Raw genomic sequence first — 144,179 nt, 5'->3', positions numbered from 1 at the left:
TTTTTAAGTGTAGCTCTAGCCAAAAAAATAACATTTTTCAAGCTTTTTGGATAGCATAAGGATGGGTTAACACCCCTGTGCCATTTGCTTTGCTGTCTGTGCCCCTGTTGAAGTGATTTCACCTCACTTTCTGTCCCTATGACAATTGGATTTTGAAAATTTTGGGTTGTTGTGGAAACAAAGATTGGTAATAAAGCTTCTAAAAAAAAAAAAAAAGCTTCTGTGGAGTCACATTTTTCCCATGATAACTCTTACAGGAGTAAATTTCTCTTCCTAGGGGTAGAGTTTCTCTCGCTTCCTTTCACTATCTATTGCCCCCCCCCCCTTTGTAAGTATTAGTCGTTTGTAAATCGGATGTTTGTAACCCGGGGCCGCCTGTATTCAAGAAAACAACTATAAAATCCTATCTCACTGGTACAGGACACCTTCCCTACTCCATAAATTTGACTTGAATACTTCTGACCGCTGTTGGAGGTGCCAACAAGCAGATGGAACTCTCCTACACATCTGGTGGGAATATCCAAACATTAAACCATTTTGAAAGGAAGTACACAATCAAACCACCTGGGTAACCACCAGTTCCTTCTCCAGCACTCAGCATCCCCCTTAACCTCTTACTCTAAACCTCTGCCCATTAAAATGGCGAATGCAGCCAAAATGTCCATATCAGAACTTTGGAGATCATCCAAAACCCCATCCAAGTCTAATTGGTACAAACAAATAAAGAAGCTAGCAGAAATGGAAGAATTAAAATCTGTGTCAAAAGACTCTCCTTCTAAATTTGCCTCCACATGGGCATGCTGGCTGCATTTTTCAGAGGAATACCTTCAGGTAATGGAAACTCCCCCATGAGGTTCTGACTTAGCTTAAGCACACAGATCAGGATGCAATAACTCTTATTCTCTCAGGAAATATTCCCTTTCTCTAAAAAATTAAACCATTAGGAGACATACCAATACTGTTTAATTGTTATAGGCATATACTATAATTGGCTATTGTAATGCCAATTTTAAGATTTCACTCTGCGCTTTTTTTTTCTCCCTCCGAAACTCTTCACCCCCTGACCCTCCTTTCCCCCTTCCCCGTTCTCTCTATCTTCCCCCACTGACCCCCGTTATCTAACACCCCTTCAATAGCAATTACACCACCTACAATTTTTTCACACACACTTCCTCAACTGGAACATCATGCTTACTTAAATACTACTCAGGCTCCGTTTCCACTGCCGCGGCTACAAAGTCGTGCTACTTCTAGCGCGACTTCGTAGCGAAAGTAAACTTTCAGTGCGACTTGTCCCTCATTATAGAGGGAAGTCGCACTGAAGCCGGCTCAAAAGTAGTGCACAAACTACTTTTGAAGTCGCCGCAACTGAAGTCGCGGCAGTGGAAATGGGCCGAATTGAAAGCAATGGCTTTTGACTTGCTGTGCGACTTGACATGTGTCAAGTCGCACAGTAAGTCGCACTAGTGGAAACTGGCACTCAATGTCTTTCAAATTATGTGCATCTGCAACCCAGCAAAATAGTAATACTTTTAAAGCCTATCTCAATGCTCCATCTTTCCTCCGAATCAAGAACCTTTTTACATTTTGCAGTACTGATCCCATCACCCAGGACTTACTCGTGCAGGTTGCGGACACATCTAGGATGATGGACTTATATGAAACAATCATAGATAACCTGTTGTATACAGCCGCGAATCACTGTAACAAATGTGACATAACTAGTACATAAGCAATACCTAGTTCAAACCTGTAATTTTACTATTGAGCACACAGGCCTATTTACACACCATCAACCACATCTGTTATTACACATTACACATAATACTGTTACAAAGTGAACAGCTGTCTTATTGTTCTATATACCATTCATATTCTAAATCCATAATCATCCATCTAAATGCCATAAGTTATGCTGAATTGTTCAACTGAGACATTGTATCCCCTAAGGATTTTGTATACCCCACCCTTATTTCTGTATTCCCCCTATTTTTTTTAGTTAATAAACTTTGGTTTGGAATAAAAAAATAAAATAAAAGAGAAGTATGGCCAAAGCTTTTTTGGCTATACTTCCCTTTTAGATGCACAAAGCTGATGACACAGAGTTGGTCCAGGCTCTGCAGGATCCCGACAATAATGTTGGGATCCACCCAGATGTCCGACCAACAGCTGGCTCATACTCTCTTCAGAACTTGGCGCCCCAGTGAGCGCTGGAGGGACAGAGTGCAGAGCCAGTGACTAACAGTCATCGCTTTCTGCACAGTGAAGACAGAGAACTGAGAGATATACAGTCATGTGATTGCTCAGTTCTCTGTCTTATAGGTGAGTATGAAAGTTTATTTTTTTGCTATCCCACACTTCTACTTTAAAAAGATGACCAGACATATAGAAATCGTGTGTATTATAGCATTGTTGGGTCAGAGAAAGGTAAAAACTACTGAAGGTGAATATTTAAGCAGATGTAAAGTAAGTGAATTGAAATGTATTTCTTCAAATATCTTATAATATGCAGGACAATTCATTGTTTTTTTTTTTTTGTTTTTTTTTTCACATTACCCACATTCCTATCGCCAATGGCAGACACTGTTTATCAAGAATTCATCAAAAACATAAAAAAGAGCACCCGTTCTAAAAATATCAATGAGAAGACTAAGGATCTTTCCATACAGACAAGCACCTCATAAAAGGATAACTGTATGTTTGATACAAAAGAATAAAAGTACCAGGCAGACTGTGGGCTGCCAGGCTAACAAGAAATCACTACCTTGCAATCCTAGCAATTTTTCTTGTACCAGCCAGTATGCTGAAAGTTAGTGTTTGCAATCTCCAATGCCACTGTTCCTACAACAAGTTATACACAGCATCCACAAGACAGAGTCTTCCTCAGGTGGCCCATTATTCTTTATGAGCCAGCATTAGGCAGAGCCTGACCACCCAGCTTCAGGCTGCAAAAACTGCCCAAAAGAATTAGTGACACTATAGGCTATAAATGGGTCGGGCAGTGTTTTGGGGATTGCAAAATAGTCATTTTTTTTGTTTGCATAATAGCACACAGTCTGCTTGATCACAGTTATCTATTAACCCTGTTTTCATGTACAAAAAGTAAAACACAAAATATCTTCTTATAACACTCAACATATTTACCAAAAGAAGACCTGTATAATTAAATCATACATACTATTGTTGATACTATACTGGTGAAATGTTGATCAAGCCTTACAATAAATACTGTACATAGAAATATAATATCTGTGCGCACACGCACAATTGTCACATACCTGGTAAAGGCCGAGTTGAAGAAATGGGATCCCTTACATTACACCATTGGTCCAATAACCCATAGAGTTTGTAACAGGGTAGAGTAGGATGAGTAGTGGGGTGCCTGTGGTGCATTCAGATACAGCAAATGATCTAGGGGCAGGCTGGATATTGCTGAAATGTTGTAGATGTGCAGACTGGGTCTGGTGCAGAATGCAGGTACACAAGTAGATCCAGAAACCCACAGATGCAGGAAGCAAGCCATGGTCAATATGACCTGAAGTCAGCAACAGCCGGGTAGCAGAGGTACCAAATTAGAAGGCAGGAGCAGGTTCAGGAGTCAGGACACAGACCAGAATCAGCAATGGGAAATTAGGACACAGTGGAATCAGAAGGGAAGCTGGGAAAATTCAGAGTAACAAAAGGCAGGTCAGGTCACAGACACTGATGACCACTCAGCAATTTCTTCTTAGTGTGCTTTTAAAGAGATTGGCACCAATGCTATGTATGCACACATGCGTGCATAGTGCTGAAACGCTGTGTATTGGAGCACAGTTTGTATCATTCACATGCCAATCTTCAGGCATGGCCATACACTTCATCCTCCTGATAACAATATATAATTTAACTTTTCAGTTTGTTCCATAACTGTATTACTTTCTTGCAATTGTTTTATTAAGAGATATGCCAATATATAGGATTATGTTGGCTATGGCTACAACAATTGGCATATATTATTACAAAACAGAAACATAACATACAAAATGTGTTATGATGTATAGCACATTGTACATTTCTATCAGTAATATTTATAGAAAGAACAGCAAGTAAACAGTTTTTGTGGAATAGGTATAAAGTAAAAAGAAAAGTAAGAACTAAAATATAAATGAAACAAAGCTTATTGCCAGAACATACACAGTATCCATGCAGTATATTTGTGGGTTATTGAATAAGTATTATAGAAAAAGTTCTTATTGGAAAAGTCTATCATGTAGTCAGCTTAGCATACACTTGTACAGAAAATATATAGTGCAGCGCTAAGTTAAAAATGAATACAATAAATTTATATTGAATAAATAAATACATAAAATATGCCTAAAAAATGCAAGCCAATAAACTGGAAAAAAAATGTCCATGAGACAAATAGACCACTGAGTCTAAATCATTAATCCATATGAAGAAAAACACCACTGGTGAAGGGGGAGATGAGTAATGTAGATAAAGGGTGATCAAGATGTTCCTACTTCACACCCAAAGTGAGTACCAAAATCTGCTTACCAGAATTATACAGTAGCCCTGAAATGAGATTGCTCTAGATGGAGCAAATAGTAAAATGTGGATGTAGACTTAAGCAGCCATAGCTAGCATATGGTAAAATCTGTTTAAAATATAGAGGTAAAACCATGCAAAAGAAGTTGCATATTTTCTTTATTTGCTCTCAAAAAATTAAGTATTAATAATGTCCTACAAATCTAAATGCATGGCTGGCTGACAAGAGATTATATAAAGGTGGAGTTAGTAAGACTGCAGCATTGGCACCCTCCGCCAAGGAAATCTAAATAGCATATTTTACTGATGTTATCTCTGTCCTGCAGTTTTTTGATGAGAAGACTTTTGTTTTTTAATTAGAATCACATTCAGTGTTTTCACTTTATGTACAATTAGATTAATTGCGCGGTGTAGAAAGAAGATTCAAGAAAAGACAACTTGAAAAAATTGCATTTAAACACGAAACATGACATGCAAATGTAATTAAGCAACACCGCCATCTATTTACAGTAAATGCCCTTTAAAAAGATTTTGAAACAATGATAAAAGTTTATTTAGTATCTCAGCATGGGGTACAGTCAAAAGAAAAAAAATAATTGCTATTTCTTGTTATTTATTATTCATTTCAAGTTTAGCTGAAAATACAAAATACTGCTGGGCACACTGTTGAAGCCACCTTTGGGAAAACGGGTGTGATATAAAGAACTGATAATGCCCTACTCCTTAACATAGAAGGTTCAGCATTTTTAATGTTCTAGTACAAGTCATGGGTGTGTAAAAAAGGCTATCAATAAAGACGTGGTTTCATACATTGTACATAAAAACATTTTATCTCCTTTCATTTTCCTGTATAAGATGTTTTTGTTCACATTTTGCTCTTAATTTTTCCTAGGTCTGTAATGACTACAGTGAGGAATTTTGACCATACCATAAAAAAGGGTGTAATGAAAGGTTTAAAGGGGCTGTAAAGTCAGAAGGTTTTTTTTTTTTCTTTTTATCTTACTGCATTCTATGCAGTAAGATAAAAAGCCTTCTGTGTGCAGCAGCCCCTCTCAGCCCCCCTAATATTTACATGAGCCCCCTCTCTATCCAGTTATGTCCATGAGTGCCTCAGCCGTCCGGGACTCTCCCTACTGACTGGCTGAGACACAGAAGCGGCGCAATGGCTCTCACTGCTGTCAATCAAACTCAGTTAGCTAATCAGGAGAGAGAGGGGACAGGGCCAAACCGCCCCTGTGTCTGAATGGACACAGAGAGCTGCAGCTCAGCTCGGGTGCCCCCATAGCAAGCTGCTTGCTGTGGGGGCACTCAATAGGAGGGAAGGGTCAGGAACTCCAGCCAGGGACACGAGAAGAGGAGGATTCAGGCTGTGCCCTGTAAAAAAAACTACACAGAACAGGTAAGTATTATTTGTTTGTTATTTAAATAGGAAAAAAAACGAGACTTTTCAATCACTTCAAATTAAGATTATGCCAAAAACCACTGAAATGGGATTTTTGCACATTTGATTTAAAACCTTTGACACATTTGTAGTAATAATGCATGCACAAAGATAATATGCATAATAATGATGACATTTAGGTATGTCAAAATTATTTTATGTTACAGCTGAAAATAAGTTGCAGAATACAGTTAGTATGCAGTCCAGGCGGGGAGTTCCATGATCTCGGGCAAGTCACACAACTTTTCACAATCTGAGAAAACAATTAGAACAAAGCATTAGCTTTTCTTTATGGTACTGCGCTGATAACATTGGTAAAAATTGTAGTTGTTTCTCACCTGTTATGATCTAATACAGATAAATAACACCAGACAAATATATAAAGGACAAAAAAAAGTAATGTAATTATATATAAATCTAAAAATATACTACATGTATTAAACCCTCTCCCATCCACCCCGGTATCCCTTTAAAAAGGTCCAGAATGCCTGGGGGGCAGGAAAGATTAGAAATCATGTAACTACAGTAGTCACATGAGCGGGAACTGGTCCCACTGGTGACCAATCATTGGTGGGGACCTATGGCTGTGTTTGAGTGAGTGATCATGCCCTCAGCACAGAAACATTGGCTGCCCAGTGAGGCATATGTGTAACATGTGGGTATTTAAGCCCACCCTTTTTCTGCTGCACATTTGTTACATGGACTGCAACAGGTTAATGCAACTAGTCTACCTGAATTGGACTTTAAATAATTCTCTTGTAATCACCCTTACTGTAAAACTAAGATACAATAAGAAATATTCCACACTAGGAGTCAGTCAGGCTTTCCATTACACTGGACAGATAAGGAACACACTAACAAGAGGCAGAATGAATATAGGGAATAGCTCTTTGGACTTTCACTGTTGTTTTATTGCCCAATCACAGGCTAGAGACTAGAATGCAGGAGGGAAAAATCAATTCCCCAAGTTTGTTCTACTGTCTGGCAGGGCTCTATAAATGTCAGAACTGCTGGACAGAAATAAAAATCGTTTGGTTGGTAAAACAGCTCCCATCTAGTTTTTCAAGTGTGTATATAGATGCTTTCCTGGAGTTCAGCTTTAAAGAATAACCCCCCTTCTTTTGAGAAAAAAATCCCCTCTGGGTGATCTACAATATGTACGTTGGAAGATTTAGAACGTGCTTTGTAGCGGAGCCCTACCTGTTTCTCTTCTTAAGAAAAAGCTCTTTGCTCCACTATGTCCTAGGAAAACTGTCTTCTCAGTGGGAGTGTCTGCGTTCATTCTAATCAGTTGTACTCTTCAAATTATTAAAGTTGCAACTGTGTACAGAAGGCCTGCAAGTTGCCATATTACATTGAATTTTACAGGAATTTAGAGCGACTGCAGGTTGACAAGGAAAGGTCATTTTTAATAGCATTACATTACAGTTGTGTAGTGATTCTATATGGTATATCATTTATTTATTTATGCTATTTTTTTTAACTAAAGTTGAGTTACCCTTTAATTCAGATGATTTCATATGAAATAGTATTTAGAATATCATTGTAGATTATTTAATGTAAATTAATATTTAGAAATTGTATGTCCCACCCACAGCTTCCAGGCAATACAGTCCCAGCAATAAGTATAATAAAATTTCTGCGCTTATAATCACAATAATTATTTAAAAAACTATAATAATAGGGTATAAACCTCATACAAGAAAAGCGGCTGACACAAAGAGACAAGAAAATGGTGTCTTCAAATAGAAATGTAAAGGGTGGTGTCGCGCTAATCAGGATACAAAACTGCAGTAAACAACATATGTCCCATGTGCAAGAATAAAGTCAACAAATATCCAAAAAAGAGGGGTGCAAGTAGAAGAATCCACCACCGAATAGAGTCACTAAATGACCTTACCAGCTCCTTAGACCCCACAGGATCATAAAGTGTCCAAAGCTCTGATAAATCTGTGGCAGGCAAGATCCAATGACATGCACTCGCCTCCTCCAATTACGGACCAAAAAAGACTCCAAAAGACTCCTTAGTGCACTCAAGAGACATAAAACAAATTCCTCTCATGGTGTAGTATATTCACTCATTTATTGATAAATAAAAGAAAGCAGCTTACATTAAGTAGATCGATCAACAGCATACAATGAAGCAGCGTGTTGGTTTCCCCACCAACAAGATGGCCGCCGCGTCCCTCGTCTGCGCCTGCGTCAAACCGTCAGCCAATCTCTAAGCGTTTTGTCATGTCACAAAGCAGCCCTCGTAAAGACTCCACCAAGAAAGTAAGATTTGGACTTTTCCCTGGTCAAGCTAATAATCCTATGGCTCCTACCAGTTGTCTTCTTTTCCCCTCCTTTTGCCTATGCAGATAATCGACATACAGTCTGGAAACAAAAGTGCTGCCAACATAAGCTCACTTGTATACTCAACTCGTTAAAAAAGACCCAGTTCTAATAACATCTGCTAGATCGGAGATGGGTAATATATATAGCTCCCATTGTCTTTTTTCTAACATTTTGGTTTATGGGGTCTCTAGGGATGCACGTTCAGGAAGACCTTCATGTGGAAAAAAAGAAAAGCCCTTTCTGACCGTGGTTTAATGTTTATGTTAATGTGCTTATTGTTATAATATACATTTCTGGTTATTTGTTATTCTCCCTTATTACTTAACACATGCACGTGAGTCCCTATCGTACCTACTTTATCTTATAGTTCAAAATAAGTCCCACAGCTACCAATGAGCATGGCCCTATGATTGGTTAATTATCCACTCTATAAAAACCACAAGATCCACTTTCTTCAATATGGTAAACATTATTTCTTGGAATGTTAAGGGACTATGTTCCCCTACCAAACGAATGCAAGTACTGCGCCACTTGAAACGTCTTAAGGCAGACGTGGCTCCACTCCAGGAAACCCACTTGGCGTTAGAGGATTTTTACTGCATGAAAAAGCCATGGGTGGGAGAAGTTGTAGGATCCCCAGCAGTAGATAGGAAAGCAGTCCTGATCCTGCTCCATAAAAGTCTCCCCTACACCATCACATCAGTAGATAGTGATGGAACAGGCCAAGATCTCTATATGCTTACAACTAACACCCCTCACTATTCAACTCACTAATACATACGCTCCCGACTCTCCAGATAAAAAAAAAATTCACCACTGCTCACTCATGGATCATGCAGACTCCCCAACCCTACACGTTATTGGGGGTGACTTTAATACAGTAATGAACACTAACGAAGACCTAAGATCCCATAGATGTCCTGGGCCTCAGTCAGACACAACACAGCCCTCCACTGACGACCCCCTCTCACACATGATATCAGGCATCAACATGGTTGATGCATGGCACCTTGCACACCAAACGATAGGGAATATACATTATACTCTCACTCCCAAGACTCCTTAGAAAGACTGGACTATTATTTCTGTTCTTGTGGAGTTCTTCCTATTATCCATAACACAACTGTCCATGAAATAGTCATATCGGACCACGCACCTATCTCTATAACTTTGGCTGACCATCTACCCTGTACTTCATCTAGGATTTGGAGATTTATAATTATAAGCAGGCCAGTGAAAAGCTTCGTAATGCCCAATTAGACCTAGCAAACTCTGATACTACGGTACATAGGCGAACATAGCATGAGGCCAAACGATGCTTCAAATCACTGGGCTGAACAGCATGGACAGATCAAACAATCTTTCCTTGATTTACAGCTCCATGAATTTGGTAATAAATCAGGGAAATTATTAGCTCGGCCAAGCAAGGGTCCCCATAAACAGACTCACATTTTAACCATGAAGGAAACTGCTGGACAAAACACTAATTCCCTGAAAGAAATATCAAAAGTTCTGGAGACATATTATAAAACTTCATACGCAGAGGACCCCATCGATATAAACCTGGCGCAAGAGTTTCTGGATAACTTGAACCCTGTGGTGTACCTAGAGCATTTGGCACCTGGGCGGATCTTATATCTGGCACCCCCCCCCCCCAACTTTAAAATGTAAAAACACCCACAAAAATTTGTAATGTTTTCAAGAATATTTAGTGCACAGATTTCCCAGCCCTCATCACAGTGCCCCTTGCAGTCTGCCCCCCCCCCGTATCTCAGAGTTCCCCCTTTTGCACTCTCTGCCTCCCCTGCACAGTCCTATCTTTGGCATAAACAGATAGCTAATATTATTACCAATGTGTTTAAGTTTGAGTAAGAGATTGGAGGCATGCTAAAGGAGATGGTCAGAGACTGCGGACATGGTACAGGAGATAGTCAGAGACTGCAGACATGATACTAGAGATGGTCAGAGACTACGGACCTGATACAAGAGATGGTCAGAGACTGAGGACATGATACAAGAGATGGTCAGAGACTAAGGATGTGATACAAGAGATGGTCAGAGACTGCAGACATGATACAGGAGATGGTCAGACACTGCAGACGTGATACAAGAGAGGGTCAGAGACTGCAGATGTGATACAAGAGATGGTCAGAGACTTACGACATGATACAAGAGATGGTCAGAGACTGAGGACATGATACAAGGGATGGTCAGACACTGCGGACATGATACAAGAGATGATCAGAGACTTAGGACATGATACAAGAGATGGTCAGAGACTGAGGACATGATACAAGAGATGGTCAGAGACTGAGGATATGATACAAAAGATGGTCAGAGACTGCGGACATGATACAAGAGATGGTCAGAGACTGCGGACATGATACAAGAGAAGGACAGAGACTGCAGACTTGATAGAAGAGCACTAGGGGGACCGGAGAGCACAGGGGAAGCAGAGAACACTGGAGAAGGTAAAGGGCATGGGGAGGGGGACTGGAGAGAATTAAGGGGGGTTTGGAAAGAATTGCAGGGGGGTTGGAAGGCGCAGGGGGTGGAGAGCACTGGGGGGGCGGGCATGAAAAAACAGGGGGGTGGAGAGCGCGTGGGAGGGGGGAACTGGAGAGCACTGGGGGGGCTGTAAATCAGAGAGGGGGAAGCCAGGGAGCACAGGGTGGTGGAGAGCACTGGGGGAGAAAGAGAGCATAGGGGGGAGATGAAAAGCACTGTGGGGAGCTGCAGAGCACCGGGGGGTCTTAAGGTCACTGGGGGGGGCTAAGAACACTGGGGGGGGGGGTTAAGAGCACTTGGGGGGGCTAAGGGCACTGGGGGAGATCAAAAACACTGTGGGGAGCTGAAGAGCACTGGGGGGCTAAGAGCACTGGGGGGGGTTAAGACCACTGGGGGGGTTAAGACCACTGGGGGGGTTGAGCACTGGGGAGGGTTAAGAGCACTGGGGGGGTTAAGAGCACTGGGGGGCCAGCAAAACAAGTTGTATAGGAGGGGGATGGGGCAGCTGCATATAGATGAATTGATCTTTCCATATTCCTCCTGCAGCCGCGGAGAGGAGGAGAATCAGGCATTCAGCAACAACAGGAGGAATATGGAAAGATCCATTGATTAAGCTTCTGTTGAAAAAAGAAAAAGATCCCACACTACCAGGGTAATACAAGCCAATCTCTCTATTAACCACTTGCCGACCACCACCGCAGTCAGCCCCCTACAGGCAAACCGACGTAGGGCTACGTTGCTCATTCCCGCCGCTCTGAAGCGCGCTCCCGCGTGCCCCTCCGCCGCTGATGGCTTGATTGGGTTCAGAACCCGATCAGTCATCAGGTCCAGACCAATGATTTTTGGTCTGGACCTGTTGATCGGTCCTGCCCAATCAGATTCTATGCTGAGCCTGTGTAATGTAAACACAGGCTCAGAAAAGACCTGCTCTCCCCTCCCATGATCCTTTTTGCATTCATTGAGAGGAGAGAGCACATCTAACTGTGAGTACTGCACCAAGCACACATACACACACTTAGATAGGCACATTTCACCCCCCGATCGCCCCCCCAGTTAACCCTGCACCCCCTGTCACAACACAGACTGTATACTGTATATAGAATTTTCCTATTAACCTGTATAAGTGTGATTTGTGACCAGGTGTAGCACTTGCGGCCCTCCCTTTTACACTTAAAATACCCACCACCCCCCAATAAAGATTTAACCCCCTGATCACCCCCAGTTAACCCCTTCCCCCCTGTCACATCGCACACTAATAAACAAGTAATATAGTGTTTTACTGTATTTTCTATTAGTGTGATTGTGACTTGAGTTAGCGCTAGCAACTTAGTTTGTGTCCCAATAAATATTTAACCCCCTGATCCCCCCTGATCACTCCTACACCCCCTGTCACAACACACACTGTATACAGTATATAGCATTTTCCTATATACCCGTATAAGTGTGACTTGTGACCAGGTTTAGCGCTTGCGGTCGTTTCTTTTATCCTTAGAATACCCGCTGCCCCCCCAATAAATATTTAACCCCCTGATCCCTCCTGATCCCCCCTGATCACCCCCACTTAACCCCTTCCCCCCTGTTCCATTGCACACTAATAAACAAGTAATATAGTGTTTTACTGTATTTTCTATTAGTGTGATTGTGACTTGAGCTAGTGCTAGCGAGTTAGTTTCTGTCCCAAGGAGGTTTAGGGTCCCTGCCACCCACCCCCAATAAAGATTTAATCCCCTGATCCCCTCCTGATCACCCCTACACCCCCTGTCACAACACACACTGTATACAGTATATAGCATTTTCTATATACCCGTATAAGTGTGACTTGTGACCAGGTTTAGCGCTTGCCGCCGTTTCTTTTATACTTAAGATACCTGTCATCCCCTCCCAATAAAGATTTAACCCCCTTATCCCCCCCTGATCACATACAGTTACCCCTTCCCCCCTGTCACATTGCACACTAATACACATGTAATATAGTGTTTTATTGTATTTTTTATTAGTGTGATTGTGACTTGAGTTAGCGCTAGCGAGTTAGTTTCTGTACCAAGGAGGTTTAGGTTCCCCACCACCCCCCCAATAAAGGTTTAACCCCCTGATCCCACCCTGATCACCCCCAGTTAACCCCTTCATTGCCCTGTCACAGTGTCACTTTTATAGTGTACAGTACACACACACACACACACTTCCATTACTAGTATAGTGTTTGAACAGATCAATATCTGATCTGATCAGAACTATACTAGCGTCCCCATAGTTTAGGGTTCCTAAAACGCGGTGTTTGCACGATCAGCACTGATTTCTGCCAGCACCTGCGTTTAACCCCTCCGCCCAGCCCACCCAGGCAAGTGTAGTAATCAATAGATGGTCACTTACAAAAAACACAACACACAAAACCGCTGTGTTAGCAGAGTCAGGCCTGATCCCTGCTAGCATTAGCAGTTTTTTTGGTAGCGGTTGAAATAGTCCTTGACAAGCAGGTGCTTTTATTAACTGTGAGTCACACTACTGTACCGGTAGATTTAGTTACCAAAATGTCCAAACGTTGGTACAGTAGTGCAGAGGCTTACAGTATACTGACCATGTCAGATGAGAGCGATGGGAAAGCCTCACTGGCAGAATCAGGGTCAGTATACGAACCTGATGACAGCAGCGGCTCCCTGACAGATAGCTCAGATGACAGATGGGTCCCTGTTAGACCCAGGAGTACCCGACCCCATTCTAGAGTTGTTGAGATGCAGGAATCGCAGGGTGCTCGTATGGAGCAGAGTGTCGGTACTAGTGCCGCTCATCCTTCTGGCGGCCTGGCAAGCGCCAGCAGCCTAGTACACCCTGGACCTAGAACAACCAGCACTGGTGACGTGGCAAGTCCCATAAGTGCAGTTGAAGCTGGTGCGATGGCTAGCACGAGTAGTGGCCCGCAGCCACCGCAATTCGAAGACAGGCCCGTAAAGCCCATAGTGCCCTCCCTGATGCGCTGGCATATCCCAATTGGCAACCCACTGATTCTACAGCGCCAGTACTTCCCCCATTCACTGCCCAACCTGGAATCCACGTGGAGACAGCTGGTTTTACGCCCCAGAACTTTTTTGAGCTGTTCTTCACGGAAGATCTTTTCGGATCTATTGTGGAGCAATCAAATTTATATGCACAACAATTCATCGCCGCCAACCCAAATTCGCCCCTTGCCAGAAAATTTGGCTGGAAACCTATAACAGTTTCCGATTTTAAAATCTTTCTGGGCCTTTCCCTTAACATGGGCATAACCAAAAAGAGTAAATTGCGGCTATATTTGGTCCACTAGCCCACTTCACCATATGTGCGTGTACTCTGCCTCCATGTCCAGGGCGAGATACGAGCAAATTCTGCGATTTATGCATTTCAGCGACAATGAAATCTGTCGTCCTCGGGGAGACCCTGAATATGATCGGCTCCACAAAATTCGGCACCTCATAGACCACTTCAATCAGCGGTTTGCAGCCTTTTTTATGCCCGAACAAGTTGTCTGCGTTGACGAGTCCCTGATTAAATTTACTGGCCGCCTTGCTATGAAACTGTACCTCCCCAGCAAGCGTGCCAAGTACAGGGTCAAGCTGTACAAGCTCTGTGACAGGGCCACAGGCTATACAGTTAGTTTCCGGGTCTATGAGGGAAAAGATAGCACTGTGGAGCCCCCCAACTGCCCAGACTACATAGGGAGCAGCGGCAAGATAGTTTGGGACTTGGTGTCACCCTTATCCGTAAAGGGGTACCATTTGTACGTGGACAACTTTTACACAAGCGTGCCACTATTTAGTCACCTTCTCGATTTACAAATTGGCGCATGTGGCACCGTGCGACCTAATCGTCGGGGCTTCCCCCAACGGCTTGTAAATTCCTGTCTTAGTCGGGGGGGGGGGGGGGAGAGCCTGCTTGAAAATGGACAAATTGCTTGCAGTGAAGTGGAGGGATACACGGGATGTTTTCGTTCTGTCCTCCATTCACCCAGACACGACAGTCCAAATTTCTACGGCAACTGGCGTTACGGAGAAACCCCTCTGTGTCCACGACTACAACCTTAATATGGGAGGGGTAGACCTTAACGACCAGCTTTTGGCGCCATATTTAGTTGCCCGTAAAGCCAGACGCTGGTACAAAAGAGGTATGCCTGCCCAACTTCCCCTTCCAGATGCAGTGAGCCGGCTGCATGAGAGGCATTTTCCGAATGTCCTCCCGCGTACCCCTACCCAAACTCACCCCCAAAGAAGATGTTGTGTCTGTAGCAGGTGCGGATTTAGGCGTGACACCTGCTATTATTGTCCCACCTGTCCTGACCAGCCTGGTCTCTGCATCGGGGACTGTTTCCGTTGCTACCATACACTAGTAGAGTTTTAGTGTAGGGTACAGCACGACACAGTGTAGGGCACACAAACACAGGGTCTCGAAAGATGTTCGATGGCTATCGACATTTTGAGAGACCCAAGCTGGAAAATTGCAGTTCACAGAAAAAACAGTGTTACAAAAAAAAAAAAAAAAAAATCCAAAAACAGTTGTCGTGTCAGTCATTTTTATGTTCTTCTACTCTTCCTACTGTACTTTTACTGTACTGTGTTTGTTTTTCATTCTTTTGTTAACCTGTTTCTCTTGCAGGTACCCGTCGGGTGCCACATTGATGTTATATATTCTGACACAAACATCGTTTGCGCACAGCATATATGGATACCTCTGATGGCAGCAGCTGTGGTAGGCTGATTTCACCACCGCAGTGAAAATACCTTTAGTTATACGTGGAATGTTGTCATGTATACCCACCATTAAATCAGTGGGTTTGGCTGTTGGGCGGTTAATGGTGTGTAATATTACACAATATTCCTGTGGTGATTTCTGCATGAAAAAAAAAAAACCTACACTATATGCCAAACAAGGACCAGCAATGTACTGGTACGTTGCTGGACTTTTAGTGGTTATACCAGGATGATGCCTGCAGATTTAGGCATCATCTTGGTATCGTTTTTTACAGCCAGCGGTCGGCTTACATGTAAAAGCAATCCTAGCAGATAATTCACCGCTAGACTGATTTTACATGCAGTGGGAGGGGACCCCCCCTCCCGCCGCCTTCCGCCGCCTTCCGTGGTTTTTCTCGGGCTCTCCTGTCCCACCGGTTAACCCGAGAGTGCAGCCGGTGGTTCAATTATCTAACCATAAAGCTGATTGGAGATGAGAATGGCTCCAATCATCTCTATGGCCTAAGATACCGGAAGCTACGAGCATTTTATGACTTCTGTTTCGCCAGAAATAAACAGCGCCATTAGGAAATTGGGAAAGTATTTTATCACACCAATTTTGGTGTGGTCAGATACGTTAAGGTCAGAGGAGAGATCTAGAATCTAAAAGACCCCAATTTTTTTTAAAAAAGAGTACCTGTCACTACAGATTGCTATCATAGGGGATATTTAAATTCACTGTGAAAACATTAAAAATTATTAAAAGAAAAAAAAAAAAAGGAAAGGAAAGGTGTCAAAAAAATATATAAAAGCAAAATAAAAAAAAAATCAAGCCCCTCCTGTCCCCCTGTGCTTGGCGCAAAGGTGCACGCAAGCTCTGGTCTAGTGTCATATGTAAACCACAATTGCAGCATGCATGTGAGGTATCGAGACGAACGCCAGGTCGAGGGCAATAATTCTTGCAGTAGACCTCCTCTGTAAGTCTAAAGTGGTAACCTGTAAAGACTTTTAAAGGCTTTTAAAAATGTACGTAGTTTGTTGCCGCTGCACAGGTGTGCACAATTTTTAAAGCATGTCATGTTTGGTATCTATGTACTCAACATAAGATCATCTTTTAAATTTTACCAAACAATTTGGAATTATATAGTGTATTTGTGCATTAAATTAAAAATTTTTCACAGAAATTGCGTTTGGAAAATCTGTGCGCAAATACAATGTGACAAAAAAAATTTGCAACATCCACCATTTTGTTTTATAGGGCCTCTGCTTTAAATAAATATATAATGTTTGGGGGTTCAAAGTAATTTTCTAGTAAAAAAAAAATATTTTTTAATGTAAACAAAAAGTCACAGAAAAGGCTTGGTTTTCAAGTGGTTAGAAGAGTGGGTGATGTGTGGCTAAGATTGAGCATAAAATGCCGGGACAGTTCAAACACCCCCCAAATGACCCCTTTTTGAAAAGTAGACACCCAAAGCTATTTGCTGAGAGGCATATTGAGTCCATGGAGTATTTTATATTTTGCCCTAAGTTTCGGGAATGTGACAATTTGTTTTTTTTTGTTTTGTTTTTTACAGAAAGTTGTCACTAAATGATATAATGCTTACACATGCCATGGGTATATGTGAAATGACACCCCAAAATACATTCTGCTGCTTCTCCTGAGTACAGGGATACCCCATGTGTGAGACTTTTTGGCAGTCTAGCCGCGTACAAGACCCCAAAACTCAATCCGCACCTTCCGGCTTTCTAATGGGGTAAATTGTTGATCTCACTCCTTACTACCTATCACACTTTTGAAGGCCATGAAATGCCAAGATGGCAAAAAACCCCCCCAAATTACCCCATTTTGCAAAGTAGACACACCAATTTATTTGCTGAGAGAGATGGTGAGTATTTTGCAGCTCAAATTTTTTGGGAAAATGAAAAAAAAACAGGAAAATGCATTTTTTTCCTCTTTTTTCAATCTCCAAAACTTTGTGACAAAAAGTGAAATCTGCAAAACACTCAACATGCCTATCTGCAAATAGCTTAGGGTGTCTACTTTCCGAAAAGGGGTCATTGGGGGGGGGGGGGGGGGTTGTGCTGTCTTTGCATTTCATGGCCTCCGAATCTGTGATAGGTAGTCAGGAGTGAAATCAACAATTTATGCCCTTGGAAAGCCTGAAAGTGGGGATTGGTTTTCGGGGTCCTGTACTCGGCTAGACTGCAAAAAAGTCTCACACATGTGGTATCCCTGTACTCAAGAGAAGCAGCAGAATGTATTTTGGGGTGTCATTTCACATATGCCCATGACATGTGTGAGCAATATATCATTTAGTGACAACTTTGTGTAAAAAAAAAAAGAAAAAAAAAAAAAAAAATATATATATATATATATATTTCCCGGAACTGTGAAAATGTGACAGGTAGTGCGGAGGTGAAATGCATAATTTACGCCATTAGAAAACCTGTGGAATGTTGATTGGTTTTCGGGGTCCTGTACACAGTTAGGCTCCCAAAAAGTCTCACACATGTGGTATCCCTGTACTCAGGGGAAGCAGCAGAATGTATTTTGGGGTGTCATTCCACATATACCTATGTCATGTGTGAGAAATGTATCTTTTAGTGACAACTTTGTGTTAAAAAATAAAATTAAAAAAAAATTGTAATTTTCCCAAAACTTGTGGCAAAATATGAAATATTCCATGGACTCACCATGCCTCTCAGCAAATAGCTTGGGGTGTCTACTTTCCAAAATGGGGTCATTTGGGGGGGGGTTTGTGGTATCTAGACATTTCAGGGCCTCCTAAACCGTTATAAGTAGTGAGAAAATGCAAAGACATGTAGCTAAATATATTTTAGCCAAAACATATGAAATAAATTGACTATATTGGATATTTTTTAAAAGACAAAGTTGAAAATGTCATTTTTTCTCAAAATTTTCGCAATTTTTTATTAATATCGCAAAAAATAAAAAGCGCAGAGGTGATCAAATACCACCAAAAGAGAGATCTTTTTGTGGGAAAAAAAGGACGTAAATTTCGTTTGGGTACAGCATTGCATGACCGCGCAATTGTCAGTTAAAGTCACTCAGTGCCAAGTTGAAAAAAGGGCTCTGGTCTTTGAGCAGGAAAATCCCCCGGGGCTTAAGTGGTTAAACATAGACACAAAAAAGCCTTTTTAAAATCATAGCAACTAGAGTAGCCACAATCCTTCCCTCCTTGATTCACCCTGCCCAAGCCGGATTCATCAAAGGCCGTTCAGCCACCTCCAACATCCATAAAGTCCTTCTGACACTAGAATATGCCAAATCCCACCCACTAGAAGACTTTGCGATTATTACATTGGATGCTGAAAAAGCATTTGATAATGTAAGTTTTAAATGGCTTTTTATGGTTTTGCAAAAAATTCTACATCAGCGATCAGCGAAGCCCAATCAGCGAAGCCCAATTTTGGGCTTCGCTGATCGCTGATGTAGAATTTTTGCATGCAATGTACACCAGCCCCTCAGCAAGGATTATTACTTCCAGAGTTATGTCCAGTAGTATCCCTCTCTATAAAGGCAAGGATGTCCTCTTTCTCCCCTGTTATTTAACTTAGCCTTAGAGCCTTTGTCTAGGTTTCTGGCAGACTCTGCCCCCTTGCATGGCATTAAAACTGGTCGTTAGGAGATCCACACAGCGCTATTCACAGACGATATGCTACTGTTCACATCAAACTTTAAAGCTGATTTAAGCACATTAAAGTTAAACTTAGATATGTTTAGACTATGTTCGGGACTACGAGTCAACTATGATAAAAGCGAGATACTACCACTCACTCGTTATAGCTCAGTGGCTTGCATTACATCCTCCTCCTTTTCTCTAGCCAAACACCACATAGTATATCTAGGGATCAAGATAGGAAGAGGACCCTCGTCCCTTTACCATCTTAATTACACCGCGCCTATTGTTAAAATTGTAAAAGAACTAGAAGCCTGAATTTCCTTGCCTCTGTCATTCTTTGGAAGGTGCTATATGATCAGATGATTTCAGATGATTCCCCTTTTACTAAAAGATATACAGATGTTAAATAAGGCCTTAACATCTTTTTTGTGGGGCAAAAAGAGTTCTCGCATTGCATTATCGAAACTGCATCTTCCGAAGAGTGAGGGTCTACCCAATATCAGATTGTATAATCTATCTTGCCTTTTTAAATACTGTCTGGATTGGCTATCTACCTCTTCTACCTATACTAACCATGCCTTGGAAGCAGAATTTGTTCCCCCATATAATCTCCCTGGTATTTTACATAGTAAATAGGAATCACTCCCACAGATATTTCAACACAACATTCTGCTCAGGGACACTATCATCACCTGGAAAGAAATGAGGATAAAGCTCAAATTGTCCCCTCTAGTTTCCAGACATTTCCCGATTCATGGAAATCCCATGTTTCCACAAAGCATACTGCATGTATTGACTCTGGTGAACAAATGGTCTTCTATATATGGCTTCCTTGTTCAACCGGCAGTCTCAAAATCTTTCTCTGAAGTTGCGTTAGCATTCCACCTCCCAAACTCGTACATCTTTTACTATTATCAAACTGTCACATATGTTCAATCTACTTGTCCAGACAGAACTAAAAGATTCAACCTGTCTTTTATCGACCACCTGGTAAAACAACAAACCTATCTCTGAAATATACAAGCACTTGATCTCAGACATCCACCCGGCAATGGGAAATGCATTACTTACCAAATGGAACAAAGACATTTCAGAGGAAGATCTTGGTGATAAAGTACTAGAACTGTGAAGCTGCGCTGATCAAGGACAGTGTTGTGAATAATCTGAAATATCAGAAATTATTTGAAGGTCAATTGGACAGCATAAATATACTATGAATATTTATGCTGTCTAATTGACCTACAAATAATTTCTGATATTTCAGATAATTCACAACACTGTCCTTGATCAGCGCAGCTTCACACTTCTATATTTTATTTCATGGCACTCAGCTTTGGTAAGGCTGATTAGAAAGGTGAAGCTATCATTAGGTTCACATTGTCTTATTGGATAGCGCAGGGGTCTTCCACATATTCAGTTTCAAAATACTAGAAGGCTACCTAAAGATCTATTACTAATAGGGTTGAGCGAACAGGTACTGTTTGTTCGGGAATGTACCAGACTTTTGGGTGTTCGGTACCCGGACACGGACCCGAACATTTTACTGTATGTTCGGGATACAGTCCGTTGTTCGGTAAGTTATTTCATGTTTTGGCACGGTTTTAATGGCCTGGTTTCAACAGCTGCAGGGCAGCCATTCAACAAGCGTTTAACTAGTGTGCCCTTAGAAGCCATCACAGCCATGCCTACTAATGGCATGGCTGTGATTGGCCAGTGCAGCATGTGACCCAGCCTCTTTATAAGCTGGAGTCACATAGCGCTGCACGTCACTGTGCTCTAACTACTGTAGGGAGAGGTTCTTGATGCTGCTGAGGGAGAGATAGGAGATGATTGTAGGGGCAGGCTGGAGATTGCTTTCAGGGAAAGAATAGGAAGAATCTTCTTTAATCAGACAGCAGTCTACATTGATTTTATTGTGTGGGGGTGCAGTGCTCAATCTTTTTGCCCTGAACTGAGCCCAGTGAGGTCTCTGCTTAATCTGGATTTAAAAAAAACAAAAACGTTTTTTCCTTCATATTTTACTGTGACTTACAGCGTTTAGACACTGCTGTTCTAATCTGCTATTCAAAAAGCACCAATTTAAGGGGACAATTATTTTTCAGTTTTTCATTCATACTTTACTGTGACACTGACATACAGCTAACTCTCAGGGTCATGCATTAAACTCTCAGCTTAACTTATTTTTATGTTTTTTATGTTATTTTAAGTTATTTCCCTATCCACATTTGTTTGCAGAGCACTTGCCATGCTCTTAAGAAGATTTTGCTGCCATTTGCAGCCCTCTAGCCCTTTCCATGTTTTTTTTTTAGAGCCATTTTAGTGCTCTAAAAGTTCGGGTCACCATTGACTTCAATGGGGTTTGGGATCGGGGTAAAGTTCGGGTTAAGTTCGGTCACGAACCCGGACTTTTTTTTTCAAGTTCGGCCAAACCCGCCGAACCCGGACATCTAGGTGTTCGCTCAACTCTAATTACTAATCAATGAAACCTGGCGAGAAACACAGTTTAAGTTGATGTATAGGGCGTTCATCCCCTTCTCTAGTTCAAATCCTGACCTACCTCACCACGTACCTGTCCACAATGTGGCTCCAACAAGCCTCCTTATTTCATCGCTTTTGGTTATGTCCCCCAATCTCACTCTTTTGGGAGCAAATTATCAACTATATTACAAGCATCACTGGGATACAAATAGCCATAACCCCTCTCATGCTGCTAATTAGCTATGAACAACACACAACAGGGTCAAAAGCTCAACTGAGAAACAATGCTCAACAATGGATTCACATTCGCTTGATGGCAGCCAGAAAAAAGCATTCTAAATGCATGGACAGTTACATCTCCTCCTACCTTATATATGGTGAAAAGAGACCTAACTGATCTTCTGTATAAAGAAAAACTGGACACCGAATTGCAAGACTACACTCCCACCAAACGCCTTTTCTCTAGATGGAAGTCCTACATAGAACACATGTTTTTGCCCACTGAAATTTCATCTCAAATGGTTTCCTTCCAATATACAGAGTGGTATTGCAAAGCAAACATGACAAATTCTTTGGGCAACTTAAAATTACCTTAATCTGGGACTTGTATTTTACTGCACATACTCGCTGGTGCAGTCTGTGTTTTATTTTTTGCATTTTATGTTATATGTTTTCCATGTTCACACTGTTACTCATACTACTTATATAATTTGTACTCTTACATTTGTAAACATACCAGTTGGTCTAAAAATTTGACCGGTTTAATTAATAGTTCTCCAGGCTTTTAGCTCAACCCAGTTTTCTCCCCATGTTTATCCCTTGAGAAAACCCTTTTATACCTTAATATAAATATATATAGGCATATTTCCATGTTAAGAAATATACACTGTTGGTTAATGATTATTACCTGATAACTTATATTGACTTTTTATCCCTATATGTTTTTACATGTTTAGGTAGGCCAACTAAGCAAACATTGAATATTGTCTCTTACTTCTCATGTTCTTTTGTACAATCTAAAAAAAAACAAAAAACATATTTAAAAAAAAAATAATAATTTAGAAATTAACACAATCCAGAAATAGGGCATATACAGTGGTGCTAAATGCAAAGGATATACAGTATTTGTCCAGTCATACTACAAAAGATGAAAATTAAGTGAATGCCTCAATGGATATAATCAACATACTCAATACCTACAAAAGAGGATTGCAGTGAACTACTTATATTGCTAAGTTTAGAATTATACCAATGAGGCAGAGTGCTTTGTCACTTGTCCTCATGATTTAGTCCACATTGAGTGTGTGTGTGTTCACACTTTTGCTCCATAATGCTGCTTTGATTAGGTGACTGTAGCTGCAATTAACCCACATCAATCAGAAAAGACACAAACCTACATTATCTTAGCCTGGCCCTCTTAACACCTTGAATACAGTTAGTTCAGGTTACCAGTGGATGTTTACCCGTTGTAATGTTGTAATTAGGTTGTAATGTCCACCAGCCAAGCAGTGTTTTCACCTATGTACAATGCTCATTTGCCCTACCATCTTATCGTTGCAAGACAACAAACCTAAACAAATGCATGTAGAGACAGCGAAAGTGAAGCAAAGTTATATTTGTCATATGATCAGAATACTCTGTTGCCTTCGGTGCCCAACAAAATCACTGTTAATAGGGTAGAAAAAAGTAATGGTGGCAAAACTTTATCAATTTTTGTGTATAAAAAAAATAAATAATGAACCTACAATAAGAGCACTTTCAGTGACAACTGACTTTTATTGTTTCTTTACATAGAGACTGATTTACATTAACAAAGGCAACCATAATCATTAGCAAACTTGCAGGAACAAATAAAATGGGGTATGTGATAATAATAAAATCGTGGCTTACAGGAGCATATTTTTATTGAATTTTTTTTTTATTGTCTCCTGCTTTGAAATTCATGATTTACAAAGAATATAGGATAGACTATCTGCCCATCTGGTCCAGCTGATAGTGTATGTCATGAAAATGATTCTAACAGTGGTAGTGATAGTAACACCATGAATATTAATGTGCAATGATACGTCAACAGCAACCCCTCCGGCTGACACTTTTACAAGTTAGAAATGCAAGTGCAGTTGCTCCAGAGCTCAGCGTGCAGCAAAGCAGTCCACTCCTTGGCTCTGTTACAACACAGCATGCACAGCACAATCAACATACCTCTTCCCAGTTGGCATGTCTTTCCCCAAATCTCTGGCTCGTTTCCCGGTTTTTTGCTTTTAAATCTTCCCTCTCCATCTCTGGTGCTTACAGGCCTTGTAGTTGTGACCCCCAGCTTACTGTGCAAGATCTTTCATTGAGACTACATTTCCCAGATTGTACTGGGCACTTGTGTTAGAGCTATGGCTAGGCAAAGTAGGTAACACTGACATCTTGAGGACAAATAGAGTTCCGCATCCCAGTAACAATGCCCAGTGTTACATAACTGCTTAGTCAAACCAACTTCTGTAAAATTACTAAATATATGCATACTGAGGCACACTAATAGCAAGTCTGACATTGTAGTCATTATTCGACAGTAAAGTAAAAAGTTCCTCATCCAAAACCAAAAACCCATCTTACCACCTGTTTGATAAGTAGGCTGACTCCACTAGATCACCTGTTTATTATATGCAGCTTATATTGTAACACTGGTTTGTAAGAATAAATGTGGTTCAGACAGGGAGTGTTCAGTAACATCCTTGGCATTTTTTTTTGCGAAGGGTAGGTAAATCTTTTTTTACTAATAATTTGGTATGTGCATTGTTTAACATTTTCAATAAAGAATTATTTTTATGTACACTGCACTCTTCCTAAAGGTAACCATCTGTTAGAACCTTTTGTGGTTGTATTCATTCTTTCATGTATGGATATGACTGGCTAAAGCATTTCTGTGACTAAACATTTGGCTCAAATTACTAAAAACTCTTTGAAATAAGCCAGGGGAAAAAACATTTTTTTAAGAAGAAATGTGTGTTTTGATTACTTGTCTAACATAACACATGAATATGTATCACTGTAAATGGAAGTCTTAACTAGGGATGATCGAACGGTCGGGTCGACCATCGGTTCGACCCGAACATTGGCTGTTTGAGGTTCGGCCGAATTCCGAACTTTTTGCTGAAAAAGTTCAGAATTCGGCAACCAGAACCGACCAAAATGCAATGGTACAGGAAATGGGCTTTAAAAGCCCGTGATTGGACCAGAACCATCAGTAAAAGCCAATTGAGGGGGCAGGAGAATGTTAGGAATGTGATTGGAGTGACTAGGGGGTCCAGAGGCCAATCATTAGTGAATACGCCCCCCAGTATATAAGATAGCCCCCGCCAAATTCCTAGCATTGTAATACAGGGACGTGGAAGCAGTTCTGTTACTTCTGCTACAAAGTGTCATTTAGCAATTATTAGTGTGAGGAAAGGGATATCTAGTGTAGTTAGGGTACTTTTTTCCACTATAGTTAGTTTTAATAATCTAGTTTCTGTAGGGAAAGTGTTAAGTGTAAGGGGACCGTAGTGTAGTGTAGGGTTAACTGACTCTGACTGCTATGGCAGGGTGACCAAACCCTTCCATGTCAGGGTGACCGCTATAGAGAAAAGATTGTTTCTCTTAGGTCACTTACAGAACAGCGATATGGCTTCTCGCCTGTCTCCCAGCTTTTTGCTGCAGGCGTTTATAGGGCTTTTTTGAGGACATGTTTGGAGTCAGGCATGACATCTGAACTTCTGTGTAGAGGTATATATACATACACCCATGTATGTATATATACACATACACATATATAGGTGTGAAAGTAGCAGAACACTATGCTTGCGCTAATGAAATAATCAACAGGCATATGTCTCCGCTCCTATCACACCTATATGTGTGTATGTGCATAAATACATATAAGTGTGTGTGTGTATATATACCCCTATACAGAAGTTCAGATGTTTTGCCTGCCTCGAAAGACCCCAAAAAAAATGCCCAAAAAAAACGCCAGCTGCAAAAACACACCTGGGCGTTTTTGTAGCTGGCGTTTTTTTGGGCTTTTTTTGGGCATTTTTTGGGCGTCTTTGGAGGCAGGCATAACATCAGAACTTCTGTGTAGGGGTATATATACAGTGGGTACGGAAAGTATTCAGACCCCCTTAAATTTTTCACTCTTTGTTATATTGCAGCCATTTGCTAAAGTCATTTAGGTTCATTCTTCTTCCTCATGAATGTACACATAGCACCCCATACTGACAGAAAAACACAGAATTGTTGACATTGTTGCAGATTTATTAAAAAAGAAAAACTGAAATATCACATGGTCCTAAGTATTCAGACCCTTTGCTCAGTATTTAGTAGAAGCCCCCTTTTGATCTAATACAGCCAGGAGTCTTTTTGGGAAAGATGCAACAAGTCTTTCACACCTGGATTTGGGGATCCTCTGCCATTCCTCCTTGCAGATCCTCTCCAGTTCTGTCAGGTTGGATGGTAAACGTTGGTGGACAGACATTTTTAGGTCTCTCCAGAGATGCTCAATTGGGTTTAAGTCAGGGCTCTGGCTAGGCCATTCAAGAACAGTCACGGAGTTGTTGTGAAGCCACTCCTTCGTTATTTTAGCTGTGTGCTTAGGGTCATTGTCTTGTTGGAAGGTAAACCTTCGGCCCAGTCTGAGGTCCAGAGCACTCTGGAGAAGGTTTTTGTCCAGGATATCCCTGTACTTGGCCGCATTCATCTTTCCCTTGATTGCAACCAGTCGTCCTGTCCCTGCAGCTGAAAAACACCCCCACAGCATGATGCTGCCACCACCATGCTTCACTGTTGGGACTGTATTGGACAGGTGATGAGCAGTGCCTGGTTTTCTCCACACATACCGCTTAGAATTAAGGCCAAAAAGTTCTATTTTGGTCTCATCAGACCAGAGAATCTTATTTCTCACCATCTTGGAGTCCTTCAGGTGTTTTTTTTAGCAAACTCCATGCGGGCTTTCATGTGTCTTACACTGAGGAGAGGCTTCCATCGGGCCACTCTGCCATAAAGCCCCGACTGGTGGAGGGCTGCAGTGATGGTTGACTTTCTACAACTTTCTCCCATCTCCTGACTGCATCTCTGGAGCTCAGCCACAGTGATCTTTGGGTTCTTCTTTACCTCTCTCACCAAGGCTCTTCTCCCCCGATAGCTCAGTTTGGCCGGACGGCCAGCTCTAGGAAGGGTTCTGGTCATCCCAAACGTCTTCCATTTGAGGATTATGGAGGCCACTGTGCTCTTAGGAACCTTAAGTGCAGCAGAAATCTTTTTGTAACCTTGGCCAGATCTGTGCCTTGCCACAATTCTGTCTCTGAGCTCTTCAGGCAGTTCCTTTGACCTCATGATTCTCATTTGCTCTGACATGCATTGTGATCTGGAAGGTCTTATATAGACAGGTGTGTGGCTTTCCTAATCAAGTCCAATCAGTATAATCAAACACAGCTGGACTCAAATGAAGGTGTAGAACCATCTCAAGGATGATCAGAAGAAATGGAAAGCACCCGAGTTAAATATATGAGTGTCACAGCAAAGGGTCTGAATACTTAGGACCATGTGATATTTCAGTTTTTCTTTTTTAATAAATCTGCAACAATGTCAACAATTCTGTGTTTTTCTGTCAGTATGGGGTGCTATGTGTACATTCATGAGGAAGAAAAATGAACTTAAATGATTTTAGCAAATGGCTGCAATATAACAAAGAGTGAAAAATTTAAGGGGGTCTGAATACTTTCCGTACCCACTGTACATACACCCATGTATGTATATATACACATACACATATATATAGATGTGAAAATAGCAGAAATCTATGCTTGCTCTAATGAAATTAATAACACCAATATGGCTTCTTGCCTATCACACCTATATGTGTGTATGTGTATAAATACATATAAGTGTGTGTGTGTATATATACCCCTATACAGAAGTTCAGATGTTTTGCCTGCCTCCAAAGACCCCAAAAAAAATGCCCAAAATAAACGCCTGCAACAACACACCTGGGCATTTTTTTGGCGCAGGCATTTTTTTTGGGCATTTTTTGTGGGTCTTTGGAGGCAGGCAAAACATCTGAAATTTTGTATAGGGGTATATATACACACACACTTATATGTATTTATACACATATATAGGTGTGACAGGAGCGGAGACATATGCCTGTTAATTATTTCATTAGCGCAAGCATAGGTTTCTGCTACTTCCACACCTACAGTATATATGTGTATGTGTATAAATACATATAAGTGTGTGTGTATATATACCCCTATACAGAATTTTAGATGTTTTGCCTGCCTCCAAAGACCCACAAAAAATGCCCAAAAAAATGCCTGTGCCAAAAAAAAAAATGCCCAGGTGTGTTGTTGCAGGCGTTTTTTTGGGCATTTTTTGTGGGTCTTTGGAGGCAGGCAAAACATCTGAACTTCTGTATAGGGGTATATATACACACACTTATATGTATTTATACACATACACATATATAGGTGTGAAAGTAGCAGAAACCTATGCTTGCGCTAATGAAATAATTAACAGGCATATGTCTCCGCTCCTATCACACCTATATATGTGTATAAATACAGAATTTCAGATGTTTTGCATGCCTCCAAAGACCCACAAAAAATGCCCAAAAAAATGCCTGCGCCAAAAAAAATGCCCAGGTGTGTTGTTGCAGGCGTTTTTTTGGGCATTTTTTGTGGGTCTTTGGAGGCAGGCAAAACATCTGAACTTCTGTATAGGGGTATATATACACACACACACTTATATGTATTTATACACATACACACATATAGGTGTGATAGGCGAGAAGCCATATTGGTGTTAATTATTTAATTAGCGTAAGCATAGACTTCACAGGTACACGTTTTTGACCCCCCAGACACTAAATCCAAAGAAATCTCTTTTTTTTTTTTCAATAAATTTTTTCAATAATTGGCTCTCTATCAAAAATGACAATTTTTAAGAACTTTTTTTTGTGTGATTAATAGTCCCTGGGGCATGACCCAGAACCCTAGGCACGTTTTAGGGGCATTTATTGGGTTTTAGGGCTTCAAAATGGTGTTTTTTGATTACCGAAGTTCGGGTCCCATTGATTTCAATGGGGTTCTGAAATGCGGGCCGAACTTTCGGGAAGTTCGCGTGTTCTGGTCGAACCGAACTTTTGAAAAGTTTGATCATCCCTAGTCTTAACTCCTATCAATTTTAATAAAATAACTCAAATTGTTTCAAATAATTTAAAATTGTAATAATTATTTCTACTTACTGTATGTAATTACTTTACAAGGTTTAATCATAATCTATACCCTTTATACAGTTTCCATTTTTTTCCGTGCATTTCTATTCCCTACAAATGTATCATAAGCTAGAGTCTGTTCCTACTAGAAAGAGGACTGGCTAACCAGAAGCTAATTATCAGTGTAATTAGCAGGGTGCCAGCTGGCACTGAAGGACAAGCCCAGTATGTCTGCCTTTAAAGCAATGGTGGGAGCCCTTAGAATGACCAAGGTGCAGAATCTAAGGAGTCACCTTTTCTTCAGCATAGCTCTTGAAGGTGGAGATGGGTTTGGGCTCAGGTGGCACCCAGGTTGCAGCCCTTTGACTCACCCAAGCAGGCAGCTACAGGGAACGCAGAACAGATATTCAGTGAGGAGTCCTGGCAGCGCTAAGGATCACAAATCTCTAGGGTACATAGTTCAAACTGGTAGGAGTACATGGGGAAAGGCACAGAGATACAGAGAACGAAACAGACTAGGGGGTGTACAGGTTTTGTAATGAGAAGCTGGCTGCAACACACGGAATAACACTGGTGCAGAGGAGTAGGTAGCCGAATGAAGTACAGAGCGAGACATGGTGGTGATTGGAGACTGGCTACTGGTAAGGGTGCACAGAGGCAGATGATTCATTGCAATTCTAGATTACATTAAAAGAAAGCCCTGGCCTATATGGAGCACCAGTCAATGTTTGATATTTGACCAAAGTTTGTTAAGGTCATTGGAATAATCACTGCTAGCTGCAAACTCAGCATTGCAAGTCTAATAAAGAATATCTACAGACTAAACATAATTCACCTGTTTAATCACTTGAGCTCCAGAAGGTTTTACCTCCTTTATGACCAGAGCATTTTTTGCTATCTAGCATTGCGCTACTTTAACTGGCAATTGACGGTCATGCAATACTGTACCCACACAAAGCCTGTATAATTTTTTTCACACAAATGAAGCTTTCTTTTGGGGACATTTAGGGCCGGATTTAAAGAAACTGCAGCTTCAAACATCTATGACGTGTTTCAGTTTCGCCGCGTTCAAATCAATTAACTGGCGCTGCGGCGAATTGGCGAGTAAAACAGCAATAATGAATTCCGCCGTCAGCGGGATTCACTTACGATCGCGGCTTCGCCAATTCGCAAACTTATGTCTTCCTGCTTATAGCAGTTTCACATAGCGATGTGGGCTAGTGGATTAGTGCACACATCACATGTCTGTAATTCATCTCCCTCTGCTGTAGGTTCGAGGCTTACCATCTCCACCTACTTTTTTTATTTTCTTTTTTTGTTTATATTGCTAAAATGGAACGGATTACATCATATATATTGCTAAATAATGTTACACTCAGAAGCGCTTGCAAGCTTACACCATTTTAAGTGTTTTTTTGATCTTGTCTGTGTGTCGAATCGATCTTATGAAGGAAAGTACCAAAGGCAAGTGACCAAACCCCTACCCTACTTCAGGGCAAGATGAAACCTCACAATTTTACCATGGTCTTCTTCCCACATTCCATACAATGTTTAGTTCTTTAGCTATATGTGCTTTTTAGCCTTAACACACTCCATTTTTTCCACCATACAGCTTTATTCTGCACAATAGCTAAGTGCTTTGCAACTTCACTGCAGTTCACAACGTCATGGGTTCAAATCACATCACTACACTTGGGATCTCTTTTCACTCTCATTTTTTTAAACAGTTTTTTTAAACTATCTTGAATTTGGGGGGGGAGGGGGGTGTCCTACCCAAATTTCAAGCACATCAATGGAAACAACACAATTTTGATTTTATGAGTGTGGTCCTAGTTTTATCGAGATGCAATTCTTTACATATTTACCATGGTTCTTACAATTTCTTGACCAATAAACATAGGTGTCTGATATTGGACTCTCTCCATATTTCAACAACACAGGCCCTCATAGTCCAACACTACATTTGCCTCACACCTCAACACAACACTGTCACATCCCTACTCTACATTACAACCCCTCACATCACCAGTACAAGCAGCATGCAAAGTGCAAAACTCCGGCCTTGGCAGCTTAATGGGCCATACACTAACAATTTGTCTAGACTTTTTCCTGTAGACTTAACCAAACCATATAATAGAAGCTCAAACCTCAACACTTTCAATTTGGATGCAATCAGGCAGGCCCTTGCACTACATAGAAAATGTCAATCGGAAGGATAAAGTCTTCTCTAAATCTTACAGTGTGGATGGCCCTTTTGTCTGTAGGCACCCACACAAAACAAAAAAACACATGTTCAATTCTAATGTATTTATTTATTTGAGAATGACAGCAGAAGGAGGGATGCAGCAAAAGAATATTGTCACTCTCCAGTCCGTGTGCCTTTACAGCGCCAGACCACGATCTTTGCTCCATGGCTACGGGATTCTGATGTCTTCCACAACTTCCGGCAGAGTTCAGAATCCATTCTGCACCTCTACCAGCTCATAGGGGACAGGCATGGCAAGGTTGCTGGGCAGCTTCCAAGCCACTTTCGAAGTTCCAGGGTGTTCATGTTGGTCATTGGCCATGTGCCTTACCAAATATCCACTGACCACAAAAGAAAATGAGTGGAGTCCATCAAGGTGGGTTTCTACCACCTACACCCGCAAGCAGTACCACTCCTGGAAAAATAAAACAAAGGATAAGACATTTCATTATGAAAATCACATCTTAATGCCTGTTTGCTTCATTCTGAACTTCATTTAATTTCGACATCACGAGTGAAATAACACATTTTATGCCAACTTACACAAACCAGAAATCATTAATGTAAACATTTGAATACACACCTGTGACGCCAGACAGCCCATCACCACAGGCTTCCCATGGTACGTGCCATGATTCCAAGATGTTGATGTTCTGGAAAATTACAACACCATAAGATACCAAGCAGCCGTTCATGTTATCAATAACTACACAGGTGGCATAGACACAAATAAACACCTGCCAGCTCTTCTCAGCCCTTTACACTATTCACAATACCAACATGTTTATGGTTAGAGGTGCATGTTTTTGCTCAAGTAACACAATTTTACCAATGTTGACTACACTTTATCTACAATGGCAAGTGTCATTGGCAGATGATAATCACCCTCTGTCTCCCTGTGAGTGGCACCTCTGCTAACTAGCTAATTAATACACATGCCCTATCTTGACCGGTTACAGTACTTACATGTAAAGTGGCTAGCAACCAGGGTATTCCGGGTGGCCATACCGGCAGCGGTGCTCCGCCGCCTGGGGGCCGCCGGCTGACGGACCTCTGGCTCCCTCTCCTCCGTCAGCTCCCAAGAATCATCCCGGGCAACGCACATGTTGTGCAACACGCAGCACGCCAGGATGATCTTGGAAGCCTTTGTAGGAGAGTACAGGAGTTCACCCCCAGGCCGGGCCAAGCAGAGAAACCGGGACTTGAGAAGACCTATGGTCAACTCAATGATACTCCGGCTTCTCCGCAAGGCCCTGTTGTAATTCCTCTCTGCTGGGCCCTGGGGGTACCTGATTGGAGCCATCAGCCACGTCAGCTGCGGGTAACCAGCATCCCCTGAAAAATAAGAAAAATATACATTAGTTATTCATATCATGTGACTTTAGATGACTCCTCAAAATGGGAGACAATTAGGCATTTTACTAAACAACCTGCTCGTCTGTTTGCAAAAAATCATATGAAACATCTCAACTCTGTCTAACTGCCTAAATCACTAATACAAATGGGAAAAAGGACACACAAAGTGGTGGGTTTCTCTTGCAAGTTACAACTTGGCCCCTATTCTGTTCCTATTACATTAGCCTAGGTCTTACTTCTGGAATATATCTGCAACTAGAGTGAGGAAACCAATATTGACTCACTTATGCAAAGTACTTTGGGGATATGGCAATACCATTGGAATCATTTGTAGGTTTTCTTTGGGTGGCTAGAGGACACCATTTACACATTGGTTAACCACCTTCATTGGACTCAAAGACAACTTTGCAAATCTTTCTTTTGTGAGCTGCTAAGCTGCTGATCTGGTTGTGTGTGAACAGCCTGACAACTAATAACACATCCATTTTAGGTAGGCTTTGCTTAAATCAGGGTGTACACCGATGTAGCTTATTCCTATGTCTATGTAATCTTACAGTTTATGTTGTTAAGACAAAATACTTTACCAATAAGCCACCCTTCGGGCATTTGTCCACTTTCAAACACCTCGTACAGAGTACTTGTTCTTAACATACTGGAATCATGGCACGACCCTGGGTGACCAGTGTTGACACTCATGATGCGCTGTTTGGCGTCACACACTAATTGGACGTTCACAGAGTGGTACTGCTTGCGGTTCCGGTATTCACTTTCGTGGCTCCTTGGGGGCCTAATGGCTATGTGGGTGCCATCGATTGCCCCTAGGATTTGCGGCATGTGTGCCCGCCGGTAGAAACCCAACTTGACTTCATTCCACTCATTTTCATTCTGTGGCCAGTGGATAAAATTGGGCACTATATCCACTATGGCATTAATGACCAACATGAACACCCTTGAAACTGTGGGCTGGCTAATGCCCATGATACTTCCCGAAGTGGCTTGGAAGCTGCCACGCCCTAAAATATACAAAGTGGCCAGCAATCTGGCCATGCCGGGCACCGCATGGCCGCGCTGTGTGTCCGGGTCAATTTTCTCTGCTATGAGCTGGTAGAGGTGTAGAATAGTTCCTCGCTCGAGCCGGAACTTCCTCCTGACATCAGAATCCCGCAGCTTGTCCAAATAGATCCTTGGAGCAAAAATGCGTGGCTGGCGAGGTAAGGGCACACGGACTGGAGGTGCTGCTGCTGAAGGTGCTGCTGCTGCTGCTGCTGCAGCTTCCCCACCTTCTGCTGCCTCCTGTGCCAGGGCCTCCTCAAACAAGGCACCAATAAATGCCAGCATTGCACCATCTAATGCGTCTGGGATATCGTCCTCCATTTTGAACGCGCAAATTCGCGAATGCGCAGATATATATAGAAACGGCCGCTAATTATCACACCTGTGAGCCAGCTATAAAAGGAGCACATGGCCAATATGGCTGCTGGATGTTATAGATCGATGTTTCTTATGTGCTAGCAAGACCCTGTGACCCACAACCTACATTATCTGGAGGTAAGACAATTGTATCTCTCTCTCCCAAAAAAAAGGAAGGAGACAATTTGTACTTATCTTGGGTGTGCTTAAGTTGTCTATGGTGAATCCCCTCCAACCCACAATAGCTTGGGAACCCCTCAAGTGTCTTTTAATCATTGGCAGTTGGCCCCATGTGCATGTGGTTTGGACATGTGTTTTCTCATGTTTGTTAAAGGTGTGCAGTCTAGATTTGGCATCTAAACCTGCCCCCTTACCTTCCCAGCTTCCAAAGACACCATTTTTGCTTTCCTGATAACTGTAATTTATTATGTGCACGTATGTAGGTCATGCGATTTCTCATGTATGTTTAATGTTTGCAGCCTCCTTTTGCCTATAAAGGATTACACCACCACCACCACCACCACCACTGTGTTTGTGACATTAGGTAAGTGTTTGGAGGGCCTCGTGTGATTTGTACCCCTATGCGTTTTCTTATGTGTTTTTTTTTTACATTTCTTTGCAGCCTCTTCTGCTCTTTGCCACCACCACCACCACCACCACCACTGTGTTTGTGCCATTAGGTAAGTGTTTGGAGGGCCTCGTGTGATTTGTACCCCTATGCGTTTTCTTATGTGTTTTTTTTTTACATTTCTTTGCAGCCTCTTCTGCTCTTTGCCACCACCACCACCACCACCACCACTGTGTTTGTGCCATTAGGTAAGTGTTTGGAGGGCCTCGTGTGATTTGTACCCCTATGAGTTTTCTTATGTGTTTTTTTTTTACATTTCTTTGCAGCCTCTTCTGCTCTTTGCCACCACCACCACCACCACCACCACCACCACCACCACCACCACCACCACTGTGTTTGTGCCATTAGGTAAGTGTTTGGAGGGCCTCGTGTGATTTGTACCCCTATGCGTTTTCTTATGTGTTTTTTTTTTACATTTCTTTGCAGCCTCTTCTGCTCTTTGCCACCACCACCACCACCACCACCACTGTGTTTGTGCCATTAGGTAAGTGTTTGGAGGGCCTCGTGTGATTTGTACCCCTATGCGTTTTCTTATGTGTTTTTTTTTTACATTTCTTTGCAGCCTCTTCTGCTCTTTGCCACCACCACCACCACCACCACCACTGTGTTTGTGCCATTAGGTAAGTGTTTGGAGGGCCTCGTGTGATTTGTACCCCTATGCGTTTTCTTATGTGTTTTTTTTTTACATTTCTTTGCAGCCTCTTCTGCTCTTTGCCACCACCACCACCACCACCACCACTGTGTTTGTGCCATTAGGTAAGTGTTTGGAGGGCCTCGTGTGATTTGTACCCCTATGCGTTTTCTTATGTGTTTTTTTTTTACATTTCTTTGCAGCCTCTTCTGCTCTTTGCCACCACCACCACCACCACCACCACTGTGTTTGTGCCATTAGGTAAGTGTTTGGAGGGCCTCGTGTGATTTGTACCCCTATGAGTTTTCTTATGTGTTTTTTTTTTACATTTCTTTGCAGCCTCTTCTGCTCTTTGCCACCACCACCACCACCACCACCACCACCACCACCACCACCACCACTGTGTTTGTGCCATTAGGTAAGTGTTTGGAGGGCCTCGTGTGATTTGTACCCCTATGCGTTTTCTTATGTGTTTTTTTTTTACATTTCTTTGCAGCCTCTTCTGCTCTTTGCCACCACCACCACCACCACCACCACTGTGTTTGTGCCATTAGGTAAGTGTTTGGAGGGCCTCGTGTGATTTGTACCCCTATGAGTTTTCTTATGTGTTTTTTTTTTTACATTTCTTTGCAGCCTCTTCTGCTCTTTGCCACCACCACCACCACCACCACCACTGTGTTTGTGCCATTAGGTAAGTGTTTGGAGGGCCTCGTGTGATTTGTACCCCTATGCGTTTTCTTATGTGTTTTTTTTGTACATTTCTTTGCAACCTCTTCTGCTTTTTTTGCCACCACCACCACCACCACCGTGTTTGTGCCATTAGGTAAGTGTTTGGAGGGCCTCGTGTGATTTGTACCCATATGCGTTTTCTTATGTGTTTTTTTTTTTTCCTTTTCTTTGCAGCCTCTTCTGCTCTTTGCCCACTACTACCACCACCACCACGACCAAGTCTGTTTGTGCCATTAGGTAAGTGTGTTCTGTAACTGTTCACTAATTATACTGTATATGAAGAGCAATCTGCAAATCCTGTTTTTTCTGTTTTCTCTTTTGTCATTTCAGATTTAGGAGTTTGGGGCTCTTTGCTGCTGCTGGACAGCCAGATTCTCTGCCCACCTCGTGCTCCCATGGCCCCACCCACTGGAAGGATGAGAAGGGCCAGGGGGGCCAGGGGGGCCAGGGGGGCCAGGGGGGGCAGGGGGGGCAGGGTGGGCAGATCGTCTGGCTCTGGTGTGAGGGAGGCTCCAGCTGTATCCATGAGGGAGTCCACCATCCCCATCCCGGAGGAGGAAGCCGGGGGAGGTGTTAACACACCAAGTGGACAAGCTGGCTCTTCTGACAGTAGTCCTGGAGCGGGTCCGTCCACCAGAGTCAGCTTGTCCACATTAACCCGGCTTCCCCGTTTCACCCACAATCAGTGCTGTGCCCTGGTCCACGCCTATATGGCCAGATATCAGGCGATACATGGGACCAGGGCCGCGTCTTACTCAGTAACAGAGAAGAACAGATTGTGGGATGAAATCCGGGATGCTGTAAATGCACTGGGTGAAGCACCTCGCCACCGTGACAGTGTGCGGAAGAAGGTCAACGACATCTGTGGGTCCGTTCGGAAGAAGCTAATTGCATGGGCTGCGGAGGGTCTTTATGACCGTCAAGGTCGGCTGGATGAACGTGCACGAAGTTCTCTCTGGGATTATCAATTACCTTTCTTGAACATCATAGGACCCGATACCATCTTTCCCAGAGAGGACTTAGATTCGGATGCTTTGCACCGAGGTAGGATATTATCTTGGATGTCAATTGTGTGAGTTGTTTGGAAAAGATTAACTACTATCCTATGTGTGACATTAAGAGAATGTGATACTTGCCCTTCCAATTGTCCTTTTTTTGTTTTCCCCAACCTGCAATTTGTTCATCTGTAGCACGGATCTCAGCCCCTCCACAGCCCATGCAGCTTGGCGAACCAGACGGACTCACAGGTGTTGACATCAGTGCTGACCCTCCTCCTGGTAGGTCCAATATCATACTGTGCCAAACAATGTAGATGTTTTTTTTTGGCCAAGATAGCTCATATTGCTATGTCCTTTACAGAAGATCCGCAGCAGGGAACACACCCAGTGCAGCTAGGCCTGGAGGAAGGTGTTGGTATGTCTAGTCAAATAATGTTTTTTTGAATCTTATTAACCCCATTAACACACATGTTTTTTCTTAGGAAAGAGTGTTGCCTTTTAGATGTTTACCCTGCAAAACACAGTTGACAGCATTAATGGGTGCCGTCATTAGTAGGCAGACCAAGCCTTCTTAACCTTTGGGAGGGTTTAGCAAGTGTCCTATGAGCCCAGGAAAGCACTTTTGAATGTTTGGCCTCAATGCTTCATTCATGAAGCTAGGAGGGCAATCTGGCCATAATCATTACTGACTAAGGTTATGTACTAAACATGTTTTTTTTTTTTTTTTTTAAAAGAACATCAGGCCCCTCTTGACGTTGCAGCTGGAGTTGGATCAGGAGCTGGCGACGATTCTGCATCCAGTGCTGTGGTATGTGATATAAGGGAACAAGGTGCACATGTAACATTTCAATGGTAGCATTGATTTTGGACTAGATGTGGCTTACATTGTGTGTGTTAAATTAGTGCTATGACATTCTGACGATGCACCAGCACAACAAGAGTTCTATCTTGAACATCAGGGAATTATGTTATAATTTGGTGTGCCACTAATGTTCCAAAAACATCCAGGATCTTTAAAGTCCGGCCCGTCTTTGATTTTCCAGGTCCAAATTCATGGGTATCGTTTGGTTGGGTTGTCCTCTAGCCGATTGATGGCAAGATTTTAGACAACATACGTAGATGTATAAAGTCATTGGTGTAGTAACAGATTTACCAAAAGCATAAACAACCTACCACACCAGGGTTAATTGGGAACACCTTCATGTTGAATCTTTTTTGCCTTTGTCATATTAGTCCTACCAATATAATATGTACCCATTATCAGAAGTGTTGCTAGCTTGGATAATCTTACAATGAACAAGTACTCATTAGAAGCACATCAAACTTTTCAACGTTCTGCTTGGGGTGTTAAGTTGTCAAACTAATCTGAAATATTTAGTCATGATGTTTGATAATGATTTGGTCTATTTCTTCTGCTTTCAGGTAGCCTTAGATGCAGAGGGATTGTCACCTACCCAACTTCGTCCATCTATGCTGGATGTAGCCGAGAGGCTGCTTGATGAGTATCAGGTCCAAAATGAGTTAAGGAGGCGTACTCAGCAATCTACTGAGGCAGTACGTCTGCTCGGGCTCATACAGGAATCTGTAGCAACAATGGTACAGGTTCACCAGGATATGTTACAGGTTCAACAGGATATGCGTAACAGCTTGGTAAGTTTAGCAGACCAGCATCAACGGGATCGGCAAAGTGTTGACACTCAGGTGCTGGCCACACGCCAATGCCTGTTTGGATCTGAAGATGCCCCATTGGCAGAGCCCTCCCAAACATCTCACTCACCTGCCACTGCAGGTTGTGGTAGTGGGAGGGTAATGCCAGTGTTGGCCACTTGTCAGGCAGCTGGGGATGGGACAATTCCTCCTGTAGCCACTCCTAGCACTTCACACTCCGTTCGGACTCCCACACCCCTCAATGAGCAATCCTCCTGCACAACCTCAATGCGCACTGGTTCCACAGTACCCCTTCCACCTGACTACATTCCCTCCACACCTTTATCACTTCACTCCTCCCCAGGCCGTTCTTCTTTTTTGTCACCAATGCGACATGTCGTTTGCCCCCGCACCGTGGACCACAACAACCAATCAACCACCACTCCCCACACATCTTCACAACCCTTGCACCACCAGCAGCATCAAATAGCCTTGGAGCAGCAACGATCCCATCTCATGGTAATGGCACACGTTACCCAAATTCTTAGGCTGAGCACAGAGCAGATGGGACTATTGGCACAAGATCTTCAGTCTGGGACATTTCCAGGGTTCAACACCCTGCATCAGCAGCAGCCTCAGACACAAGATCTGATTCTAATGGGCCACTTTACCAGAACTCTAAGGCTAACCCCAGAGCAGATGGGACTATTGGCCCACCATTTGATGGCAGGAACCTTTCCATTGCTCACCACACTGCTTCAGTCACCACCACCACCACCAACTTAATTTCTTTTTTTTTTTTTTTTTTGGTTTTGTTAATGATTGTTACATTGGCCAATTTGTGGGGCCATTTTTTTTTTAAATTTGAGGGTGGCACAATATGATTTCTTATAGTGCTTTTTTTGGGGATGAAATAAAATTTTATGCAAAATGATTAGTTTGTGTTTGCTCTTTGGTTTTTTAGGAGTGTTGGTGGCCAAGTAATGGCCCTGGTTAATGTAGGCATTTATACACACGTGCTTCTCGATCTCCAAACATATGATTTCATGTAAATTTAGATAACTCAATGTTCACATAACGACCCAAGAAAAGGTCTCCCTTCAAATGTAGCTTCAAAACAAGTCTCAAGGCTAACATAAACCAAAGCCAACATACTAACAATTACAGACCACACCACTCAAGTAAACAAATACAACACAAAAGACATTCGATGTGTACACCAAAAAGAAAACTTGGGTAATAAAATAAATGTTTTAATAACACATGTGGGTGTCTACCAACTGTAGCGTACAAAAAATATATTACAATATATAATAGAATGAACTAAATTGCCAATGTAACATTTGTGTTGCAAAGAGCAACATACTTAAATTTAATTTAGATAAACATTTTAAACATTTTTTATGTTTTGACATCATTTTTTGGAAGGTTTTCACAAAAACAATTCATTTTTGTAAACATTTGTGGTTTTTTCCGTTGCCATAAAAACAACAAGGCTTATTTGTAAACATTTTTGGTTTTGTCGGTTGCCATAAAATCAACAAGGCTTTTTTGTAAACATTTTTGGTTTTGTCGGTTGCCATAAAAACAACAAGGCTTTTTTGTAAACATTTTTGGTTTAGTTTGTTACCAAAAACAACAAGGCTTTTTTGTAAACATTTGTGGTTTTGTCCGTTGCCATAAAAACAACAAGGCTTTTTTGTAAACATTTTTGGTTTTGTCCGTTGCCATAAAAACAACAAGGCTTTTTTGTAAACATTTTTGGTTTTGTCGGTTGCCATAAAAACAACAAGGCTTTTTTGTAAACATTTTTGGTTTAGTTTGTTACCAAAAACAACAAGGCTTTTTTGTAAACATTTTTGGTTTTGTCCGTTGCCATAAAAACAACAAGGCTTTTTTGTAAACATTTTTGGTTTTGTCCGTTGCCATAAAAACAACAAGGCTTTTTTGTAAACATTTTTGGTTTTGTCGGTTGCCATAAAAACAACAAGGCTTTTTTGTAAACATTTGTGGTTTTGTCGGTTGCCATAAAAACAACAAGGCTTTTTTGTAAACATTTGTGGTTTTGTCCGTTGCCATAAAAACAACAAGGCTTTTTTGTAAACATTTTTGGTTTTGTCGGTTGCCATAAAAACAACAAGGCTTTTTTGTAAACATTTTTGGTTTTGTCGGTTGCCATAAAAACAACAAGGCTTTTTTGTAAACATTTGTGGTTTTGTCCGTTGCCATAAAAACAACAAGGCTTTTTTGTAAACATTTGTGGTTTTGTCGGTTGCCATAAAAACAACAAGGCTTTTTTGTAAACATTTTTGGTTTAGTTTGTTACCAAAAACAACAAGGCTTTTTTGTAAACATTTTTGGTTTTGTCCGTTGCCATAAAAACAACAAGGCTTTTTTGTAAACATTTTTTTTTTGGTTGCCAAAAACAAGGCTTTTTTTTTTTTTTTTTGGTTTTTTTGGTTCCCAAAAAAAGGGTTTTTTATAAATTTTTATATTTTTTTTGGTTGCCAAAAACAAGGCTTTTTTTTTTTTTTTTTTTTTTTGGGTCCCCAAAAAAAGGGTTTTTTATAAATTTTTATATTTTTTTTGGTTGCCAAAAACAAGGCTTTTTTTGTTTTTTTTTTTTTTTTGGGTCCCCAAAAAAAGGGTTTTTTATAAATTTTTATATTTTTTTTGGTTGCCAAAAACAAGGCTTTTTTTGTTTTTTTTTTTTTTTGGGTCCCCAAAAAAAGGGTTTTTTATAAATTTTTATATTTTTTTTGGTTGCCAAAAACAAGGCTTTTTTTGTTTTTTTTTTTTTTTTGGGTCCCCAAAAAAAGGGTTTTTTATAAATTTTTATATTTTTTTTGGTTGCCAAAAACAAGGCTTTTTTTGTTTTTTTTTTTTTTTGGGTCCCAAAAAAAGGGTTTTTTTTTAAACTGTTTTTGATTTTTTTGTTAGATTTTTGTTTATAATGGGCAACAATTACAAATGTGACATTTCTTTGTGTTGCAACGTGCAACATAAGTAAACAAACCACAAAAAAAAAATACTAGGATCTTTTTAAAGGTGTGACATTCCTAACGAATGGCTCCTTAGGGTCTGGATCCACGCCACAAAGGTGTTCCAAATATAGAATTCGGTCTCCGCACCACCTCATATAATCCAGGAGGACCTCGTAGGTGAGGTGGGTGTGCCCTGGGTAGAAAAAAACATGACAATTAGTTTTAGGCAAAATGATCCAAACAAGGATTGTAATTAATGTGCCTCAACAAATATGCTTAGGAGTCTATTGGTTGGCTTTTATCAACACTCTGAAGCAAATATGCTAAATTGCTGTTGTAAACCTTAAACTCAAACTTTCACAGCAAATTGTTCAAAAGGTTACATAAGATGGCTTGGAATGTTAGTAGCAGTTCCACCAAAGCTAAGTAAAATGCTTTTCTGCATGTAAACACAAGCAATCATTTTGAAGAATGTAAGGTGTTTTGGGTTCAATTGGTCAACACGATACATGTGCACACATTTATCTCTATCACCATTGGAATCTGTGGAGCGTTCTCTCTCACTCTTACTGTCTATAGATTGAACCTGACACATAGTAGAGACTCACCCTTAGGAATTTTGAGGGCCAGTTCTGGACGGAGCAGATGTGTCTGCTCCCCTGATCTCCTTTCCGCCATCCCAGCTGTGTTAAGAGAGAAGAAAAAGTTTATCAACAAATGGACTCACGCTAACTGTAGGTTACGCAGTCATGAAAACGCTCTAACACCCACTCATTACCCCTCCACATTTCCCTGAAAGTTTTATTTAGACATTGATATGGTGGTGATGCAGATTTGTACAGTGCAAGCGTCATTCTTCTGGGTGAAGCTTGTAGCGTTAAGGATACGTACTCCCTGCTTTTGTGCTGATTGTGTTTTTCTGATGTTTTTGGTGCCTCAGCCCTGCCTGTTCTAAGTGTTGGAAACATATCATTTTGGGAGGGCTGCGGAAAACTAATCAGGTTAGACTTACACTCTCTAGGTTTTTGGGGACAAGAGAAATAACAATCCTCCTTTTTACATGGCCCCTGTACACACCTCTAGGCACCTCCCTCCTGTTGTTTGACCCCACAGCAGGCAGCTTGCTATGGAGGCACGTGAGATGAAGCCAAGCACCCTGTGCCTGTTCAGGCACTAGGCTGTGAGCCAGCCTTGCCCCCCTCCCTTCCAATGGTCTCAATGATTAGGAGTGACAGCATCAGGAGGCAATATTGGCATGCTGTCACCTCAGTTAAGGAGGAGGGGGAGTCTGTTCCAGACAAGTATTAGTGCAAAAATTTGGACCGTAAAAAATGGTCCCAGTAAGTCTTAGGGGGAATATGCACACCTATCACTTGGAATACTAATGCATAGAATGCATTCACATAAAGAACCCGCTGCCTTTAGAACAACTTGAAGCCTGAGCGGGGACATACACAGTTAGCATTTCTCCACTTACTAAGTAGACACATTACTGGAAAAGCACACAACTTACCATCATCAGGTTTTTTTGGGGCCCCTGAAGTGGATGGCGTGGCTGGCTCTGGAGAAACTGCACAAAAAGAACACAAATTGTGAACTGGAATGTGGTACATTACCGAGGAAGAGTATTTATGAAAGATTGACAAACACACATTTTCAGTGTTGACTAAATCAGGACATGATTAAATTACAATGTCCCCTAAAAATTTACAAGTACAAAGCACACCATTTCCAATGTAGAGAAACTAACACCAATTTAGAATAGGGTGGCTTGAGATAACTTACAAAAGATAACATGTCCTGTAAAGCTCCCCAAAACCACCTTTCAAACATGAAGGTTAAGCAAGAGTGTTTCATGACCAACCTTCCTGTCACATATAGCAAAACTACACTTGCTTTGACTCCAACTTAGATTATCCTAGATACACATCATCCTAGCACACACAATTCATGTGAGAATCTAATTTTAGGTACTTACAGACTAGTTCAGGGGAGCCTGGAGTGGGGGAGGATGGGGGAGACCCTACATGGGGGGATGGTGTCCCTTCATGGGGGGATGGCGTTGTATCTCCTAGAAACACAAAGACACAAATACAATCCTTGAACAAAAGCTATTTGATAAAGGCACACAGAAAGTAGTCTGGAAACATTGAAGGTAGTAGTTACAGTGGACTGGGTAAGCAGTGGCCCCTCTTCCCCAGTCCTCCACAACAAACATCCTCAATGTCAGCTGCTACAAAACCCCAATGTCAAAATATATATATTACAGCCCTTATATTTACCAGGACACATTGAACACACAAACACATGTAGAATACTTACTTCCCCTTTGAGGAGAGCCCAGGTCCTCATCCGAGTCGGACCAATTGGCCTCTTCTTGGCCAACAGTTTGTTCCTGGCCCGGATCCAGGCGACTCGGCCCTGCCTGAGGCTCCTCTCTTGCTGAAGTTACATCAACCACAAAAGAAAACAAAACAAACAATCATTCCTCCAAGTTCGACCTAATACACAACACACCAGCACATCCACATTACTTACAGGGGGCCTGAGAAGGCTGAGCCGCAACATCCTGATCACTGGTTTCTAAAATAAAAGAAAAACATTATATATTATTTATGGACACAAATAGGCAGTAACCTCTCATCATGCTAGCACCATACTCAATGCCCCTACAATTCAGAACATAGAAGTGCACTTACACCAATGAGATGCATTGACCATGTTTTAAAACAGGAGGGCACCATGCAAATTAAGCGGGCGCCTAAGGCCTCGCACCTACAGGGGCCTTGCGGCCAGTGGCGGAGCACCAACATTTCGAAGGGCGCAGTCAGGGAAATCTCCCAAGTAAAAGATTGCTTTCAATCCTCGGATCAAAAAGTTGCAGCAGTGTGCTGCAGTCCCTTCACTGCGTCTGCCAGGTGTCTGTTGTCCGCTGACACTTACTCCTCCTTCTCTGCCTGGGGATTGGCCGTCTGATCATGTTATCCTAAGATGTGGAGGAATCGGTAGGTGTGTACCTGCACCAGTAGGAAGTGACTGGCCGGTCAACTCACTCTGCTATCATCAGTTGTTGCTCTGGGAGGAGAGCTCCGCCCTGGACCCGGAACATACAGGTAACCAGGCCCAGACTTGATATTTTGCAGGCTGGTCATAGATTTGTTGTGTCCACTATGCAAAGTGGTTGAGTAGCCCCAGGGAAGTTGGAAGAGTCTGAAAATGGTTGGTGGAGGAGGAGGAGAAGAAGGCCCTGGGTGGCTGGGGGACAAGGAGAGGGCCCCTGGGGGTTTTCTAGAGGAGGAAAGATCCACAATGACGCCAGAGTCAATTGCCAAGGAAGAGAGTGGAGCTGAGCAAGTCCTGCCTATCTGACATGAAAGCCAAACATGGTGTAGATGGAGCCCTTTGCCCTACACAATGACAGCACCAGAGGTGGAAGGTGAGTGGTAGTGGGTCTTTGACATTATAGAGCATATGGACTCTGTCCATTATTGGTAGTTTTGTTTGGAGTTGTCCTTTAGATGTTTAACTGTGTTGTTTTTGACCCGAGCTGTGAGGGACTGAGGTATGACAGCCCACTATGCTGAGACTTATAGTGCCCTAGAATGTTGAGGACTGAGGAATCCTTAGTCCCTAACAGAGGGCACTACAAGTCTTAGCATAGCAGGCAGTATTTCCTCATTCCCCTACAGAGAGGATTACAAGTCCAAGCAGGTAGCCTTCTGCAGTGGGACTTGTTGTGCCCTTGACTGTGGTGGACTGAGGAAGGGAAGTGTAAGAGGGTCTCTGTAAGCTCAGATGTATGGGGGAGCTTTGGGGAACACAGAGTTCCCTTTTACACCAGAGTCCCCAGCTTCCCCCCTCAAATAATGGTTCCCAAACTCTCCTTATATCAGAGTCTTCACACTTCCCTCTTACAGTGTAGTAAGTCTGGAGACTCCGATGTAAAGGGGGCTCTGTAAAATGTGATTAGAGATTAGAAATTTCTAACATTTTTATTTTCTACTTACGATCCACAATTTTCAGCTGCTCAAATGGCTCGCTGCCTCTGACTGCATATTGGAGTGTGGCCGTCCTCCTCCTCCCCTTCTTCACCAAAAGCACAAGAGGGTGCCGTCCGTCCGCTTTGGCTAGAAGCAGAAGAAAAAAAAAAACATAAAAAATACGAATGTACATAGTAGTATTAAAGGTTGTGAAGAGACACTTGATGGAGGTAGGAAAGGTAGGAGCGAGAGGGAGGGGGGGGGGGGGTGTTGGTATTAGTGTTGTTGCATAGCTAAACACATGTCCACCTACCCAAAAAATTGTAACCTATCTGGTCACATGTAATGTATATTTTTACTTACCGGAGATTTGCTCCACAGCCTTTAGCAGGAGCCTGGGTGAGCGCCTTTTGGCATCACTCCAGGCCCGCTGCAGATCCACTATCTCAGGCAGAAACTGAAATCTCCGCTGCAGCCTCATCCGGAGACGACACATCATCTTGTGCTTTTGGTGAAGATGCGTATAAACTTTATCATACCCCCAGAGGAGGAGGAGCTGTGGAAAGAGCAGTGTATGTTTGAGTCCAAGTATGTCCAAAATAGTACAGTCTTCAAATAACATGCTAGGTCGTCTTTGAGATATTGTAGAACAAAGAATTCCATTTCTGGTGATACATATACATCGATGTCCAAATCTACCTCCATGACATAGGTTGCCCCACACTGGTGATTTCCTCTACATGATATAGCCATTTTCTCAATTGGCCTTTCATGACACACCCAGGGCCGCCATCAGGGGGGACAGGCAGTCACTGTATTTACAACCTTATTGCTGTCCATTTAGCAGGGTGCAAGTAACTTTACACACATGTAGCATAGGTATCAACTTTTGTCACCATGTTAAAAGGACAGCAGTATGGGTAGCATTACAGTGACTGTTATTAGTCCAGGCTCACTAAACTAGCCAATGCTTGGAAAAGCAAGCCATGCAGATTGCTTTTCAGGTCCCTTTTAACACGAGCTGTCTGATTGGGTGTGGCTGTTAATTTTTGACGCAGACCTGATAAGCCCCTCAATTCTCCTTTATGGAGTGTTATATGTAAATGGGATTGCTTCATTTGAGATGCAGATTTAAACTGTGTATGGCCAGGCTGAAGGTACCCAAGTTGATTGGTCGATCACCTGGAGGACAACGTACAACCAGTCTGTCAGATTTTACACACACTTATCGCTAGCATCTCTTGTAGCCACTAGCAATAATCACTGTGTTTTCCTGGCAGGGGCAGCACCAGGAGAACACAATGGCTCCGCAGGAGGGTTTCCCCTGTCTGTGTTGATGGTGGAATCAAGGCAAAATGTTTTTCCTGCAAGCCACGGGACAAACAAAGATATTTTTTTAATGAATCCATGATTTTGCCAAAATGGAAAAAAAAAGATGTTTGCTTTGTATATTCTTAAGTTTGCTACATAACTAGAACATGTAACAGTGTTATATCATTGCAGGAGATTTCCCTTCACTTCCTGTCTTGGTGTCACCAGGACAGGAAGTGAGGGAATCTCCCGTGGGGATACAGCCAGCAATTCTTTCCTTTTATATATACTATGGACATTATAAGGCAACAATTGCAAGCTATTTCCCCACAGTGATATTCCCCTCACTTCCTGTCTTGGTGACACTAAGACAGGAAGTGAGGGAAAATCTCATGCAATGATATCACCCTACTAGAAATTGTAGTTCCGTCTAAAAAGTATACATAAAGTAAGCACTTGGTTTCCAAAGTGGCAAAATTATGGAGGAGTTAAAACCCCATAGTGTGATCGGGTAATCTGACGGTGTGTTCCTACACTCCTCAATGTGTCTGTTCATTAAGCTGTGCTGAATTATCCTTGATTCACAATTCCTGCAAGAGTTGCACATGGTATGTGGGAGATGCAAATTTAAGGTGGCATAATTATCCACACAATCACACATAATCCTTTTTAAAGGTCACCAGCAGAATTTGATGGCATAGTGGTTCACAGCAGTGCCATCATATTCCAGTTAGATCTGTCAATTAACAAAGCAATGGGATCTGGGGGTGTATTTAACTTGCAATGGACACCCCCATTCATTATCATATGGCAGTGTGAGATGGGTCTGTTGGGAATGTGATCCATTGAGACAAGTGATTATACACTCATGTGTTTCTTTTAGAGGTGATTTGTTCAAGGCAATCCTTTGAAGACATGACCATTCCAGATTTTTGTGATCACTGATTCCATCTCAGGTGAACCAATTAGCTGCTGTGTGCAGATCCAGCTTATGATGGTAAGAGTGTCAGACAAGACAAACGGGGCCGAGCTTGCAGTGTGTATGGATGTATGTAAGGCAATAATTTTTTGCATTATGCATTTAGGGAATATAATGTTTCTAATCTTGCATATATGAAAAGGGTCAATACATTTGTCTTTATCTAGATAGATTCCAAAGCGTCAGAGCAATCTGTCACAGATAATTGGGTTTCATTTTGTGTAAAAGTTGAAACGAATCAAATCTATCTATATACAGGCATAGCCCACTTTAAGTACACAATGGGACCAGGGCATGTATGGAAACTGAAAATGTACTTAAAGTGAAGCAATCCCTTTTTTCTTTTCTCGATGCATGAAAATACACCAGCTCCATTGTAAATTTTGGCCACATTGACATAGCCTTACTCCCAAACCATGTGGGAGCATGTTAAGGGGATCCAGGACTATGACATGATAGATTACCTAGGCAAGCTGGCCAGCCACAAAATGGATATGGTGTAGTCCTGGGTACCTGGGTACCCTGTCGTTGCTCCCTAAGTTTGTTATCCCTGTCACTTATGGTTTGTGAGCAGTGTCATGGCAAGCTGAACAAGCTGTGTCCTTACTCACGATTGTATATAAAGTGAGTGTACTTAAAGCAGGGTATGCCTATCTATATCTATATAGAAAGTTCAGAGATGTGAACCTGTTCCCTATTATATACACTAATATATGGTATATAACATATTCTATAATGTATCTAATGTATATATATTGTATATAATATATACATAGTATATATATTGTCTAATATATATATTTTTTAGATACACATACATACATCTATATATATACACATAATATATATATACATATAATATATATACATATATATATATATATATATATACATATAATATATATACATATATATACATATAATATATATACATATATATACATATAATATATATATATATATATATATATATATATATATATACATATAATATATATATATATATATATATAATATATATATATATACATATAATATATATATATATATACATATAATATATATATATATATATACATATAATATATATATATATATATATATACATATAATATATATATATATACATATAATATATATATATATACATATAATATATATTAATATATATATATATATACATATAATATATATATATATATATATATATATATACACATATAATATATATATATATATACACATATAATATATATATATATATATACATATAATATATATATATATATATATATATATATATATATATATATATATATATATATATATATATATATACACATATATATATATATATATATATATATATATATACACATATATATATATATATATATACACATATATATATATACACACATACATATATATATATATATATATATATAGGGAACAGGTTCACATCTAGGAAGTTTCTATAACAGGAAGCTTCTAGATCACGTCTAATAGGCAGAAAGTGCATGCGCAGATCAGCAGACCAAAAGTTTCTTGCACACCCGCTAGATAAGCGACCCACCCTGCCACCATCCCCCATCCCCCATCCCGCACCCTGCACACTCACACCCCCTCCTTACCTTACACACAAATGCCACGATTTCGTCTGTAAACAGTGCAGGAGCCATGATGCACACTTACGACAGGGCCTGGACAATTTCCGGAAACGTGTGCACGCAGCAAAAGTTTCGTTTCCGGTTTCATGTATAAATGTGAGAACGCGGTTTTGTATATTCGCGAATTCGCGAATAGTGAACATACACAACCATTAAGCAGATTTAACTTAGAAAAAGAAATACAAATACATACATTTGTGGACACCAGAAAACTTTATTTAGACACATGAAGACATTTTCAAAAAAAAATTGGAAACATGCTGTTTATTACATTTGTATTTTTCAAACCAAAACAACCTTTGTACAACATTTAGACCATATACATCGACAAAGAGCCCATAATCAACAGATGCATGTGCAGATTGACAGAATTATGTTAACAGCAATAAATACTTACAGAGAGTCAACACACAACACAGCCAAATCTCACCTCCATAAATAACAAAGGGCCAAAAATGTTACCCATAAAACATGTGACACACAAATATATTGGACCTCTTCGTAGGTCAAATCTTTCCTGATGTCTGAGTGAGCTATATATAATCCAAGCAAACACACCCAGAATGGTAACGCCCAGTCCAAAAATTAACTGTGTGTATCCTGTGTGTTTTGGAGCATGCTCAGTTGCCAAAACAAGGGAAATAGAAATGAGGAATAGAAATGTATGTAGGTGTGTATAGTATATGTGAATTGAAAAAATTCTCTCTTGAAGTTTGCTAGTCATTATTTAGAATGTTTAGATACAGGAATACATACATATATATACAATTACGTGAGAGAGAGAGAAATATATATTTAGGGAAACAATTGAAACACACCTTTTGGGATTTGAGAAGTGAGATTGTGACGATTGACCAGATATGTAAGCCAACAATCTGACTCATCACTCATGAACATCCCTAAATTTGGCGTGGCAATTATATCAGGCGTTCTTATGTGCATTTTGGCTGGCGTTTTCCCAGGCGTTTTGACATGCATTTTTTGGGCAGGCATTGTTATATGAAATCACCTACAAAAGCCCCAAAAACAGACCACAAACACGTACATGTGAACGTAGCCCGTTTGGGGGCGTTTGAGGGGGATTTGTCCAGCTCAAGGATCAGCTCCCAAAACAGGCAAAAAATCCAATCCTATTCAGTTCAATGGCCCCTGTTCCCATGTGAGCATTTTGACGGCATGAGGAAAACACCCAACGCTCACTGAGAAATAGCACAATGATTAGGGAGTCTGACTTCCTGCTGTAGGTTTGTAAGTTCGAATCCGGAAGGTGCCCTCTGTATGGGCAACACTTGGATATCTCCAATCCTCCAAATGTTGACATCATTAATTTTGTTCATGTTTGAAAAAGGCATGTGTATCAGCAAACTTTTAATCCAAAGACATGAACAAAATACAAAAGATGCCCCATAAAGTCAATATGTAGCAATATTGTGAGCTAAAGCTCTATTTGTTTGTTGGGCATACTTTGCTAATTAGCCAAGTATAAGGGATATATATATATATACCTTCAGTTAAATGTGTAGTAAAATGGTAACACTTGGCCATACCCATATGGAAGAAAAGGTAGTATTTGCAATATATTTCTAAAAACATTCTTTGGAAACACATAAAATATTGTCAAAATTGTGACATTTCCTTGATATGTGTGAAATGCTAATAATCTTTCTTTGAAATATGTTTTACATCTATTTTTTTTCTATCTGACGACCAATTCCCCAATGTAATATTTTGTGGGTTTTTTCAGAGAATGTGGAGGTTCTATATAAACACTGTAGATTTGACTGCTATGATTTCGGAGTTAGCAGGAAAGGTGTATGGAATGTGATGGTGTTTACTAAAGGATCCCTTGTTGGAAGTGTGCATGTTTTTCCAATTCCGCCGGTTTTTGCCATTTTCTATGGGCGAGACAGCGGATTTGCAAGCGGTATTCAAAAAAAAATTGACCCAAAATCGCGCTGGCGAAATTTTTTGAGCCAATTTGACGTTGCGCATGCGCACATTCGCGAGTTCGCAGCTCGCGGCTGGAGGAGCTGTTTAACCTTTCCACACTTTCGCAGATATCTCTCTTTCTAAGTCAGTTTTTGAGATTTTTTAAACGCAAGTCATCTCCAAATTGACTTCCACACCTTCCACAGTGATTTGGGATTTTTGGGGGTACAGGGGAAAATTTGGCTAAACTTTAGTCGAGCTTTTAGCTGGCGTGGTTTTAAGTCGCGCTCTGACCATATTGCATCTTAATGAATCTCACACTAGGCGCTATTTTCCGCCCGCCGTTCTTTGAATGCCAATTTCAGACTTAAATAATCGCCGCTTCGCAAAATCACGCCGAAACGCCAATTCGCCGTACTATGAATCAGGCCCTTAATCACCACTAGGTTTTACATTTTTTAGGATATAAACAAAAAAAAAAAACTGGAAAAAAATAAATTTTCTACTTTCTGTCATAAAACATATCCAACAAAAATAAATACATAAATAAATAAACTTATTTATAAATTTAGGGCACAATGTATTCTGCCACATATCTTTGGTAAAAAATAAAAAAAAAATCCTAATAAGTGTATATTAATTGGTTTATGTGAAAGTCATAGCATTTACAAAATATGGTAAGTACTAGTACTAGTAGGGATGGGTGAACGGTTTGGCCCAAGCATGAGTTCAGGCTCAACATTTGCCTGTTCGCCCATTCACCAAACACATGAATTTTCAGGTTGTTCGCCGGTGTTGCCGGGTGCTGTGAACACCCTTCAATGCCTCACCCTGATTTGGCAAAACTTTGCCCAATCAGGGCACAGTATAAGCTGGTTGTTAAGGAGCGGGGCCAGGGAAGCTAGTCCTTTACAACCGATGAGTCATCAGCTGTCAATGGGTTTCCCCGCTGACAGCTAACCGAAAAAGAAAAAGCCGGTTAAAGCAAAAAAATCCTTTAAATATCGTGCCTGGTAGGTCCCCTTAGTCTGGCTGTAAAGTGGCGCATCTTTAGCATGCATTAAACATGCTAAAGCAAAAGTGACATTTCTAAAGCCCCCCTGCCCCAGAGCACCCCCCATGTTGAGGGTATGTGGCCTTGTATGGTTCAGGAGGGGGCGCTCGCTTGTCCCCTTTCCTGACCTGCCAGGCTGTGTGCCCGGATAAGGGTCTTGTATAGATTTTGGTGGGGCACCCATGCCAATTTTTTTTTTAATTTTGAGGTGGGGTTTGCCTTAAAACCCATATCAGACCAGAAGGGCCTGGTATGGACTGGGGGGCAGGACCATACACTGTTTTTTCTTTAATTTTTTTATAGCCCGGAGCCGACAATTATAATCACGAGTCGTTTTAAATGGGATTTGGATAATTTTTTTCCTTTAGAAATGTCATTTTTGCTGTAGCAAGATCTATACATACTACAGATGTGCCACTTTACAGGCACATTACGGGGACCCCCCAGACACTATATTTCAAGGAATTTTTTATTTGTGTTCTTGTACTTTAAGCATCACTAAAATCACTGCTCCTGAAAAAACAAAAGTTTTTCACATTTTTTTTGTTTTAAACATGTCCCCCAGGGCAGTACACAGACCCCCATACCACTCTTATGGCCAACTCTTGCATATAAGCTTTCAAAATGGGCACTTTTGATTTTTCCTGTTCGGTTCTCATAGACTTCCATGCCGTTCAGGTTAGAACATTTCGCCGGTTTGGGAGTTCTGCTGCAAACCGAACAGCACATTCCAAAGGTGTTCTTTGGGGTTGAGGTCAGGACTCTGTGCAGGCCAGACAAGTTCCTCCACCCCAAGCTTGCTCATCCATGTCTTTATGGACCTTCCTTTGTGCACTGGTGCGCAATGATGTTGGAACAGAAAGGAGTCATCCCTAAACTGTTCCCACAAAGTTGAGAGCATGAAATCATCCAAAATGTGTGTGCTGATGCCTTTAGATAGTGATGATGATATTTGGCATCCCAGATGTTTTGGAACTAGATTTCTCATGATGCTCTTGTACTCTGCAGTGTAAATGTGCATCATGGGGAATGTAGTTCCAAAACATCTGAGGTTCCAAGGTTCACCATCACTACCTTAAGAGTTCCCTTCACTGGAACTAAGGGGCCAAGCTCAACCCCTTAGAAACAACCCCACACCTCTATCCCCCCTTCACCAAATGATTTGTACCAGTGCACAACGCATGGATTAGAAAGTTTGGGGTGGAGGGAAAGTTTGGGGTGGAGGAACTTGACTGTCCTGACCTCAACCCGATAGAACACCTTTGGGATGAATTAGAGTGGAGACTGTGAGCCAGGCCTTCTAGTCCACATCAGTCCCTGACCTCACAAAGGCGCTTCTGGAAGAATGGTCAAACATTCCCATAGACACACTCCTAAACCTTGTGGACAGCCTTCCCAGAAGAGTTGAAGCTGTTATAGGGTGCAAAGGGTGGGCCAACTCAATATTTAACCCTTTGGACTAAGACTGGGATGCCATTAAAGTTCATGTGCGTATAAAGGCAGGCATCCCAATACCTTTGGTAATATAGTGTATGTCTGTTCTGTGAGAATAGAGCAAAAAAACTATGTAAATCGGCTATGTTTTGTGCTGTTGAAATGTAAATAGTTTATTTTAAACAGAAAACACTTTATCTGGCAACTAGACGGCATTAAGTATTAAAGGAAATTAAATATTAAAGGAAATGATACAAGCTTCATTTAGAGGGCAAATGTGGTATTTTTCATTTTAAATGAATGATTCAAATTCAAACAGCACAGTATATAGCCTATTTACATTTGTTTTTTTGTTTTTTTCCAATTTGCACAAAGCAAATGAAATTGCACTTTTCACTTGGCGATAGGCAATACAAATTCTTTGTAAAATTTCAGCAGTCAACATTAAAATAAGAACAAATAGATAGACACATATTTTCTCTGTTTTTACATTTGATTTCGTTTTTCCCAGTAGGAATTAACATTAGCACTCTACTATATTTTATTCAATAACCCCCAACTATAATATGAACAGATTTCTATTAACAAATCTAATAAACTAGGTAAAATAAATTTAACTTTTAGGTGATCTATTTTGGTAATTCAGTTTTTGAATTCATTAGATTTCAGTGTGTCTTTTTTGGTCCCTTAACATTATTCAGCTTTTATAAAATGCAAGGCATTTAATATAAATGCATTTTATTTTATTTATTGATTGGAATGTTACATATACTAAAAACAGAAGTTATATATAAAAATTCATTGCTAAATTATTTTATTTTTACACTTTCTCTTCGTGTATATCATAGTGGCTGAATAGTCTGACTTTTAAATGATTCAGTGAACACTATTTTTATGATGCCCTCTAGTGGATATATATTATTTAACATTTTTAAAGAACAACATTCATTGTTCTGTTTCACATTATAACTGTTAAATCTTCCATAGGAAATATAAAAGATGGATGATTGATGTGTTAATTTTTGTAGCTATACAGATAGATTATTATGATGTAATTGTTGTCAAATGAAGGAAAATGATGTGCTTTCCTTAATTTTAGTGACAATAATAATAATATTAATAATATTTATAGTATTATTGCTATTATTATTATTTGTATTGGCAGCTGTACTGACCACCAAATGTGACATGCAGATTACTTTTTGTCCCAGCTGTGGCATGTGTACAGCCCTGAGTGACTGCCACCCCCTGGCTGCCTGTGGGAACAAGCCCTAGGGCTAGGTTCACATCTATGCGGTCACGGTTAATGCAGTTTTCTGGCACGTTTTGCAGTGTGTTTTGTGTTTTAAAATAGTTGTACTGACCACCAAATGTGACATGCAGATTACTTTTTGTCACAGCTGTGGCATGTGTACAGCCTTGAGTGACTGCCACCCCCTGGCTGCCTGTGTGAACAAACCCTAGGGCTAGGTTCACATTTATGCAGTCGCAGTTAATGCAGTTTTCTGGCACGTTTTGCAGTGCATTTTGTGTTTTAAAACATGCAATTTTGATGTATTTTTGCATGTTTTTTTTAGGTGTTTCACATTTTTTTTTCTCTTCAACAAACTGTGAATAGCTACATAGTTACATAGTTACATAGTTAGTGAGGTTGAAAAAAGACATAAGTCCATCCAGTTCAACCTATGATGTGTGTGTGTGTTTGCTTTTAACCGTACATTGTATACCCCTGTATGTTGTGGTCTTTAAGGTGTCCATCCAATAGTTTTTTGAAACTATCAATGCTCCCCGCTGATACGACTGCTTGTGGAAGAGAATTCCACATCCTTACCGCTCTTACAGTGAAGAACCCCTTACGCACTTTAAGGTTAAACCGCCTTTCCTCAAGTTTTAGTGAGTGGCCACGTGTCTTATTGTATCTCCTTTCTCTGAATAGTTTGTTCCTTATGCTAGGGTCGCCAGTACAGTATTTGTACATTGATATCATATCCCCCCTCAATCGTCTCTTCTCCAGAGAGAATAGGTTCAGTGCTTGTAGTCTTTCCTCATAGCTGATGTCCTCCATTCCCCTAATTATTTTTGTTGCCCTTCTCTGGACTTTCTCCAGTTCCAGCACATCCTTCCTGAGGACCGGTGCCCAGAACTGGACAGCATACTCCAGATGTGGCCGGACCAGAGTCTTGTAGAGTGGGAGAATAATTTCTTTATTTCTGGAGTGAATCCCCTTTTTTATACATCCCAGCATTCTGTTGGCTTTGCTTGCGGCGGCTTGGCATTGCATGCCACTGCCAAGCCTGTTGTCTACCAGTACCCCCAGGTCCCTTTCCATCCTAGACTCACCCAGAGGTTCCCCCCCTAGTGAGTAGCTTGCTTTCTGGTTTCTGGCCCCCAAGTGCATTACTTTACATTTTTCTACATTAAATCTCATCTGCCATGTAGTTGCCCACCCTGTTATTTTGTTCAGGTCTGCTTGCAAGATTTCCACATCCTGCATAGAAGATATTGGCATGCCTAATTTAGTATCATCTGCAAATACTGAGATTGTACTAGATATCCCCTCCTCTAGATCATTTATGAATAAATTAAACAGGATTGGTCCCAGGACAGAACCCTGGGGGACCCCACTTTTCACACCCGCCCAATCCGAGTACTCCCCATTAATCATCATCCTCTGGACTCTCCCCTGGAGCCAGTTCTCTATCCAGGTACTCACCTTATGGTCCATACCTACCTTCCTTATTTTGTACAGTAAGCGTTTGTGGGGAACGGTGTCAAAGGCCTTTGCAAAGTCCAGATACACCACATCCACAGGTTTACCTTTATCTAGGTGGCAGCTCACTTCATCGTAGAAGGTTAATAGATTGGTTTGTTGAGAAGCAGGCAGCCGCTTCATTCTTAACAACCGATGAGTCATCAGCTGTAAGCGGGGATACTCACTGAAAGCTGAATTAAAAAAAAGAATTGCTGGCAATAACAAAATCGGGACAATACAGCATGGGGTCCCCCTCAATGCATACCAGGCCCTTTGGGTCTGGTATGGATTTTGAGGGGACCCCAAGCCAATTATTTTTTTTTAAATGGCATGGATTCCCCTCAAAATCATTACCAGACCCTTATCCAGGCATGCAGACTGGCAGGTCAGTAAAGTGAGGGGACAAGCAAGCGCCCCCCTCGTCCTGAACCATACCAGGCTACATGCCCTCAACATGGGGGGTGCTTAGGGGCAGCGGGGCTCTACCCCACAAAGCACCTTTTCTCCAGGTTGATGGGGACAGGGGGCCTCTTTCCCACTACCCTGACTGGTGGTTGTGTAGGTCTGCAGGCAGGGGGCTTTTCGGAATCTGGAAGCCCCTTTGTTAAAGATGCCGCCCCCTATGTAAATGAGTATGGGGTACAAAGTATACTCAATCGCCAAAAAAAAAAAGGTGTAGCGTAAAAATTGACAAAGGTATTTTTGGACAAGTCTTTTATTTAAAAAACAAAAATAAAAAGCAATGTCCCCCTGATGTAGATCAATCGTCAAACACGATGTCTGCCACCACTACCGACCCGAAAAAGGGAAAAAAAGGTCCACTGCCGCCAAAGGCTCCCACCGTCTGCCCGCTCTTTAGTCTGACAGTTCTTAAATAACTAAGGGGAGGGGCCACCCAGTGATATAACCAAGTGATCCCATCCCCTTGTGAAATTGTCAACCCAGCATGCCCCTGACAGTTTTTAAAAAACTGAGGAGCAGGGTCACCATTGTTAGAGGGGATTTCCAGATTCCAATAAGCACCCCGACTGAAGACCCCCACAACCACTGGCATGTGTTTTTTTTTTATTATAGCATATGCAATTGCTACACAAGCCTTATTGTAATTGAGCCCCGGTTCACACTAATGCGATCAGAGAAATTGCATATGATTCAGAGCGCACTGCTCCTAAAATCACATGCGATGTCTGTGCAGTGCGAGTTCACCCATACAATTTGTATGGCTGAATTTGCACCGCAATCACAGTGAACATGCACAGGACTGTTTTTTTTGGTCTGCAGCAGAATTGGATCACATCAGTGGCGGACGGTCTATAGGGGGCGCAGCCCCCCCAATCTGTGGCCAAAAAAAAAGAAAAAAAATGACCATTTTCAGCCCTCTAGGGGCGCCGGACCTACTGGTGGCTATGGGGGGGATGGGGTTTTGCAGGCAGAGGCGCCGATTGGCGGCCTTCTGGGGGTCATCGGGGGTGCAGAGCAATGCGCCCGACACTCCCCACTTTAGTGATGCCCTGGCTGTGATTGGTTCAGACTCCAGCCTGGACCAATCACACAGAAGGACATCCCGGGTGACGTGATGCGTGGGGGCGGTGCATGCGTCAGTCACTCACCGTCCCGGCATCACGTCATCACCTTCCCGCCAGTGTGAGTGAGGTAAGTGAAGTGATGCCTCAGGGGGGGCCCACACACTGCTTTGAAGGGGGCACACACGCACGCTGATCTCTGCAATGAAGGGGGCACGGCACGCTGTTCACTGCATTGAAGGGGGCTCTGCATTGAAGGGGGCACGCACGCTGATCTCTGCATTGAAGGGGGCATGCACGCTGATCTCTGCATTGAAGGGGGCACGCACGCTGATCTCTGCATTGAAGGGGGCATGTATGCTGGTCACTGCATTGAAAGGGGGCATGTACGCTGGTCACTGCATTGAAAGGGGCATGTACGCTGGTCACTGAATTGAAGGGGGCATGTACGCTGGTCACTGAATTGAAGGGGGCATGTACACTGGTCACTGCATTGAAAGGGGGCATGTATGCTGGTCACTGCATTGAAGGGGGCATGTACGCTGGTCTCTGCATTGAAAGGGGGCATGTACACTGGTCACTGCATTGAAGGGGGCATGTACGCTGGTCACTGCATTGAAGGGGGCATGTACGCTGGTCTCTGCATTGAAGGGGGCACGCTGGTCACGGTTTTGAAGGGAGCACACTGGTCACTGTGCATTGAAAGGGGGCACGCTGGTCACTGTGCATTGAAAGGGGCACGCTGGTCACTGTGCATTGAAAGGGGGCACGCTGGTCGCTGTGCATTGAAAGGGGGCACGCTGGTCACTGTGCATTGAAAGGGGGCACGCTGGTCTCTGCATTGAAAGGGGCATGCTGGTCACTGTGCATTGAAAGGGGACACGCTGGTCACTGTGCATTGAAAGGGGCATGCTGGTCACTGTTTTGAAGGGGGCACACTGGTCACTGTGCATTGAAAGGGGGCACGCTGGTCACTGTGCATTGAAAGGGGGCACGCTGGTCACTGTGCATTGACAGGGGGCATGCTGGCCATTGTGCATTGAAAGGGGGCATGCTGGTCACTATGCATTGAAAGGGGGCACACTATACCTTAATTACTGAAGGCCCCTTTCACACTTTTGTGACCTCAAAGTCATGCAATTTTTACAGCGTTTTTTGCCGCAAAGCAATGCCTATTACATTTTTCTGTTTGCGCCCCCCCAAAAATTTTGAGCACCAGCCGCCACTGGATCACATGGTGGTTCACACCAGTGCGATCCGATTTCTGTGATAACTGTCAGATCGCACTGCAATATGCGATCTGATCTGGGGGTGTCGCTAACTTTGAATTTACACCACCAGTGTATCACATATGGCAGCGTTACCTGCCTGTGCTGCAGATGCGATGCGGGAACATGTAGTATATTTGCAGTGTTCCTGCATCGCAATAGTGTGAACTGGTACTGAATGTTATTAAATATTAACTTTCCTTTTCATCTTGTATTTTTCTGTAAAATGCAATTCAATATGGCAACCTAGAGGTATCATTTCCTGCTTGTATGACTGGCCTAATGATTTTCCCAAAAGTGTGCACTAAGATACAATCAGATTTTTGGAATGCCTTGCAACAAAAATGTCATATTTGGTGAGGTACTCCCAAAGGGAAATTGCATGCAAAGGGATGCAGACCCTGCTACTTCCTTCACTTTAATACTTCAAGTGCAGCAGCTGATTGATATAATTATAAAGTCACACTGATTCACTTTACACATGGACACAGACAAACAGATGTTTTTTTCAGAATAATAGGTAGGAACCTGCAACAAAGTTTGTTAAAATCCCTGTGATGCTGATCACCCAGAGGTGAATGTTTTTTTCACAACAAAAGTGGAGGTACTATTTAAGGAAGAACCCCAAAGCGGCTGTTTGTGTAGGTGGGATTTGTACTGTGCCAATCCCTGCTGACCCTCCTCTCTTATTCATCTCATGTGATTGGCGCAGTACACATCCCGCCCACACAAACAGCAGTAGTAATAAGATGCTCTGTCTCGTGGTTCTTCCTTAATCCCTCAAAAGAGCTAGAAGAGAGCCAGAATCTCTGGAGGAAAAGGTAGAGGGACAGATGTCATTCCATTTGTAGCTTTAGCCCAGTGACAGCCTGCCAGAATAGGTAGGATCTGTGACCGCAGCTTCCCTGTGCAGCTCTGCTTGAGGAAACCACATCTGTATTATACATTAATGCCCCTATACTGTACCCTCCTGAGTCTGCCTAACCTCCCACTGTGCTGTGCCTTCCTGCTCCACCCTTGTACTGTGCCCTCCTAACCTCCATATACTTTACCTTCCTGCCCACCCCACTGTGCCCTTCCCCCCTGTACTGCACCCTCCTGCCCCCGCTGTACAGTGGTGCCAACCGCCCCCCCCCCCCACGTACTGTATTCTCCAGTTTCCCCTGTAAATATGTAAGTTATGTAAGTGAAAATATTTTTTTTGTCAGGCTATATGGTGCCGCATGATTTCTAATAGCAGCCCTGCATATATCCATAACATTGAGGGTTCAGTGGTACTTCACAATGCATGCCTCTTTCAGACCTCAAAATATTGATGGTTCAGTAGTGTATTAAAATGTCTACAATATCCTATCACCCTACTGTGGGTAAAAAATGTAGTTGTTGGTGATAACATGTGCATTCTCTCTCATGCAGTACATACCCACTCTTCATGATGTAAATGGTGTTTGTTTTATTTACCGCTGTTTCTCTGACCCCCGTTTTACGTGGACTATGCAGTACTTTTCATGTGTCCGTATACGGGTTTTGCAAGTTTGTCTGTTGGCTGAGACTTTGTACCTTGCACTTTTATGGGTATTCCGATTGCTGATTTCGTTGATTGTATTTTGATGCACTTTTGTAACATTTTCTATTGTTCAATAAAGAATTTGAAAAAAACGTCTACAATATCACTCCACTCAAACCCTTTGGGGCTTCAACACCCAACCAGGACTAGAGGTTTAGTGCTTTAGCTATTCCTGTGAAAGTTATTGCACTGTACAGCACTTCTCCAGTTCTAGCTTCTGTGTGGAGGATATTCTACAAATATACAAGAGCCGCTATGATTTGGATAGCTAATGCCATTATCCCCATTGATGCATTGTTTTTTTTTTAGACAACTTCTGAGAAAAAAAAGTATTAATATTTACAATCAATTACAATCATTTATAACTTACAATTAAACCTCACCTCTGTTCTACATCTGCAGTTGGATGGTAATTTAAGTATAAAATACATATTAATATAAATATATCATATACATGATTTTTATCCCAACACTGATCATTTGAAAATATAAAATTCAACATGATATAGCACCTATTAACTATCAATCAAACAAAATCTAGCCGATAAAACATTTTTTTTAATGTCTGTGGACACTTTTGGAATAGTGCAGAGGGGAAAAAAAAGAAGTTAGGGTTCATTATATTCTTTTCTAGAAAGAGTTTTTTCTTTTCTCAGATCACAGAACAATGTTGTGACAAAGCATGGTATCATCAGTGTTAGCAGCATCAGGAAACTGTTCGCAGTGTGTACTACTACTGAGTTCCATTCAAGTTATTTTTATTTTGCAAAGTATTAATTGCCAGCTCCACAACATGACTAATAAAAAAATGACAGGAGATCCTTTTTAACTACTTTTGCGCTAGATAAAAATCCCAGGACGTCATTGTGTTTACGTCCACAGACAGAAATCACCATTACCAACGTGCGTCATATTGTTCGCAATGAGAAGATGCTATATGAAGCAGCAAGGGCTGACAGAGGTGGGCTGGGATATATTCAAAGTGCTCTCCTGTAGACTTGTGACATCATTTCACTGCTTATATACTTGGGGTGGATCCAGCACTCTCATTATGGTACACAGCACTGAGAAAGAGAAGATCTGTCAGTCTCAACTGCATTTTTGTCTTTGAATGGACTAAAGTTTCCTAAATCATTCATGATGCCTGGACTAAGGTTTCAGATGGTGTGTCTGATGCTTCTTGCTTTTACCTGCTGTGGGATGTGCACAGGTAGCGTACAGCTTTACTATTCTGAACTGTTACTATGTTTTTGTGACTATTTCTTCTTGCTTGTTACATGATAGAGCTGAGCAGCAAAATAATGCAAGCTAGTATATATCTTATTGATGTATTTGTTGTTATGCTGAATTGTGTCCTTTGTGTTTTACATGTGTCAAATGAAGAGTGCTTGCTTTTATGAGTTACTTGCCATGTAGGACATAGTGTATTTTCCCATAGTAGATCATACCTAATTTACAGCTTGCTGCTTGTCATGAAAAAAAATGAGAACTGTGTATCGTGAAACAGCTTGCATGAAAGCATCATGAAAATACAGCTGGTTGGGTACATAAATAGATATGAAAAAAGTGTTGTGGCTTATAGTGAACTTGTATTAGAACCTTTACCCTTCTTGCAAAATACTAAAGTGATATAAGTCATACAGGGAGGTAAAGATAATACTACTAGTTATTTTTTGTGTGTGTTATGCACAGAAAAATCATTTCTGACAAGCCTGCAGCCCATTCTAATTTTGTACAAGGGCTTATTATAATTGAAAAGCATGCACCTGTTCATAGTTATTTCAACCTGTTTTGTTGTGGGTTTGCAGATGCAAAGAAAGTGAACCTGTGGTTGAAAAACGTTATTCTCATCTACCTGAGCTCTCCAGGAGATCAATAATTCAAATGCACATATATTTCCTTTGTACTTTTCTTCTAGCAGGCAAAATCTATAAACTGCATAAAGTCCTAGTACAGCCAGCAGGTACAGGGAGAACTCATTAGAAACACCAAGCATACCCGGGTACACCAGGTTCTAGCCAAAAGACAAAAGCATAAGAGTAAGGCTAGCTAAAAGTCATATGTTGGTTTTCCCTAGGTGCTCATGGTTTTATCCACTCATAAGCTTGCTTTATTTAGTTTACCTTATACCATGGACAGGACAGTACAACCGGAGAAGTGACATTTCAAGGGAAGCAGTGCTGGGAACTACACTATTAAGATTTGACCACCTCAATACCCAAGGGATAAAAAACAAGTGGATTACTCCAACAGCTACCAAAAAAAAAAAATCAGTTTTGGACTAAATTATTGAACCTTTACTAATCAAAGTGAATTTACTGACTAATTGGTATCTATCTGCCAGCGAAGGTAGTCGTGATTCAGTGATTTTGGATCTCTGCCGTCTAACATGTGAACATTGGGTAACAGATGAATGCTCTTTTTGCAGTACAATCAAAATATGCATTGTAGATTGAGAATGTGTAATTTAACATACCAGATTAGTTGACACAATAAAGCATGTATACGGTTATGGTCATATTAATGTCGTAAAGGTATGTGATAATGTTTTCTGTCCATATTATCAAGAAAATCTTGTACTTTTATCACAGTTTTTGGCTTAACCTGATTTCTGATGGTACTGTACTATAGGTATGTTGTTAGGTGCTGTACCTCTTGGCACCTGAGTTGAATATAAGCGCTGTGTAAACTGTCAGCGCTATATAAATCCTATATAATAATAATATAATAACATAAATCATTAGTAAATGTAGTAAATCATCAACTTATTCTTCGCCCATTAATTGCCCTGCAACAGAGCAGATGAAAATGTCATGGGACAATATTGGAATACTTTTCTCCGTGTAATTAGTTATCATTTTCTATACGGCTACTGGCTAGAATCTATTTCCTAAGCAGCAGCATAGAAAGAACTGAGCAGTCAAGGCAAATGTAAACTCTTATTTTAGATGTTAGATTTCACATGAAACAGCTAAATAAATGGACAATGCATATATTGTTCATATTACATTTCTTTAATTTACAAGTATACAGCACTACATTACAGCCAAAGGGAAATATTTAACTAATTTATAAAGTACATTCACTATTTAGATTCACCTGAATTTTAAAATGTTAAAACCACATTTACCGAAAATCAGCAATTGCTAAAGTTACCTTTGTCCCGTCATAGATGCAATGAATATTAGCAGCACATGTGGCTAATGTGTCTAGATTCCAAAGGGCTTTATAAGACTGATTTATAAAGAATGTTCTGAGACAAAATGGAGCTGATGACCATAACTACTAATCATGTTAGTTTCCAAATATGAGGAATTTAGTTACTATGGTAAACATCCAATTTTTTTCCCAGTTTTCCTTATTTCAGGTTCTTATATAGCACTGTCAATTTACGCAGCGCTTTACATATACATTGTACATTCACATCAGTCCCTGCCCTCAAGGAGCTTACAACCTAAGGTCCCTAACTCACATTCATACATACATAGCAGGGCCAATTTTTTTATACAGGGTCCAATTAACCTACCAGCATGTCTTTTCCTTGCCATCCATCTCCGGTATCTTTGTGTTCTAACTTAATAATTATAAATATTTGTCCTTAATAGGTTTAATTTAGCTAATTTAAAAAAAGGCAATAAAGAGCATTACTGTATTCAGATCACTAAAATATGTTTTCTTGTTAGTCGCTTTAGGTTACTGCACTTTAAACATTTGACTTTTCCTTATTAAAAAGTCATAGAATTTAAATATAGTTTTTCCTAAACTGCTGAGCACATAATCTTTGCACAGCATCTTGTGAGCAGTAAAATTCAACATATTTTAAAGGGCACAGTATATGTAAATTACCTATGGCACCGCACTGGCTCAAATGTTCATTTACATACAATTAATGTGGCTCACTATTTGAGCTAAATAACAAGTGCTTACTGGGGAAAATGAAGAACCCTTATTAATAAGCATGTTTTGTGTTGTGGCATGACAAATGTGCAGCATTATTGTAATATATATTGAATATTAACCAGTATAACCCAATATAAATCAATATGTTTTTTTAAAAACTATTGTTTATTTAGTAGTTATTAGTATTAGTTTGGCACCATGCATGATTTTATAGATATATTTTTGCATATTTTTATGTTTTTATTTCTTGTTATAGATTCAGAAGAAGAGATGAAAACACTAGATGCAGATGTACTTAGCAATATGTATTCATCAAAGGTGTGTCATTTATTTCTAAGTGCATTTTTAACTATATTTAGTTTTTGTTTAGTTAAATAAAACAGTCAAGCAAATGATTCTGCAAGCAATAGAACAGAAGAACAGCATTCTATTAGGCTGAAAGGGAGAATATTATAACCATTTCTTATACTTCTGTATGCCATGAAAACCGTATTCCTTTAATCTCGCATAGCATACTTTGACCCGTTTATTGTTGCCTAGAGTGGCACTATTGGGCAATCATACCTATTGTCGAAAGTCAAAGATTCTGTCTTAGTGCATTAAGAGCTCTCCAGGATTTATGACTTTACATACTGTATGTGCAATAATTTCTAGGAGTTATTTACTAGAGAACTATATTTTTCACGTAGATAAGTAATCCTGGGTTCACTTTGAGCTCCTGACCATGTAAACCATGTATGGATTTTTTTTTACTAAAAAAAAAAAAAAAAGGTTGCTTTGCACATGATTGGGTGATTGCAGTTAACATATCTCCAGAGAACAAAGTGAGTGTATTACTCTTTTAGTAAATCAGTCGCTTTGTATTAAATTAGGCCTTTATGATAACAGGTGCCAGTCATTTGGGCAATCATTTACTGATGGGTGATCTGTCAGTCATAACTACTAATGTAGGAAAAGCTCAAACTATTAAATGTCTAAATTCTCATAAATTTTACATTACAAAAGACAGTTACACTATTATGTGCTCCATCTAGTAATCATGCCTCATGGATCTCATTTCCTAACTTTAAATAAGTGGCATATGAGTGATATTAAAGCAAATTAGCTTTAATCTTCTTTTTACCTCTAGTTATATGATATCATTTGAAACTACTTGATAGTACTCCTAGATATCTTTTCATGTTTCTTAGCATTAAATCTTTATATAAAAGAAAGACATTTTCATAATAATTCATATAATAGTACTGATTAAAACATTATAAATGCTTGACTGGAAATCTGGTAAAATACATTTTTAGCGAGATGTGAGCTACATCATTCAAATGAGGGTACTATGTGAATCAAACATAGGTTGCTAGCGTAAATGGTCCAGGATCCAAATTGCATATAATGATGGATAGCATAACAACCAAAGATAAAAATTCAATCTAAGCAAAGTTTTAACAACCAAATACTAGAGTTAAGATCAAAGGGAACTATATATTTTATTGGGTTAACTGTATTTTAGCTTTCTTTTAGGTTTATATGTTTTTAAACTATTTTTTTATATTTATTAAATATACATTTTTTTTTTACCTATAAACATCAAATGCATACCACTTCAATCCTGGGCATTTTCACCCCCTTCCCGCCCAGGCCAATTTTCAGCTTTCAGCACTGTCGCACTTTGAATGACAATTGCGTGGGTCATGTAATACTGTACCCAAATGACATTTTTATAATTTTTTCCACACAAATAGAGCTTTTTTTTGGTGGTATTTAATCATCGCTGGGTTTTTTGATTTTTCACAAAAAAATAAAAAAAAAGACAGAACTTTTCGAAAAAAAAAAACGTTTTTCTTAGTTTCTGTCAGTAAATTTCATAAATAAGTAATTTTTCTCCTTCACTGATGTGCACTGATGAGGCGACACTGATGGGCACTGATAGGCTGCACTAATGGGCACTGATGAGGTGGCACTGAAGGGCACTGATGAGGTGGCACTGAAGGGCACTGATTAGGTAGCACTGATGAGGAGGCACTAATATGCCGCATTGATGGGCACTGATAGGTGGTACTGATATGCGGCATTGATAGGTGGCACTTATGGGCACTGATAGGTGGCACTGATGGGCACTAATGGGCAGCGCCGATGGGCAGCACAGATGAGCAGGCACTGATGGGCACTGACCTGCATCACTAATGGACACTGATTGAGGTCACTGGTGGGTACTAATTGGGGTCACTGACGGGCACTAATTGGTGTCACTGATGGGCAGCACAGATGAGTAGGCACTAATGGGCACTGACTGGCATCACTAATGGGTACTGATTGAGGTCATTAGTGGGCACTTATGGGGTCACTGATGGGCATTGATTGGTGTCACTAATGCTGGTATTTTTGCTTTACTGCAATCAGGGCACTGATGATCAGTGCCCTGATTACTTGTCCTGTACTCCCCTTTGAGAAGGAGCCACTGATTGACTCTCCTCGCCACACACTCTGACAGTGTGAGGCGAAGAGCACTGATAAACGGCACTTCTGCATTTACATGCGACCGGCTGTGATTGGACACAGCCGATCACATGGGTAAAGAGCCACGTCATTGGCTCTTCACCAAGATCGGGGTCGGTCCGTGCTGGAACACAGCACGGCTGGGAACACCATGCTGAGCGCCCCCCACGGGCACGCGAGAGTGGCTGTTTTGGGGCGCCGCGATATAACGTCTTCCCAGAATAAGATCAGCTCTGCTGTCATTTGAGGGTGGGGGGCCAGCAAGTAGTTAAAAAGGATTTCCAATGCACCATGATGTACCAAAATAGACAGCACAGCAAACATGTTTTTTTAATTTCCCATGCATATGATTGGGTATTTAACGTACACAGCCTCACCATATTTACTAAGTTCATAACTACTAATGAATATTTTCTAATCCTTTAATTAATTAACCCACTTTGGTCTTGAAAACAATTGGCCTCTTTTAGCCTATATGAGAATGATACAATGTTTCACATATAAAAAAGGAAACTAGAGCTCCACCTGTTGGCTGAAAACTGTGTTATATTAAAATACAATATTTCAGTTTTACTTGACTAAAATGAGTACAAATATTTAATTATATTATTTTAGTGCTGACCACAATAAATAAAAAAAGAAAGTATGATCATCCCTACTGTATGTTTCTTTTAAAAAACAGGTTATTTGTATTAAATATGAACCCAGGCATAGCGTTTTTATATGGGGCAATACACAAGAGTCAAGCTTAATTATTAGGTAATAATACTTATTACTTAATTATTAATATTATTATTATTATTATGCATTGAAATATAAACACATGCTTTGTTATGCACAAATTGGCAGTAAACTTCACATGTGCGAACATATGAGATCTTACACATACACAGAAGAACTCTCATTCCAACAGGACCACAATTCTTGACAGATTACCTTATAGTTCCTGAATATTCAAAAAAATCACAGCAGTCAATAGTAATTGTAATATTTTTCACTTACCGTATATCTTATGACATGGTCCTTAATATCACATTGTGTTCTTTTGCTTAATTTATATTTTGATAAAAAAAGAGCAACCTAAATTATAGAAAAATGAATGCATGAAGAGGTGTTCTTACAATATTTGTATAAAAAAGAAATACACCAGACTTGTTTGTGGAAATAATAAAGAATATGGTGCAGCGCTAGATATGCAATAAGGATCAACAATAAATAAATTAAAATGGAATACAATCCATAGAACTATTAACCACTTGCCTACTGTGCACTTATACCCCCTCCCATCCAGACCAATTTTTAGCTTTCAGTGCTCTCACACTTTGAATGACAATTGCGCGGTCATGCTACACTGTACCCATATGACATTTTTATCATTTTTTTTTCACACAAATAGAGCTTTCTTTTGGTGGTATTTAATCACCTCTGGGGTTTTTATTTTTTACAAAAAAAAAGAAAAAAGACAGAAAATTTTGAAAAAAAAAAGTTTTTCTTATTTTCTGCGAGTAAATTTTGAAAATAAATCAATACATTTTTCTCCTTCACTGATGTGCGCTGATGAGGCTGCACTGATGGGCACTGATGAGGTGGCACTTATGGGCACTGATGAGGTGGCACTTATGGGCACTGATGAGGAGGTACTAATATGCCGGACTGATGAGCACTGATAGGCGGCACTATTAACACTGATAGGCGGCACTGCTGGGCACTGAGAGGTGGCACTGCTGGGCACTGAGAGGTGGCACTGCTGGGCACTGAGAGGCGGCACTGACGGGCGGCACTGATGGGCACTGATAGGCGGCACTGATGGGCACTGGCGGATGGCACTGATGGACACTGACGGGTGGCACTGATGAGCACTGATGGGCAGAACTGATGAGCACTGATGGGCAGCACCATCAGTGCCCACACTCAGTGCCCATAGTGCTGCCAGTCAGTGCTCATCAGTGCCTAGATGAGCAGGCACTGATGGGCACTGACTGGCAGCACTATGGGCACTGATTGTGGGCACTGATGGGGGGCACTGATGGCGGGCACTGTGGGCACTGATGGTGGGCACTTTGTGTATGTTTTTTACCTTGTGTAATCAGGGCACTGGTGATCAGTGCCCTGATTACATTTTCCTGTGTCCCAGGCGGCTGATCGGCTCTCCTCCTTCCTCACACTGCAGTCTCTGTGTGAGGAAGGAGCGCTGGCGATGAGAGATGATCTCATATGTTTACATATGAGATCATCTCTGATCGCACGGCCCGATCACGTGGTAAATGGCCGCTGTGATTGGCCATTTACCACGATCTGTGATTGGCTGTGTCCAAGGGACACGGCCAACACAGGTTTTCCCCAATGCGCGCTCGCGGGAGCGCGCGGGGAGCCTGTGTTTGGGAGGCCGTTTAAAGACGGCCTCCCGAAAATGTGAGTCCTCGCTGCAGCCGTCTTTCGGCTATAGCGCGGACCGGAAGTAGTTAAAAAAAATCCATGGAAATGGGATAAAATATGCACAGAAAGTCCCAATATGTAAGAGTTGATAAGTTCATTCATGTAAAAACAGCCCAGAGAAAGTGCACTGTGCAATGTCCTAATCCAAAGAGTGCTCACACACTGTGAAAATCCTCCACCGGTATTGCTAGCCTCTCACCTGAAAGCTGCAATACAAACAGCATAGGTTGTAACCACACACTGGCATCTGAAGACATGCACTCGGCCCAGGTACAGCCACCAAGACTCCACTAAGCAATGGATGGATTCCTTATCCTCTTTATTGCTTGTGGAAATAACTTCTTTGAAAGGCATTGCCTCCATTTTTCTACCTTAACAGACCTGCTTTACTGTGTGTTAATCTAATCACAAGACTGAGAATACACTTGAGTATTTTTTTTTCCTGGAAATATTATATTTGCTGTTATATTTATTACATTAGCTATGTGCTTGTATACCTGCACCTGCACCAAAAAGGACTGAAGTCACCCATTATTGGGCAGAAACCTGTATGTCATAAGCTTAAGGTACACATATCTATATCGTTTACCTGATAAAGGTTATCTGTCTAAATGAAAACAGATATTATTTAATCTTTTAAAATACACGCAGCCATCCAATAGCTTAGGAACATTTTCCTTCACTGGGGCAACTGAAAGCTGTCACATACCCAAGAATGATTCATTTTAATAAAGGTTAATCTGATCTTTTATAATATGAGCAATTCAGTACATATGGGGATGACAGCACCTGCACAGACCAGTCTTTTGATAGGACATTTGAGACTAGGCAAGGACCAAAATGCTATACTATTTACTAGGAAATATATATAAACGATGGCTACTGGTATGCACAATCAGTAATCAACTAAGTGTTTAATAGACAAATAGGCAATCTATGTACAATCTGTTGATCTTTTCAAAATGCTTCTTTTGACATTCACACATAGGGGTTGAGTTACTAAAACTGGAGAGTGCAAAATCTGGAGCAGCTCTGCACAGTAACCAATCAGCTTCCAGGATTTTTTGCCAAAGCTTAATTGAACAAGCTAAAGTTAGAAGCTTATTGGCTTCCATTCACCGGTGCACCATATTGTGCACTCTCCAGTTTTAGTAAATCAACCTCACAGTGTTAGTGCCTCAGTGCACTGCTAGAACTTTTTTCTCATGGCCATGAGCTTGTAGTGGATAAGGTGCATGATACTTCTAGGGATGGGCTTTATGTTCAAGTCGAACGTAAGTTCGGTTTTGAACATCGGGTGTTCGTGTGTTCGCTGAACACATGAACATCCGAGGAGCTCGGCGGGAAGTTTGCCCGCCGGTGAGCGCCCCATAATGTACTGCGCTATTGCAGTGCATTAAATGCTTGGCTTTGGCCACGGAACAATGTCCTGCCAGAACCATGATTGGCCAAAGGCAGGGTACTTTTGGCTAATCATGGCTCAGGGTCAAAGTCCACGCCCCACACTATATAAGGCTGCTGCTTACATAGCAGCCGTGTATAGTGTGTGACAATAGAGATTAGGCAGGTAGTTAGTGGATAGTGAGTTCAGTCAGATTAGTGCAGTCAGTATAGTATACAGGCATACTCCACTTTTAAAATGTATTGATATGTTGTAGTCCTTGATCTTATCTGGGTGCTCCCCAAGTTTGGTGTCTATGTCACTTATGGTTCGAGAGCAGTACCATGTCAAGCTGACTAAGATTTCCTATAGACACCAATGTTAAAAATGGGGAGCAGTGCCATGTCAAGCTGACCAATATTTACCATAGACGCCAATGTTAAAGATGAGGAGCAGTGCAATATCAAGCTGACCAAGATTTCCCATAGATACCAATGAGCGCTGAAAGCTGAAAAGTGGTCTAGGCAGGAAGGGGGTGAAAGTGCCCTTTATTTTGGCGATTAAGGAGAACCCTATCACAGAATTTAAAAAAAAAAAAAAAATGTTGTGAGGTTCCTTCCCAAAATCTATACCAGGCCCTTTGGGTCTAGTAAAGATTTTAAGGGGAACTCCATGCCAAAATTGAAAAAAAAAATGTTGTGGGGCCCCCAAAATCCATACCAGACCCTTATCCGAGCGCGCAGCCTGGCAGGCCAGGAAAGGGGGGGAAGAGTGGGCGCTCCCCCTCCTGAACCATACCAGGCCACTTGCCCTCAACATGGGGAGGGTGCTTTGGGTTGCCCCCCAAAGCACCATGTCCTACCGACAACCCTGAGCTGTGGTTTTGTGGGTCTGCGGGTTGGGGGCTCTTAGGAATCTGAAAGCCCCCTTTAACAATGGGGCCCCCAGATCCCAGTTCCCCCTCTATGTGAATGGGTATCGGGTACATAGTACCCCTACCCATTCACCAAAAAAGTGTAGAAAAAATAAAAACCACAGGAAACAGTTTATTAAAAAGAAAAAGGGGGAAAAAGTGTCCCTCAATGTAAATCCATCCTCAAATATATAAAATGCTTCCCCCTCTTAGGAGGCTACCTGCCGTATGCACGATTTTTGGCTTTGACAGTTCTTTTATAGGCAAGGGGTGGGCCACCCAGCTACGTCACCCAGTGGCACTACCCCCTTCTGACGTCACATGACGCTATGTGACGTAAATGGGTGGCCTTGCGCATTGCCTATATAAGAGCCTATATAAGTAGCCTTTTAAGAGGCAAAGCATTTTTTTATTTTTTTTTCTATTTTTCGGGTTCGGCAGGCATTGCGATTGACGATGGATTTACATCGAGGGACACTATTTTTTTTCTTTTTAATAAAGGACTTGTCAAAAACTGTGTTCTGTGGTTTTTACTTTTTTATACTTTTTTGGTGTATTGGGTACGGGCTCGCTCGTCTCCCCCCTTTCCTGACCTGCCAGGCTGCATGCTCGAATAAGGGTCTGGTATGGATTTTGGGGGGAACCTATGCTACTTTTTTTTCTAATTTTGTGGGGTTACCCTTAAAATCCATACCAGACCCAAAGGGCCTGGTATGGACTGGGGGGACCCTATGCGTTTGTTTGTTTTTTTTTTAATTTTCTTTTATCTGTATTGCTGGGAGCTGGCAATTCATTACAGCCACAAGCAAGTTTAAATGACATTTTTTCCTTTACAAAAGTCAAATATTGCTTCAGCAGGCTCCATACATCGTATAGATGTGCCCCTTTACAGGCACATTAAGGTGACCCCCCAGGCAAAATATTTAAACGTTTTCATTTTTATTCTTTCACTTTAAGCATCACTGCTCCTTTAAAAACAATCGTTTTAATTGTATTTATTTTTTTGCATTGATACATGTCCCCCAGGGCAGTACCCAGGTCCTCATACACTTTTTATGGCAATAACTTGCATATAAGCCTTTAAAATAAGGACTTTTGATTTTTCCTGTTCATGTCCCATAGACTTAAATAGAGTTTCCATGTTCGCTAGAACTTTTTCCCTATTCGAGATGTTCTAGTGCAAACCAAACAGGGGGGTGTTCGGCCCATCCTTAGATACTACTGTTTTCTTGCCAGTTTGGCTGCAGGATGAGGTGTCAGAGGTGATGGCAAAATGCACAGGACAGCCATGTCATTCTTAGAACTGCTGACGGGAACTGTTCAGGGAAAAGTGGTGCAATCAGGTTGTGGAGAATAATTTGTTAGTGTCTTAGGTCTTTTTTACTTAGCTGTGAAACAGTCTCCGGTTTTCCTTTTATAGCAGGGGTCTATAAGCTTTGCTATCCTGTAGACCAGGCATCACTAAATTGCAGACGGCGAGTCGGATCCGGACCGAGCCACTGTCCCATCTGGACCTGCAGTCTCGCCATTTAGGAGCCGCGTTTGTTACCCAGCCTCAGCAGCTGTAATCCTCTGCATGTCTGGGGATATGAATATACTATGCGAGGGAGGCACAGCTCTGCATTGGGGGCAGGTAATAGTGCTGGTACTGAGCTGACTTCGGGAGGCGCGGCTCTGCATTGGACAGGAGCGAGAGCTGGCGGCTGCTTTTCATATTAACAAGCAAGTGATTGGTGGTAGGGGCAGAGGACACTACAGGAGGGGGTGATGTAAGTGGAGGCATTCCTTGAGGGGAGAGGCTGGCTGGATATCCAGAGGGCAGAGCACACTACTGTGGGGGGGGAAGGGGGTGGGGGGGATTAGTGCTGTATGGGGCTGTGAAGGTAGGCAATGTTGTGTGTGTGGGGGGGGGGGTGCTGTGAAGAGGCAGGGTTGTGATTTGAGATGGGGCAGTTCTGTAGGGGAGTGAAGAGGGCACATCACACTACTGTGGGGGGGGGGATTTGTGATGTAAGGGGGCAGTGCTGTGGGGGGGAGCGATGTAAAGGGGGTGTGTGTGTTGGGGGGTTGATGTAAAGGGGGCCGTTGATGTGAAGGGTGTGTGTGTTTGGGTGTTGATGTGCAGGGAGCCAGTAATGTGAAGAGGGGCAGTGCTGTGGGGGAGGGGTGATGTGAAGGGGGTGGGGGCAGGTGATATGAAGGGGGACAATGCTGTGGGGGGGTGATGTAGAGGGGGGGGCAGGTGATGTGAAGGGGATCAGTGCTTTGGGGGAGGGGTGATGTATAGGGGGTGGGGGAAGGTGATGTGAAGTGGGCAGTGCTGTGGGGGGCAGATGATGTGAAGGGGGAAAAGCAGACTACTGTGTAGATGAGGGATTTGTGATGTGAGGGGGGTGGGTGATGAATAGGGGGCAGTGCTGTGTAGGGGGGGGCAGAGGACAGTACTATGGGGGGTAATGATTTAAGGGGGATGATAACTGCTTTCAATAAAGGGGTTGTGTTATGTAAAGGTGATTCAGTACACTACTGTGAGGAGGGTGGGGGTGATGTGAAGGGGGCCTGAGGATACTACATTGAAGGGCAAACTATGAAGTGAAGATGTAAGAAGGGGATTGTGACATAAGGGGGCTGTGATGTACAGGAATCTTCGCACAAACGATTCAGACCTCTGCTGGAAAAAAATTTACTAATCGGACCTCCGTAAAATTGAATTTAATACCCCTGCTGTAGACTAGTGTTATGCTTGTCATTATAGAAATATGTAAGACTGAAGCTTCCCATGTTTGGAAAATATAAATCTCTTCACCTTCCGCTGGAATACTTAATTTCCATCAGTTTGGCCACCATTACCACATCTGCTAGACAGGGGATAGAGGTCTCATCTCATATACAGAAGAACAAACAAACATTTCCCCTCATCATTCACAACATAACTATTATCTTCCTTCTGTGTCTTATATGGGGTTTTTCTCCACTCTGGAATCTGAAATCATGTTAATTGATCTTGACAAAGACTGCAGTGCTGCTTTCCCCTCTACCTCAAAAGGAGGAGGATCAATGATAGGCCCTACATGACACATCCTTCTATATGAATACTGGACAGGAGCATTGCAACAAGTCAGAAACTGAATTGCTTGCTGAACTTTTTCAACATTCCTCTAATAAAAAAAAAACACAAATGACATAATTTATGTAAAAGTTTTCCCTGAAGAATCAGATTTTTAAGTGTCACACAACCAAAAGCTGCACTTTGTGCTGAGTGCAAGGAAACAAACTAGTGATCGACCAATATAGTTTTTTTTAATACCGATACCGATATTTTGGTCATCGGATATTGGTATAGGCCGATACCGGGCGATATTTTCGAACATGGAAAAAAAAAATATTTTTATTTTTTTATTCAAAGGTACTCCTTGTGGAGGGATCTGGGGGTCTTAAAGACCCCAAACCCCTCCTCGGCACTGAAAAGCATTCAAAACGCCAAGTTTGGCTGTTTTGAATGCTGTCAGTTTTTTTAATTTGGCGCTGAGTACCCGGAAGTGATGTCATGGCATAATTTCCTAGTTTTTTTCCATGGAGACCCGAATGCGGCTTTGATCGGGTCTTCTCTTCGGCGGCGGTGGAGGTAGGATGCCCAGGTCTCCCGGTGGGACAGGAGACCTGGGCGAGCCGCGAAAGACAGTGGGAGGGGGGGGACATCCCCTGCGGCTCCTTGTAATGACAGCCCAGCGGCTTCTCAGCCGCATCGGTTGTCATTATAAGTCAGCCAACCGTCGGCTATGGACACCGGTACCGAGATGATGCCTCTAGATGCAGGCATCAATCCGGTACATGCACTTTCCCTAAATATCGGCAATATCGGTTACCTCAGGGGCCGATTCTGATATATCGGGGAAAGTGCATATCGGCCCCTGATATATTGGTGTTGCCGATAATCGGCCGATCCCTAAAACAAACACTCCCTACTTTGCCTCTATCCTAAGAAAGATGGTGGTTAACTGTGTTTCATTTCTAGTAAAGGTAGTCAGGTATGTGGGAATAACATTTTATAATATTGAGAAGAACATTTTAGCTGAGCAACATCTGGTAAAATGGATGTTTATATTTCAGTGCACAAGTAGTTACTAAGTTTAAACATATTTAGAATCTTGTATGCATAGTTCCATGGACACAATTTGGGGCATTAAATCATTTGGGGGGTTAGATAGAGATTCTTCAAGCATTGCCAGAACTGTTTTCAAACTCTGGATATTTTTTTTTTTGGAATTTCCTATCCATTAAAAGTAGGAAATAAGATAAAAAGTTTGGCTTCTGACCTGGAGAAGCTGCTAGAAAGCCTTTGGTTGATTTGTTGATGGTTTCAATCAACAAACTTGTCAATTGTGTGGCCTTTTTTCCTCATTACCATTAGGCGTAATATGGCATCATAGCACTTCATCTTACATGTACAATCTAGAAGACAAGCAGAAATTGACTATATTGCTTTTGATGATGTATAGTGGCTTTGTAAGAAAGACATCTAGGTGAAGAAAGAAGGAAATAACTGTGGAAGTTATGATTATGGAAGTTTTACCAGTTCCTGTTTTTTTATATTTGCTTCTTAACATTGATCCACATTGTAAGTACAATGCTCTTAGTTTTCATCACAGCTACTTCTCCACATGCTGGTTGTTGCATGTCTCTAACTTTTCGGCAAGAATCATTGCTTTGTGAGAGATAGCTTACTGGGGAAGGACATCATTGTTATGCCCCATACACACGTGCAGATTATCTGCAGACTTTTGTCTGCAGACTTACCAAAACCATATAATATGAGGTCAAACCTAAACACTTTGAATTTGTATGCAATCCGGCGGGCCCTTGCACTACATAGAAATGGTAAGTCTGCAGACAAAAGTCTGCAGATAATCTGCACGTGTGTATGGGGCATTAGGGTCTTGTTAGCTAGACAATTATAGCATGTTTTTAGATGCACTGATCTTGTTTTTGGGATCTGTTTGAGATGCTTTTGTTTTTTTTTTTTAAAGCTACTTCTAACCAAGTTGATTTTACTTCCCCTTTCACCCTAATGGGAAGACAAACAGCTTAAGGTGAACAAATGTTATGAACACATGGCCTTAGAAGAAAATGCTCAACTTGGCTTGCTCTGTCAGGCATGAGAATATTTTTTATCAAAATGAGTTTGAATTAAATTGATTAGCTGATATAGCAGTGGCAGTGGCATCAGTAACATTTTGGACTGGTGAATATTTAGATGACAAAAAAACAACTACGAATTAAGAGCATCATTTTGTTTTCTTTTCAGACATTCCATCATGGATGAATGGTGTTTTTTAAGGAATTGGAAAAGTAAAAGAATGAGTAATACAGTCACTGGTGCTGTTGAAGTTGGCCATTTATTTTGGATGGGCCATTGTGTTTTAGCTTGTAATTTAAACTTCATCTTTATAATTGCTGTAACAGAAAATGGAGATTTTTCTTTTTTTTTTTATATAGACAATTGCAACATTAGATGATCTTTGGTTTATGAATGGAAGCTTCAGTTATGACAAGGAGTAATGAGATTGCCATTGTTGTCCATTGTGTTTTTATCTTTGCACAGTGTGAAGGCATCACCTAGAATTTCTAAAGTCTGAAGTAAAAACATTTAAGCCTTTATTTGCATACGCTTACAATATAAATGTCACCTGCTAATGGGGAAAATACATTTCAGATGTAATGTTTCCTCATAACACCACTGCCATTCCCCAAGATCCCACAGGTGTTTGTCCCTTACCTAATGGGCTAGAGGCAAGAGTGACATTATAAGTGCCACAGATATTCACTTTCAGTGATGCACTGCTTCTGGATTCTTGTGACTTTGCTGATATTGTGCAGCAGCCTATCATCTTCAGCACCACCCATTTCCAATTGTTTGTTTGCCCCTTGTAATCTCTAGAATGGTTCCTCCTATCTACCACTACATCTTCCTCATCAATAGACCTTACATTCCCTCCATTACTCTAGTAAACTATGAACCATCTTAAAATCCTTTCTTTTTTTTTACAACGTGCTTAAAAACCATATCCCAGTTTTCAGGATATAGCCAAGGCGGTTAGAGGTAGGGTGTTAGCGCTATACCAAAATCACACATTTTATGTATTGTTTTGTGCATCCTACCGTTTTTGCAGTTGCTGCTTGGTATTAGGTGTTGTTTCACTTGAATAATAGTGACTTAGTATCACCACATTTTTACCTTGCCTTAATACATTTTATGATTAGAGGGTAATAGACTATTGCCTTGGTTGAGTAAAAAAATGTTTGAGTGACTTAAAACCACATTCACATCTGATTCACAAAATATGATAATAATCATCAAAAATGTATGAATGAATTTGTGTTCCTCTCAAGGTACAATTATTTCTAGGCAAACTGGGGTATCTGCACATGTTACATGCTGAACTGCCTAACCAAACAAAAAATGAAAAAAAAAAAGACTTTTGCTTTTAAAAGTATATTTGGATGTAACAACATGTCAAAAGGTAGTGCAAAGCTTAAGTCTTTATATTAGTAGTGTAAATCGTAATCTTTACTTGAGTATTACATTCATTATGTAACAGCCTATGTTTCTGGGTTGTTGAGTTACTTTTAAAATGTATCAACGCCCCTAGAATTTCTAAAGATCTGTACATTTTTGGGTCAGCAGCAAAAATGTAAATATTATATTTGTTCCACCCCATGCCTTATTAATAAAAAAACAGAAGAATTTGGCCCAAATATAATTTCTTGTACTACACCTATGGCAATTTTAGCCCATAATAATGCTATTTCTTTTACAACTACCCTTTGTCTTCTGTCTTTAACCAGCTCTTTACCCATGTACATAGGATATCATTATGTAGGTAATCCCATTATATCCTCAGCATAGCGTTCATGAAGAACAGTATAAAAGGATACGTTCACTTTAAAAAATAAAATAAATGCACATATTTTTGCAGGTAAAAAAAAAAATGTGCATTTATTTTTTTTGAGCCTGCATGCTTTCATGAAGTTTTTTGTCTTCAATTCATATGTGTCTTGAAAATGTCCTTTTTTTGTAATATCAATTTTCTGATTATATCAGACGACTTGGGGTACATACTGCTCGGCTATTCCTGTTACTCTGGTGTCCACCCAGGAATACTTTATATTCATGCGTACTTATATTCAGGCAAGTGAGGCCTGTTGTTTTTTTATGCTTACCTCTATGTGTGTCCTGCGGAAGCAGACCAGCAAAACGCGTTGATGCAAAGGGGCTCACTCACCTGAGATCATGTATCATAAATATCTGGCGGTTGGTGACCAATTGTACATATATCTGTTTACATGTTTTTAAATGTAGTTTTGGTTGTTTTGTACTTTTATTTTTCTATGTATGAATAAAATATGAATTTTATATAAAAATACTTGGTCAAATCTAACTTTCAAGGTGAGATTTGGCAGCGGCTGCAGCGTTGGGAACATGTTACTAAAAACTTGTGTAATGTATAACATGTTCCCAAAGGTGATCTTATCCTTTAAATGTCTTTTCAAAATTAAAAAAAAAAACACCTTAGTAGTAGTTATAACAATCAACTACCCAACTGTTAAATACCTGTCAGTTAATTGTCTGCTACACATGTTTGTATTTAATCTCTTCCCTTTATAATACTTTCAGTTTTCATACAACAAAAGCCAGGCTCACTGGTCTATAGTAACTCGGTTCTAGCTTTTTACCATATGTAGGCAATTGTATAACATCAACCTAATGCCAGCCAGTAGAAAATAAGATAGAGAAAGTCTCTTAATTATTACATTTTCTTTATTGTATTCCCTTATTTATAAATACAATATTATTCTTATTGTTAATATTAATATTGTTGAAATGTGTGGGAACATAAATGTTTCATTCAGTAAAACATTAAAGCTTTACGCTGCACAGCCAACACTGTCAAAGAAAATGTTTTGGTCTTAGAGTACAAAGATGTGTGTATATATGAAATAGGTTATTTATGTTGGTGTGGAGGAAAAACATTTTTCATAACTCTGGCTTTTTGGTGTGTGGAAAGTAAACAGAGAGGAATTACTGAGATCTGTACAGTAGGAGACCGCTGGCTGCAACTATGATGAATGATACTGAAGGCCTTGTGGCACTGAATGTCATCATAGCCACCCACAATGCACTGTTACTGTCAAGTGCCATTAAACACAGAAACTGCATTTCTGCAGTGCTTTTAAATGTAGATGCTTTTGTTGACACAGACCACTAGAATGTTTTTGGTAAAGAAAAAAGAAAGCACGGAGAAGACGAAAGGCATTATGGGGAAGCATCAAACAATTTGTAAATAAATGTGCTCAAAGTATTTGCACCCCCAAATAAAATTTTCAAATGAAACAAAATGTTTGACCAATGGGGAGCACAAGCACTTTAAACACATTTATGTATGTTTTGTTCTCCTGATGAAGCCATGGTTTAATATGGCAAAACATGTTGGGAAAAAAATGAATGCTCTTTATTTAGTGCCTTTAATTTGGAGGGTGAGCTAGGAATCTTCTTTTTGGCTTAGCTAATCTCTTTATAGAAAAGTAGGATAGGGACTAGATCCCATAATTTTGAGGGAACCTAGAAGCTTACAGGCATGGGAGTTGTTTGAGGAATTGACTATTTTTTTAAAGAAACAGAATGTTTTGTTAGAGACATAGTGCTACTATATCAACAGCCTGTGAATGTAATAAAATGTAAAATAATGATGAGGGTTTCTAGGTTAGTGGTTTGGTTCTATGGCTCACCTTCCAAAATAATGATTATGTGACTATATGAAACAGTTAAAAAAAATCAATTTTAAATGAAATTATTGATATAAATAAAGTTTGGCTACACATTGGTAGGAATAAGTGAGCATAGGGACATGCACATCATGCCTTGTGTGTGAAATGTTTTTGAGACTGGACTGTGTTTTTTTAACATCAGAAGGTTCAATGCCAGGGCATTGCAAAGCAAAGAAAGTAGGATGGGTATTTATGATACTGTACATGACATATGTTAAACTCTCAATCCAGTCATTTTTATACCTTATAAAATGAAGCTGAATCTTGAGAATCTGCATTACATGAGTATGGTGAAGATTCCTATGGCCGAAGCAATAAAATAAGAAAACAACTGTGGTGGGTGACCGAAGAATTCTTTCCCTGGTGAAGAAAACACCCTTCACAACAGTTGGCCAGATCAAGAACACTCTCCAGGAGGTAGGTGTATGTGTGTCAAAGTCAACAATCAAGAGAAGACTTCACCAGAGTGAATACAGAGGGTTCACCACAAGATGCAAACCATTGGTGAGCCTCAAAAACAGGAAAGCCAGATTCAAGTTTGCCAAACAACATCTAAAAAAGCCTTCACATTTCTTGAACAACATCCTATGGACAGATGAGACCAAGATCAACTTGTACCAGAGTGATGGGAAGAGAAGAGTATGGAGAAGGAAAGAAACTGCTCATGATCCAAAGCCTACCACCTCATCAGTGAAGCATGGTGGTGGTAGTGTCATGGTGTGGGCATGTATGGCTGCCAATGGAACTGGTTCTCTTGTATTTATTGATGATGTGACTGCTGACAAAAGCAGCAGGATGAATTCTGAAGTGTTTCGGGCAATATTATCTGCTCATTTTAAGCCAAATGCTTCAGAACTCATTGGACGGCACTTCACAGTGCAGATGGACAATGACCCGAAGCATACTGCGAAAGCAACCAAAGAGTTTTTTAAGAGAAAGAAGTGGAATGTTATGCAATGGCCAAGTCAATCACCTGACCTGAATCCAATTGAGCATGCATTTCACTTGCTGAAGACAAAACTGAAGGGAAAATGCCCCATAAACAAACAGGAACTGAACACAGTTGCAGTAGATGCCTGGCAGAGCATCACCAGGGATGAAACCCAGCATCTGGTGATGTCTATGCATTCCAGACTTCAGGCTGTAATTGACTGCAAAGGATTTGCAACCAAGTATTAAAACGTGAAAGTTTGATTTATGATTGTTAATCTGTCCCATTACTTTTGGTCCCTTAAAAAGTGGGAGGCACATATACAAACTGTTGTAATTCCTACACCGTTAACCTGATTTGGATGTAAATACCCTCAAATTAAAGCTGAAAGTCTTCAGTTAAAGCACATCTTGTTTGTTTCATTTCAAATTAATTGTGCTCATGTATAGAGCCAAAAAGATTAGAATTGTGTTGATGTCCCAATACTTATGGACCTGACTGTACATAACATGGACACCAGGCCAAGAGGACAGAACTTTCACCAAGTTGTAGTTATAAGTAAGGGTCATCAAGCTCCTCTCTTAAGCCCTTTCCCACACAGATTCTTCCTGGATCTATTGCATAACAAACCCCTCTTCCATACAAGGTAGCCGAAACTGGGCACTGAAACTGATCTTAGCTTCACTTTCTGGCTAGTCAATGACCTAGAACAAGAATTTAGCCAGTTACGTCTAAAAACTGAACTCCTATCCTGCATGCTCTATCCAGGTCAGGGATTAACTTTGAAACCAAATTCAAGATGAAAGCCTCAGAGTCTGCACCTTTAACAGAAACCTGTCATTTAAAGTCTACTATGTCTGCCTTTTTTTAAAAAACTTACCAAAAATTCTGGTAGTTTGGCTCTTCTGCTGATAATATTTTTTGCCTTCAAAACATTGAGTCGCTACTGGTGGTGGTTTTACTGGTTGCGAGTGAATACCATTTATTATTTATACGTAGATATTTTATAGAATCTTTGGATTTTATATATCGCTACTGCTTACGAAATATGCATATTAGGAGCCCTGATTTTCCTGCCAGAATACTTTTTCAGATTAGTTACTCAAAAAGCATTGAATCCATAAACAACCAGGAAACTAACATTTTAGGTGGAGGTCACTAATATCACCTGAAATATTAAAGTGGTATTAAATCCTGAAATATAAAAAGTATATTGTGCTGCAAATCTCAGCACTTACTATATTTGCTATGCACTTATCTTTCTAAGCCTGTGGTTGCTTTGCATTCTATCTGTCAAAACGCTGATTTCTCTAGTTGTGTTCTTGGGTGGCTCTGTGCCCCTCCCATAAAGCCACCCTTGTGTGTTTGCTCCTGGCAGGACTACAGACAAGTATACCCACTCTGCATGCATCCACACTCCTGTTCCCCCTTTCTCCTACCAAGTTGATAGTTAGCAGTGAGTTTACTCTGTCTGTTATGACTTGTTCCCTCTGTCCTTAGTGTATGTGCTCCCCTCCCTCCACTGTCTGCTTAATGCATGTGTTCCTCTACCCACAAGTTTAGGGAACTGACTCAGAGAAGTCAGAAGAAGGCAGTGTGAAGAACAAAGAAAGTTTTGAACTTCAGTTAAATTTTTGTTGCAAATGTTTATCAGAGTGCATTTAATACTACTTTAATCTCAGCACAGAGTTCCTTTAACATATAGATTAGCAGAGGTAGCTCACATATTTCTATCCTCCAATGTTTTTTCTAATGTCCAAGCCAGCTATTTTGGATATGCAATTAAAGTGGTTGAAAAGGCTAAAGGTTTTTTTTTTATCTTAATGCATTCTACGCATTAAGATAAATAACCTTCTGTGTGCAGTTGCGCCCCATCCAGCAATGTTGCACAAGAAACTCGGCTGGCCTGAACTCTCCCTCCTGATTGGGTGAGACAGCAGCGGAGTGCCATTGATTCCCCCTGCTGTCAATCAAAGTCAGTGAGAGAGGGGATGGGGCCGGGTTGTGGCTCTGTGTCTGAATGGGCACATGGAGCTGCGGCTCAGCTTGGGTATCAGCATGGCAAGCTGCTTGCTGTGGGGGCACTCAGCAGGGGGAAGGGGCCAGAAGTGCCAAAGAGGGTCCCCAGAAGTGGGCTGCTCTGTGAAAAAACACTGCACAGAGGTGGTGAACATGACACATTTGTTATATTCAAATGAAAAAAAACGGAGACTTTAGTATCACTTCATTGCTTTTACGCCAGTCCATGCAATCGCCACATTATATTGTGGGTATTCATAGAGTTTACTCATATCTTCACATTAGAATATCAGTGATGATAATGGAAAATCTGTTTGGCTGATACTGTAATTCAAATCCACTGAGTACACAAGATTAAAAAACAACACAAAAAAAACAGGATAATCTCACATACTGTATATCCAAAAACAATAATAATAATATTAATATACCGCAATTGTTATAGTTATTGCATATATACATTGTAGCTTGGACCAATGCATATCTCTGAGGAAGGGGGCTTGACTACCAAAACGCGTTAGCGGTCCTGACTTCAAGGACATGTTCCTGTTCATGTATGGTGGATTCTTGTAACACGCTTTTATTATCTTCCTGTCTGTGAGTATGCATTTGGCATTTTATTAAAATGACTAACAGTGACCACGGGTAATGCACTAGGTGTTTGCGCCTCCTTTCTCTCTTTTTCTTATGTACCCATGTTGGAGTACCCTGCCTGAGGAGAGCAGCACGCCAGTCTTCCCCTTCGGAGTGAGTGTTTGGCTGAATTTTTTATATTTAATGCATATCTCCTACCTGATTGATTCCTGCATATCACTGTAGTATTTGCTGTTATGCTGCAGTAATAGCAGCACTCCCCTGTGGTTACTTTGCAGAATGGAAAGACTACAAGTCTGCTGCTATTGCTGTGATAACTGAGACCACCATTGATCCTGACCAAATCTCCAACTGAATTTGCAGAAATGCAGATCCAAACTTGCAAGGAATCTCCACCATGCTTCACTGTTTCCTGCAGACACTCATTATTGTACCACTTTTCAGCCCTTTGGCAAACAAAGTGACTATTGCTACACCCAAATATTTCAAATTTAGACTCCAGAGCACCCGCTGTCCTTTTCTGCACCCCTGTTTCTATGTTTTTATGCATAGTTGAGTTGTTTGCCTTGTTTCCATGTTGGAGGTATGGCTTTTTGGCTGCAATCCTTCCATAAAGACTACTTCTTTGATGAAGTCTGAAGAAGACTTCTCTGGACAATAGATGGGGGTACCTGGGTCCCACTGATTTCTGACAGTTCTGTGCTGATGGCACTACTGGACATTTTCATGTCGAAGGGAAGTAAACATGATGTGTTTGTCATCTGCTGCATTGAGTTTCCCTGGCCGACGACTGCGCCTACATTCCTCAACGATGCCCCATCAATGGTGTCCTCAATGCTGAGAAATATAGGAAGATACTTATCCATCATGCCATACCATCAGGGAGGCATGCGACAGACCCCAAATTTATTCTGCAGCAGGACAACAGCTCAAAACAAACAGCCAATGTCAATAAGAACCACCTTCAGCGTTCAGAAGAACAAGGAATCCTGGAAATGGTGGTTTGTTCCCCACAGAGCCCTGAACTTAACATCAACAAGTCTTTCTGGGATTACATGAAGAGGCAGAAGGATTTGTGGCAGACTACATCCACACAAGATCTGTGGTTAGTTCTCTAAGGTGTTTGGAACAACCTACCTGCATAGTTTCTTCAAAAACTGTGTTCAAGTGTACCTAGAAGAATTGATGCTGGTTTGAAGCCCAAGGGTAGTCACACCAAATATTGATTTGATTTAGATCTTTCTTCTGTTTGCTCACTTTGCAAATATATATTTTTGAAAGCATTCTTACAGAATTTCTTCACAATTGCCTAAAACGTTTGCAAAGTACTGTACATCCTTCAATTGCTCTAATCTGGACCAATGTAACAATGTAAAAAATAATACCTTAACTTAAGCTTTAAAACAGAATACCTGAAGTAAAATAGGGACATTTTTAAAGCCAAGACTCCTCCCTCCTGTCTGTAAGTGGCATTGTTTTGATCTGAGACAATTACTTCCATATAAACAGTAACAGAACAAGAGACTTGCTTTTTTTTTTATTAACCACTTAAGCCCTGGAGGATTTGGCTGCTAAAAGACCAGGGGGTATTTTGCGATTCGGCACTGCGTGACTTTAACGGACATTTGCGCGGTCATGTGACGCTGTACCTAAACGAATTTGACGTCCTTTTTTTCCCACAAACAGAGCTTTCTTTTGGTGGTATTTGATCACCTGTGCGATTTTTTGATCATGCGCTATAAACAAAAAAAGAGCGTCAATTTTGCAAAAATAACAATATTTTTCAAATCTTTTTATATGAAATTCCCCCCAAAAAAAATGTAAAAATCAAAATTTTTTAACATTTTCGGCCAATTTGTTTTATGCTACATATGTTTGGTAAAAAAAATCGCAAAAAGTGTATTTTGATTGGTTTGCGCAAAAGTTATCGCGTTTACTAACAAAGGGAAAGATTTTTGTCATTTTTGGTGGTTTTTTTTTAACGCGTAATGGCGGCGATCTGCGATTTTTTTTGTGGTACTGCGACATTGCAACGGACAGATCGGACCCCTGACTGACATTTTTGACACTTTTGGGGTTACCAGTGACATTACTGCAGTAATCAGTGCTATACATATGCACTGTTACTGCAAAAATAACACTGGCAGGGAAGGGGTTAACTGTATTGGAGAGGGAGGGGTTAAGTGTGTCCTAGGGGCATGATTCTAACTGTAAAGGGACATGGCTATTGGTGTAAAAACAGAGATCAACGGTCCTACATAGTAGAACCGTCTGATCTTCATTTTTACACCAGGGAGAATGACAGGCGGCTTGTTTACATAAGCCACCTGACTTTCTCCCTTCACCGGAGCGATCGTGAGTGACCGGCGGATGATCGGGTCTGCCGGTCACACGCACTGACTTGTCAGTGAACGAGCCGGGGCGGGCGCGCGCCCGCCCGCAATTGGCTCACAAGTCAGTGACAGGCGAGTGACGTACCCATACGTCACTCTGCCTGGCCGGGGCTGACCGCCGCAGTATATAGTCGTGCGGCGGTCGGCAACCGGTTAAGGCAGCTGTGGAAGGCGTCCATGTTACTACAAAGTACAAATCATTATGATAAGAGTTGTATTATAGGGAAGTCAGAAAAATAACACATATTTTGTTGCATAAAGTATCGTGAACTTTTTCTTTTTATCACGGCTCATTTGAGCTCTGCTGAGAAGACATATTTTACAGGCATCTCCATCACACAGATCAATTGTGTCATTTTTTATCTTCCAAAGTATAGTTATATCTTTTTTAAATTATAATGTAAACAGCATATGGTAATATATCATTAGCATTTCAATGAAACATTACATGCATTCCTGCAATTTTTCTAGATCCCCTTGGCAGCAAAGTATATTATCTGTAATAACCCTGGGAAGGGAGACAGGAGTTATCCAACCTAGCGTGCTAGTTAATTGAATATGGCAGACCCAGGAGGTAGGGGGAACCTTGCATAAAACACTTCCTTGATCATCTATCTCCCTAAAAATAATCAATTTTATTTCAAACATAACTTTAAAGCTGAGCTTATGGAACAAAAACGTTCAATAGGCAAAAAGGCTATAACTCTACCTTGTGAGCACCAAAGGCCTTTGAAAACCTTTTATTCCCTTGTAAAAGTAGTGGGGACACCATCTCAGTGCTGTACATAACCTGTACAGAAGGCAGAGCTGTGGTGGGTGACAGCATGTCCACCTACTACAGGCTGTCTGTAGAAAACTACAGGAAGGGGGTGAGGACAAGATCAGTCACCCTGCACAAGAAGAGAGAGCAGAAGTAACTTAGAGGAAGCTGCTGCACATACAATGTTTCACACCGGATTACTGCACACAGTGCACAGATCTGGAAGAAATACACAAAGAACACCAAGATTTAAAGTGATACTAAAATCTTTTTTTTTTTTTTTTTAGTTTAAAAAAAAAAAATGTCATACTTACCTTCTCTATGCAGTGGTTTTGCACAGAGTAGCCCAGATCCTCCTCTTCTCAGGTCACTCTTCAGTGCTGCTGGCCCCTCCCTCCTGTTGAGTTCCCTAACAGAAAGCAGCTTGCTATGGGGACATCCAAGCTGAGCCACAGCTCCCTGTGTCCACTCAGACACAGAGCCGTGGCCTGGCCCTGTCCCCTTTTTCTCCTCATTGGCTGACTGACTTTTATTGACAACAGTAGGAGTCAATGGCGTCGTGCTGCTGTCTCAGCCAATGAGGAGGGGAGTCCTGGGCAGCCGAGACACTCCTGCAACATCACTGGATCTAGACGGACCTCAGGTAGGTATTAGGGGGGCTGCTGAATATAGAAGGCTTTTATCGTAATGCGGAATTCCACTCATTTTTGTGTTTAATAAAAGTCAGCAGCTACAAAAAGTGTAGCTGCTGATTTTTAATAAACACACACTCACCTGACTCACAATCCAGCGATGCGGCCAGCAGGAGCCTCAGTTCCCTCCCTCTTTTCCCTGCAGCGCCAGCATCACTAGTGTGGGCACTCGGCTGTGACAGCTTGCCGCTTCACAGCCAGGTGTGCACTGCGCATGCGCATGTGCGAGTCGTGCTGCACGTCCTGAGTAGACGGGCAATCTTCTGAGACCTGTGACATGTCCTAGAAGATTGCAGGGAGGGAGGGGAAGAGGAGAATTTCTGCTTGAGACATCTAGGCAGCCCAAGCGAAAGTGGTACCTGTCAAAGCTAGGTACCCGCTCCCCCCCCCAAAAAAAAATGACATGCCAAATGTGGCTTGTCAGGGGGTCAGGAGGCCTTAAAGCAGAAGTTCCACTTTAGAATCATAGAATGCATTAAGATAAAAAAAACATTCTGACTTTACAACCACTTTAAAAAAGAATACACTTACCTCTTGTATTTACTCAAAACATTTTGTTTTCTAACTGTCTAACTGTTTATGGTGCCTAAAAAGTTCTATGAGGGTTTTTTCCCAGTTTTTTCAATATGCTAATGTGAGTTCAAAATGTGGTACCTAATTATTACCCTACAGATATGGTAATGTAGATGTCCAACCATATCAATATACAAATTTTTGTTCAATAAATGTTGTATGCTTTTACATTAAACAAAAACCTTAATTGTGCTTTGCTATATACATATGTTTATGGTGTCTAAAAAGCAATATTAGTGTTTATTCCCCCTGTTTTTTCAATATACACAGAATTTGCTTATTCCAGAAATCAAATAAAGGAATGTCTGTCTGTTTTAAGATTTAAATCATTCTAAGAATTATTTTAATTAACAATCTACTTTTATTAGTCGTTTTAGGAAATCAATTACCGTACCTATCCCCATAATACAGAGATGGTCCAGCATGTGAAACATACATTATATAATAACCAATTTGCATTTTAAAGTGAACAAAACATGTTTAAACTAAATTTCATTGTTACATACAGAAACATTGGGGTCGATTTAATAAACTTGGAGAGTGCAAAATCCAGTGCAGCTGTGCATTTTAACCCCCTTAGCGGTATCCCCGAGCGTGACTCGGGGTGGATTTTTTATGCTAGGATCGTATCCGGAGTCACGCTCAGGGTAGATGTGCAGAGCCTGCAGCGGGATTCCTTACCTTCTCCTGGCGATCCAGCGATGATCTCCCATTGCTGTGATCGCCAGCCGAGATCCCCGCAGCTCGTCCGTCGGTCTGATGACTTCCTGGTTCCGTTCCCTGCAGCAGCAATGGTGCATGGGAGCGGAACTGGGAGGGAAATTCAAATGTTGCACAAAACACAAACACATAACATTTATATATATATATATATATATATATATATATATACACACACACATATATATATATATATATATATATATATATATATATATATTATATTATATTATATAATAAAATTATATTATTGATTAGATTATAATTCATGCGTTTGTGTTTCACATTGATCACATCTGGGATGTCTACTAGAGTCTTGTTTTGGTCAGGTTTAAGTCAGTAATTACTAAGAATTGTAGGCCTATAATACATAACGCCAAATTTCCATGCAAAAAATTGTACCGCTTTTGGTACATAATTCCTGACACAATCATACCGCCAGGGAGGTTAACCAATCAGCTTCTACTTCAGCTTGTTTAATTTAGCTTTGACAAAAAAAAAAAAGAAGAAAACTGGAAGCTGGTTGGTTTCTGTGCAGAGCTGCACCAGATTTTGCCCTCTCCAGTTTTAATAAATAAATCACATTAGGGAGAGATAGGTCAATAAGCTTTATTGCATTTAATGAAGAAAGCTAAATATCCTGCTGATCATGAAAATGCAGCACTGAGTTATGCATTGTTAAAAATACTTTTTCCATAAGCATCAAACTTTATTTTGGTAAGTACCCGTGAGAACGGGGCAGAACAGGAATAACAATTAAAGACTATTACAAATTTTACCTTTTTAAATAGTATATGTAATGCGAGGTGTGTCTAAAAAATTTGGTATCAGAACACAAACAAAACAGAAGCTACAAACAAATTACCTTTATTGGCCTTAAAAATAATCACCATCCTTAACAACACACTTTTGGCAATGCTCATAAAGCTTCTGGAAACTGTCAGCAAAGACCTCTTTAGGAAGCGATGGCAGAACCACTGTCCCAAATTCTTGGATTGCCACCACGTCTGCAAAACACTTGACCTTGGACTTTTGCAGGTGATTCTTTTTGGGTTGCGGGGAAGACGGTGAGCGCTATTCCATCGATTGAACTGGTAGCACCAGGTCTCATCCCCTTTGACAATGGTTCGCAGAAAGGGTGGATCCTGGTCACACATGGTAATGAAATCTCCAGAGGTTTCCATCCATTTTGCTTTCTGTTCATCTGTCAGCATGTGCAGCATAAACTGGAAACATATCTTCTGCTTAGCCAAATCTTAGCGGACGATGGTGCGCACCGTGCCCTTGATAATGCTAAATTCTTCTGCCATCAATTGTAGAGTCAGTTGCCGATCTTGTGTCAACGTCCGACCCGAACATGGCTCAAGCTTAGTCATTTTCTTCTCACTGCAAAAGCATTTGAACCCATTGTAAACACATTTACTGTTTGCGGCTTATGTCCTGTATACTTGCACCAACATTTCATACGTCTCTGTCACTGCTTTCCCCAATTTGTAGCAGAACATGATGTTCACTTGTTGCTCCATTGCACTGTGACCCTACTTCTCACACTGACTAAATTTGACTGCCCACAGCGGGCTTACCCTGATGGTCACATGTACTCCATGCTAGGTGGCACTTCTCGATGTGTCTCTGGATAGCTATGTGCATGCGCGCACACCTGGCCCATGTTACTGTTGAGATATCAGACTATTCACTGAACTTTAGACACACCTCGTAGTTGTTCAACACGATAGGGTATATTTTGGAAGAATATTCCTGGAAGGGTATGCTGCAGTAAAGGAGGAGTCCCAAATATACAATGCCTCAGGTGAGTTTGGGGAAATTAGCTAAAAATGTTTGAATCATAGGTGAGAAGATTGGGGAGGAGTTCAAGTAAGGTGCTTCTTTCTACATGGGTCAGATTGTATGTTATTTTGTATGTATACCCCAACAATCAACTTCTTTTTCTTTGGTCCCCTTTGGACTGTTGAATATGCCATTTAAATAATTGTGTTGTATCTGTTCATTAAGTAAAAAAAAAAAAAACAAATGTTGATCCTGCCAAAAATCTTCTAAACTGATAACTTTCTGTGCTCTCTACTTGTGCGGATTGGTGTCAGTAACATTATCACAGCTATCTCTGAGGGCTAGAAAATCCTTCCCCTTAATGGTATGGAGAAAAAAGGGGGAAGGAAGGACAACACTGTTTTTCCTTAGATACAGCATGATGAGTGAGGGTTATCAACCTAAGGCTAGGTTCACACTTGTGCAGATGCCTGGGCACGGCAGCCCATTCATTTGAATGGGCTGCTGTGCCTCCTGAAAATGCAGGGAAAAGGTCCCTTCTCCATTTTTGAAAATGTGGCTTGCACGGAACCCATAAGTGTATTGTGGCTCCTAGCGTGGGAAGCCGTGCTGTGGTTTCCAGTGCATAGGGGTGCCATTTGGATTCTCCACACATCTCCTGGGAGGCAGTGCATTTTTCTGTTGTGATTTATCTGTCAGTTTGCTTGTGGCGTGCGTTCCGAACAGGTGCGTTCCGGCAGCATATTCCTCAGATAGGATGTGGAATACTGACTGGCAGGTTTACCAGGTAAAAAAAAAAAGAAAACAAATTCAACCACCACATCAAAGGACTAGTAACTTGCAGTATAGACAATTTTTCTTCATAGGTGAGGATGCACATTAATCCTAATGGATCTCCAATACATCATGCAGTTTGCTTGCTTCCAGTGTATATGATAGCAGAATTATCTATTGGTTTCAAATATATTTCTGGGACTACCTGGTGCAGAGATCTTACCACTGGAGTCTTATTCAACTATAAGAGATTGACTGGAGGTTGTGGGAAAATGATAAATCTGAGCCCTGGGACTTTACATGGTATTGTTAAAGGCCAAGTTTAACTTTACCAAAAGGAGCCTATGTATTTAAAACTGTACAAACTGCAGTTAAAACTGCAGAGTTTTATATAATGTTCATTCATTTTATTGTCATACCTGAAGGTTTACTGTGCCCCCCTCCTATAGGACTGGCTGAAAAATCTCCAGTTACCATTCTCCAAATCCTGTCATGTCCTTGTTGCGAGGACATGAAAAACCATTGGATGCTTATTGCCAGAAGTACAAGAGTCAAAGCAGGACATGGAAAATGCTAACCAGGATTTTTTCAGCCAGGCTAACCAGGATTTTTTCAGCCAGGCTTTCAATGGGTTTGTAATGACCTACAGGTACGTTAAAAAAAAAAAAAAAAAGAAATTAAGGGAACATTTTACAAAGCTGTACAGTTTTTTAAAATAGCTACTTGGGCCGCTTGCCTGCATATGTTATTTTCTGGAAAATGCGAACACAGCCTTTAAAGTATGCTAAATAGTTTTTAGGTACATATGCTTACTCTACGTTGTTAAAGTGTGATACTGTTAAGCTGAATTCAGTGACCTTGCACAAAGTGCACCAAAGTAAATGTTTATCTGCTATACTAGGAGGCCAGCAGCATTACGCATGATTCAAAATAAACTATGTTAGTTTGTTTTTAATGTCTTGGTGCTTCAACAGAAACCTAGTGCCTGTATTTCAAAGATGATTGAATAAAGTAACGCTTGCAGAGTAAGTTCACGTTAACGGAAATTAATAAAAAGTATCTGAGACAAGTTCTATCTCAACTGATGCCAATGTCCACAGCAAAAAAAATCAGTTTTTTTTTTTCTTTCTTTTTTTTTTTCAAACGGCTTAGAAAATAAAATTCTAAAAGCTGATCAGCTTTACTCCAGTTAGGACAAATTTTGTCTCAGACACCTTTCAGCAATTCCCCCCATTCTGTTCACTACCCTGGAATGGTAGAATATGGCAGTATGTAAATCTAATGAACTGTGACATGATGCAGCATGAAGTTTACTAATTTTATGGTAAAGTTTTAAAGTGTTTGTAAACCTTAACTTTTTATTTTAAAATAACAAACATGTTGTACTCACCTGTTCTGGGCAATGGATTAGTAAAGAACAGCCCTGATCCTCCTCTTCTTGGGTCACTCGCCGGCGCTCCCGGCTCCTCCCCCATGCCAAGTGCCAACCAGCTTTATTGTATTGAAAGTTTTTTACCTTAACCACTTCAGCCCCAGAAGGTTAACCACCCTTCATGACTAGGCCATTTTTTGCAATATGGCACTGGGTTATTTTAACTGACATTTGCTTGGTTGTGTGATGCTGTACCTAAATAATATTGATGTCCTTTTTTTTCTACAAATAGAGGTTTCTTTTGGTGGTATTTGATCACCACTACATTTTTTATTTTTTGCGCTATAACAAAAAAAGACCAACAATTTTGAAAAAAAAAAAAAAAAACATTTTTTTTTAACTTTATGCTAATGTAGCAATATTTCCAGGCCTTGAGCCTGATGTGGGTCTGCCATTGTTACCGGTGACACCTCCAACACATTTAAATTGGGAACCCAAGTGTGAGAATTGAGACATTGACCACTCCGGCATTTTTGGTTGGTTTTTTAATTGTATTTTGGGGATGGGAGAAGGGAATCAGTGGGATACTCCTCTGGTTTAACTAGGTTAACTGGAATTTTGTACAAAAATGTCCGAAATTGCCCAAAAAATGCCCAAAATGCTGAATTTCGGTCTTGCGCTTCCTGAAGTTTGAAGATACTGCTTTGCTGAACTAGTGCTGGAACCTCGACTTTAACTTGTTTGTTAACTCAGAAGATCCAAGACTGTAGAACACTTGACTCTTGACACTCAATTTAGCTCAAAAGTCACTGAACAGCTACCTTCAGCCCTTCACTGACCGAAGTAGCTCCTTGTCACTGCTTGTGCCGCTGCAACTCCTAACTCTGTACACTACACACTGTACACAGTAGCTCTTCAGGGCCCAACTGCTGGCACCCCCTCTAACACTTCAAGGTCCTCTGACTAGGTATCCCCTCTAATACTTCAGGGTCCTCTGACTAGGCACCCCCTTTAGCAGCTAGCTGACTCCTGGATCCCTAGAACCTTCTCTGGAGTGGCCGCCTTTAAACTTGGCAGACCCCTAGGGGCAGTTCACAGTACTCACAACCTTGGCAGGCTTTCCTGGAACTGAACCCCTCTTCCTCCACTGGTCCTCGGCACACGGATCCCTCCTGCAGCTCAACTCAGCATCCTCTGGATTCCCAGACAGCCACCCGGAACAACCGATCCTTCTGACAGGAGGAGAGACAGCCGTACTCTCCCTCCTGGGACTCTGTCTCCCGGCAAAGATGCTGCATCATGCGTTCCCCTCAAACATATACCCCCTCCCAGAATCCTCTGCAGCAGAATCTGCCTTCTGGGGTAGATACAGGCCTGAATGTGTCTCTGATTGGATTTCCTCCACTGCCCAATGAAAATACTCTCATGGAGCCAGTGGGGAGACTCCCCTCTCAGCAGACACACCTGGGAGACATGACAGTCCAGCTGAAATTATGGCCCTGCTGTTATGCAGCCAAGGCCCACTATACTTTTATCTAGCACCTAACCTGTAGGGTGCTACACTATAAAACATACCCAATACAAAAAATGTAAAAAATCAAATGTATTCATCAATTTAGGCCATTATGTATTCTGCTACATATTTTTGGTAAAAAAAAATCCCAATAAGCATACATTCATTGGTTTGTGCAAAAGTTATAGCATCTACAAACTATGGGATATATTTATGGAATTTTTATTATTTTTTTTACTAGTAATCAGTGATTTTTAGCAAACTGGGACATTGCGGTGGACACATCTGACCCTAAGTGACACTTTTTGGGGACCAGTGACATCAATACAGTGATCAGTGCTAAAAAACAAATGCACTGTCACTGTACTAATGACACTGGCAGGGAAGGGGTTAACATCAGGGACAATCAAAGGGTTAAATGTACTCCTAGGTAGTGATTTTTAACTGTGTGAAGGGTGCTTTGACTGGGGGAAAACAGAGATCCAGGTTCTTGCTTAGCAGAAAGACCAGATCTTCATCTTCCCTTCTCACAGAATGACAATCTGCCTATGTAAACAAGGCAGATCACCGTTCTGCCTCTCCTGAGAATGATTAATGGGTACTGGCGAACATTGAGTCGACTGGACCCGCTGATTAGCTCCCGTTGTGTCCATTTACAGCGGGAGTGGGTCGCCGGCGATGTGCGCGCTCCCCAGACCCAGTGCACAAGATCATGTACCGGTATGCGATTTTGCGCAGGAGGGCCACCCTGCCGCAGTATATCTGTATGGGGCGGTCCGGAAGGGGTTAATGCAGAGAATGTCTCAAGTTAAAAAACCTTAATATTTTACAACCACTTTAAGGCTCCATGTACACGGGACGCTGGAAATGGCCGTTTAGGAGCAGTTGGGCGTTTTTTTCAGAAGCCCCTGAACCCATCTACATTTTATCTTATCTGTCCATGTACACCAGGTCGTTTACAGTCATTTGCAGGCAGTTGCGTTCAGGGACTGTTTTTAGAACGCAATTATTTGCGTTCGAACGTGTGTTTCCCGGCGTTTCAAACGCACAAACGCGTCCGAACGCGTCTAAACGCGTCCGAACGCATCTGAACGCGATGACCCGCGTTTAGCGTTCGCGTTTTTCCATTTTAAAGGGGAATAATTTTTTTGACCTCTAGGAACGCTTCTAAACGCAAACGCCCGCAAACGCTGCTAAACGCCCGCTAAACGCGGGTACAAACGCGACTGAACGGACGTTTCAAACGTCCTAAAAATTCCAGCATTCAAAGGGACTTTTAACAACGTCCCGTGTACATGGAGCCTTATTCACCACCAGCAGAATCAGGGGCCATGCACATTGGGCTTGAAAAACTTAACAGGAGTTTTGCATTTTGCTTGTAGAAGCAATTCAATGTTATCGCATGTATCCATGCACATTAGGGCATTTAGAGGCATATTTTAGGTTCAGTATTTAGAGGCAGAAAAAAAGCCCTTCTGGTTTGCATTTTTGAGAGGAGCTTTCTGGCATAAAAAATGAAAAACGTTCATAAAAGCTTCTAAATACTCCTAAATGCTCCTAAACACTCTATATGAATGTTTTTTTTTTTCTGTTAAATGAACTTGTTTTTTTTTTTTAAGCCCAGTGTGCATAGTAGACATGTGCAATTTTTTTCGTTCCGGATGTAAATTCAGACGAATTTCAGCAATTCGGACATTCGGATGCTCATGAATGTCTGAAGTGCGAAAGTACTGAAGTGCCGTAGTTAGAGAAGTGCCGATGTTCGGGAGTTCGGAAGTGCCGAACCGAAACAAATTGCTGAAGTCCTGAAGTTCCACAGTTCGGTAGTTCGGAAGCGACTAATCGAATTGCCAAAGTTCCGAAGTGCTTCAGAATTCCAAAAAAGTGGCAAAACAAGAGAGAGGGAGAGAAAAATTACGTGAATGATGACAGGAATCTTGACCAACAAGCTAATTCCTTTTCCTTTTTCACTAATCCCTGTTCAATGAAATGAGCAAATATTTGTTATTGATGTTAGAGGACAGTCAAATAATGGTGATTTTTGTCACTGACACTTGGCCTATGAAGGCACACAGAGTCATTGAAGTGGTTATAGTAATAAATCATATTAAGTGAGTAGTCTAAAATTAGGCTACCTATAGCGCTTGCTTTAAAATCCGTGAGATAAGAAACTTACAAATTAGTGAATAAATTATTTCTGTGGTGAATTAAAAATTAATATTTAGCAGCTGCTATAGTAAAAAGGTATTGTGAAGGTAAGTAGTCTAAAAACAGGCTACCTATAGCGCTTGCTCTCAATAAATATAAAAGTGTATAAATATAAATTATAAATGAGTGATCTAAAAGCAGGCTGTCTGAAGCGCTTGCTCTAAGTATATAATAATAAATACAAAGTGTGTTAAGTTGATATATGTTGTAATAGTCCAATAAATCTAAAAAGAGTCCTCAGTGAAAATAATTTCCAGTGAAAGTCCCAAAAAAAAATATATAGAAAATATGTATACAGAAATTTTATATAAAAGGTGATTCTTCAGTGCAAAAAATATTTCTTGAATAAAGTGCAGGTGCTGTGCGCAATAATAAATCCAAGTGACAGAGGTAGGATTCAATCACTCACCGAACGTTGTGGGTCATGTGTGCCTTAAGGCCCGTACACACGTGCAGATTGTCGGCCGAAAAGCTTCGGCCGACGACCGATCGGCCGATTTTTGGCTTGTTAGTATGATGCTTCCGATAGCCGACAGCGCACTTTCGGCCGAAAAGAATTTGTCATGCAAGCATTAAAATTTTTGTATGCCGACACCAGAGCGGCCGATTGTTCGCCAGTCAATACAGAATTCGGCCGACAGACAGCAGATTTGCAAGACTGGGCATGCTCAGAAAAGAAAAAACACAGGGAAAGTTAACCATCACATGACATCACTTCTGCAGTCGGCTGTAGTCGGCGGACAATATTCTTGTGCAGTCTTTTGCACTTTTCAACAGACACAGCCCGGGGACAAAAGACGGCCAATCGTTCGGCCGACGATCTGCACGTGTGTACGGGGCATTATAGCACCAAGACCTAATCAAGCTTGTATAGCCCTCCAGGCTAAAAAACGATCTCTTTATCTTGCTTCTGGGTAGGTAGAGTGTTGGGGTCCCCCTCCGTATCCTCTCCCCTCGCCAAGCCAAGATATATGCAAGAAAAATGGAGCTCCAGATGGTGTATTATCTTTTAATCTTTTTATTCCCAACCGGGTAAAAGTATATACATGCCAAAAAATGTACTTCAAACAAGGCAGACAAACTTCAAAAAAACGCCAAAATAAAATCTGAAACTTCAAGTCAAAAGCCAAAAAGGGCCAAAATACACATGCAGGGGAATTTAGGTATATTCCTATTCAAATTGCAGCTCTGTGGGCCGCTTGTGACCATATGTGTGTGGTGCAAACCGATCGGCGTGGACGCTAGCGGGAGAGCTTCCGGCTTGCGTTCCACCCTTCACATACGTCACCACGCTGTGCGTTCCAAGCTGAACCGTTTCGTCACTTCTGGTGACGTCTTTTATATTTATTGAGAGCAAGTGCTATAGGTAGCCTGTTTTTAGACTACTTACCTTCATAGTAATAAATCAGGCTATCAGGGTGTTGGCTTGCATTCATGTGACCAGATGGCAGACTAGTTGTGATAGCATAAAGAGACTGAGAGAGGTAAACAACATTCCATTTACCTTACTTGTTGCAGACCGAAGTGTGAAGGATAGCCAGCTCCTGAGAAATGAGCAAAGGAATGGAGGCATTGACCAGCATTGTCTCAAGCAAGATGTGGGGACTAGGTGGAACTCCACTTTGGAGATGCTGAGCGCATCCGGGAGCAGCAGAAAGCAATCAATGCCATGTCCTATGAGCAATACATCGGGATCGATAGCCCCTTAGTCTGGGAGGAATGGTTAATGGCAGCTAGTGGCAGTCCTTAGGCCATTCAGGGCCGAAGTCCGACTCCTGAAGCGCCAAAGTCCCGAAGCGCTGAAGTCCCGAAGTCCCAAAGTGTGAAGTCCTGAAGGAAAAACGAATGCCATTGGTCCGAATTGCCAAAGCAGACAACATTTTTTACTTGCACGAATTTCTGAACCAAACCAAAACAAATTGTTTGCCCATGCACATCCCTAGTGCATAGACCCTCAGTGATATTTGTAATAGAGTTGTAAGAAAGGACTTTGTTGGAAAACATCTTTCCATTCATACTCTGAACAGAAACAATAATCTGTATACTGTATACAGTATCTGCCTGCAAAAGTGATGAGCTTTGTACTTTTGAATGATTCATTTTTAAAGTGATTGTAAATACAGAAGGTTTTTTATTTTAATTAATTCTATGCATTAAGATTATAAAACCTTCTGTGTGCAGCAGCCTCCCTCAGCCCCCCTAATACTTACCTGTGCTCTAGTGGTGTGCACAAGTCCCTGGCCAAGGAGGGAGGTCTCTCCCTACTGATTAGCTGAGACACAGCAGCGGTGTCATTGGCTCCCGCTGCTGTCAATCAAAGTCAGCTAGCCAGTCAGGAGAGAGAGAGGGGATGGGGCCGAACCGCTGTTCTGTATATAAATGGACACATGTAGCTGCTGCTCGGCCCCGATAGCAAGCTGCTTGCTGTGGGATCACTCAACAGGAGGGAGGGGCCATGAGAGCCAGCGAGGGACCCGAGAAGAGTAGGATCTGAGTTTCTCTGTACAAAATCATTACACAGAGCAGGGAAGTATAACAAGTTTGTTAATTAAAAAAAAAAAAAACAGAGATTTTTCAATCACTTTAAGTGCCGGTTCACACATATGCGATGCGGGAACCCTGCAAATTCACTGTGGGTTCCCGCAACGCACTCAACTTGCAGGCAGTTTACACTGCCATGTGCGAATCGCTGGGAGTGTCAATATGTGGTTAACCCCAAGATCACTTCGCAAATCCCAGTGTGAACTGTCAGTTCGGACAGGAATTGGATTGCATAGGTGTGAACATCCATGCAATCAGATTCTGGTGCGGACCAAAAAAAAGGTCCTGTGTGACTTTGGTCTGAATGCGATGCAAATTCAGCCATACAATCTGTATGGCTGAATTCGCAATGCACGGACATCGCTTGTGATTTGCAGAGCAGTGCGCTGCGAATCACATGCAATGTCGGACATTGCATATGTGTGAACCGGCACTAAAGCTAAACTCTGGGCACATCATTTGTATTCAAAAATATTACTGTAAAGACACCAAGGATGTAATTTCACTTTGTGTGCATTAAATGTCCTTACAATCTGAGATATTACCTTGTAAAAATAGAAATTACATAATCACTGGGCTTCACATAGCCTGTGCATACAGTAGAGATGTGGATGGGACCCAGCAGATTCTTCCACTATCTGCAAAAATCTGTCTGCACAAAACAATGGGTGGTAGAAATGAGACCAGTTACTTAACACAAGAAGAAAGAACAGCAGTGATTGGTCTTTATTACAGGAAACTCCTGCATAAAGACAAAGATTTACACTGACCATTGCATATATGTGGAAAGAAATACATAAACGGCTTTAAGTTTAAATAGTGTAAGAATGTTCCTCTTGTATTTAGACTATTTTTGGTGATCTTGGAGTTCAGCTCTAAGACCTCATTTACATGGATGTTTATTAACTTAAAACTCCTCAGGCTTGAAATCCTTGGTGTTTATACATGCTCGCTGAATTGTAAGTACTGCAAACATCTGCCAATACAAGGGAACAGCTGTGCATGGCCATACTCATGTAACCACTGATCGCTTCTGCTATGACATTTACCCAGGCTCTTCTGGGCTCGGTGGGTGGGTCTCCCAATGGTGCGCCAATAGGCCTGCCCCCTCCAACTCTCCTGAAAGAAAGGCTATGCCTCCTGGGATATGTGACGTGCATATCCCGGAGCCACAGTGGGCACTGTGCACATCATTCACCTAGGCAAATCACATGCTTGGCGAGTGGGGGCCGGACAGTTTCTCAAAAAAAAAGGTAAAAAAAAAAAGTGCTATGCAGGTTGGGAGGAGGGGTGGAGTGGAAGGAAGTTGGTTAGGTGGGTCTCTGTTTTGTAACATGAGTTGTCTTAATCATTTGTGGCACACTCAGTATTTGCAGAGAACACTTACTGGAATAAGTACATTTTTGCTGTCCACTCAGGCAAACAGAAAGACAGATATAGAATATTTATTATGAAGATTATTATTACATTATAAAGAGTGCTTACAAGTGCTTGATTAATTCTCCTTAGAGAAGAGACGCCTGAGAGGGGACATGATAGTGATTTACCAATACCTCAACGGTGATCTCGACATAGAAAAAAAACGATTCAGTCACAAGGAATGCATGAGGACACGAGGCCATACAATACAATTAGAGGGGAAGCGTTTTAACCCCAGGCTACGCAGGGGGTTCTTTACAGTAAGGGCTACAAGACTGTGGAATGCTCTTCCACAAATTGTAGTAACTGCGGGGAGTATGGCTATGTTTAAAAGACTCTTAGACATACATCTCAAGGATCAAAACATTCAGGGGTATGGGAAATTAATATGTCCACACACACCTACACAGGTTGAACTGGATGGACTATTGTCTTTTTTCAAACTTAACTACTATGTAACTATGTAATATGTAGCACACTTGTTCTCAACAGGGCTACTAGTAAATTTAGCTGTGCTAAGTGGCTAATTTGTAGTCTTTGTGGTCATTGGGTTTTCTCTTTCTCAGCTGTGGTTCCTCTCTTCTGTCAATAGGCAGAACTGCTACCTTTGGCATTAGTATGATGAATTACAGTGAGTCTAGGTTATGAATATGCATACTTTTCTCAGCCAATCAGTAGGAATTTCTGAGGATGCTGGGAGAGGGTACTTATTTGGAGGAAGTCAGGCTGATCTGGGTCCTTCCACCCAGACTGCTGTCTGGGTGGGTGTGTGAGGAGCAGCTACTGCTGGGTAGGCCTAAAGCCTGAGGCCTAGCCATGTGCTCAGGGGCTCTGCCGGAGAGAGCCTAGTTGCTGCCTGGGGGCATGGGAGATGATCTCCCAGAGAGCAAGAACCTCTTGTTGGCTGGGGGCATGCTGAAGAGGATGGAGTTCTGAGATAAAGTACCAAAAGAGACTCTTCACGAGCTGGGAACTGTGAAGAGGCTGAGTAAACATCAAAGGGGAACTCATCCAAGGAAATTCTGTTTTGTGAGTTGTTGTTGCTACAGGAGACAGCTGTGGCTACGTAGATACTGAACGTTGTGTGCAGGCCTAAGGCCCTGGTTCTGCATTACTGTCTACCTGTGCTGTTATTTTCGTATTCTGCTGAGATTTGTTTGCATATTGTTCTGGGGTGTCCTGAGGCCTAACCCTCTCTCCCATACTTTTCTTCCGTCCTGGGCAATAAATTCAATTATCTTGTCACCATTTGCCACATTGGGCCCCATTCATGAAGCAGTATCTATTAATTTAGGAAATGGTGTAAAGTACCGCACAGTGTTTTTCTAACTTTTTTTTGGCATTCGCTAAAAAATGCTTCTAAAATACTGCATGCAGTATTTTTTCAAAATATGCAGTATTTATCTCAGGAAACCATGCAGTATTTTATCGTATGTGATATCTAGTGGGGTGGATAAAGGGGAGAAGAATTAGAACCCCTGGCAGTTTTTATTGCTAATAAAGAGGTTAAATGGTTCAAACCATAGAAATATGCCAACTCACAGGTCAGTGCGGTCCCGGCATATGTATTAATACAAAAGAAAGGGAAGCTGCTTTCACAGTACACACTTGACGAATCAAAAACGAAGTTCAATTAAGTAAATGCAACATATCTTTATAAATGAAAATATTGAATGAAAATAGTTTAAAAAATCACACATATATATAAATACCATTCTTCTACAACATTGTCTTTTTCATTGGTGGAAAAGGGGTTTCATGTATTTTCTTTCTTTTTTTTCCAAATACTTTTTATTGATATTTTAGCAAACATAAACAAAAGAACATACAAACATTTGAGCGTTTGACAGTTGCTCGCTCGGAAATGCACATTGGAAGTAGCTGTAATCAGTGGATTGTACATACACTTCAATTCAGAAACAGAAACAAGCAGAGCAAGTATACGTTGCATATATCACAAACATTGTATCTCTATACCTTTTATTGGGAAAGAGGGATAGAGTGAGATAAAATAAAGTGAGAGGACCTAATACATTAGGTCTGCTGGTAGGGATACCACGAAATCCACGCTGTCCACTGTGTATCAAAGGAGGTTGTGGGTGTCAGAGTCCTAGCCGCCAGCAGACGTTCATAATGATAGTTAAGGTTCACCTGAGTTAGTACTTCTTTATGGTTAGGGGCTAAGTTATCTTTCCAGTGTCTTGCTATAATTCATTTTGTCACAAGTGGGAGATGAGTCATTATGGTGCGGTACTCTTTCGGGTAGTCCTGAATCGCTATGTGTAGGATTGCGAGAGTGGTGTCGGGTTTTTTGAGTATACCAGAGACCTCTGCCATTATTTGGAAAAAAAATTTCCAGTAGCTGGAGATGCCAACGCAGGCCCAGAACACATGTTAACATGGTATATATTAGCTGCTTGGCCGCAGTTTCGCCAGCAAAGGGGTGAACATGCCAGGATGAATTTTGCCAGTATAACTGGGGTTTTATACCATCTTGCAACTATCTTTTGGGACAGGTCCCAGTGGTTTGCGCAGTGTGACGCAGATGAAATGGCTTGGAATGCCTGTGACCATTGAAGTTGTGAAAACTGCATACCTGGATCTTGTTCCCAGTGTGCCATTGGTGGGGTTTTGGTAAATGTGGATTTATTGCCTAATAGATTATAAAACAATGAGATACCCTTCTTCTTTTCTATCGGGGATGTAAAGAAAGACCAAACTCGATCTTCTACCTGTATATTTGGGGGAGGGTGTTTAGTTAAGAACGTGCTTATTTGGAGGTATGGGTAGATTGTTGATGGAGGTAGTGCATGGTTGTCAACTAGGTCTGCCCAAGGTGTTACTATGTGGTGTGACATCAATTCGTCTACCCAATGGATGCCATGGTCACTCAAAACGTGGGTTTTAAGGTATGGGATGAGGGTTTCCAGGGTTTGGATGGGGATTCGTAAAGTAGCAGGAGTGTGCATGTGAAGAGAGACTGAAGTTATCTTTCTCCAAGCCAGCAGCGTAGCCTGGGTGGTTGGAGGGAAGTGAATAGAGAGTCAGTGGCCTCCATGAGTCTGCCAGCAGCAGCAGGTGTAAAGAGGAGGAATGTGATATTGCTGTCTCTAGATGCACCCAAAGTTCCTCTGGAAAGTCGAGGAACCACTTCTCTGCCTGCGAAAGAAGTAACGCTGTGTAGTAGTCCTATAGTACGGGCCAGTATGTACCTCCCACTTGTTTATGCTTAACCAGGTGAGACATTGAGCACGTAGGTTTTTTTCCCAGCCAAACAAATCGCTTGAAGATAGTGGTGAGCTCTTTCATATATTTGTGGTGGCTAGGTAGGGGAATAGTTCTGAATAGATATAATATTTTGGGCAGTTCCATCATTTTAAATGAAGCGATTCTACCAATCCATGAGAGTTCTACTTTGGCTAGACGTTGTAGGTTCTGTCTAATCTTGGCAGTAAGGGGTTTAAAGTTCAGGTCTATGATTTTGGTGATATCAGCTGCTAGTTGGATGCCCAGGTAAGGGATTGATTCTTCAGCCCAAGTGTAGGGGAAGAGCTGCTGCAAATGGGATTTTGTGTGCTTGTTTACCCCTAGATCTAAAATCAGGGGTTTGGTGAAATTCACCTTGTAGTAGGATAGGATGCTAAGCTGAGTTAGAATGTCATGTATACACGGCAACAAAATTATGGAATTATTGACTATCAGTACCACGTCGTTGGCAAAGAGGTTGATCAAATGGTGTACTCGGTTGACAGTTATGCCTGTAATTAAGGGCTGCTTCGGCGAGGGGCTCCATCATTAGGTTGAAAATGGCTGGTGATAGAGGACATCCCTGCCTTGTGCCATTTTTAATTAGAAATTCTTTCGACAAGAATCCAGATGTGTAGACCCTCGCCGAAGGTCTAGAGTACAGTGCCAGTATAGCTGAGACTATGGGTCCTTTAAATCCAAATTTGTTGAGCGTGGCTTTCATATAACCCCAATGTATTCTATCGAACGCTTTTTCAGCATCGATAGAGAGCAAGAGTGTTTGGGTTTTGTGGCTTCGGGCATGGTGGATAATGTTAAGGATACGTCTGGTGGCATCTGGGGCTTGTCGACCTTTGGTAAAGCCTGTCTGGTCTGGTTTAACTAGGCTTGGGATAACTTCATAGAGGTGTTTTGCTAAGAGTTTGGCATAGATTTTGATATCGGAGTTCAAGAGTGATATGGGACGGAAAATGGGTGGGGAATCAGGTGATTTGCCTGGTTTGGGCAGGGTAACAATGTGAGCAGTGAGCATTTCCAAAGAAAATTCTCCATTGGAAGCGGCCAATGTGAATAAAGCTTGTAAGTAGGGTGTTAGAGTAGAGTGGAATGTTTTGTAATACTCGTTTATAAGGCCATCGGGACCTGGTGATTTGTCCGCTGGCAGAGTTAGAATAATTTTTTGGATCTCCTCATATGTGAAGTCCCCATAAGGTATGTCATTTGGTGGTCAGAGAGTTTAGGTAACTTAAGAGATTCTAGGAAACCACTTATGAGGGGTTCCGTGGGCTGTGGTGTGGTAGTGTCTTCGTGCAAGTTGTAGAGTGACCCATAGTACTCTGCGAACGTGTCCGCTATGGTCTGCGGGTTCTCTGCTTTTTGTTTAGTGACATGGTGGAATAAATGAGGCATAGTGGATTTAGTGCGTCGAGTTTTAAGCCGTCTCGCTAGAAATTTTCCAGCTTTGTTGTGGTTAGCATAATAACTAAGTTTAAGACGTCTCATATACATATCGTGTTCGTGGCAAAATAATTCTCTGAGTTGGCACAGCAAATTAGATAATTGGGAGGCTAAGGCTTGGAAGGGTTGGGCTTGGTTAATTTTGTCTAGATCTCTAATTTTACATAGGAGTGAGTCAAGTTTTTCATTATGTAATCTTCTTTTGCGAGCTGAGGCCTGTATCAGCAAGCCTCGCATGAAAGCTTTATGGGTGTTCCAATTCGTAAATGGGTTGGTATCCTTGGGATTATTTCGGTCAAAATATTGAGTCAGTTCCCTTGTCAAGGTGTCCTTGCATTTAGCTTCCTGGAGGACAGAGTTGTCGCACCTCCAGAGGCCGGTATGTCCAACTTGTGGACCAGCTGCCAGCGTCAGTGTGACCGCTGCATGGTCTGACCATGATATGTCATGTATCTCTGATTTAGAAACCCTCTGGAGCGACAACCTATCCACCAGGACATAGTCGAGTCTGGAATAAGAGTTGTGTCTGGCCGAGTAGTATGTGTAGGATCTGTCCTCTGCATGTTGGCATCTCCAGGCGTCGTACATCCCTTCAGCAAGCAGGAGTCTGCTCAGTGGAGCTGATCCCTGCCTGCTTGAGGAGGACGAGTCCAGTGCAGGGTCTAGTACTGTGTTCAGGTCTCCACATATAACAACATTGCCCTGTCGCACCCGAGAGATTAGCCTAAAGAGTCGTTTCCAGAATCTCGTCTGGTGCGAGTTGGGGGCATAAGCATTAACCAAAGTATATAGGACATTGTTTAACTTACAGACTACCACTATATACCGTCCGTTGTCATCCAAGATTGACTCAAGGAGCTCAAAGTGAAGGTTACTGCCTGGGATGCTAAAAAGATGTGCGGGAAGTCTCTGTGGGAGCACGTTGGGGTTTTTATTTTGTGGAAGTGGGTCTCTTGTGTCGCTACCACATCCGCCGAATAGCGGTTAGCATCTTGCCACAGCGATCTCCTTTTAGCGGGGTGGTTTAGGCCCCGGGCGTTAAAACGACAAAAATTTTATCGACATGTTAGTGTTCAGGGTGAGGTACGGACGAGAGAACGGAGAGCTTCCGTTCAAACCTGATTTGTGTTGAGCAAAGCAAGACATGGGGGGCTAATTGTGGCCCAGATAGTGGAGTATGGTGGGGTACTAAGGCCCAGAACAGGCAAGTATAAATGAGTTCCAACCCTGGGTAGGTCATTCGGTGCAGTCCAGGAAGATGCAGCATAAATACTGTATGAAACCCGAGGCATTAAGGTGGACCAGAATAAAGATGTGGGCAGCTTGGGAGTCCATGGATAAGGGTAGTATTGAGAGGTTCCGGAGATAGATACGTTGTGAGAAGATAGGTAGGTACCAGCTTTGCAACTGTGTCAGTTTGGAAACTGGGCCAAAACTGAACAAGAAAAAAAAAAAAAACAACAAAACAAAAACCAGGTAAAAAAGGTGGACCCAGGACGGCCTGTGCAGTGCATGCTGCCTTTTCAAACAGGGGACAGGTACGGTAAAGGTACCCAATAGGGCGCCCAGGGAGGCTAATGGTGTAGCTGTGTGTGATCGACATCTCAGGATTATCACTTTTTCTTGTGTGATTGCCGGGGTCTGACGACTTGCCAGTCAGGTGATATGTGCTCAAAGCTATCTGCAGGATCCTGACGGTCCGAAGCCGGGGACTGTGGGGCATCTGGGGGAACTATCCCCCATTCTCTCAGGAGTCGTATGCCATTGTCCACAGACGTGACCAAATGGGAGGAGCCATTGTAGGGGATGCTCAGTTTAGCGGGGTACTTCCATTTGTACATAACTTTGTGGTTACGGAGAGCCTTGGTTATGGTGGCCAGCTCTCTGCGCTGTTGGAGGGTGTGTTTGGAGTAGTCCGGCAGCAGTTGCAGCGACTTTGCATGGGGCGGGACAGTGTCCCCTTTTCGGAAAGCTTCCAATAGGCGTTCTTTGACTTGGAAGAAGTGGACTCGGAGCAGAACGTCTCTGGGGTCCTCCTGAGGCAGGAAGGATGGCTTAGGGATCCTGTGCACTCTATCCACTGTCAGGTCAGAGGATGTAAAGTTGGGGACTAAGTCCTTGAAGAGAGAGAGCACATAGTGTGGTAGCTGCTGCATAGTGATGGACTCGGGTACACCCCTAATCTTGATGCTGTTTCCACGCGATCTATCTTCAAGATCAGCAAGCTTATTTTTGATCATAAGGAGGTCTTCTTTGTGTGAGTTGTGGGAGTCTACTAAAGCATTGTAGGAAACTGCTATTTCAGTAAGTTTGGTTTCTGTGGTGTGGACTCTCTGTCCCAGGTCATGCACTTCAGCTCTACATTGGTGTACTGCTGTGAACAGATCTGCATGGAGCGCTGCCTTCAGGGCGTGCATCATTTCCTTCATGGTTATATCTGAAATAGGTTGGCCAGTTGAAAGGAAATGAGCAAAGGGGTCAGACTGTGGGGTAGGGGCAATCATTTGTACCTGCATACTGTTGTGCGAGACATTCTCCATTGTTCCCCTTTTGACTTTGGCGTATCTGCGGGGTTTGGACTTCAGAGGACTCCGGGGTGGAGGGGGTATTGGATCCTGAATCGGAGTGGGATGACAGCGATCTCTGTGAGGCAGTGTCTGTGTCATCCATTTGTGAGGTTTCTGTTTGCATCCTGCCCGCCTCTAGAGGAGGAGGCGGCGGCGGCGTGGATGGTCTCCCGCCGCCATTTTGTTGTAGTCCTGGCGGCGTTAATGCAGGGAAGTACGCCTGCAATTTCTTCACCGGGTGCGGGTCTGGGCGGTTTCTCAGCATGGTGGGCGGTGAAGTAGATGTTCCCACAGGTGAGGGTTACTTCAGAGGATGCGGGTCTGGGCTGGATGCCAATGTATGTGTGGTTCTCCCTGGGCGCACGGCGGAGCTATGCTAAATTGCGGCCATCTTGTCGAGCGGTCGCTACTCCCCGGGTTTCATCTATTTTCATGCATTTGTGTATTTCATTAACCTCTTTACAACCGCCCGCCACAGATGTAAACACAGCTGACCGTTATTCTGAAATGATCATGGAGCCCATGTGACCCTTCTATATAGGAAAACAGGTCTCTGTGGTCATTTCAGAAGCCACAATCCCCCCCACAGTTAGAATCACTCCCCTAGGCTCACATTTAAACCCTTGATCACCCACAATGTTAACACCTTTCCTGCCAGTGTCATTATTACAGTAACAGTGCATATTTTTAGCACTGATTACTGTAGTAATGTCACTGGTCCCCCCAAAAGTGTAAAAAATGTCAGTCAGGGGTCCGATCTGTCCCTCCGGTCTTAAAGTGGTTAAAGTATAACTAAAGGAAGAAGGTTTTTTTTTTCTTTTGGTTTTGGATTTGGTGGAGAGGTATTAGAACACCTATTAGGTTTTTACTGCAGTCTGTGTCCTCATTAGGGAGATTCACCCTCTATATTTGTCCCGTTTACCATTATCATTTAAAGTGAAAGTAAAAGAAAATTCCAAATATTGGGTTGTCCTCAGAAAAGTGAAAGAGGGGACATTTTCCAATGGAGACACTAGTTCTGGGGGTACCCTTAATTTTCTGGGATTTCTTCTCATTTCCTGTTTTGGCAACAGAACAGGAAGTGAAGGTAAATCTCCTCAATGGGACACAGATGCAAAAAAAAAAAAAAGAAAAATAAACCTGACAGAGGTTCTAACCCTCTATTACTTTCCAAAATGAAAATAAAATGTTGCCTTTAGGTACACTTTCAAGCAGGCTCTCTCATCCTTTTCAACACAGAGGGACCCTCCAAATATTTTTCCATTCCAGGAATCCCCAGCTAAAAATTACTATATCTACAACTTATGATATATTAGTGTGATGGTCACTGGGAAAGAATTTCCTCCTTGTAGATAGCTAAAAAGATCATTAATGTCACTTTTTTTTGCCATCTTTGTCCCCATTGAAAGATATCCCCTCTGACTTTTCTGAGGACAACCCAACATTTGGAATTTTCTTTTACTTTCACTTTTAATGATAATGGTAAATATGACAAATAGAGAGGGTGAATCTCTGTAATGGCGGTGCAGAGAATAATAAAAAACTGACAGTTATTCTAATCCACCCCCACTCTATCCAAAACTGAAAAAATGTTTTTTTCTTTAGTTATACTTTAAGTAAATCAACCTCCATGATTTCCATATCTCCATATTTAGGTTTCTATGCATTAGACACTGTTACAGACCCAACCGGAACAGGTGCTTTTGGAGGGGACTGCAGGGTAGCCTCTTGCCTACTGACTTGAGGGAGGTATGAGCATTCAGGAAGATGTTCTGTTATACAATGCAAGATAACATGTTATTACCACATTTAACAATCAAAGTAGCCATGATGGTCTCTGCCAACTTGAAACACAATGAAAATATACATGTGAAAAGAAAGCGAGTTAATGAGATTTGGATAGTCCTAGGTCTTCTTGAATACCGGGGCCCTGTTGCCGGACTGTCTGGGATGGGCTTCCTGACTAAACAAAACTGGTCTGGGTGCCTGGTTGTTAATTAGCTTACTGTTGGTTAAACCACTGTTTAATTAGGTTACTGTTATTATTTGCATTATTTAGGATACTCAAAAATGGTTGTTATATTTTTACATTCCTTAAATACTACATTCCTTGACCACAAAATAATTACCGCATGTGTTTAATTATTTATTTTCTTATTTTCATTGAAATTGAATTCAACTCCTTTTCATGCGATATTTACTGAGCATTTTCAGCGTTTTGCGTTAAATACCACAAAACGGCATAGTGAATTGACAGTTTAGGATCGCATGCGATATCTAAGGAAAATACGTCCGGACACCTAAATACCGCATGCAATCTGCTTTAAGGAATGGAGCCCATTAATTTAACTTCAAAAATTATAAGATAAGATAATGTTCATGTACTGTATTAAAGAGGTTGTAAACTCATAATTTTCACTTCAGCTCATTCTAATCTGCAGAAACAAAGCAGTCGATAGATGCCTGTAAAAGATTTCTTACTTGTTACTCCTTCCTGTAATCCTTCTTGTAATTTTTGCTGACGTCATCGGCGCATGCCCAGTGTGTTATCCAATCCACGGCACGATCTGCGTGCCGTTTCTGAGCTCTCCCGGTATCTGTCAGGGCACAGCTAAGTCTCGAGATTAGCTGTGCCGTTCTTCCCAGCTTCCTGTCATCTCACAGGGGGAGTGAACATGACAGGTTACACAAGGGGAGGGGGGAGGAGGGAATGAGTGAAAATTCTAAGCATTCCAAGACAGTGAGAGCACGTCTTACACAGAGAGACGGCAATACAACTACAGTAAGGGCGGAAATTACGGCAGCAGGGGGAGCATAAAACAGGAGTAGACATGGCGCAGCCGAGACCAGGAAAGAGGAAAAAGATAAACTTTAAAATAAAGGTATTTCTAGACGGTTATGATGTGAATATTTAATGTGTAATGTAATTATATTGCATGTACGTTTAATACATTGTAAAAGTTTGATTTTCATAGCCGAGTTTACTTCCTCTTTAACTTTCTAATATACCCTGCTCTCTGTCTACAGTCTAAACATATGCATTTTTTTTAAGCGTTTTTGTTAGTGAAGTTTCTTACATACAATGTTGATTGACTGAACTATATTAGGTGTTGGAGCTCGAATTAACAAGTCTGGGATGTAAAATGCCTGTATGTTTTTAGATCTGTCATATAAAGTGACAATAAGATGCCATAGTCAACACTAATTTGAGTCTACAAATTCAATAAACAGGGCTATATTAGTTTATTTCCCAATTTCAACACATCATTCTGGTTATATGAGGAATAAGTATCAAGGTGTCAACAAATGTAGCAATATAATTATACAGCTAGTAAAAAGATCATAAAGACAATATGGCTCAGTCATTATAATGTATATAATTTTCACTGCACAAAGGGGACAAAGCAAAAATAAAAACCATAAATAGAAAATTATAATGTAGAGAGAAAAAAATGTCATTTCATAAAGTATTCTAATTATGTGTTTATGCATGTCATCATAGGTGAATAAGGCAAGACTTCCATACTGGAAAATGACTCTGCTAAATGTATGCAATCTTATAAACAATCTTAATATCCAAGCCGAAGAAACAGGGGACACCGGAGAAGATGATCTCTTGATGAGAAAACAGTATCCTACATCTATGGATGGATTTAATTTGGAAGCAATGCTGACCACATTTCAGCTTCAGAAAATTTGCCAAAGCAGAGTCTTTCAACACTGGGAGGTATGGCAAAATCAGTTACTTCAGTGTAGGATGAACTAATGACTGTATAATCTCTCGTTCATGTATGTGCTTTGGGTTCAGGCTGAGCATGGGTTCACTCACAGCTCATCCATTGGCAGTTTGCAGACCAAGTAAACTAACTTATAAAAAATGCAATAACTCTTTTGTGCTCCACCATATCCTTAAATCATGTGAGCAGCCAGTACTCAAAACAAATCACAATCACAAAAAAGAAAAAACTTTTTCTTTATCCAGTACTAACTAAAGTCTAAATACTGTATATACAAAGCACTTTACCATGACAACAAAATTGTAAAAATAATAATGATTCCCACAAAATATTATTTCTAGATTTTAAGCTCTAACGAGCAGGGCCCTCTAGTTCCTCCTGTATTGAACTGTATTGTAACTGTATTGTCTTCCCTCAAATTGTAAAGCGCTGCGCAAACTGTTGGCGCTATATAAATCCTATATAATAATAATAATCTATCTATCTATCTATCTATCTATCTATCTATCTATCTACAAACACACAGATGCATCTTATAAAATTAGAATATCATCAAAAAGGTAATTTATTTCAGCAATTCAATTCAAAAAGTGAAACTCGTATTCTATGTAAATGTGTTACACACACAGTGTGATATATTTTAAGCATTTCTTTCTTTTGATGATTATGGCTTACAGATAATGAAAACCCAAAATTCAGTATCTCGGAAAATTAGAATAATACATAAGACCAATTAAAAAAATGATTTTTAATACAGAAATAGTGACTTACTGAAAAGTATGTCCATGTACAGTATAGTATGCACTCAATAATTGGTCAGGGCTCCTTTTACATGAATTACTGCATCCATACGGCGTGGCATGGAGGCAATCAGCCTGTGGCACTGCTGAGGTGTTATGGAAGCCCAGGTTGCTTTGATAGCGACCTTCAGCTCATCTGCATTGTTGGGTCTGAATTTTTGAATTAAATTACTGAAATAAATAAACTTTTTGATGATGATGATTTATATATTTATTTATTTATTTTTCTCATTTGTGTTCACAGCTTTAGAAACGAATTACCATTAATTCACTTTCTTGCCTTTGAACTGTGGTCAGGTGGCTTATAATGGCCAATACTGACCTATTTTTTAAAGCTGCCCCTCCCTAAAAAAGACAGGGTTCCCAGCAGTCTTTTGTTAGTGGTGTAGTAGAGCTGTAGGGAGAGATGGCTGTGTGTGATTAGGGAGTTTTGCTATAGAGTATTATATACAGAGCACTACTGTGCTTTATACAGTGCTGTGTTGAGCTGCGTTTCTCTAAATAACAGTGTGGTGGGCTACATATTAGTGTGAACCCTCACTATGTTGACAATGCATATACCCATCAGTTCTTTTTAGGATTACCTTTTTGTGTGTGTCAGCAAGAACTTCAGCTACTGTTTGTTTGCAGCACCCACCGCATACTTGTGTGGTATAGTTTAGTGCACCGAATCACCACATTTATATGTGCACCAAAGCACCACATTCTCATTTTCCCTGTTATCATAGCACTGCTGCAGGAAATGGCAGATCCCTGGCAGCTGCTTGTAAACAAACAAGTCAATGCAGGGCTAGCCCAAGACATTGTGCTGCCTGGGTCCAAAAATTAAATGCTGCCACCCCCCCAAAAAAAAAAATCACGCCCACCAAAAGGCCCACACAATTTTTATTTTATATCATGATAATTGAAAATAAAATTAAATGTATCAGGAAGTCATATTTACATGCAACAGCACCTTGTCCACACGCACAATTATATGACAGACCATTATGTTCAATTCCAAACCCCAAACTCCAGTATTATTTTGTTTGTCTGAATGTCTAACGTTATTGCGCACATCACAATCACATAAGGAACGTTCCCCGGAGGAGACCCTCTGCCTCCTCATACTCATCAATTTGCACTACGGGCGGCAGTATGAGATGGGGAAATGCCACCCCTAACACGCTGCAAACTGATGATACACAAAACTGCTGGGAAAAAAAATCTTGGGCATCATTTTGCTGCCCCTCTCAAAGTTCTGCCCTGGTCCAATGGACCCAATGGGACCCATGGTAGGGCCGGCCCTGAGTCAATGTGAAAAAGGTGACATTTTTTTCAAGAGCAGCTTTAGGACAACCCCCCAAGCATGTTATTTAAAAAAAAACTTGTGAAATTGACATATGATTAAACCAGGAAAATAAAGAGGAAATATAATGGCTTATTTTTTTCTTAATAATAGTGTAAAAGCTAAATTTTATTACAGATGAAACAAAGCCAGAAATGTTGATTCCTTATATAACAAGCTCCTTTGAATGTCATACATAATAAAAAAATCTGATGATAAAATTAGGCAATTTCTTTCTACATATAATACACTACATTACCAAAAGTATTAGGACGCTGACCTTTACATGCACATGAACTTTAATGGCATCCCAGTCTTAGTTCGTAGGGTTCAATGTTGAGTTGGTCCACCCTTTGCAGCTATGACAGATTCAACTTTTCTTGGAAAGCTGTCCACAAGCTTTAGGAGTGTATGTATGGGAATGTTTGACCATTCTTCCAGAAGCACATTTGTGAGATCAGCCACTAATGTTAGAGAGGAAGGCCTGTCTCACAGTCTCCCCTCTAATTCATCCTAAAGGTGTTCTATCGGGCTAGGTCAGGACTCTGTGCAGGCCAATCAATTCCTCCACTCCAAACTCACTCCTTCATGTCTTTACGGACCTTGCTTTGTGCACTGGTACAAATCATTTGGTGGAGGGGGGAATTATGATGTGGGGTAGTTTTTCAGGCTTGGCCCCTTAGTTCCATTGAAGAGAACTCCTAAGGCGTCAGCATGCCAAGACATTTTGGACAAATGAATGTTCCCAACTTTATGGAAACTATTTGGGGATGGCCCCTTCCTGTTCCAACATATTGTATCTTGGAAAGTCTAAAGGCAGAGATTCTGCACATGCATGGACACAGCTGATCACAGAGCCACTCTGATTGGTCCTTTACCTGGATTTGTGATCAGCTGTGTCCCAGGAAGAAAGTGGTCACAGAGTATGCCCAATGCATGCTTCATGGAGCTTGCTGAAGGCTTGTCTTGGGAGGATGTCCATTGTTGCCCTCCCAGAACAAGAGAGCTGTCTTTTTGCTATGGCGCGATACTGATGTGATTAATAAACCAGACTTTTTTTCACACATCTGTAGCTGATAGAGGGATAGTGGTTTGTAGCCTCTGCTTGCAGCATATCATTCACAGTAAAACTGCCAGTCATTTGCATTCCATATGCTTCTGTATCACAAAGCTTGGTTCAGATATGTCTTGCAAGTATATGCTTATATTTCCTGAAAAAGTCAGTGCCATTTTTGTTCAAGCAGCACCCACGGTCATTATCTATTTCCTAGACCTAGATTCTGGCTCAGAAATTAAACAGTTATATACATCCTTGTGCCTGTGCAGGTCTTGTTCCTTCACCAGATACCTTCAGGCCTAGTTCACACTGGTATGATTTCAGATGCGACCACAGAATCACATGATAAGGGAAATCACATGGTTTTAGAGGTGTCTATTCACATCAATGCGACTCAGCACAGAGCGATTTTAGGAAAAAGTTCCTGTACTACTTTGACGTGATTCCAGTGCGATTTTGGCCCTATAGAATGTACAAACCTTATCAAAGGTGCATCCAAGTGGCACTACATGATCACATTGTAATTTGGACCAAAATCAGTTTGCGGCAGTGTGAACCTTGCCTCAAAGTCTCAAAGAATGAAACTTAATCTCCTGAAAAAGGTGAAAAGTGGAGAAAATCCATTTCTCTGTCTGATCCACAGAATGGAGCAGACAATGAAAATGGGAAATAATTATAACAGTGAAATGCAGGGGAAAGGAATAACTTACTTTTTTATTTTAATGATCATATAAAAGCAACATTTTGTTACAGATGAAACAAATCCAGAAAGCGTGATTCTTTTTATAACAAAAAACAATAAAGTGATGTTTTATGGATAGAGAAATATAGAGAAAGGTAACTGAAATGTACCAAACTGACAGCCTTTTGATCTTATTTATATCTGTACTGTAGTGATTTCATGCATTAATGCAGAGTGATTGATTATTTGATAGCTTGTGAGCTCTGTGATTTCCAATAATCATCACAGAAATGAATATAATAATTGCATGTGACCTGTGTCTATGGTTATTCCTTCACAAATTAACAAAATATATAATTATTTCTAATTCCCTGAGGCACCTTCTAGCTTCTGTAAAATAAATTATACACTAGATAATATTCTTCTTATCGAGAGTTCGTGGTATGCAGCAGTGTAAATTCCAATAATGTAACTCTTGCATTTTAAAACACCATTATGCAATTTCAATATATCTGTAGGAGCAATTTAATACTGGCCCAGAGCAAAATCTGTGTTTATTTCAAACACCTAGTCAGAAATTACCTCTACACACTTGGATGTTTTGATGCTGTTGTCATACTTCTCTAGAGGAGATCAAAGTTATATAGCTTAAATACTTATAGAGACAGTGAAATGAAAGAAGTGTTTGGATCAGGGATGTCAGATAAAATCAGAAGCCCTTATGTGCATACTTGATCCAGGAAATCTACTTATGTCAGCCAGCATTTTCTATGGTTAGGTTTTTTTTTTTTTTTATATACACTATATTACCAAAAGTATTGAGACACCTGCCTTTACAGGCACATGAACATTAATGGCATCACAGTCTTAGTCCGTAGAGTTCAATATTGAGTTGGCCCACCCTTCAGCTATACCAGCTTCAACTCTTCTGGGAAGGCTGTCCACAAGGTTTAGGAGTGTGTCTATGGGAATGTTTGACTATTCTTCCAGAAGCTCATTTGTGAGGTCACCTAACAAATTTGTGAGGTCTCCTAAACCTTGTTCAAAGCCTTCCTAGAAGAGTTAAAGCTGTTATAGCTGCAAAGGGTGGGCCAACTTAACATTGAACCATATGGACTAAGACTGGGATGCCATTAAAGTTCATGTGTGTGTAAAGGCAGGCATCCCAAAACCTTTGACAATATAGTGTATACGAGAGCTCATCTCTCTGTCAGTCTTCTGTCTCCTTTTATCACCCGTCCAGGTATCCTGCGATGTCGGCACCCCTAGCCGATCCATCCATCGGCTTCAGATGTAGGCGCCAATATTCTTACTAAGGGAAACAGAAAATGAAGCCTTATGGCTTTACAGCCTGTGTCTTACTGCACATGCGTGAGTCGCGATGTGCTTTCTGAATGGTCCTTCTGTCTTCCCGGGATCTGTCTGTCTCCCAGAAGGCAGCGGGGGGGGGAGGGGGCTGGAAATTTTGTAGATCACCTGGAAATTTTGTAGATCAATTAGTGCCAAATGTGGCAGTGGAAGGGGGAGGGGGGTTGCAAACAAATGGAGCTTCCACTTTTTGGGTGGAGCTCTGCTAAAAGTACTTACTTACACTATAAAAAAAGATTATTGAAAATAGAGCTGCATTAATTTATGTCTTTTATATCTGCCCAGAATTCAACTCTAAGGAAAAAAAATGCAATATTAATTTAAAATATATGCTTACATAAAATATACTATATTTCCCCATAAATAGGCAAATTACTCAAAGTAATATAAAAACAACATAGATTATGCTTCAATTAACTGAACTTAATGATAAAAATGTATGTGTTCTAGGATAAAAGATCTGGGAACCCTATACCAGATTTCCAAAGTCTTGGTGGACAGGCAATCTTTAACCTCAACAGGCTAACACAAACTAACACTTTTTTTTTTTTTTTCTTTTTTAGCTAATTCAGCAAGATTACTTGGATTCTACCAACTCAAACAGTGAAAATGAAGATGTTGTAAAGAGGAAAAGCCCCTATATTTTTAAACGACAGGCACATATAAGCAAAGCAAGAAGACCCTACATATTGAAAAGAGGCACTTATTACTAATCAATATAAATCATTAATATGTGTTCAATTTATAAGTAAATGTGATTTATGGTTATTTTCCTTACTATTAAAGCTATATTTGTGTCATAAATATATTGAAAAATGATTGTCCTTAATATACAGTAAATGTGTTTTTATTCATGTTATTCTTAAATGTGATTTTTTTAATATACAAAAAGAAATATATGGACTTTTGCATTTAAAATAAATATCACTTATCTGCATGATGGTGATCCCAATAATCAGTAAGAAGCAGAATTTGTCCTGAATAATGACTGTTAATATTCAATGCTGAACAAGAGTGAACTGGATGTGGTGACTAGCTGAATTTTTGGGTGCAAGTTTTATTTTTTTTTAAATTTACACAGCCAGCCCAATTCCTATAGGCCCAGGGTGTCATGGACACACCCCCTAGGAATGCATCATCACATAGCTCATGCTCACAGTATGATATGAGAGCAATTCACACCAGGAAGAAGGACGACTGACTGTTGAAGAAGAGGAATAACCCAAACTGGCTTGAAAACTGCAGATTTTTTTTTTTTTTAAGATTCTAAAGGGGCTTCAGAGAGGAAGGGTGGGGTGTTGTGAGGAAGTTGGACAAGTTAGATCTGGGTATATCTTGCAAGTACATGCTTTTTTTTCCCTGGAAGTCACTGCAAAGTTTAATTGCTCACTTATGTCTAGGGGAACAATAAAAGGAAATACACTTACCTGATCCTCCACCCAGCTAGATCAGTCTCCAGTGCTTCTTCACCCTTGCACTCTAGTGGTCTGAGGTCCTGGCATCTTTAAGACCAGAGCAGGTTCATTAATCCACCATTGGATCCTAGAGGAGCGTCTCCAGCCAAGGGAGCAGAGGATCGGGTAAGTAACATCGTCTCTCCTATCCCCTTGACAAAATGGCTATTGCCCCTTGCAGTGCAGTGAAAGGGATAATTGTTTTATGTGCCTGGAGTTGGGCTTTAAATAGTGGCTCTGAAATTATACAGAATTCTGGTAAATCCTAGTTCCTGTGCAAGTCTTGGATGTGGTCACATTTTGACTTGCTTCAAAATTACAATGTTGCAATCTAATTATAAGTGAAGAGAGGAATGAAAAATGATGTATCTTGTCTGAAGCAGACTAATGGCATAATCTAATCTATGCAATGTCACTACTACTTTTAAAATTAAAAAGGTGGCACTTTTCTGACCAATGTTACTGTTGTATTTAGTAACATGTCAAGAATTTTTTCATGTAGATGTGTAAAATTGAAAAGTCTACCAGTAATAGGGTATTTTATTAATTGAAGATAAATTGAACAGCAACGTAAAAAATAGTATAGTAATAGAATAGATTCATATAAGATTAAATGTTAAAGATGGTGAAAACATGCTTTGTAAACCTCTTGGGGTTCCCAGCAATAGGAAGATTCCCTCTCAAGATACTAGCTGGACATCCCTTGCCAGAGCTGTATCAAACAGTATCTCACAATAGTGAGTACACCCCTCACATTTTTGTAAATATTTTATTATATCTTTTCAATGTGACAACACTGAAGAAATGACACTTTGCTTCAATGTAAAGTAGTGAGGGTGTACATTTTCTGTCACCTCAAAATACCGTAACTCAATACACAGCCATTAATGTCTAAACCTCTGGAAACAAAAGTGAGTACACCCCTAAGTGACAATGTGCAAATTGGGCCCAAAGTGTCAATATTTTGTGTGGCGACCATTATTTTCCAGCACTGCCTTAACCTTCTTGGGCATGGAGTTTGCCAGAGCTTCACAGGTTGCCACTGGAGTCTTCTTCCACTCCTTCATGACGACATAACGGAGCTGGTGGATGTTAGAGACCTTGCGCTCCTCTCCCATCAATCCTTCCCCATTTGAGGATGCCCCACAGATGCTTAATAGGGTTTAGGTCTGGAGACATGCTTGGCCAGTCCATCACATTTACCCTCAGTTTCTTATACAAGGCAGATGTCGTCTTGGAGGTGTGTTTGGGGTTGTTATCAGGTTGGAATACTACCCTGCGGCCCAATCTCTGAAGGAAGGGGATCATGATCTGCTTTAGTATGTCACAGTACATGTTGGCATTCATGGTTCCCTCAATGAACTGTAGCTCCCCAGTGCCGGCAGCATTCATGCAGCCCCCGACCATGACACTCCCACCACCATGCTTGACTGTAGGCAAAACACACTTGTCTTTATACCCCTCATCTGGTTGCCGCTATATATACACTTGACACCATCTGAACCAAATAACTTTATTTTGGTCTCATTAGACAACAGGACATGGTTCCAGCAATCCATGTCCTTAGTGTGCTTGTCTTCAGCAAACTGTTTGCGGGCCTTCTTGTGCATCATCTTTAGAAGAGACTTCCTTCTGGGACGACAGCCATGCAGACCAATTTGATGCAGTGTATGGTCTGAGCACTGACAGGTTGACCTCCTAGCCCTTCAACTTCTGCAGCAATGCTGGCAGCACTCATACGTCTATTTCCAAAAGACAACCTCTGGATATGATGCTGAGCATGTGCACTCAACTTCTTTGGTAGATCATTGCGAGGCCTATTCTGAGTGGAAACTGCCCTGTTAAACCGCTGTATGGTCTTGGCCATCATGCTGCAGCTCAGTTTCAGGGTCTTGACAATCTTCTTATAGCATAGGCCATCTTTATGTAGAGCAACAATTCTTTTTTTCAGATCCTCAAAGAGTTCTTTGCCATGAGGTGCCATGTTGAACTTCCAGTAAACAGTATGAGAAAGTGAGAGCGATAACACCAAATTTAACACACCTGCTCCCCATTCACACATGAGACCTTGTAACACTAATGAGTCACATGACACCGCAGAAATAAAATGGTTAATTGGGCCCAATTTGGACATTTTCACTCAGGGGTGTACTCACTTTTGTTGCCAGCAGTTTAGACATTAATGGCTGTGTGTTGAATTATTTTGAGGAGACAGCAAGTTTACATGGTTATACAAGCTGTACACTCACTACTTCTGATTGCTCTTTAGAGACCAAAGCATGTGTGAACAAAACCTTAATTATTATTTTTTTTTTTTTTCATTTTGTATTTTTTTTTCTTTTTACTTTTTTTTTTAACAGTTTTTAGAATTGTATTTATTTACTAATTTTTTGCATTTTTAATAGCCCTGTTGAGAAGTTTAGGTAAAATATCAGGGCTCTAAACAGACCCCTGATATCTCACTTTTGAGACACAGATACCATGTGGCACTATACAGTTTGGTGTATGTGAAAATGCATGTGTTAGCAGATGTGTGGTGGTGCCACTAACAATTAATGGCACTGCTGCGTACCTACTAAAGGATAGTGTGTTTCTTTGTGCACATTACTGACATGCAAAGGGGTTAACCTAGCCTTACAGTGGGCTCACATCAGTGTGCTGTGGTTTGGCCACAGTGTGATTGTATGTGTGCTTTACACAAGGTTTTAAGTGTGCTTCTATTGAATTCTATTAGGCAGTGTGTTTTCTGAAAATTCATGTCCTAAAAGAATTAATTAGGAACTTACCCTAAGCTGCACATACAATCACACTGTGGCCAAAACTCAACGCACTGGTGTGAGTCCAATATTCGGCCCCTTTCACATGAGCTGACCGATGGGGCCCGCTTGTCAGTTTTTCAGGCAGACCCTATTGGATCCTTCATTATCCTCCATAGACTGGTGGATGTAAATGGACATGTGTCCATTTACACCCGCTGACATCCAATCCCATCAGCTGAAAACATTTCCCATCCATCTAGCAAATAAGAATGGATTGCAGTCAGGTGTAAATGGGCTGGCAGTCCATTTACATCTGGCTGCCCATAGAAGAGAGCAGGATGTGTCTGCTCTGCATAAGCAGAGCAGACACAGGCCTGTTGCCAGTTTGCTCATCGGGGATCAGAGGACAGATCCCCCACTAAGCAGGTGGATTGGAGACCGAGTCTGCCCTGTGAGAAAGGGACCTTAGGGATAAGAAAAGAGTGAATAGGTGGGGGTTTGGGCATTAAGAGTATGTGTTCATGATGAGCAGAGTAAAGGAGTGCAGAGAAAGTGCTAAGGCTGCATTATAGGGACAGAACAGTTAGTAGAGTAGTAAACTGGAATGGAAAGAGTGTCAGATGGGTGTGTAGAATGCCCAGAGCTGAGACCAGAGGTTGCAGGGACCTGTAGTGCAGATTTATGTAGGGTAAAACAGTTAGGAGAACGAGAAGGGATAAATTGAACAAGTAAAAAGGTTATTATTATTGTAATTATTATACAGGATTTATATAGCGCCAACAGTTTACGCAGCACTTTACAGAATGAAGGCAGAAATTACAGTTACAATACAATATGGTACAACAGGAATCAGAGGGTGATGAGATGGGAGATGAGCTGATGGAGTAAGTAAAAACACAGTGTATTAGTTAGAAGCGGGATAGGCTTTTTTAAAGAGAAGGGTTTCCATGGATCGTTTAAAAATGGATAGATTGGGAGATCGTCAAACAGATTGGGATAGGGAGTTCCAAAGGATGGGAGAAGATCAGGAGAATTCCTGGAGATCAGCATGAGAGGAGGTGACAAGGTTGCTAAAGCAGGAGATTTTAGGAGGACTGAAGAGAGTGGTTTGGTTGATATTTTGAGACCATGTTAGTGATGTAGCTGGGGCCAGAGTTGTGGATGGCTTCGTAAATTGTTAGTATTTTGAATTTGTTTAGTGAGCGAAAGCCAGTGGAGGGATTGGCAGAGAGGGATGGCAGACACTGAGCAGTTGGCAAGGTGGATGAGCAGCATTCATGATGGACTGAAGGGGGGATAGCCTATGAAATGGTAATATAATAAGGAGAGAGTTGCAGTAATCCAGGCGAGAGATGACAAGGGAGTGAATTGGAAGCTTTGTGGTGTCATTGGTTAGAAAGGGGCATATTCTGGCGATGATGCTGAGGTTAAGGTGTCATGATTTGGACAGGGATTGGATGTGGAGCAAAAACATCCAATGTTTTTGCTCCAAATCCAATCCAGGGTTACTCCTAGCACCCTGGGATGTGGGGACGGACTGATCAATGGCACAACAATCAGTCCGTCCCCACATCCCAGGGTGCTAGGAGTAACCCTGGACAGTTCAGAGTCCAGGGTTACTCCTAGCACCCTGGGATGTGGGGACGGACTGATTGTTGTGCCATTGATCTTGACAGAGAAGTCAGGGGAAGGGGCACATGGGGGAGGAAATATCATGAGCTCAGTTTTGGATAGATTGAGTTTGAGGAAGGGGTGTGACATCCAGTTAGATATGTGTGTTAGTAAATCATCGATATGTGAGGAAACTGATAGGGTGAGCTCAGGGGTAGAGAGATAGATTTGGCTTAGTATAGTTCATATTTCTATCGCACACCTTCCTGGTTTGTAGGCTCGTGTGTACTGGGTGCTGAAGCGATCACCAGTTGGCAACTGGATTAGTTACAAGTAGATACATATTCGCCAGCACACCAAGGATCTTGCAAAAGGAGTCCAAAAAAACTTTATTCAAGATAAAATCACATCAGAAAAATATAGTGCAACGTTTGGGAGCCGCACAGGACCCCTTCGTCAGGCATGTGATGATAGATTTGGCTGTCGTCAGTATAGAAATTATATTGAAAGCCATTGGAAGCTATCAGCTGACATGGGGAAAAGATGTAGATGTAGATCGAGAATAGGAGAGATCCAAGGACAGAACCTTGGGGGACCCCAACAGTAAGAGAAATAGGAGAGGAGGAATTAGAGTTGTAAGTGACACTGAGGGAAAAACACAAAGGTCAGGAGGATCAGTGCCAACTTACTGCATGATTGAGCAGAGAAGGTGCTGACTGGTGCAGGTGAGATGAGCTGGATCAAGTGAGACTAAAGGCCCGTACACACGTACCGATTGTCGGCCGTAAATATTGGGCCAACGTCCGATCGGCCGATTGTCGGCTTGTTAGTATGATGCTTCCGACAACCGACTGCGACTTTTCGGCCGAACAAAATCTGGTGGGCAGGCTATACAATTTTTGTAGGCCAACAAAGAACGGCCGATTGTTCGTCAGTCAGTACAGATTTCGGCCGACAAAAAGCAGATGAGCAAGACTGGGCATGCTCAGAGAAGAAAAAACACACAGAATGTAAACCAGCACATGACATCACTTCTGCAGTCGGTTGTTGTTGGCCGACAAAATTCGTGTGCAGTCTTTAGCACTTTTCAACCTACACGACAGCACCGGACAAAAGACGGCCGAACGGTCAGCCGACAATTGGTGCGTGTGTACGGGGCTTAAGGAAGAAGGTGAAGTGACAGGGGAAGGATAACATGCTGAGGGCGGGAGTGGAGATTAGAAGGAGGGGAGTGATCAATAGTTACAGGAAGAAGGTGAGATAAGGCAAAGTTGGAATGATGGCAGTGTTGGGGAATCAGTAGATTTTGTATATGAGGGAGAATGACAGTCACTCCTGTAGGCAAAAAAAAAAACAGCAGAAGCTCCCAGTGCACCCCACTCATCAAAGATTAGGACAATGCTCGGGGCAGGCTCTTCACTGAGCGTTCATGGTGCCCTTCCTGAAGGCTTAAGCCTCCCCCCCCCCCCCTCCTCACCATAGTAGCGGAATGCCAGGGCCACTGTTTATTTGATATTTCACTCACAGATTATTCATTTTAAATTATATAATAAGTTCATACCAACCCAAGTATTACCTACATTTTTACCTGGCATTTTGTAAAAAAGCAAAAATGACTTTAAAGGTAAAAGTCTTTATTCTGTTTTTTTTTTTTTTCACATTCTAAGTGCAGCTGCAAGGGTTAAAATACCCTGTGCTAGCAGCATACTGGAGAGTTATATCACTAATTTCACACAAAAGCAGCAGCCCTGGGTCTCCAGAGACTCAACTCTGCTCTTTCACAGAGTTCCAATTAACAGCGCACATGCTGTATATAAAAAACAGAAAGAAGAACATTTTTCTTAATATATATACAATGTAAATGCATTGCAGTGATAAATACCTACAGTACAACCCTCACATTTTTATAAATATTTTATTATATCTTTTCATGTGACAACACTGAAGAAATGACACATTGCTACAATGTAAAGTAGTGAGTGTACAGCTTGTATAACAGTGTAAATTTGCTGTCCTCTCAAAATAGCTTAACAGCCATTAGGGATGGGCTTGATGTTCGAGTCAAACATAAGTTCAACTCGAACATCAGCTGTTCGTGTGTTTGCCAAACACATAAATAAATAGGGCGCTAGGCGGGAAGTTCGCCCGCCGATGAGCGCCCCATAATGCACTGCGCTGGTCCAGTAAATAAATTACTAATGATTGGCCAAAGCATGCTCCTGACCTGTATGCTTTGGCCAATTACAGCATAATTTCCTGTCAGAGTCATGATTGGCCAAAAGCAGGGTACATTTAGCCAATCATGGCTCAGGGGCTAAACCCACACCCCACACTAAATAAGGCTGCTGCTTACATGGCAGCCATGTATAGTGTGTTATAATAGAGATTAGACAGGTATTTAGTGGACAGTGAGTTGAGTTAGATTAGTGCAGTCAGTGTAGTGTACAGGCATACTCCACTTTTATAATGTATGGATATGTTGTAGTCCTGGGCCCCCTCTTGGTGTTCCCCAAGTTTTGTGTCCCTGTCACTTATAGTTTGTGAGCAGTGCCATGCCAAGCTGACCAAGATGTACATCGTACCCCTACCCATTCACCAAAAAGTGTACAAAAAAATTAAACATAAAAGACAGTTTTTGACAAGTCCTTTATTTAGAAAAAAAAATGGCTACCGATTACGTCACCCAGTGGCATCGCCCCTTCTGACATCACATGATGTCAGGAGGGGGCGGTGCCTCAGGTGGCGTAACCGGGTGGCCCTGGCCCTTGCCTATAAAAGAGCTGACAAAGCTCAAGAGCGTCATTCGGTGTGTATGCCTCAGAAGAGGTGGAAGCGTCTTTCAATTTTTTTCTATTTTTTTGGTGTGGCGGGCATCATGATTGACTATGAATTTACATCGAGGGACGCTATTTTTTTATTTTTATTTTTGAATAAAGGACTTGTCAAAAACTGTCTTTATTATTTATTTTTTTTGTACAATTTTTTGGTGAATGGATAGGGGTACGATGTACCCGATACCCATTTACATAAGCCCCCCACCCATAGACCCCAACAACCACAGCTCAGGGTTGTCAGTAAGAAGCCCTTGTCCTCATCAACATGGGGACAAGGAGCTTTGGGGGGCACTCCAAAAGACCCTTCCCATGTTGAGGGCAAGCAGCCTGGTATTGGTCGCTTACCCCCCCCCACCCCTTTTGCTGGCCTGCCAGGCTGCATACTCCAGCCTAGACATATTTTCATCTTTCAGTGCTCATTGGCATCTAGGGGAAATATTGGTCAGCTTGGCATGGCACTGCTCCCAATCTTCAACATTGGCGTCTATGGCAAATATTGGTCAGTTTGGTATGGCACTGCTCCCCGTCTTTAACATAAGCATCTATGGGAAATCTTGGTCAGCTTGACATGGCATCTGTATTGCCTGGAGCTGACAATACATTACAGCCGCAACCAAGTTTAAATTACATTTTTTTCTTTTAGAAATGTCAGTATTGCTGCAGCAGGCTACATACATCATACAGATGCGCCACTTTACAGCCACAGTAAGGGGACCCCCCAGGCACGATATTTAAAGAAATTTTTCATTTTTATAGTTTTACTTTAACCTTCCTAGCGGTATTCCCAAGTGTGGCTCAGGGTTAAATTTCAGTGCCAAAAGCGGTAACCCTGAGCCACACTCGGGGTACCGCTAGGATCCTGAAAGAGAGGGTACTCACCTTGTCCCCGGGATCCAGCGATGTATCCTGTGTGCAGCGGCGGATCTTCCTCCCGATGCTCTGTGTGCCCAGGCTTCCGTCTCCTGCGACATGACGCTTGCAGGGGGGTGGAACCGGCGGCAAATTCAAATGTATACATATATATATATATATATACACATACATACTTTAACTTATTTATAGTTATTTATTATATTATAATTTATGATTTGGTGTTTCAAACTTTATCATAACCGAGATGTTATAAAGAAGAACGCACAGTAAAAAAAAAATCATATGTAAATAGTTGGTTTGGGCTGCTCATTCTTAAGAATTACATGCAAAATAATGGTACCGCTTTCAGCACCTAAAATCGGAAAGAATCATACCGCCAGGGAGGTTAGGCATCATTAAAATCACTTCTCCTGTAAAAACGATAATTAAAAAAAAAAAAAAATGTTTGCATTGATACATGTACCAGGGTCCCCATACACTTTTTTATGGCAATAACTTGCATATAAGCCTTTAAATTGAGGACTTTTGATTTTTGATGCTTGTGTCCCTTAGACTTTAATAGAGTTTGCATGTTCGCTAGGACTTTTCCCCTGTTTGTGATATTCTGGTGCAAAGCGAAAAGGGGGGGGGTGTTCAGCCCATCACTAACAGCCATTAATGTCTAAACCGCTGGCAACAAAAGTGAGTACACCCCTAAGTGAAAATACCCAAATTGGACCCAATTATCCATTTTCCCTTCCCGGTGTCATGTGACTTGTTAGTGTTACAAGGTCTCAGGTGTGAATGGGGTGCAGGTGTGTTAAATTTGGTGTTATCTCACTCTCTCATACAGGTCACTGAAAGTTCAACATGGCACCTCATGGCAAAAGAACTCTCTGTGGATCTGAAAAAAGAATTGTTGCTCTACATAAAGATGGCCTAGGCTATAAGAAGATTGCCAAGACCCTGAAACTGAGCTGCAGCATGGTGGCCAAGACCATACAGCAGTTTAACAGGACAGGTTCCACTCAGAACAGGCATCGCCATGGTCGACCCAAGGAATTGAGTGCAAGTGCTCAGCGCCATATCAAGAGGTTGTCTTTGGGATATAGACTTATGAGTGCTGCAAGCTTTGCTGCATAGGTCGAAGGGATGGGAGGTAAGCCTGTCAGTGCTCAGACCATACGCCGCACACTGCATCAAATTGGTTTGCATGGCTGTCGTGCCAGAAGGAAGCCCCTTCTAAAGATGATGCACAAGAAAGCCCGCAAACAGTTTGCTGAAGACAAGCAGACTAAGGACATTGATCACTGGAACCATGTCCTGTGGTCTGATGAGACCAAGATAAACTTATTTGGTTCAGATGGTGTCAAGCGTGTGTGACAGCAACCAGGTGAGGAGTACAAAGACAAGTGTATATTGCCTACAGTCAAGCATGGTGGTGGGAGTGTCATGGTCTGGGGCTGCATGAGTGCTGCTGGCACTGGGGAGCTAAAGTTCATTGAGGGAACCATAAATGCCAACATGTACTGTGACATACTGAAGCAGAACATGATCCCCTATAATTGGAGACTGGGCCGCAGGGCAGTATTCCAACATGATAATGACCCCAAACACTCCTCCAAGACGACCACTGCCTTGCTAAAGAAGCTGAGGGTAAAGGTGATGGACTGGCCAAGCATGTCTTCGGACCTATACCCTACTGAGCATAGGTGGAGCATCCTTAGACGGAAGGTGGAGGAGCGCAAGGTCTCTAACATCCACCAGCACCGTGATGTCATCATGGAGGAGTGGATGAGGACTCAAGTGGCAACCTGTGAAGCTCCAGGGAACTCCATGACCAAGAGGGTTAAGGCAGTGCTGGAAAATAATGGTGGCCACACAAAATATTGACACTTTGGGCCCAATTTGGAGACAGCAGTTTAGACATTAATGGCTGTGTGTTGAGTTATTTTGAGGGGACAGCAAAATTAAACTGTTATACAAGCTGTACACTCACTACTTTACATTGTAGCAAAGTGTAATTTCTTCAGTGTTGTCACATGAAAAGATATAATAAAATATTTACAAAAATGTGAGGGATGTACTCACTTTTGTGAGATACTGTATGTTTCAATTGAACTTTAACATATAAATGCAAACCTTGCATTAGGATCACATTAAAGTGATTGTAAACCCCTATTTTTTTAAATAACAAATATGTTATACTTATCAGCTCTGTGCAATGGTTTTGCACAGAGCAACCCCAAATCTACGATTCTTGGGTCCCCCGTTGGCATTACTGACTCTTTCCTCCTACCTGGGGCCCACCATAACAAGCCTCAATGCATACAATGGCCCCCTCGGCTCTCTCTGAAGAGCCACTGCTCCGCATGAACAATACTGGCTCAGTTAAGTATAAATGTATAAATGGGGTCTGCACTCATAAGGTGTTTTTCCTTTGACTGTAAATAATATCCTATCCTACCAATATACGGTATGTAAACATATCAGCTAGGACAGAACTTCTACTGGCCACCTCACACAAACTTTTTATTTTTAAGAGAAGAAATTTAATATGGGAGTAAAGGCACGTGTCTGAGAACAAGAGTTCTGATATATCATTCTTCACAGGTTTGATGACTTTTGAGTGCAGGCAAGAGTGGTGAAGATGGAGATCGCTGATCAGAGATCACATAACCAACAAAAGCTATAAGAAACTGTATCTCTTCTGCTCAACATTGAGCTTCTACAAAGCGCAGACAGCATCTTGTAATGGGTAGGGTCCAATCTCTGCAATTCAAGACAAAACACAGTCTGAAAAGGGTAGAAGGGCCACTTTCATTTTAAAAGGGTAGAAAGGCAGCTTTCTAGCCCAATGAGCATTTATTTATTTCAAATTCATATTTATGTGCAAGAAAATCGAGAAAAATAAGAATTTCCTTGCACATTATGGGTAATTTCAATTGAAAATAACTTCATAGAGTTTTAGAGAACATTCTACTTGTTTAGGAAATCAATCCCAATGTGTTCATACATCTAATTTTCCTGTGATTAAAATACAAATTACACTGCTAGAATAAGTGGCGATTGAATTTGAGGAATTGCTGATTCCCCGAAATATCTGCACACAAATCTAGCCAATGTGAGGATACTTGCAAATGTGACTCATGAACAATATGAGGTTATGTAGGATGGATAATTCTGCAGGCATATATTTAGATACATTGAAAAATTCTAATTTTAAACTGTTTCACCCAACACAAGTTGGCATGTTTCACTTTTTTTTGAAAATAATATACTGCAGATCATTTAGATGTTGAAGTACTGTGTATATATACAGTACATATTATACAACAAAGATTGCTGTAAAATAAAATATTTTAACTAGCTATATAAATCCTGTATTATAATAATAATAATAATAATAACTGACATGTTACTATACTATGATATTGGAGGTCTCCTGGCTGGGGTCTGGACAACAGGCAAACCTTGGTGGTGGATTAAGTCATGCTCAGTCCCAAAAAAAAAAAAGAAAAAATCCTGGTGGGAGGTTGAAAAACTTTACTGAAATTGACAATCTGTATTACATCCTTATAGAGTCTTTTAGCAACAGGTACTAGCATTGTACCTTTCTACATAACTTTCAAATCTGTACCATGAACATTCATGTTTTTCCTTAGTGGCAGCTATTGTAGCAGATTGAGTGATCTTTTACAACATATAGGGCCAAAGACAAAGTGCAGTGTATGCATGACAAATCGCATGCCAAATTGGCACAATATCAGCAGGGCTTCATGTTCCATGAACGATACCCCGAAACAGATTGAAAAATGCAGTGCGCTTGCCAGAATTGCATCGCATGAGTGTTCACACCCATGCAATGCGATTAGGTGTAGAGGAAAAAAAAGGGTCCTACAACATTTTGGTGCAAATGTGATGCATTTTGAGCCATACAAATTATATGGCTCAAATCGCATCGCACGGACATCACATGTGATGTGCGCAAGAATGCGGTGCGTTTTTGGTGCAAATCATATGCAGTGTTCAGCATGCACCAGTGTGAACCCAGGCTATGTTCCATGAATGACACCTCGAAAAAGAACCCAGGCTTAAAAAAAGCAATGGAATAAAAAAACGTCAAAAAATGCCAGCTAGCAGTGTTTTTTGGCTTTTGTTTTGGCATTAGATGTTAGAACCCCACCCAAAACCCACTAGTTTTCGTTTTTTTTTACAGCCAGAAACTGCCTCTGCCAAAAACTGCTGATAACAGCCTATGTGTGCATGGACACATAGAATAACATGCTTGGGAGTTTACTGGCTGCAGAAAAAAAAACATTTGACACCAAAGACAGCAGCTGTAAAAATGTCCAGTGTGCATGAGGCCTTAAAGTTAACTGTTTCATACTTAAGCTGTTAACCTAGGCAAAAACGTTATCCTTTGGTAATGAAGGGGTTAATATTGCTTACTGACTTTAGAGAAGTTGTAAATATTGATGGGTACAATTGCTTGCTAACTCTACAGTCAGTTCTAGCAATGCTTATGTCATCGATCCAAAGAATAAATTACTTATTCTGTACACCTTGCTTGGATTATAAAGTGGGTATGCTGTCTGCATATAAAATGTGAAAGACCACTTGTCAAAAAATATATTGCAGTGTGCCCTCATCATTATTGGTTCATTTTATACCTAGTGTGTGATAAAAAAAAAAGCCATTTATTGGTAATTATAACAAAAAGAACCAAGATGTCTATCATAAATAGGGTTGAGCGGACACCTAGATGTCCGTGTTCGACGGGTTCGGCCGAACTTTAAAAAAAAAGTCCGGGTCCGTGTCCCGGATTTTTACCGAACTTTTCCCGGACACCGAACCCCATTGAAGTCAATGGGGACCCGAACTTTAAGGCACTAAAATGGCTCTAAAACACCAATGGAAAGGGCTAGAGTGCTGCAAATGGCAGCAAAACGTAGTTAAGAGCATGGCAAGTGCTCTGCAAACAAATGTGGATAGGGAAATAACTTAAAACAACAAAAAAAAAACAGAAAAATAAAACAATGTTCTTCATCTCTGAAGGACGAGGCCCATATGGAGTAGGAGGGAGGTTGAGGTGGTGGTGGATGTAGCGGTGTCATAGGCGTGCGCACAGGGTGTGCCGGGTGTACCTGGGCACACCCTAATCACCTAGGGCACATAGCATTATCGCTCTGTTTGCCAGTGAGGAGATGGGAAAGATCTCCCTCGGACCTGCTCTGCTCTATTTCTCTTTGCCAGCAGGGAGAGTAATGTATCGGGGCCATGTACATGTAGGCAAACACATGCATGTGTATTTCAACTTTGGGGTGCACACCCTAATGCAATAGGCTGCGCACACCTATGGGCGGTGTAGGTGGAAGCGGCGGTGGAGGAGTACCAGGGCCGGATTAAGAGCATCATGGTCTTGGTGCTGAGGATTTTGAAGGGCCTTAAGGGCCGTGCCTTGGCATGCACCCAGAGGAGGAAGGGTGCAGCCATGCATGCCTAATTCAACATGGAATGCTGTCTCTGAAGCCCATAAACACATCCATGCATCGGCAACTGTCCCTCCTTGTCAGGCCTTCGCGCTGTGTGGGGAGGTTCTGAGGGTGCTGCCTGGGGAAGCGAGCATAGAAGGCAGACTTCTGTGTTTACAAGTGACAGAAGAGCGGTCACAGTGAATATGGCCAACCCGGGGCCTATATAAAAGGTAGGGGCCTGGAGCTGCAGCTCCAATAGCCCCTACGTTAATCTGGCCCTGAGGAGGAGGACGAGGTAGCCAACACTGCTTCTTTTCACAAATTTTAAATGAGGGTACACCCCAAAAGAGTGAGAAAGAGCAAAAATGGAACAATGGGTGGGTAAGGTCGGTATCCATTGCTATTCTGCACAAGGTACGGAAAAGTCCGGTGGGATCCATGCCTGGTTAATTTTAATGAACGTGAGCTTGTCCACATTGTCTCTGGACAGGCGGCTGCGCTTGTCTGTTATAACGCCCCCAGCCGTGCTAAATACCCGTTCAGATAATACACTGGCTGCAGGGCACGCCAGCACCTCCAAGGCGTAAAGGGCAAGCTCAGGCCATGTGCCCAATTTGGAGACCCAGAAGTTGAAGGGGGCAGACCCCTCATTCACTACATGTAGGCGTGTGCACACATACTGCTCCACCATGTTGGTAAAATGCTGCCTCCTGCTAAGACGTTCCATCTGAGCTGCTGGTGCTGCTGTTTGTTGTGGCGTGCTGACAAAGCTTTTCCACATTTCGGCCATGCTAACCCTGCCTTCTGAGGTGCTGGCGGTGCCCTGGTTGCGTTGGCGACCTCCTCCTCCTCCTCCTCTGCCTTGTGCTTCCACTGTGGCCCCGCTGTCAGATGGGAATGCCAGCAGCATCGCATCTACCAGCGTGCGCTTGTACTCGCGCATCTTGCGATCGCGCTCCAGTGAGTGAATTAAGGACGGTACGTTGTCCTTGTAACGGCGTGGCCACCCAGTAATCAGCACAAGTTAGAATGTGGGCAACTCGGCGGTCGTTGTGGAGACACTGCAGCATGTAATCGCTCATGTGTGCCAGGCTGCCCAGAGTCGACTAAAGGCTGTCCTCTGTGGGAGGTGTATCGTCCGTGTCCTCTGTATCCCCCCAGCCACGCACCAGTGATGGCCATGAGCTGGCCTGGGTGCCACCCTGCTGTGAACATGGTTCCATCTCCTCCTCCAGCTCCTCCTCCTCCTCATCCTCCAGAACTGTGCCCCTGCTGGACAATTGTGTCCCTGGCATTTGTGTGTGCAGGAACCCACCCTCGGAGCCCCTTGCGAATGACTGCCCTGAAAGCCTTTGAAATGTTACCTCTTCATCCTCCTCCTCATCCTGTGCCACATCCTCTTCCATCATCGCCCGAATTGTTTTTTCAAGGAGGCATAGAAGTGGGATAGTTAAGCTGAGAACGGCGTCATTGCCACTGGCCATGTTGGTGGAGTACTCAAAACAGCGTAACAAGGCACACAGGTCTCGCATGGAGGCCCAGTTATTGGTGGTGAAGTGGTGCTGTTCCGCAGAGCGACTCACGCGTGCGTGCTGCAGCTGAAACTCCACTATGGCCTGCTGCTGCTCGCACAGTCTTTCCAGCATGTGCAAGGTGGAGTTCCACCTTGTGGGCACGTCACATATGAGGCGGTGAGCGGGAAGGCCGAAGTTACACTGCAGCGCTGCCAGGCGAGCAGCAGCAGGGTGAGAACGCCGAAAGTGCGCACAGACGGCCCGCACTTTCTGCAGCAGCTCTGACATATCGGGGTAGTTTTTAAGGAACCTCTGCACCACCAAATTCAGCACATGCGCCAGGCAAGGGATGTGCGTCAAACCGGCTAGGCCCAGAGCTGCTATGAGATTTCGCCCATTATCGCACACCACCAGGCCGGGCTTGAGGCTCGCTGGCAGCAACCACTCATTTGTCTGCTGTTCCATGCTCCTGCACAACTCCTGCGCGGTGTGTGGTTTGTCCCCCAAACAGGCAAGTTGTAAAACTGCCTGCTGTCGTTTAGCCCTGGCCGTGCTGAAGTTGGTGGTGAAGGTGTTACGCTGTCCGGATGAGGAGGCGGTAGAGGATGAGGTAGCGGAGTAGGATGAGTTAGGAACAGGAGGCAAACTGAAGCGCCCTGCAATCCTCGGTGGTGGAAGGACATGCGCCAAATTGCTATCCGCCTCAGGCCCATCCGCCACTGCATTTACCCAGTGTGCCGTTAGGGAGATATAACGCCCCTGACCGTGCTTACTGGTCCACGTATCGGTAGTTAGGTGGACCTTGGCACAGATGGCGTTGCGCAGTGCACACCTGATTTTTTCCCCCACTTGGTTGTGCAGGGAAGGGATGGCTTGCCTGGAAAAGTAGTGGCGGCTGGGCACGACGTACTGTGGGACAGCCACCGACATAAGCTTTTTAAAACTGGGCGTCTCCACCAGACGGAATGACAGCATTTCAAAGGCCAATAATTGTGAAATGATGGCATTCAGGGCCAGGGATCGCGGGTGGGTAGGGGGGTACTTCCTCTTCCTCTCAAGTGTTTGGGAGATGGAAAGCTGAACACTTCCATGGGACATTGTGGAGATGGTTGTTGGTGACCCAGGTGGTGGTGTTGCTGACAGATCGTCTGTTTGCGGGGTGGCAGGTGCCGGTATGACTACAGAGGTGGCTGGAGCGGCCGAGACTGCAGCAGAAGAGGAAGCAGGATGAGCCAGAGACGTTTCTTGGTTTTGAAGGTGTGTACTCCACTGCAGCTCGTGCTTTGCACTTAGATGCCTGATCATGCAGGTTGTGCTCAGGTTGAGAAGGTTTATGCCTCGCTTCAGGCTCTGATTGCACAGGGTGCAAACCACTCGTGTCCTGTCATCAGCACATTTTCTAAAGAACTTCCACGCTAGAGAACTCTTTTGAGCTGACTTTGGTGCGCTCGTTCCCTTGCTGCGTTGGGCAGTAGCAGGCGTAGTGTCTAGGGCACGGCCGCTCCGCTTCTGCACCCTGCTCCCTCTTCTGCTGTGCTGGTGGCTCTGTGCGACCACCGCCTCTTCCTCCAAACTACTCAGGTCACCTGCATGACCTTCATTCCATGTGGGGTCGAGGACCTCATCGTCCTCCACATCATCTTCCACCCAGTCTTCACCCCTGCCCTCCCTGTCGGTCTCCACAATGCTGAACGCCGCAGCAGTTGGCACCTGCGTTTCGTCATCATCGGAGACGTGCTGTGATGGTCCTTCCATGTACTCATCTTGAGAAATAAGTGGTTGGGCATCGCTGCACTCAATCTCTTCCACTTCTGGGGCAGGGCTAGGTGGATGGCCCTGGGAAACCCTGCTGACAGAGTCCTCAAAAAGAATAAGAGACTGCTGTATGGCTTGGGGCTCAGACTGCTTGCCTGATTTGCAAGGGGGTGAGGTGAAAGACGGTTGGACATTGGCTGCAGGTGCCAACTCTGACCTTTCTGCAGTAGACTGGGTGGGAGACAATGTGAAGGAACTGGAGGCACTGTCAGCAGCAAACCAATCTACTATCGCCTCTCTGTGTTCTGGCCTCATCACTTCTAGAGGCGTATGATGCCCTACCAAATACTGATGCAGGTTCTGTCGCCTACTCACACTTGAGGAAGGTGTTTCACTTGTGCGTGTAGCTGGCACAGATCGACCACGTCCTCTCCTTGCAACAGGAGCTCTAGCAGCAGCACCACGACCCAGGCCACGGCCCCTATTTGACGCTCTCCTCATATTTCTGAAATTTAAGATCTTGCCCTAGAAAGGTCTTTATTGAATAGCAGAACAAAAGAACAACAGTATCGCACGGTTGTATCTCACAGTCAAATATGCAAACTATGCCGCAATTTAATATTTTTTACACCAAAAGGGTGTGTATTGAATAGCGGAATAGGATAAAAAACTGTGTATCTCACACGTACAAACACAGACTAGGCCCGATTAAATTTTTTCCTACCCTAAAGGGAGGATGAGGAAGAGGAGTATGGAACAGGCAGCACCCTCAAATCTTCAGAAGTATGAGATGAACCTCAAAAACTTGGAAAGGTGGATCTCACACGTACCGACACAGACTATTCCACAATTTAATTGATCCCCAAAGGTTTTTATTGAATAGCGGAATGGGAAATATGATCAAAAAAAGTGTATGTATCTCACACGTACAGAAGCACACTAGGCCCCAATTACTATTGTTTGTACACCTAAAAGGATGGATGAGGAGGAGTATGGAACAAGCAGCAGCCTCAAATCTTCAGAAGTATGAGATGAACCTCAAAAACTTGGAAAGGTGGATCTCACACGTACCGACACAGACTATTCCGCAATTTAATTGATCCCCAAAGGTTTTTATTGAATAGCGGAATAGGAAATATGATCAAAAAAAGTGTATGCATCTCACACGTACAGAAGCACACTAGGCCCCAATTACTATTGTTTGTACACCTAAAAGGATGGAGGAGGAGGAGGAGGAGTATGGAACAGGCAGCACCCTCAAAGCTTCAGCAGTATGAGATGAACCCCAAAAACTTGGAAAGGTGGATCTCACACGTACCGACACAGACTATTCCGCAATTTAATTGATCCCCAAAGGTTTTTATTGAATAGCGGAATAGGAAATATGATCAAAAAAAGTGTATGTATCTCACACGTACAGAAGCACACTAGGCCCCAATTACTATTGTTTGTACACCTAAAAGGATGGATGAGGAGGAGGAGGAGGAGTATGGAACAGGCAGCACCCTCAAAGCTTCAGAAGTATGAGATGAACCCCAAAAACTTGGAAAGGTGGATCTCACACGTACCGACACAGACTATTCCGCAATTTAATTGATCCCCAAAGGTTTTTATTGAATAGCGGAATAGGAAATATGATCAAAAAAAGTGTATGTATCTCACACGTACAGAAGCACACTAGGCCCCAATTACTATTGTTTGTACACCTAAAAGGATGGAGGAGGAGGAGGAGGAGTATGGAACAGGCAGCACCCTCAAAGCTTCAGAAGTATGAGATGAACCCCAAAAACTTGGAAAGGTGGATCTCACACGTACCGACACAGACTATTCCGCAATTTAATTGATCCCCAAAGGTTTTTATTGAATAGCGGAATAGGAAATATGATCAAAAAAGTGTATGTATCTCACACGTACAGAAGCACACTAGGCCCCAATTACTATTGTTTGTACCCCTAAAAGGATGGATGAGGAGGAGGAGGATGAAACAGGCAGCACCCTCAAATCTTCAGAAGTATGAGATTGTGTTCACTGTACCCCACAAAGATTGTGTTCACTGCACCCCAAAAGGATTGTCTTCACTGCACCCCACAAAGATTGTGTTCACTGTACCCCACAAAGATTGTGTTCACTGCACCCCAAAAGGATATCTTCACTGCACCCCACAAAGATTGTGTTCACTGTACCCCACAAGGATTGTCTTCACTGCACCCCACAAAGATTGTGTTCACTGTACCCCACAAAGATTGTGTTCACTGTACCCCACAAAGATTGTGTTCACTGTACCCCCCAAAGATTTTGTTCACTGCACCCCACAAGGATTGTCTTCACTGCACCCCACAAAGATTTTGTTCACTGCACCCCACAAAGATTGTGTTCACTGCACCCCAAAAGGATTGTCTTCACTGCACCCCACAAAGATTGTGTTCACTGTACCCCACAAGGATTGTCTTCACTGCACCCCACAAGGATTGTCTTCACTGCACCCCACAAAGATTGTGTTCACTGTACCCCAAAAGGGTTGTCTTCACTGCACCCCACAAAGATTGTGTTCACTGTACCCCACAAAGATTGTGTTCACTGTACCCCCCAAAGATTTTGTTCACTGCACCCCACAAGGATTGTCTTCACTGCACCCCACAAGGATTGTCTTCACTGCACCCCACAAAGATTGTGTTCACTGTACCCCACAAAGATTGTGTTCACTGTACCCCACAAAGATTTTGTTCACTGCACCCCACAAAGATTTTGTTCACTGCACCCCAAAAGGATTGTCTTCACTGCAACCCACAAAGATTGTGTTCACTGTACCCCACAAGGATTGTCTTCACTGCACCCCACAAAGATTGTGTTCACTGTACCCCACAAAGATTGTGTTCACTGCACCCCAAAAGGATTGTCTTCACTGCACCCCACAAAGATTGTGTTCACTGTACCCCACAAAGATTGTGTTCACTGTACCCCCCAAAGATTTTGTTCACTGCACCCCACAAGGATTGTCTTCACTGCACCCCACAAGGATTGTCTTCACTGCACCCCACAAAGATTGTGTTCACTGTACCCCACAAAGATTGTGTTCACTGCACCCCAAAAGGATTGTCTTCACTGCACCCCACAAAGATTGTGTTCACTGTACCCCACAAGGATTGTCTTCACTGCACCCCACAAGGATTGTCTTCACTGCACCCCACAAAGATTGTGTTCACTGTACCCCACAAAGATTTTGTTCACTGCACCCCAAAAGGATTGTGTTCACTGCACCCCAAAAGGATTGTGTTCACTGCAGCCCACACACAGAAAAATGGATGTGGATCACTGACACCTGCCTATCTCCTATCCCACACCACACAGCAATATCGATTGTAGTTTGTAGAACACACTGACCCTATAATTCAGCAGACTCTATCCCTAAAATGCCTACAACTCGCCCTGCCTAAACACTCTGACCTGACCCTAAATTCTATCCGGACACCAATTCGTTTTCCCTGCCTGTCTTTCCCTAATCAGCAGCCAGCACGTATGTGTGCTCTGTCCCTGAGCTAAGCAGCAGAATGACGCCGCTGCGGCTGCCTCGAACTTATAAAGACTTGGTCACATGCTTCAGACGGCCAATCACAGCTACTCATACATTTGCAGGCATGGCTGGGATAGCTTAAGGCACACCAGTTAAACGATTGTTGATTGGCTGTTGAAAGCCCGCCATATAAAGAGCGCCAAAACATGCAAAACCCGGAAATAAAACGACCGAACACGGATTTTTTACCCGAACATAAGGTAAAGTGTCCGTGTCCGTGTTCGGGTAACAAAAATCCAATTATTCGGTACGAACACGAATAATACAGTCCGTGTTCGCTCAACACTAATCATAAACTACTGGAATTGTCATTTGTACTTTATGAATAAAAACAATGTGATAGAATGCAAAGGACCTGATTTATCAAAGAAAATAAGCGGGGGAAAAACGAATACAGTACACTTGCATCACTGGCCCACAAAAGCACGCGGAGGTACAGTCAATAGAAAACGTATTCTTTAAAACCTATTTAAATGATTAAAAACTAAAAGTAATGTAATTAGGAATGGAATGCACATGCATCAAGTAAAGAAGCAGGCCTAAAACCTCATAAGCAAAACTAAAATAGAAACTGCTCCAATAAATTTAAAGCTAGCTTTTTAACCACTTCTGGACCATAAGGATTTGTCCCCTTAACCTCCCTGGCGGTATGATTCTTTCCGATTTTAGGTGCTGAAAGCGGTACCATTATTTTGCATGTAATTCTTAAGAACGAGCAGCCCAAACCAACTATTTACATATGATTTTTTTTTTTTTTACCGTGCGTTCTTCTTTATACATCTCGGGTATGATAAAGTTTGAAACACAAAATCATAAATTATAATATAATAAATAACTATAAATAAGTTAAAGTATGCATGTATGTATGTATGTATGTATGTATGTATATATATATATATATATATATGTATATACACACACATTAAAAGTACAGTAAAACTGCAGGAAAGGGCACTGGGGGGCAAACTAATGTGAATTTATTTTGTAATATATCAGTGTGTTTGGTGTGTTTTACTATTTGAATTTGCTGCTCGTTCCATCCCCCTGCGAAGTCACGTCGCAGGAGACGGAAGCCGGGGCACAGAGCATCAGGAGGAAGATCCGGCCGCCGCATACTGTCGGGATACATCGCTGGTGGTACCCCAAGTGTGGCTCGGGGTTACCGCTTTTGGCACTGAAATTTAACCCTGAGCCACACTCGGGAATACCGCTAGGGAGGTTAATGACCAGGCCATTTGTTTACATAAGCAGGCGGATCTTCTCTCGGTTTCCCGGACAAACGCGGGAGAGCAGCGGCAATTGCTGCCGATCCTCCTGCGGCCCGCCTCCCGCTGTGTCTAAACCGAAACCACATGCACTCCAGTCACGTAGTACTAGGAGACTGGATGCACCCGAGCCGCCCTGCCGCAATAAAAAGGCAGCCGGTGGTTGGCAAGTGGTTAAGGTACAGTGCAAATATAAAGAGCTTTAGGCAGACACAATCCAAACATTTACAAGCAAAGAAAAATGTCTGCAATATATCAACATAGTTTTTAGATGCAATGATTTGAAAATATATGTGGAAGCCACACTGCTTTGTCAAGGCCCCTTGGTGAAGTGGGGTCCCTAATTGGCATGGGCCGAACACCCCTCTGTTCGATTCACAGCAGAATTCCCGAACTGGGGAAATGTTCTAACCTGAACCCGAAAATGAAAAATCAAAAGTGCCCATTTTGAAGGCTTATATGCAAGTAATTGGCCATAAACGGGGTAAAGTCTGGGTATTGCCCTTAGGGACATGTATCAATTAAAAAAAAAAAAATTATAGTTTTTTTCAGGAGCAGTGATTTGAATTATGCTTAAAGTGCAACAATAAAAATGAAAACTTCCTTTAAATATAGTGCCTGGCGGGTCCCCCTAATGTGCATGTAAAGTGGCGCATGTGTAGAATGCAAAAAACATGCTACAGCTAAATTGACATTTCTAAGGAAAAAAAACAAGTCAAATCCCATTTAAAATTACTTGCGGTTACAAAATTTAAACCGCTGTATGGTCTTGGCCACAGTGCTGCAGCTCAGTTTCAGGGTCTTGACAATCCTCTTATAGCCTAGGCCATCTTTATGTAGAGCAACAATTCTTTTTTGCAGATCCTCAGAGAGTTCTTTTTCAGATCCTCAGAGAGTTCTTTGCCATGAGGTACCATGTTGAACTTCCAGTGACCAGTAAGACAGTGAGAGCGATAACACCAAATTTAACACACCTACTCCCCATTTACACCCGAGAACTTGTAACACTAACGACTCACATGACACCGAGGAGGGAAAATGGCTAATTGGGCCCAATTTGGACATTTTCACTTAGGGGTGTACTCACTTTTGTTGCCAGCAGTTTAAACATTATTGGCTGTGTGTTGAGTTATATTGAGGGGACAGCAAATTTCTCTTGCACATGGGCCCACTGATTTCATGATACGCCCGGAGTGTAATACTGAAAAAAAGTTTACATTTTAAAAATAAAAACATATTTTAAAATAACTGCTACAAAAATAAAACACGTAAAATACAGTGTATATATATATATATATATATATATATATATATATATATATATAGCACACTCCGAGGTAGGTGCTGGGTAGAGAGTATAGTTTTGGCTCTGTCTGCCTATCAGAGGAGCAGCAGGCAAAATCTATATGGCTCTTTACTTAACAGGGAGCAGTATCTATGAGTTAGTTCTGCTCATGGTGTTCAGTGTGTAATTCATCTGGTCTGGGGAGTGTTCTCACTGGTCCAATAGGGAGGCATGTTGGACAGTGGAGGAAACCTGACCAATGGGTACACAGGCTTTGATACAGCTCCAGTGATTGGCACAGACTGCTGTCTCTGTGCATTGTGGGGTGTAGTATAAAAGCGAGGAGCACATGTGCTCTGGGTCTTTGGCCGGTGAGCAGAGTCCCGGAGGGAGGGTGGCGGCTGCCTACTCTTCTGCAGCAGTTGGCCTGGTGAGCCAGAAGGAAGGAGCTGAACCCAGAGGTCCAGGAGAGCTGACTAGAGGAGTTGAGACACTGGAGAACCTGGAAAAACAGTATCGTGAGTACAGGGTTTGTGTCTAAGGGCCTGACCAGGAAGGGGGCCACCCTGGAGTAGAGTAGTCAGAGGATGGGTGTCAACTGGTGGAGTGAAAGGGGGTGCTAGGCGAGTACCTTGAAGATAGTGTGCACCCAAGTCTTTTGTTCAGAAACCCCTTATCTACAATTCATCTAGTGGCAAGGTAAAATTTGCAGCCTGGCTGCATCTTCAGGTAGAAGTCCTCAGAATTGTGAATAGTTCAAGTTCCGGAGTATCCCACTCTTCCCTTTTCCCATCCCTATTTAAAAAAAAACAAAAAAAACAAAAAACAACCCCTAGACTGTTTATTGACTGAGCCGAAAAGGAAAGTGTTAAGTTTTTGCATGCAGTTGCTAACAGTAACCCAGAGGGACCCTAAAAGGTGAGGAATTCGGCAGTCCTCATGGGGGCAGTGCTCTATATATATCTATATCTATATATATATATATATATATATATATATATATATATAGATATATCACAAAATGAGGTTGAAGGATTGTAAGAGGTGCATGAAAGTCAGCCAGCCCCCAGTTTGATGTACTCACCTTCCAGTCTGTCACCAACCAAATAAGACCTGTCTCTTGGTACAAAGAACAGGGGTTTAGTTGACACATTTGCAAACGCATGTGAAAGCTGCAGAGCCACGTCACGGCACCCTGTTTAAATCTGCAGTCCTACACTCTTAATTTAGTGTCCTCACACTGGAGGCACATGGCCGCTAATGGGTGGATGGGGAACAGGTGAGAGGGAGACAGCCCAACCTCCCCCAACCCATCCCCATGCACGACTGGCTGTTGTCTCAAAAAGTTCAAATAATTAGGTTATAATATAACCATGGTGCAAACTGGAGAAGACCAGCTGAAAAGCATTACACCTCCATCCCCTTGGTGGATGCAGTATATGGATAGGAAGGGATTTTATATATGGGGCATGGCCTGTAAAGCACACTGCCTTTGAAATCCCTTATTTCCTTTGGGACTTTATATGAGACAAGCAGGTCATGCTATTGGTCTCCATCCCTGTATACGGAAAACACTAGGGTCAAATCAAAACTGCATCCACCAAAAACGCACGAAAATCGCACGGTGGGACTTTAGATGAGGCACCAAGCTGTAAGCAAGGTGTCTCCATCCCTGGTTGCTTTAAACATATTGGACTAGGTGGGACTTTAGATGAGACCCAAGCTGGTGTTGCCCGGCGTCTCCATCCCTATAACAAAACACAAAATGAGGTTGAAGGATTGTAAGAGGTGCATGAAAGTCAGCCAGCCCCCAGTTTGATGTACTCACCTTCCAGTCTGTCACCAACCAAATAAGACCTGTCTCTTGGTACAAAGAACAGGGGTTTAGTTGACACACATTTGCAAACGCATGTGAAAGCTGCAGAGCCACGTCACGGCACCCTGTTTAAATCTGCAGTCCTACACTCTTAATTTAGTGTCCTCACACTGGAGGCACATGGCCGCTAATGGGTGGATGGGGAACAGGTGAGTGGGAGACAGCCCAACCTCCCCCAACCCATCCCCATGCACGACTGGCTGTTGTCTCAAAAAGTTCAAATAATTAGGTTATAATATAACCATGGTGCAAACTGGAGAAGACCAGCTGAAAAGCATTACACCTCCATCCCCTTGGTGGATGCAGTATATGGATAGGAAGGGATTTTATATATGGGGCATGGCCTGTAAAGCACACTGCCTTTGAAATCCCTTATTTCCTTTGGGACTTTATATGAGACAAGCAGGTCATGCTATTGGTCTCCATCCCTGTATACGGAAAACACTAGGGTCAAATCAAAACTGCATCCACCAA

The 144,179-nt window shown here is 41.7% G+C and overlaps 1 protein-coding gene across 1 annotated transcript; it reads left to right on the top strand.

Annotated features, from left to right (window-relative positions):
• The first annotated feature begins 62,000 nt into the window (after positions 1 to 62,000).
• NTS (neurotensin) lies at positions 62,001 to 118,311 on the top strand. The gene is given in 5 exon segments (XM_082255435.1): positions 62,001 to 62,046; positions 62,049 to 62,174; positions 65,121 to 65,182; positions 111,984 to 112,208; positions 118,016 to 118,311. Coding segments are annotated over 5 exon segments (594 nt in total). The 5' UTR covers positions 62,001 to 62,015; the 3' UTR covers positions 118,166 to 118,311.
• The last annotated feature ends 25,868 nt before the right edge of the window (positions 118,312 to 144,179 follow it).

Source organism: Pelophylax lessonae, assembly GCF_965119305.1.
Source record: "Pelophylax lessonae genome assembly, chromosome: 4".
Taxonomy (NCBI): domain Eukaryota; kingdom Metazoa; phylum Chordata; class Amphibia; order Anura; family Ranidae; genus Pelophylax; species Pelophylax lessonae.
The sequence above is the reverse complement of the archived record's forward strand: the minus strand, read 5'-3'. Positions and strand labels throughout refer to the sequence as shown.